Source organism: Cricetulus griseus, chromosome 5 (assembly GCF_003668045.3).
Source record: "Cricetulus griseus strain 17A/GY chromosome 5, alternate assembly CriGri-PICRH-1.0, whole genome shotgun sequence".
NCBI classification, from domain to species: Eukaryota; Metazoa; Chordata; class Mammalia; order Rodentia; family Cricetidae; genus Cricetulus; species Cricetulus griseus.
Window position 1 is genome coordinate 26,156,362 of NC_048598.1, and position 144,179 is coordinate 26,300,540.

At 42.5% G+C, this 144,179-nt stretch overlaps 2 protein-coding genes across 6 annotated transcripts; one reads left to right on the plus strand and one right to left on the minus strand.

Moving 5' to 3' along the window:
• Positions 1-19,728: 19,728 nt before the first annotated feature.
• On the minus strand, positions 19,729-85,181 carry Ildr2 (immunoglobulin like domain containing receptor 2). Of its 4 annotated transcripts, XM_027417113.2 has the most exons (11): positions 85,048-85,181; positions 82,184-82,400; positions 64,821-65,153; positions 63,840-63,959; positions 45,993-46,049; positions 43,032-43,178; positions 41,846-42,025; positions 33,340-33,453; positions 28,926-29,139; positions 27,173-27,854; positions 19,729-25,874 (listed from the first exon to the last, which is right to left on the minus strand). In XM_027417113.2, exons 2-11 carry the CDS (start codon positions 82,278-82,280, stop codon positions 25,839-25,841), a joined length of 1,980 nt encoding a protein of 659 aa, XP_027272914.1. In that variant the 5' UTR covers positions 82,281-82,400; positions 85,048-85,181; the 3' UTR covers positions 19,729-25,838. The 4 variants fall into 4 exon arrangements, with proteins under 4 accessions (XP_027272914.1, XP_027272915.1, XP_035301858.1 ...); XM_027417114.2 differs by lacking the exon at positions 45,993-46,049; XM_035445967.1 differs by lacking the exon at positions 41,846-42,025.
• Positions 85,182-102,782: 17,601 nt separating this feature from the next.
• Positions 102,783-126,229, plus strand: Mael (maelstrom spermatogenic transposon silencer). 2 transcript variants are annotated; one of them, XM_027418095.2, is made up of 12 exons: positions 102,783-102,914; positions 103,091-103,183; positions 103,949-104,048; positions 105,468-105,623; positions 106,847-106,888; positions 112,588-112,712; positions 113,331-113,385; positions 113,493-113,634; positions 122,787-122,849; positions 123,924-124,056; positions 125,380-125,455; positions 125,971-126,229. In XM_027418095.2, exons 1-12 carry the CDS (start codon positions 102,783-102,785, stop codon positions 126,156-126,158), a joined length of 1,305 nt encoding a protein of 434 aa, XP_027273896.1. In that variant the 3' UTR covers positions 126,159-126,229. The 2 variants fall into 2 exon arrangements, with proteins under 2 accessions (XP_027273896.1, XP_035301520.1); XM_035445629.1 differs by lacking the exon at positions 103,091-103,183.
• Positions 126,230-144,179: the final 17,950 nt, after the last annotated feature.

Genomic DNA, 144,179 nt, shown 5'->3' on the forward strand with positions numbered 1-144,179 from the left:
TTCTGGCACTAGAAAGCTAAACACCAGGGAAGATTCCAGTCGGTTCCAGACTGATCTCTCTACATCCTGAAGCTATAGGGTTCACCATCCAGTTATGGTGGGCAACTAAGAACAATGGCAAGAGCCTGTATCATTTGGGCACTTCTGTGGTCTTCCTAACCAATAATTCATAGAGAGATATCCCATGTCTGGCCCTAAGATTTTCATTTAATATCCCGAGTTGTCTGGGAGTAGCATTTTCTACCCATGCTCATCTACTGACAATGCCATGAGACCAGCTGCCTCAAACACCTGCCACTTTGATTTCCCTAGAATGATGGACTACGACCTTGAACTGTATGCTAAAATAAACCATTTTCCCCTAAGTTACTTTTGTCTGAGTATTTTATCACAGCAACTGAAAAAGTCTCTAACTTACCTAAATTCACTGAGTTGTTTGGTGGGATAATCTGGATGGATGGTTTTAGGCTACAATTCCTCACCTTAAAATTCCTAAATTATTTCTTAAAAAATTATTTTAACTGAATGGGCCACAAACCTTTAATCCCATCACTTGGGAGGCAGAAGCAGATGGATATCTGTGAGTTCGAGGCCAGCCTGGTCTATGAGAGCTATTTCCAGGACAGTTGGGCTACACAGAGAAACCGTGTCTCAAAAAAAAAAAAATTAGCTAGGTGGTGGTGCATGCCTTTAATCCCAGCACTTGGGAGACAGAGGCAGGCAGATCTCTATGAGTTTGAGACCAGCCTGGTCTACAGAGTGCATTCCAGAACAGCCAGGACTGTTACACAAAGAAATTCTTTCTAAAACAGTATTTTAATTAAATGTATGTGTGTGGATATAAGCTGGGAGGCCCTGCTGGTCAGAGGTTGCAGTCTACCATGGCCTGGCATCTCTCTCCAAGACTGACAACATGGAATACTCCCTGCCCCCAGGAGAAGGTGCCCTGTTCACTACCTGACCTTATTTGGAGACTTTTCTCTAGGTCTGGATGACTGAGTTATCTTTATTGTTCCCTTGATGCAGTTCCCTGCAGAAACTTTCCCCCTGCTACCTATATGGTAATTAGGCATTGTGCCAGGAGCTTTATGATAGGACCATGCTTCCATATATAATAACTAAGACTTGTACTAGGACCCTTATGATAGGAGTTTGCCGTTTAATGCAAATTAGTGATACCCCAGCCACTGCCCCCATCCTTTACATCTCCCCTCACTCTGGAATAAAGTTGAGCTGGCTCACTGAAGCTGTCCCCCAGAGAGCTATCTCTGTCCTGTCCACAGACTATGTACAAAGCTCTCTAAAACTGTCCTCATGGACTGGTGGCCAACAGACTACAAGGAAAAGAGGTCCCCACAATTGTGGCATAGTTGCCCACAAAAGCCAGAAGACACTGGATCACCTGGAGCTAGATGTACAGATGGTTGTGAGCCACCCAGCTTGAGTGTAGGGAACTGAACTGGGGACCTGTAGGAGAGCATTACCTGGTCTTATCCACACAGCCATCTCTCCAATCCCATAATTCCCTAGTTATTTTTAAAGTTTTTTTTAATTGCCAACTTTCCGTTTTCTACTTTCATTGTTCTATCTTCATAACAATTAAGCCTGATATTTATTTTAACTTTATTTTGTAATGGGATGGTGTCTTTTATAATGCAGGCATAGGACTACTGCAATGTCCTTCAGTGAGAAAGGCCACTCTTTCTCTGCACACTCTTGCTTCTGACTTTTTAACTTCAATACTCTTTCTGAGGGAAGACAAAACAGTTGAGGGAGCACAGAAAAAGCACCCTGGCAGCAAAGGAAGCACAGATCCCTTTTTCTGAGCATTTGGCTACTGCCCATCTTGGAACTAAAGGCACTTCAGATTCTGCATATCTGATAGAAGCTAATTGGATCATACCCAAATTTCTGTGCCTGAATTTTCCTGTCAGAAACATCCACAGTGCAATAAACTGTTCCCGTCCTCTTAAGCTAAAACCATAGCCATGACCCAAATTAACCTGAAGTCATTTGATGCTCTGAGACCATCATGAAGGATGACTGAGCCCTTCATCTCTGTGACTCCAACTGTAAACAATTTTTAATAGCTTTCTTATTCACACAATGACAAGCAAGAGAGATGCCCAACCAGGGGACCAACACCCCCTCCCCCTAGCAGAACAGTGAGCTTCTGATGGCATGTCACCATTGCTGGCTATTTCTTCTCATTTCCCTCATCCTGCCTGGACCAATGTTTCCTTTGCCCTCTATGGCACTGTCCCAATTTGGTTTTCATATCCAAGGTCTGATTTCTCAAAGTGTCACAGAGCTAACTTACAAAAGGGAAACAGTTTTAGAAACCTTTGTGATCAGTCTTCGGCACACCAGAGGCCTGTATTTCTATAGCACAAAGACCAAGACCAGCAAGAGTTTTTATTTTTGCTATCTTCTGCCCTGGTTTCCTGCAGAGCCACCCAGACTCATCAGTAACAGACAACACACCTGTGTCACCAAACATAGTCACCTGCTCACATTGGCTCACTAATATTGCACTCTTGCAATTTGGGTCACTGTAGTGTATAGAGTCTCTTTATTGTTACCAGAGAAATTGGCGAGGGGTTAGTTTTTCTTCTGACAAACACAAAACCTCTCTGTGTTGCTTCACTTCTACTATGTTTATCCATATATCCTTTTCTCAGGCTGAGTCAAGCATGTATTATAACTCCAGCGCTGGGAAGATGAAACAGGACAGGAAAACGGGGAATTGCAGACCAGCCTAGGCTATGTAGTGAGAAGCTCCCTCAAAAAACATTGTCTTCCCTTGGAGTCATTCCCAGCACTCTACAAATCAAAAGGAAAATCAGCAACACGAACAGAAACTTATGGCTGAATGTATGAGTAAAAGTGTTTATGTGTACCTGTGAGCATGAAAGCATGAGGGTGCAAGGATGTGAGTGTGAGGGTGTAAGATGTATGCGTGAGTGTGTGAGCATGAGATTGTATGTGTCTGGGGTGAACTGTCAGAGTGTGTAAGGATGTGAGTGTGAGGGTGTAAAAATGTTTTATATGTGAGTGTGTGAGCATGAGATTGTATGTGTCTGGGTGCATGTATTGTCAGAGAGTTCGTGAGTGTGTGTGGGCATGTGTACAAGTGAGTAACTATGGATATGTGTTCATGAACGTGTCCAAGTGTGTGTGTGTGTGAGTGTGTGTGTGTGTGTGTGAGAGAGAGAGAGAGAGAGAGAGAGAGAGAGAGAGAGAAAGAGAGAGAGAGAGAGAGAGAATGTGTGTCTGAGGATGAGTCTATGTGAGTGTATAAATGTGAGTGAGTGTGTGATGTTGTGTACATGAGTATTTGAGTGTACTTGAGTGTATGTCTGCAACGGTATGTGAATGAGTGTGTATGAGTGTGTGAGGGTGAGTGTCCGAATGTGTGTGTGTGAATGTGAGAGTGTTGTGGTATTTGTGAAACTGTGGGTGTGAGTGAGATAATGTGTATGTGTGAGTGTAAATGTGTACGTGGTTGAGTCTGAGTGTGAGACTTTGTATGGGAGTGTGTGAGCCTGTGAGTGTAAAAGCATGTGCAAGTATGATTATAGATGTCATCATAAGTTTGAGCATGTGTAAGGGTATCCATGGGAGTGCCTGAGAGTTTGTGAGTACGCATGGAACTGTGCTTGAGTGTGAGAGTGTGTGAGTCAGAGTTGGTGACTGTATGAGTGTGAGTGTGTATATTTGTGTGTTTGAATTTGTGACTGTGTATATGTGACAATGTGAATGTGTGAGCTTATATGTGTTTTGGTGTGTATGTGAGTGAGTGTGAGTGATTTGGGGTGTAGGAATGTATCTGAGTGTGTGGATGTGTATAATTGTTGGAGATTGTGACTGCAAGTTCAGTGGATGTGAGGCTGTGAGTCTGTGGGTTTGTGGAAGTGAGTGTGTTGTGATGTGAGTTTGTGATGCTGTAAGTGTGCTGTTTTATATGTGGCTGTGTGAATTGTGGAAGCGTCGGTGTGTGACTGAATATGAATGTTATCAGTGTTGAGCAAATGTGAATGTGTTACAGTGTCAGTGTGTGACCAAATGTGAATGTCTGAGAGACTTACTTTAAGAGTGTGAGAGTAGTTTGTGTCTGTGAGTATTTTTTAACTGTGGATGTGTTTGAATGAGAAAGTATGAGTGCATTTATGTGTGTGAGTCAGAGCTGAGTGAAAGTGTGTCTGGACACACATAAGTGTGCAAGTATATGAATCTCCAAGTGTGTGAATGTAGGCAAGTGTTTGTGAGAGTGTGAGCATTTGAAGGCTTGAACATGGTTATGTGAGTGTGTATTTGTGTGAGTGTTGGTTTTGTGTGTGTGTGTGTGTGTGTGTGTGTGTGTGTGTGTGTTGTGAATGTGTGTGTGTTTAACAGTGTGATGTGAGCACATAGGTGTTTTCTGTGAGCCTGTGAGCATGAGTGTGAGTGTGTATGTGTATAAGTGTGTGAGAAATTGAAAGCATGGGAGTTTAACGTGTGAGTGTGTGAAACAGTGAGACTTTATGCAAATGTGTTAGCAAGTAAATGGTTGCATGTGACTGTGAATCTGATAGTGTCTGACTAGGTGTGTGCCTATGTGTGTTCAAGTGTCTGGTGAGTTTTAGTGTGAATGTGGGTGAGTGTGAATGGCATGTGTCAGGGTGCGGGGTGTGTCTGAGTGTGTGTGAAGTGTGTATTTGTATTAGGGTTTACTGTATGTGGTGAAATGTGTCTGTGTCAATGTGCTTTTGAGTGTTTGTGAATGTGTGTGTTAGACTGAATGCATGAGAGTGAGTGTGCTGTGTGTCTGTGATAGTGTGACTGTGTGAGCATGTGTCTACATGTCTGCATGTGTGTGCTAGTGCCTGCACATGAGTGTGAAGACCCAAGGCTGACACCAAGACTCTATTGTTCTCCACTTTATTTAGGTGAGAGGCAAGGTCTCAACTGACCCTGGAGCACAGGGGACTGATCCAGCTACCCAGATTCCTCTCCTTACTGCTTGGGCCAGCTTGTGCCCAGTTGTAGGAGATTTTTGCAACATGGCATTCCCTCTTCTCCTGCGCTTAGTTGTCTACACTTCAGAAAATTCCACCACAGTCTCAGCAGTCATAGTTTTTTTTTTTTTCCCTTTCCTTTCCCCTCCAAAAATTAACAAATCAGCAAGCCTACTTGTTCGACTGCCAAAAACACTCATGCTCTAGCTGGCATCTCCTCTTCTACCTCTACCACCTCATCCCATGCTCTCACACAGCAGATCTGCCCTCCTTCCACTGCTGGCTTCCTGCAATCTGCTCTCCACACAGGAGTCAGAGAATCTTTTTAAAGCACAGGACCCAGCAGTCTTCTGCTTGAACGTTTCTAGCAGCTTCCAGCTTCAAAAAGGACAAATGTCTCATCAATTTAATTATAGTAAGAGCTACATTGTTGTAATAAAGGCCTCAAAATACTGGAGTTTAAATAAGATAATTTATTTCTCTCTCACCTAACAGTCCCGCCTGGTGTTCTATTTTCATTTCTGTTGCTATGATGAAATACCCTGACAACAAGCAGCTGAGGGGAAGAAAGGGTTTATTTGGCTTATGATTCCAAGTTTTGGAGTCCATCATTTTGGAGAAGCCAAGGCAGGAATTCAAGCAGCTAGTCCCATCACACCCATCACACAAGAGCAGAGGTGCACAGGCATCCTTGCTCGCTTGCTCACTTGCTGCTAGCGTTTTATTTTATTTTTATGTGTATGGCTGTTTCTCTGCATGTATGTCTGTGCAACGTATGCATGCAGTGCCCACAGATGCCAGAAGAAGATATCATATCCTCTGGAACTGGCATTATAGACAGCTGTGAGCCGCTATGTGAATGCTAGAAATCAAAGCCAAGACCTCTGCCAGAGCAGCGCATGCTTGCAATCACTGAGCCATCTCTCCAGCCCAGTTTTCTTTACTCTTAGGCTGTTCAGGGCCCAGCCCATGAAGTAGTGCTGCTCTCAACAGGTTGGGTTTGCCATCTAATCCTCAATTGAGGCTCTCCTCTCAGATGACTCTAAGTTGTGACATGTTGACATTTAAAATTAACCATCACACCTGGTGGGATAGTTCTGTGTAGTCGTTTGGGCCTGAAGCCCCTCCCATCTTGTCCTCCATCCCTTCAGCTAGGGCATCGTCTTATTTGAATGCTTGTCACTCAAGGCAGGAAGAAGGAAGGAAGTTAAACATAAACAATTGCCCTTCAATCAAATGTGAGGGCTATTCCACACATCTTTCCTGCTCACATTCTACTGGTAATAACTTTTGTCCTGTCCTTTCACCCACCGCAAGGTACACTGGGAAATTCAGTATCTAAATGCCGCTGCTTTTACCAAGGAAGGAAAGAAGAACTGATTTGGGGTGAGTGGCCCGTAGTCTGTCATCCTCATTGTGCTATCACAGCCCAATTACCCAGACCCTGAAACCCTGACACCTCCTATGTCTTTCTTCTTTCACTAATTCTGAGGCATGGTGGCTTCCTTTCTGCTCCATGCATACTCTGAAGCAAAGCCTATTGCAAGCATCTTGCTCTCACCATGGAATGCTGCCCAGTAGTCCTTAATTATCTTCATTTTTGTTTCCTTCCGGTAACAGCTTGAAAATGCCTTCTCTTCAAAGAGGTCTTCTCTGACGTCCCTCCTAATGTCGTCCTATTCCTTGTGAGCCAATGTCTTCATTGTAACCTCACTTGACTTTTTATTGGCACTGGGTTTTATTATGGAAGTATTCATTTATTAGCTAACTCCTCACTGTGGGCTGAGGTCTTATTTGTGCAGGGAAGCCTTATTTGTCTAGTTCTTATTCACTGCTGTAACTTGAGTGCCAAGAACATTGCACATAGTGACTGTCCAACAAATACTTGTTAAAACAAGTTAAACAAAAGAATTCTAACCAATATATTCCTATCTTGTCCTTGTACAATTTTCTTGTAGATCAAAATATCAGACTTTACCTTGACATCCCCCCAATTTCACTTGGCTCATTGTCCCAGTCTCTAGATCTCTCTTGGATTTGATTCTGGCTTGGTCCACTACCTGTGGACTAGCAGGTCCTTCCCATGTCTCTCACTAGTTGGCAGTTTGTGCTGAGTCAAAAATTGTGCAAGTGTGCTATGTGTCTTTAATTGATGCTTCTTGTTTACAGCAACAGCCTCTCAAATGAACTTCTACAACTCCTGTATCTCTGTACACAGCACGAATTAGTGCAAGGCAGTTAAGGAACAAAGAGTCAGAAGATGTAGATGATAGCTCCAGGTGTACTCAGCACTGAAAATAGAATAAACTAAGCTTAAAAACAACATCACAGCCGGGCGTTGGTGGTGCATGCCTTTAATCCCAGCACTCGGGAGGCAGAGGCAGGCGGATCTCTGTGAGTTCGAGGCCAGCCTGATCTCCAGAGTGAGTGTCAGGATAGGCTCCAAAGCTACACAGAGAGACCCTGTCTCGAAAAACCAAAAAAACAAACAAACAAACAAACAAAAAACACACATCACTTGGAGTCTGGAAATGGCTCAGTGATTAAGAGCACTGGCTGCTCTTCCAAAGGACCCAGGTTCAATCCCCAGCACCTACATGGCATTTCACAACTATTTAACTGCCAGATCTGACACCCTCCTACAGACATATATGCAGACACAATACCAATACACATAGAATAAAAAAAAAGACCAATGTCACTCCCCTGTTTATGGCTTTAATGCTCTCATCTGCAAAACAGAGATGGCCCCTCAGAATGAATGTGAGTATTCTATGGAACAGTGTTAAAATCTTATTGAAATAGAAGGGAGAATTCCAGACAGAGCCAGGGGGAGCTGGAGGGATATGGAGAGCATCCACTGAGCCTGTTTCCAAAACTAGCAATGCCCGTTGCTGTACACAATAGAGCATACTGGCTCCCTCCCTTAGTTTTGATGCTGAGCATAGACACCTCTTCAAAGAAGCTGTGAAAGGAAAAAAATCCTTTTGAGCTAAATGGGAGGATAGAGGCCTTCCTGAGAAGGGTGTTTTTACAATCAGTTTAACACAAGTGTGTCATCCTGACACAGTCTCAAAAAAATGCCCGAGAGTGTGGCATTCACAACAAACAAACCCTTAACAGTCCTCCTCTGTATTTCTCAAGATCCATATACATAAATGATGTTTACCCCTCAAAGATCCCTGGTTTTTTCATCTCCCAAATCTCCCGATCCAGGCCTTACTCTCTTCTCTCCCACACTCTCCTGTTCCTGAGTCAGTCAAGTCAGAACAGACACATCTGCGTTCTCCTCTCCTCTTCATTTGCACCACGGGTAGGAGGCGCTGGGCTGGCTCATCTTATCTACTGACCACCTAGAGCTGTTGCCTTTTATATGGAAAGAAATTGAGTCTCAGCGATGATGGAGGAGACAAGCACAGACTCTATGTCTGCCTGAGGCTGAGTATCATTCATTCATTCATTCATTCATTCATTCATTCAGTTATTTTCTGCAGTGTCTCAGTGCCTCCCCTCTGTCATGGTATTTCCCAGACTCTCCTGTGTTGTCTAACACTGATGTCTTGAGTGAATAGCTTCTACTCTTTTGCAGTTCTCTGGAGATTGGAGATTTAGGTATAGCAGTTACTAGTCTAGGTGCTGATTAAAATACACACACACACACACACACACACACACACACACACACAGAGAGAGAGAGAGAGAGAGAGAGAGAGAGAGAGAGAGAGAGAGCATAAGGAAGCTGGCTATTGGTTTTGAATAGGTTGTGTGTTCCGTACCATCATGGTATGAGATGATTAGTTTTAATTGTCAGCTTGCCACATTCTAGAGCCATCTGGGAAGGGGGTCTCAATGAGGGATTGTCTAGATCACGTAGGCCTGTGGGCATGTTTCAAGGAGTCTTCTTAATTGGGTAAATTGATGTGAAGATGTGCCATAAACACGGGCAGTGCCATTTCATGGCCTAGGCCATAAACTATGTAAGAGTGAAACGTGGCATGTGACTAGCTGTTTCAAGTTCTCACTGCCTTGACTTCCCTGCTGTGAGTTGTGAACTAAAACAACCCTTGTCTATCCCTTCCCCCACCCCAAAAAAATGCTTGTTCTTGAAGTAAATTTATCTTCATCACAGCGACAGAAATGAAGCTAAAACAAAAAATAGGGCTGTTTTTAGAACAGTGAGTACATAAACAGAAAAGAGTTTCGAATTCGTGTGTTGAACTTGGTGCTAGAACACACACTAATGTGCAAAAATGGCTCTGGGACTTTTAGCCGAGTCTCAGTTAGACTTTCATTGCTATGAAGAGACCCCATGACTACGGCAACTCTTATAAATGAAAACATTTCATTGAGTTTCAGAGGTTCAGTCCATTATCATTATGACAGGGAGCATGGCGGATGTGGTCCTGGAGCTGAGAGTGCTGTATCTTAACTCAGAGGCAACAAAAAGTCAACAGGCTGTCACACTGAGGAAGCTTGAGCAAAAGAGACTTCAAAGCCACCCCCACAGTAACACCCTTCCTCCAGTAAGGTCACACCCCCTAATAGGGCCATTCCCTTTGGGGACCATTTTCTTTCAAACCACCACAGCATTCAAACTGAACAGTTCAAGAACATGCCAAAGATGGCACAGAAGACATTCTGGAGTAAAGGGGCACAAAAAACTATGCAATGCATTCAAGTGCTGTAAGTGGCCCTCATGGTGCAGCATAGCCAGGAACTGGAAAAGAAAGATGGATGTAGAAATTGGCACTAAGCCGTGAACGCAGCAAGCTCAGATCACAGAGAGCCTTGTGTGTGTGCCCTAAGTCACTGGAGTGTTTCAGACAGGCTGAAGAGGTCCAGAAGGCTTGCAGACAGACAATGACAAATCAGGCTTCAGTCTTGACCAGAAAATTTACTGTAAATCGAAGAACTGGTTATTTTAGTTTTTGGTTTTGTGTAATAGGAAATATTTTCACATCTCTCTCTCTCTCTCTCTCTCTCTCTCTCTCTCTCTCTCTCTCTCTCTCTCTCTGTGTGTGTGTGTGTGTGTGTGTGTGTGTGTGTGTGTGTGTGTGTGTGTGTAACTGTGGCTGTCCTGGAAATCATTTTGTAGACCAGGATTGTCTCAAACTCACAGAGATCCACCTGCCTCTGCCTCCCAAGAGCTGGGATTAAAGGTGCTGCCGCCACCACCACCCAGCACCTTTTCACATCTTGAATGTCATCACTGAGGGAAATTAAGGTATGACATGGTTGTAGGTGAAGTTAGGGCATGCCCTCCTGGATGATGTGTGTGGTACACTAGTTCCTCACCAGCATCCAGTGGGCCCAGTTACCCCATCAAGTTAGGGCCATCATCTCCTAAGTGTCCAGGACTTGAGTCTACTGTGTAAGTGCTGTCTACTGCTGGCCTCCTTCTGCTGTCTATAATCTATTTATAAGGAACTGCCATCCTTGAGCTGCTTACAGTTTTTAAAACATGAGGTGCACTTGGCAACTTTATCAGAATGCTATTCTCCTTAAATAAAACATTTAAAGCATTCAATTTCATTTTGAACTTCCTCAAGAAGCTGGGGAAAGGTATTGATTAAGTGCCCTGGTGTGAGAAATGCATTTACCATGAGAAAGAGCTGTTTGTCAGTTCTCGAAGCTATTTCCCTCTGAAGCAGTGAAGGTGTACACAGAGCCCTCAATGTCTGGAGAAGCGGTATCAGCTGAAGACTCCCCAGGCCTGCTCTGAGGGCCTTGAGTTTGTCTCATTTTGAAAACCCACTTCATTTCTTAGTCATTTGAATCTGAAGAGTCACCATGGGAAAGCATAGGCTCTCCAGGCTCTCGTGTGGAGATTGCCTTGAGCACAGAATTCACTTCTCTTAATAAGTGGCCTTTTCCCACAAGAATTTATTGCTATAGATTTGTTAAAAATGGCCAAAAGTGTTGTTTGAATTTCTATGTCAAATGCTAGAATGGAAAGAAAATGTAGTTATGGAAAGTGCTGGTTAGATTAGTTTGAGGTTTTGTTTACATGGAGAAAATTAGTCTTTTTTTTATTTAAAAGTCACAAAAAGATATATACATGTATAATTCACAAACTAAGTCATATGTGAGTTCCATTTTAATTTATAAGTCAAGTCACCTATAATTTACAAGTCACAGGTGTGAGTTCAGTTGTAATTTAGCAGTTCAATGGGAGGGAACTCATGGATGGACAAATCCTCTCCCAACATAAGGTTTCTCATAACCATGTCAGAGAAAGAAGCTTTGGTCTAAAGCTGAGACACATATGGAGAATTCTGCCCAAGCGTGTTCTCCACATGAGAAAAGGAAACAAGAAGGTGTCATTGATCTCTGAGAATTAAAAATAAAAGGATATGGAGTCAGAGAGGGGAAGACGGGGTGCAGGATCACTCGCTTTGATGCTGGAGTGTAGCACATCTCACACTCTCATGAGCTCATGATGTCTTTCCTACATGTGCTGAAAAGACTACACGGATGGATAACTTTATTTGTCATTCAAGGTTGCTGTATCAAAAATGTCACAGATTCTACGTCCTAAACTTTGCACATTTATTTCCCACAGTTTTATAACCTAGAAAATCCAGGGCAAAAATATCAGTACATCTATTTCTGGTGAAGGATCTTTTTCCTGAATTTTAGTGTATTTCTGTTGCTGTGTTCTCCCGTGACAAAGAGACAATAAGCTTTCCTGGATGTCATGTCGCCACCACCACAACTTAGTTACCTCCTGTCCTGGATAGCTTTAATGGTCAACTTGACAGGTCCTAGAGTCCTCAGACAAGGGGTCAGAGTGGTTTGTGAGCATGTCTGTGGGAAACTGTCTTGATGGTTAGTTGATGTGGGAGGAACCATCCACTGTGGGCATCACTATGACTTGGCTGGGTGGTCCTGGGCATTCTAAGAAAGATAGCATGATTCTGGAAGTGAGTCAAAAAGGCAGTGTTACTTTATAGTTTCTGTCTCCAAGTTCTTCTTTTGAGTTCCTGTCTTGACTTCCCTCAGAGATGGACTGTGATCTGGAAGTATAAGCAAAATTCCTTACCTAAGTTGCTTTTGGTCAGAGAGCTTTATCACAGCAACAGAAGGGACCTAGAACACCTCTCGAAGGTCTATATATTCAAAGACTATAACCATGACATCCAGGATTAGTGTTTCAACATATGAACAGAGGACTAGGGTTGGGCCCACAAATAGTTCAAAGAAACAAAGATTACCCTGTTCTGGGGACTTAGGAAGGCAGAAGACACCTTGCCCAACACCCAGTATTTGTCCAAAACTATCTAGAGCCTCTGGAAACAAAGTAGAAAATAATTATGTAGGAAATGGAGCCTAGGGTAGGAAAGGAGAAATGTGGACATCAGAACAATGAAGCAAAGAGATTAAAGGTCTCTTTAACTAAGGTGGTGACACAGACAGGTTTCTAAGTTCAGAGTAGGCTGAGTGGAACCCAGAAGGTGTGTGGATGTGTGGAAGGCTTTGGTGGGATTTGTCACTGCCCTGCATGCAGTGAAAACAGTCTCCCTGAAGCCCTGGTGTGGATGTTCTGCCTGAGAAGTCTGGCAGCAGAAAGGAGCAGGAGGGCTGCTTTTTTTCATGCTTTATGACCACAGGAGAATGTGAATGCAGAGTGGACGACTGTTATTGTATATGTGCTGTGTATTTCCCTTTTCTAGTAATATCCTTTACCTCCTTTGGACAAGTGTTTATAACCCACTATGCTAGTTAGATTACATCACTATAATGAAAATTACTAGTATTATGAACTTATAAAGAGTAAAGGTTTATTAGGCTCATACTTTTGGAAGTTTCAGCCCATAGTCAATCGGTCCCTTTGCTTTGATGACCAGCACATCATGACAGGAACACATGGCTGTGCAAAAACTGCCTACATCATGAGCTAGGAAGCAAAGAAATGCTAAGCACCCACAATACCCTTAAAGGAAAGATGCGGCTAATGATCAAAAGACCTTTCCCAGAAGATACTGTTTCCCAGAGTTCCAGTGCCTCACAGTAGTTCCAAAAGCATTTGATACTGGGGGCTTTGAGTGACATTCCTGATCATAAGTGGTTCTGCCTCTTTCTGATCACCATGATCAGAGCATGAACATGTGACTCAATACTGGTAGCTCACTGTCTAGGATTGCTCTCTTAAGTAAAGTTCTTCTTCTGTCTGGTTAAATACATTGGTAAAATGTTCCTCTTGGACTGCTAGTGACCATATTCCTGCCTTGTACAGAAAGACTGTCTCCCTGGAGGAAAGCATGGATGCAGGGACAAGCAGATACAAACGATCATGATGCCCTCTGGGAGATTCACACCCAGCTCCTAGAGACCTTCCATTCCTCAAGTCAGCCCAGGATCTTATAATGAGCCACTTCCAACCCTTCTGTCAAAAAAAAAGTTAATCTGAATTGGCTTTCTATCATGTGTAACCAAATGCTTTTTATATATTATTCTCTTTTAATTGAAATTTTTCATACAGTGTATTCTGGCTATAATTTCCTTTGCCCCAACTCTTCCCAGATCCTCTCTACTACGCCACCTACCAAATTCAAAATCCCCCTTCTTCCTCTCTGATTAGAAAACAAATAGGCATCTAGGGAAATAATAAAATAAAAACAAACCAGAAGCGGACACTACAAACAAACAGAAAAAAAGGAGCAGAGAAAAAGCACAAGAAATACATACAGATGCAGAGCCACACACATTCATACACAGAGAAATTTCATAAAAACACAGAACCAACCTTTAATCCCAGCACCGGGGAGGCAGAGGAAGGCAGATCTCTGTGAGATCAAGATCAGCCTGGTCTACAAAGTCAGTTCCAGGACAGCCAGAGTTGCTACATGGAGAAACCCTGTCTTGAAAGACCAAACAAACAAAAAAAACCCACAGAACCAGAAACTCTCTCTCTCTCTCTGTGTGTGTGTGTGTGTGTGTGTGTGTGTGTGTGTGTGTGTGTGTGTGAAGACCTGTAAAGCTTAAAGATAAATACTCAGACAAAGCATTATGAGACAAAACAACCAAAAAAAAAAAAACTCACAAAATTCCACTGGCTTTGTTTTGCATTGGCCATCTTCTGCCGGGTGTGGGGTCTGCCCTTCAGTGTGGGCATACCCAGTGAGATGCCAGATTCCACTGAGACTATTAATTTTTCCCTTGAAGGCGGTTACCAGTTGGTGATGGCTTCTGGGTTAGAGATAGGAGCTTGTGTCCACTTCCCCTCTCAGCACTGGGACCCCATCTGGCTTAGACCGGTTTGGGTCCTGTGCATCATCAGCTTGTTGTGTCTCAAAGGCCTTGTTTCTTTCGGTTTCTTCCATCACCACTGGCTCTTACAATATTTAGTTGCCTGAGCCTGGAGGGGAGGGATTTGAAGGAAACATCCCACTTAAGACTCCAAGGTCTCTCATTTTCTGCATATTGTCCGGTCGTGGGTCTCTGCATCTGTTCCCATCTGATTTAGAAGGGAGCAAGGCACTGATCTGTGAGCATACCAGAATGCCTTTAGTTGTTGTTGTTTTTTTTTTTTCTGTGTTTCTTTAGCAGAAAAGTAGTATTTGATTTTCCTCTAGGTCCCTGGCCTTTCTAGTCTCGGGTTCTTGGTCACCAGAGCAGTGTCAGAGTTGGTAAAGACTTTCTAAAGAGAACACCAACAGCACAGCCACTAAGATCAACAACTGATAAATGGGACCTCATGAAACCGTGAAGCTTCTGCATGGTAAAGGACACCACCATTTGGATGAAACGGCAGCCTACAGAATGGAAAAGATTTCTATCAACTACACTTAGGATAGAGGGCTATCCTATATGTAAGGATCTAAACATATATAAAGATCTAAAAATGGGCATCAAGAAAACAAATAACCCAATTAAAAATGGGGTACAGACCTAAACCGAGAGTTCTAAAAAGGTGAAATGTAAATAGCTGAGAAACACTTAATGGTCAACATCCTTAATACAAATCAAAACTACTTTGAGATTTTTACCTTACACCAGTCAGAATGGCCATGGTCAATATGGCTTCTCATGCTGGTGAGGGTGCAGAGTAAGGGGTACAGTCATCTACTACTGGTGGGAGTGAAAACTTATACAGCCACTATAGGAATCAGTGTGGCAGTTCCTCAGAAAGCTGCAAATAGATCTACTTCAAGATTCAGCATATATATATATATATATATATATATATATGCATTTACCCTGAAGATTCTACATCCTACCACAGAGACACTTGCTTGCCCATGTTCATTGCGACTCTATTCATAATAGCCAGAAATTGGAAACAGCCTAGACTCCTGTCAATGGATGACTGTATTTTTTTTTAATGTGGTACATTTATACAGAATATCTACACAGAAGAGAATATTACTTGGCCACTGACAGGAAAGAAGGAAGAAAGGAAAGAAGGAAGAAAAGAAGGAAGGAAAGAGGGAAGGATGAATGAATGAATGAATGAATGAATGAAATTCTCAGGCAAATAGAGCTAGAAAAATTCCTTAGTGAGGCAACCAGACCCAAAAAAGGCAAATATAGTATTGCCTTAGTCAGTGTTCTATTGTTGTGAAGAGACACCATGACCACAATAACACTTATGAAGGAAAACATTGAATTGGGAATTGCTTACAGTTTCAGAGGCTTAGTTTATTATCAAATAGTGGAAGCATGGCAGCGTGCAGGCAGACATGATGCAGGAGAAGGAGCTGAGACTTCTACATCTGAATCCACAAGCAGAAGAAAGAAAGAGACACTGGCCTGGCTTGGGTCATTGAAACCTCAAAGCCCGTCCCCAGTGACACACTTCCCCCAATAAGACTACCCCAGCCCAATAAGGCCACACCGCCTAATCCCTCCCAAGTAGTGTCACTCCCTAATGACTGAGCATTCAAACATATGAACCTGTTGGGGCCATTCCTATTCACATCAACACACACACACACACACACACACACACACACACACACACACACACACACTCACACACAGGAGACTGGAATGGGAGAAGCAAACTGGAAGGGGAGGAAAGACGAGAGTAGGGAGGGAATACAAAGTGAGACAATGAAAACTAAGGGCTATCCAAAGAGCCAACTGGAAACCTATATATATATATACATATATGAAATAAATCTAAATAGAAACACCAAATAGGGGAAATGGAGCCCCAACTGGACATCTCTCACCACCAGATGAAGCTTCTAGTACTGGGAATGTGCTACATCTAATCAAGTTGTTGGTCAAAGAGGGCCCATGGAAACCCCAAACAACCCAGGCTATTGCCAAGGCTCTTGGTTGCTCTTCACAAACTGAGGGTAAGGCTCTGTTGCTGAAGACAACACCTATTGAACGTGGAGAAGTCAAGCTGCTGACTACCTACAGCCTTGACCCCTACAGACTAGCATTCATGGTACTGGAAGATGCTCTTCATACTGCGAGAGGAGAAAGGTAAAAACCAAACAACCAAACCAGAAACCCTGCAATCTATAAATGATGCTCTGTCTGCAAGATGTGCTATTGCAATAGCCGTACCCGGACACATGTGCATATGAGCAGTGCTAAATGCACTCAGTAGGTGTACATACATGTGTGTATGTGTGTGTATGACGACAGTAATTAGAGATCATGGATTCAGGAGAGGGGAACGTGGGGGCAGGAAGGAGTAGGCATGATATGTATGGTGCTCATGTATGAAGTTCTTAAATTTTTTAAATAAAATTTAAAGAACATATATGAATCAACTTTTGGCAAATCATTTTATGTGTACCAGGAGCCATTCATGTGGAAGTGGTAAGCTTTGCTGTGTGGTTTCTGAATTCAGAATTTTCCATATTATGTTTTTAAGGTAGACTCTTCAGGGGGTGAGGGAAAACTAAGCTCTTGTGATTAGACATCCTATGTGAAAGCCTGTCCCTGGGGAAAACCAATTCTCCCTCTCCCGGTAGGCACTAGGGACTTGTGGCTCTTCATCTACGGGTGGTCCTTGTTTCACTTTTTAAGAACATACCTCTTAAGTAGCATCACGCACTACTGCCTCTGTCCAGCACAGTTGACTCCTGGAAAGTTAAGAGATTCAGGCATTTTGGTGAATGCATGCCACTAGATGGCGAGTCAAGCTAACTCAGCATCCCTTGGCTGGACTTGCCAGCTCCTCTACTCCTGCCATGTTGGGTGAGTCATCTAAGGCCACCTAAAAGGCATTCAGGAAATCCTCAAAACCAAATCAGCAAAGAATGGAACTTTCACCTACATGGTATGATAAGAACTAGAGTGTCTCTGCCAGGAGAAATGCTTCTGCCAAGAGAATCTGAAATCAGCCTATTTCTTATTTCTTTGAATTAAAAGTATATAAAAAGTGAAGGACGATCAGTATATGATAGGTCAAACCTTTCCTTGCTTTGTTGTTGTTTCTGAGATAAGGTTTCTCTGTGTAACAGTTCTGGCTGTCCTGGAACTCAATTTGTAGATCAGGCTGGCTTAGAACTCACAGAGATCCACCTGCTTCTGCCACCCAAGTGCTGGGATTAAAGGCATGTGCCTATTTAAGAAGCCATTCTCTTACAAAGATCCAATTCTGAACTACGTATAAAGTCAAGTTCCCTTATTAGCTTAGCAGGAATATGTATATTTTATTTTTCAGTCTAGCATGTCTTTACTCAGTTGCCCCCTAGTCTTAGGCTTTCTGGTTGCTGTGTATATATAGATTTGAGGCAGCAGGGTACATGAAAAAGTAGGAAAAGTCTTTCTTGACTGATACTGACATATCATGATATTCCACCACACAAGTTCACAAATAAAAAGAAAAAAACACAGGAAATCATGAGCAACAGTCAAAATCAAAACTACAAACATTGTAGGTATTGAAACATGGGCTGTAAAATTTAGATGGATAGTTGCAGAGAAATAAAAGGGAACTGTACATAAGAATAAGAGGTGACACTATCAAAATGACCACATAGATTTGTAAAAAGAGCTAGGTTGAATACCCAGAACTGATAAACCTAATAAATTTGGACTGGAAGCAGCTGATGAGAAAATGAATGAGTTGTAATATAAACATGAAGTAAATTACCCAGAATAGAGAGCAGAAGACAAAGAAAGAGAAAACGCAAGAACTATATTAAGAAATACAGAGAGTAGAACAAAAAGATGTTAACATTTAATTGGGTTTGTCAAAAGAAGAGTTTGAAGATGAAATATTTGAAGTGCTAATAGCTTAAAGTTTTCTATACCTGACGAAAAGCCAACCCACAGACTTGAGAATCTCAAGTCCCAGTCTGAATAAACGAGAAGAAACCCACAGTGATGCATTCATTAAAACCCAAGAACGCTATAGACAAAGGGAAAGTTTAAAAGTGGCCAGAAGCAGGATGTCCAGGAAGAGTCCCAGTGAGGGCCCAGAGTTGATGATGTAACAGAGACTAGGGACCTCAAACCAGACCAGTGACTCACTGTGATGAGCACCCGCATGTAAGGATGTATGGACTAAGGGGTTTACTGCGGGACTCACTATGTCACACTGCAGCTTCATGATGAGATTTTCCCTTTCTTCCACTTACCTGCCTTTTATCTCTTAAATTTTACTTTGCTTTATTTGGGGGGGGGAGGGAGATGGGTGGGATTGGGAGACATGATGCGGAAGACACAAAGAATAAATAAAAAGGAAGTTTAAAAAAAATAGCCGGAAGATCAAGGTAGGTTGCTGACAAAGAACAACTGAGCTGGTGACTGATCTCTCAGAAGCCACCATGGGAGTCAGGAGGAAAAGAAATAATGGCTTCAGTTTAGTGATGGGAAGTAACTTAGGAGTGAGATTCTCTTTCAGGGACAATAACAAAACACTTAGAGATCAACAAAGACTAACAGCATATCCTATCAGGGGACCAGCACCAAAGAAAACTTCCTTCAAAAAGAACACCAGTTCACAAGTAAATCTGCAATGCAGCCAGAGAAGATGTATAGGGGGAAGGGGGAGGGGTGGTTCTAAACATACTTGAGAAATTAAAATATATATATATGGGCTGGAAATATATATATGGGCTGGAAAAATCAAGATGGAGTTAAAACATTAACCAAAGAGCAAGGAAGTCCGGAAGAGGTGTAAGAGCTTAACTGCTTTAGAATCTAATTTTAAATTAAATCTACGTGGAAATATTTTAACAGAATTACTAAAAGAGAGTTTAGCCCAAATGTTTTAAGCAAGGATGGGTTTTCTGGAATCCCTTGACAGAGCTTGGCCATCAAAGGGATTAATAGCTCCCTAAGGTACTTACCCCTGTTTATGCTCACAAAAGGTTTTAATTGCCTTCCCTTAATTATGGTGCTGTGGAATTTCTCAAATCTCATTAGAAACGAAAAATGTCCTCCCACGAACGGCTTCCCTCCCCCCTTCCCCAAATATAAGTTCTACCAGGCAAATGCTCTCTTGAAAATGAGTTAGATATCATCATTGTCCAACCACCAAGCCTACCTTGTGCCCTGAATACTACAGCTGTGAGTGCCAACAGAATTTACCTGGCCCGTAGCTCACTGAAATCTATTAGGACCCACAGTGGCTGGCTGTGTCTGCCTCTACAGCATAGTACTTAGCCCATTCTCTGGAGAGTGTGTACTGTGTTATTATTAGGTTACCAGCACTAAGCACTTGACTTCAAAATTCCATTTCCACACATTGTGCCTTGTACGCTTCTTTATCCTGGAGAGAACATTTACTGTGAGATCACAACAAACCATAATTATGTTAAGTATAACAAAAGTTGATGAAAATGCTTTATTTACTTTAAAACATTACAACTGAATACACTTCGTATGTCTGACACAGGAAAAAATCATGGGCAACAGTGACACAAACACTTCACTTTTCATGTCACAGACGAGGCACAGAAACAACTGGGGAGGTGACTCTCATGAAGTAGGCGTCTTCTCTTCATCTCACTGTCTTAATGTCACATTCTTCATTTCCACAAGGAAATGTCTCACGGAGTAGTGCCTAACACCTTTGTTAATATATGTGGCAGGAGAGAAGCTATGGGCATCTTTCTTAGCCTTCTAGATAAAAGGGATAGGACCACATTTCCCCCTGTCCAGTCAGCCCCATCAAAAATTCTAACAAGACTTTCTAGCTCAACTGCTACAACTTTCTCCTTACCTTCCTTGTCTCCCTCTAGATCTGGATCCTCAATTCCACCTTTTAAAAAAATCTAAAAATATAGTGAAGATGATGGCTCCTGCCCACAATCCTGGAATTCTGAGCCTGGATGAACTTGTAGCTTGGCTTAGGAATTCATCTTTGAGAAGAATCCAGAAAGTTTCGACACATTCTTCAAACCTTCCCCCATCACAGCATGGTGCTCAGCATCAAACTCTCCCAGCAAAGACACCCCCCTCTCAGGGCAGACTTCTAGGAACAGCATGCCGACAGATGAAGCGGCAAATTCCTGTCTTCGTGGCTTCTCCTCACCACTGAGTCCAGGACTCTCCTCACTACATATCTGGTTGTGACGGGAATAAGCCGGAGTCTTGGCCTGTGAGTGCTGCACGGGTTGGAAAGAACCCTAGACAGTCAGAAGGCCATCTAAAGACTCTAAAAGCCTTCAGGCAATAGGCGAGTCACTTGGCATATCCAGCCTGAGCTCCGCATTCTGAACGATGGGAGAACACCTGCCCTGCCTCTATCACAGGGCTTGCTGGGAAGCACAGCTGAATGCTTGTGGAAGTGGCGTGTAAACAGCCGTGTATCACAGAAGTAATGCACATGGCATTAAAAACTGACCGTATCACCCCGAAATGCTAACCGAAGCTGCTTGAAGCAACTCAACTTCTCCCTACTCAGCTTTGATGCCACTGGGGCCTTTGCTTCCATCATCATCCTACGTGACCAGAAGGTAGGGTCCTGGCAGGGAAAATCAGGCACTATTTTGCTTCTAGGACCTTAGAGCTTCCACCTTCTTCGCATCACTTCCAAACTCTCATAAGATTCTGGCAGCAATTAAACCTGATTTTGGAAGGGGTAATGTTGTGTGTTTTATTATTTTTCTCCACCCCACCTTTGATCGTAACATGAAAATTACATTATTAGAGAGGCTGTTAGTTTATATCCTTTAAAAATGATTTACATTTGCCATTTTCCCTGATGGTTCCTTTCTTTCTATTCATGATCTAAGTTTTATTCAGGATGGCACCAAGGGAATAAGAAAATTGCCTGTAATTCCTGTTGTCTGATCTGAGCCTGTCACAACAGATCACTATTCTGGGAGTTGGAACATATCAAGCAGACTCCTGGGGAGGACTTCCAACTCTCTCCCTTAGAATGTTTCCTTTCAGCTGGACTGTGAGTCTCCAGTGTTATGGCCAGGCTGCTGGGTGCCTCATCAGTGTCAGTCCCAAGGGAGTCAGAGAGACTTCACCTTGATATTTGAATAAAATAATCCACAGCCCAAACAATACTTGCAGCCATCAGTTAGAGGTGCACCAGAGGTACAATTCAGGGTAACACTACCCAAAGTTATCTATGAAGTGTACATATTCAGAGTATAAATCTTTACTCCAAATCCACCCCTCCATTCTCCAAGGCACAGCTCAACATTTTTTGACAGTGGCAGTCAAGTCATCCTTGTGTTTTTCACTTATTATTGTTTGGTTCTTTAAGACAGAGTATCATGTAGCCCAGGCTAGCCTTGAACTCACTACATAACCAAGGATGACCTTGAACTTCTAACCTTCTGCCTCTACTTCCCAAATTTTGGGATTACAGGCATGTGTAGGGTGTTGGTATTGAATCAGGGCTTTGTGCATACTAAGCAAGTACTACCAACCAAGTCACATTCCCAACTCTCCAGGCAAATAATTATTTTAGCAAGGATTTTCAAATGCTTTACTTCTTTTCCAAGTGTGTGTTTTGACTGCATGTGTCTGTGCACCACATGTGTGCAGTACCTTCAGAGACCAGAAGAGGGTATCAGAACCCCTAGAACTGGAGCTGGGAGGCACCAGGTGCTGGGAAATGAAACGTGGGTCCTCTGGAAGAATAGCCAGTACTCTTAACCACAGAGCCATCTCCTCAGCCCCCTCTCTTAATTTTTAAGAATGTATTTATTTTTATGTTGTAAGTATTTTGCCTACATGTAAGTGCACCATGTGATTAAAGTGCTCCCAGATGCTCCAAGAGATCATTGGGTCCCCTGGAATTGATTTGGGGTTACAGACAGTTGTGAGCCATCATGAAGGTGCTGGGAACCAAACTCAAGTTGTCTGCTAACTCAAGTAATTCTTATGGCCAGACAATTTTGAGAAACACAGATCCAACAGGAAAAGCCTAAAGACTGGGACTCTAAAAGGTCGGACAGGTTTGTGACTTCATTTACCGGAGTGATGGTTTATCCGTCTATTTAAAAAGGGGTGGGAAGGTGGATGAACTAAAGCAGCATTGGTTACTGCATTCCTCCTGAAAGCTGCTTAAGATCTAACCAGATTTCTATATTTAGTGCCAGCCCCTGCTCACCCTGGTATGCCCAGCCCCACACCAAGTGCAAAGTGGGGGTTCCTAAGAAGTGAGATGAGAAACTGGACCCCAAGCTGTGGATAGATAGGAGGGCCCAGAGGACCGGATGCTGAGCTTCCCCTGGGCTTGCTTGCATCAGTCTCCTAATGAGTCTATACACAGCCTAGGGAAGAACTCTGAGCACAGCAGGATACCTCCCACCACCTGCTTCCACACTCCCTCCTCTGGCCTGTCCCTGACTCAGCTGTGACTCACAGGCAAAGACAGGAGCCCCAGCACCAGCCCTCCAGGCCCCTTGTCACTCATCCCTCTCCATTCTTTTCCACCTCTTCTCAGCTCAGATTTTTTCCAGCCTGACTTTGCAGATCACTGAGCGTGTCCTTAAAAAAACGGGATGGATAGACAAACACAACACTTAAATATCAAAATATTCCCATTTAAGTGTTAAAAAAATTTAAATCTCTGGGTTTATTATAATTTTTCCATAGCACTATTTCCTATCATATGCATAAAATATCCTTATCCTTTCTTGGGCATGTCTTAGCTTCCTTATTAAATTGGGACTTGAGTGGATGGAGATCACATCTTATACCAGACTTGTTTGATGCCCTAGAAAGACAGAAAAGGAACTAGTATGTATAGGCACTTCCTATGCAGGACACACTATTTGGAGAAAAAAACAAAGGGATGTATAAAGAAAAGTCAAGGGCACAGAGGACAGCCAGCTTCGCTTCTCCATTCAGCATTATCTCCTATCCACATACCCAGAAACAACTGCTTTCTCTCTCTACAGAAGGCCTGGAAGCCCAAATGATTCATGCAGACCCACGAAGAGCAATCTGTGCCCCCTCCCCATTCATTTCAAAAGCCTGCTATCATCTTTACATTGATTTTTTTAAAATTGTCGGCCTATAGTCTTGTTGCCTTTGGAACTTTATGTTTCCAATTTTAACAGTATTTTCCTATTGCTCCCCTCAGTCTTCACCAAGCTCATACATGCCCCTGGCTTTACAAAGCAATATATTTGGTCTCTGTAGCCTGTGCTATGGGGCTCTTTGGTGGTAAGAAGCCTGACACAGTGCTCAGTATAACAATAGCTACCACAGCTATCCAATATTCTTCAAGAGTGCCTGAGCAAGTTGAAATCAAAAGCTGGTGATTAAGAAATGATGTTTTGTTGTCATATTGATTTAGAGCCCAAACAGACAGACCAGACCTAAGCTTTCTGAGGCCAGGGACACTAGCAATTCTAAAACTCAGCACCAGAGTTATGGCTTTGTCTTCCAGTCCTTGGAAGTGCCAGCACTGGGCTAAAGTATCTTCCTGTTCCATCTAAGGGCAGGCCAAAGCAACTGTGACATCCTTTAGCAGGACAGTTCTTCTCCAGGCAATGATATTAGCTTATCCCTCCAACCTTTGCCCGGCAGCTTCTTACATCACACACATGGGACATTTTTTGGAAATGTCATGAAGAACAATGAATGCTAGCAGAACAGACTCTGGAATTCCCATCAGGTGGAAATTCTGACCAACCTTCTTCAGAGGCTATACATAGATCAGTAAGTAGAGAATAGATTACCGCTGGATTATAGAATGACAAGCATCATCTTCGTTCAGTCATTTCACCCAATTGTGTCTTGCTACAATAATACAGACTGCAAAGTCTGTCAAAGAAAGTGAAGGCTGCTTGACACCTAAGGTTGGGTGAGTAACTGATTCAGGGTCAAACATTCTGATGAGGTGGGGAGAGGGAGAGAGAGGGAGAGGTTTATCCTTGGTGATAAATAGACACACAGGAGTACCAAACTTCTCTCAAGTGGGAACCCCCAGTTTGGGCTCGGCTCAGCTAGGCAGTTCTTTTGTTGGTTGTGGCTAGATGCTCTTCTGTGTCTGCTGAGTTGGTAAAACCATCACATACAGTGACAGTAGTGACCAGGCTCTTCTCTTGCCATGTAGGATAGATACGGGTACATTTGATAGAGTCTGTGAGCAGCAAGAAAGGACAAAGTCCATGCACAGGAACTTGAAAAGGGAAGAACTTTCGGCCACTTTGGCAGTATACACACATGGCAAAGTCCAGAACCTTCTCAATTTGGGATTTAGGCAAAACCAATTATTTTTGCAAGGGTAGGAAGAGAAAGTGCTTCTTGCCAAAAAAATCAGTGTCTTTCTTGTCTCCAAAGCCTCCACGGTGTCAGACCAGTGAGGCCAAGAGAAGGGGACACCACATCCCTGGTGCCCTGCAGTGGCGTAACCAGGATGGCAGAAATAATCCTTAAATGAGGTACAAATCCAATAAAAAAAAAAAAACCTGAGTGTTTGTGGGGAAAACAACCCACACTCAAGATATAATGGGACTATATATTATTTTCTTCTCAAATTCTTTCCCATTTTTCATCTTGCAACACTGTTGTCTCCTCTTCTCCTTTTTCATGTGTGTGTTTTAAACAACTGTCAAAGGCACCTGATGACAAGCTACTCACACTGCACAGTGGAGTGGAACACCCCAGATGCACCTGCCCCCAAAAAGTTCAGAAGAAGAGAGGAAAAGGGGAGAGAGAGAGAGAGAGAGAGAGAGAGAGAGAGAGAGAGAGAGAGAGACCTTAGGAGTTCAAGGCTTGGATGTTACTGTGTACAACAGAAAGATGAAAAGCAGCCTATGTCTTCCGAATGGAAAAAGAGAGACCACTTAGCGTTTCAAAATGCTAGTCTCTGTTTGTCCCAGCCACTTAAGAATTTTGAGTCAGAGCAGCAAATTGAAGTCATTTCAGTGATTGCCCAGGAGGTCACTACCACTAAGCTCACCAAAGGCCTTCTGATTTTAACATAACAAGACTCATTGACCAATGGCTGGAAGTGATGGGGATAAAAGGTGCATTTTACCTTGAAGTTATCTCTTTTGTGAGCAGAAGGTCTTCTAATGGTGGTAATAAATTCTTCTGCCTCTAAGCACAGAACAGCACTTGTAGAAAAACAGACTGCAAGCTTAGGTAATTTCTAGAGGTCAGGGGTCCAAAGCTACCTGTTTCAAAATTGGACAGAGTCTTGATTCTGCTAAGGAAATGGCGGGGGGGGGGGGGAGGATAAACCCTGTGAGTTATTATGTGGTATGTTCTCAAACATCATTGTTTACTTGGTGAGTTTCTCGTTTCTCGAGCTAGATGGGCACTAGGATTTGGAATCAGCCTCCTTAAAGGGTGCCTCCTATCCCTTGCCAAAGCAGAAATCAGCAAATCTTCCAAGTTGGTTGCTGGCCAGAGAAGGTCCTAGGCTTGCTGGCTCTCAGATCTGTGTCTCGTCCCAAAGTCTGCATCTGATTTCTAGTGATCCAGAGATGTGTCTTGAAACAATCAGACCACAAGGGACATCCTGGTGGGAAAGTCATTCTAGGAAAAGCAGAAAGAGCCCCACATTAAAACACCCATAGAGCAACAGACACAATGGATCGCTAACTGGGAGAGTTGGGAACCTGCTCAAATCCAGGCGCACCTTGACTCAGGATTTTGTTAGATGTGTGAGATTGATTATTCCAAAGCCCAGAAAAAGCTAAAGCCAATAACCTCAGATGGAACTTGGTCTCATGACCAATAAATAACTTTCCATTGTCTGAAGAATAATGACAGTTAGAACTCTGCAATACTAAGTGTGGGTGGTGTACCATTAACCTGAAGTCACCTAGGAAGTTTCTTCCTTGCTCATGGTTCCTTGGTTATGGCATCTCTCTAGATCAAGAACAACAAAAGACACTTAGTTGCTTGGCGGTTAATAATAATGCCAAACACCTTTTACTTGTGCATTTTCCTTCTCTCCATATTGCATACTCAAAAAAGACCCCGAGCTGAAGATGCAGCTCAGTGGTAGAGTGCTTGTTTAGAGCGGGCAAGGCCCTGGGTTTGAGCTCCACTGAAAAGGAAGGACGGAAGGTAGGTGGGCAGGCAAGGCAGCCCAGCAGGCAGGTTACCGGATGAACAGAAATTCTTGGACATGGAGAGTGATATCCAAAGCACTGTGTGTGTGTGTGTGTGTGTGTGTGTGTGTGTATGGATTTGTGTGTCTGTGTGTCTATGTGTGTCGGGGGTGGGAGGTAGGGGAGGTGGGGAGATGGGAGGTAGGGGGTGGGACTGGGTGGGGATCAGAAGTACTTTGGTGCCCCGCTGTGGACACGTGACTGTTCCCCAATGTTTCTGAACTCCACAGCTCACTTTCAGGGGCTGAAGGAAGTGCAGGCTACTCTTGCGTTCACAGAAGATGCTGTAAGGTCTATCTATGTAAGTCCATTTACAGAGAACCGAGTGGAGGAAAGGGCTTCCTTCTGACATGCGAGGCACTTAGGGTACCCAAATACTCAATCAAAAGTCAGGAGGAAGCTGCTAAGGTGTGCGCTTTGCGAGAGAAGAATGCCCGCATAAGCATTCATAGAATATTTTGCATGAGACCACAAAAACCCAGGTAAAAGCCAGCGGGGATGATTTTGAAGGTCTTTCCTACAATAACCTACTCATTATCTACTTTAAAAAACAATAAGTTTTGTTGCTGCTGTTGTCTCTTGAGGGTCCCACCCTTACTTCCTCCACCTGACCCTGGATAGAGTGAAGTTGATGACTTGCTGCCTCTTCTGGGTATCTCCCTCCCTGTACCCCCACAACCCCCACCCAGCTCCGAAGGATTCGGGGTGCATCCTCACGGTTTTCTTGGCGGGCTCCTTTTTCCTTCTCTTTTCCGAGTTGCTGTGGAAGGGCAGGTCGCGGCCGCGGTAGGACGGCCCCCGGCTCAGCTCCAGCTCGCTGTAGGGTGGCAGCGCATCATCGTCTGCCGCGTCGTCCTCGTCGTCTTCGCCCTCGCTGGCCCCGGGCTTGTAAGTGGCCGGCGGCGACCAGGCGTAGTAGGAGGCGCTGCGCGGGCCAAGCTGAGGCCCCAGCTTGGACGGTGTCTCCAGGCTGCCACCGCGGCTGGTGCTCTCGGCTCGCCCCTGGCGCTCCAGCACGCTGCTCAGGTACGAGTGGTCGTACTTGGGCGCGGTGCCCGGGGTCCGGCTCACCAGGCGCGGTAGCGGAGCATCCTCGGGTGGCCGGCGACGCGCGGGACTGTAAGCCCAGCCGCGTTCCCCGTCTCCCGGCGGCGGCTCGCGACTGCGCCCGCGCCCGTAGTACTCGTCCAGCGAGCCGTCCTGGTAGAAAGTGCCTTGGGCCCGCGACTCCGAGCGCTCGAAGCGACTCCCCGACCGAGCCTCGTGGCTGTTGGCATTGGCGCGTCGGGATCGCTGGCCGTAGGAGTCTGCGAAGGCCGCCAGCTCGTCCATCGACACCGCAGGCACGCCGGTAGCAAAGTTCTTCCGTGACAGCATCTCGGATTTGGAGCGCGGCTGGCTGCAGGCAGATGGTCACTGGTTACTGCGTCTGCAGGGAAACCTTGCAGGACACCCCAAGAGTTCCAGAGGCCCAGCCTCTGCCCTCCACCCAGAAGGATGAGTGACTTGGGCACCTTTCACACCACAGGTCCAGCAAGTGCAACCCTAGCTCTTTCAGGAGTTTGCGTGAAAGATCAGAATGGGGTTTTGTATCAGAAAATAGCTTGTGATCTATGTACTGCTAAAACAGATCACGATGAGACCCTTGGTTGACAGTCACACACTTCACCCACCCACAGCAAATAGCAACACACAGCTCTGGATCCAGGAGACTGGAATATCTGATGACATGGAGAGGACTGTTCCTCCCTCAAAGCCAAAGACCAAGTTACCTATTAAGTCAGGAGATCAGAGACCTCTGCAGTGGATAAAAGAAAGGTGGGGGGTGGGGTGGGAGCCTGCTATCCTTCAAGGGCAAATGATGGGTGCAGGTGTCAGTCGGGGAGGGAGGCATCACACAAATTGTTAAACGTTGATTGGGCTTATCACCCTGGGTAAATTCCTTAGTGCCTGGAACTTTCTGTTGCCTTGCCTTAAAATAGGGACATTAACAGAAGCTGCCTTTTAGAAGTATACAGACTAGCCGGGCGTTGGTGGCGCACGCCTTTAATCCCAGCACTCGGGAGGCAGAGGCAGGCAGATCTCTGTGAGTTCGAGGCCAGCCTGGTCTCCAGCGCGAGTGCCAGGACAGGCTCCAAAGCTACACAGAGAAACCCTGTCTTGAAAAACAAAACAAAACAAATCTTTAAGTATACAGATTAATTACAAGGATGTTAATACATGCATGACCATGGAAACAATGAGTGGGAATCTTTCAAGGTTATAGGATAAGACATATGAAGAAAGCAATATCTGAATTTATAAAGGGGGCTAAGACACACAGTTTAAAGAGTGTTAAATGATTACTTCTCACACACATCACAAGAGTGTAATATATGTAAAAAAGAGATATTCCGTATCCCATAGAAAGAGATGTGAAGAATAACCTAGAATAGACACTTGGTGGCCCCTGCCCACAGCCGGCCATCACCTGTGCCTGAAGCTCTCTCGGTCCTCTTTGTTATACTCCAGGGCTGGCCCCCGGTTGGTCCCACTGTTGCCTCCCATGACACCTGACCAATAGTCAGGATTGCTCTCCAAGTCCCCAGACATTGGGAACTGCTTGTTCCTCATCTGGTGGTAAGACTGACGGAAATTGTTGTCATCGTCATGCAGGGAGCTGAGTTCTGAGATGGTGTTGTTATCTGCAGGGACAGAAGCAGGCATCACAGAGTTTTCTACATGTTAGGAAGGGGATGCTGTTAAGGGCTGAGATTGCATACTCCAGTAACTCCTGCCTGGGGGCTTGGTCCTGACCAGTGTGTGCTGCAGATCTGCGGGGGTGGTATTTGTGTTCCTAGCTCAGCAGGAATTGGCCCCAGCTCAACCCCAACTTGCTTACAGAGAGGGAGGCTTCCTACATGCTGCTCTTGGAACAGGAGGACAATTGTCTTTGTTCCACCTAAGGCAGGCTTCCCAGAACTCAGGCTGTCTGCAGCTGGACTCCTACTACATCATCCTTGTTCAAATGTTTTTCTCTGCCCCGTATAATTTCTGTGATGAACTTTAACTATCCCAGCCATGTTGGGCCAAAAGAGACAAAGAGGGAGAAAAAGCCATCTATCATAGCATCTTCCCTACAGCTGACCCAGTCCCAAGAAAGGGGCTTTAGTATCACCGCCATACTTTAGAAGAAGCCCCTTCTCTCCTTCTGCCATTCCATTTCCCAAAGAGTACAAAGTCAAGGTCAGGAGTACGTATGGTTTCAGTATGCTTACCTTTTAGACCATGATCATGTAGGAACCTATAGTATCCTGCCCAAGTAGTACCAGATCTACTTCTAAGGTCTGTTCCCCTCCCTTCCAGGCTAGAAGTTTGGAGATAAGGAGGATGGACTTCCCCATTAAGACCACTGGGCTGTAGCTTGAACTCTTGCCCCAGCCTAAAAATGTAAGAAAGGTACCTAGTCACTCACAGCTTTCTTGTTTCCTAAGCAGCTTGGTGCAGAAGCATTTATGGACTAGGACCAGAATTTTTTGACCTAGGCTGGAAAAAAAACCCAGTAAATTTGATTATTTATAAAACTTAGAAATATATTGAATTTCACTTTATCTAAAAAACAAATCTAGTGAACCTATTTGCAAAGTAACTGGATCCAATTGTTCTCTAAATCTTTTCACTTAGACTTCAAAAATATTATTAAAAACAACATTTACTAGTTTAAAGTTCTTGCTGCCGAGTGAAAGGTAAGCCAAGATTAGATCTGGGAATGCAGCAATGTGTATCTCAGGTTCCCTCTGCTTTCCCTGCATCCCCAGAGGTACTGGGAGGAGCAGAGGAATCTTGTACAATAGCAGGACCTCCTGGTCTTGTTTTACCAAGAACACACAGGAATAGCAATTTACTCATGGGATCATTTGGTTTTGAATTATGATAAAATTTAAACTTGTCTACCTCTCAAAGAAACAGACTATGTCTGTGTGTGTGTGTGTGTGTGTGTGTGTGTGTGTGTGTGTGTGTGTGTGGTGCTTGCCTATGTGTGTGCATATGGAAGCCAGAGGACCTTTTATTTTCACCTTATTCTCACACCAAATCTGGAGCTAGGCTGGTGTCCACCAAGCCCCAATGATCCCCTTGCCTCTGCCCCCTTAAAGAGCTGGAATTCCTGGAAACTGCAACCATGTCCAGCTTTTGACATAGATATCTGGATCCAAACTGAGGTCCTCATGCCTGCACAGCAAGCAGTCTAACCCTCTTGAGCATCTCTCCAGCCATTATACCTATTTTAAAAGTAAACAGCTCATAGACTGCTGATGAAAATCTAGAACATTCCCAAACAATTCCATGAACTCCAATTCCCTCATGAGCATACAAAAAAAAAAAAAAAAAAAAAAAAAAAAAAAAAAGCTTTAAAACACACTTGATCAAACCACTGCAAAACAGTGTTGTTGGCTCAGAACTTTCTGTAAATTTCAGGTAATACTTGACACTTTCATTTCCCCAGATTGTAAGTGCTGTCACAACCCACCCCTAGTAACAAGCTGCCCAGGTTATATGCTACACTAAAATTTCTGCCAAGGTGAGCACAAACATCAGTGTGCCCTTTGATAGGCATCTAATAATGCCAGTTTAGGACAGGGGCACACATTTTCTGTAAAGGACCAAGCAGGGAATTTTAGGCTTTGTGAGCCATACTGGTTATAACCATTCAGTTCCACTATTCAACAAGAAGTTATAGAAGATGCATAAGTGAATTAGCCTGGCTGCATTCCAATAAAACTTTTAAAAAAGAGAAATTGAAATGACTGTGCCCAGGACATACTGTTTGCAGACTCCTGCTCTAGACATTCCAAGAATGTAAACATCCAGGAGTAACTACCACTTACAAGGGTAACACAAAGGAGAATCACAGTGGCTAAAAGATTTATGAACCTGGACCTCAAACCCCCAATTTTTACGGAATCTGTGAAACCAAGATACCTACTTTATAATAAGATTTTCTAGACTGACCATTCCATGACCTGCTCTGGGGCTTTCTCTGCTCTTCAGAACAGAACCAACCTCTAAAATGAACTATATTCCCTAGTCATTCGGCACATAGTTGTATTGCCAATCTGGCACTAGGTAATCTGCATTCTAGTCTTGGCACTGGTTACTTTCTCTCCCTGGATCATTTCCTCCTCCGTGAAGGGGGCAGAGTCAACAATTACCTCAAGGTCTCAGCATTCAACCACCATAGTCTCAACATGTCACAGCTAGGAGGCCAATCTTGGCTTAGCTCAAGAGTTTTTTTTTTTTTTTTTTATGTGTAAGTCACAAGATTGGGAACCATCTAAGTTCTTCTAAATCCATTACTACCAAGCCCTCTGCTGCTTCATCTGAGCACTGCACAGGTTGACATGGACCATCTCTAAGATCCCTTTCAACTCTGAGATTCCACTATGTTGAGACCAGTCAGTTTTTGAACACCACTTGGATTCAGGTAGCCAAGCCCAGAGACATCACATACACTGAAGTCCATCTTTTACTTTTGGTCCTAGTTATTAACTTTTCCTCTAAGCCATGATACTGGAAGATTTCTTGCCCCAGCTTCTCCTTGATCTCTGTCATTGTCCCCTTACAGGGATCCATGACAACACTGTTACAATGCGCTCGTCAAGTGCAGTGACATCTGCATTCCTGACATTCCAATCTGGAGATGGTCTTTTTATAGTCAGTTTGGTGGGAGGAGGCAGCAATGGCTGCAACACAGACAGGATGAATTTAGAATTGTAAACTGGGTGGAATATGTTGTCCTTAATCTGAATCAAGTTCCTCTAGTCTGGGACTGTTTTCCCAACAGCTCCATCAAGTCTGTTGTTGGTTCCAAGAAGAAGAGAGTTCAAAGAAAGTGCCTAGTGACCTCACTGCCAGGGTTGCCAGCATCCTCTTGATAATTAGCCCATCCAAGTCAAACCTGCACTGTTCTGCCTCCCCTGATAGACAGTAATTTGGAACCCACTCTAAAGAATCAGCACTGTCAGCTGCAGTCTCCAGGGCTGTGGATAAGTTAAGGGTTGGGGCCCTGCCACCAACAGACTTCATAATTACAACGTTCTTTGACAAGAGGCACAGGCTCTGCTCACCCCACAATCTTTGTGGTTGGGCATCTCAGAGGACTGCCAGCCTCTTTCTCCTAGATTCATTTACCAGAGTTCTTTCACTTTCATTGCACCCTGCACATGGCAAGTTGGCATGCGGGTTGTTCCATACTAGGGTCCTTCAGGCTGGAGATAGCTGGTACTGAATATGCCGTGTGCATGTGTGTCTGTGCAGATGTGCGTGGGAGGAAGCTCATCTATGTAAGTGAAAGCGGTTGACACAGTAGCTTCCTTCATACTCTCCACCATATTTTTTGGAAAGGGTCTTTTACTGAACCTGGAGTTCACTGACTCACTAGAATGCGTGCCCACTGAGCTCCAGGGATTGGCTTGTCTCTGCCAGCTCAGGGTTAGGGTTATAGATGTGACCTGTTAGCTCAGCTTTTACACAGGTGCTGGGAATCTGAGCGTGGGGCCTCACACTTGCTCAAGCAATGACTTTCCTGACTGAGCCATCCCATATCTTAAGCGGCTATTTTCAGTATTACTTCAATGGGGTTGTAAGGGGACTATTCTAATGAAGCACTTTAAACCCAGGATCACAAAACCACAGCAGTCAACACAGAACATGAACCACATGTGACTGTGCCATCCTTCCCACCAGAAGCCCTTCTATTCCCTTCCATATACTCAGAGGTACTTTTTGTGGTGGTGTCACAAAAAGTGCTGGCTCAGAACTTCAAATCTGATGGCCCTCGCTCGTGTCCTCTTTAGCTACCAAATCCTGAATGAAGCACAGGTCACATGAAGCTAACAGATGCTCACATCTGCCTCTCATCCTTCTGGCTGGATCAAACTGAGCCAGCTCCTTCTCGACATAGTACAGGACCTTCATGGAGTCTCTCTCTTTGTCAGCTTGGATCCGGTAACCTTTGCGAACTGTTGAGGGAAGCACAAGAGAGTGAGCTAAAAACAGAACAGCAGGAAAAGGGTCTCCATTCACTTTACCAAGCAGAAAACATAGTTCACAGTTAGAACAACTCTTTTGGATTTACCCAGAAATAATAAACTACAGTTTATACACAGAAGGCACACTTGAGATCCTCTACCAGAGGGTGCCACTGGAACAAAGGACCTGGAGCTCAACAACTAAAATCCACTGTAGTGTCCTTGCAGTCAGTCGTTATACTTTCCTTCCTGTTGTATGACTGTCTATAGCTATACCGAGGGCTCACCTCTGCATGGCTTCTGAGTTCCACTGGAGGGGTAAGCTCACACTAAAAAGAGAGAAAAATACCCCTTTCCAGGTTTAAGGCACATGTTACTCTCCAGCATGAGGTTCTCACTGCCACTTGGTAGAAGTGCACATAACTTTAAGGCAGATCCCCAAGCATCACAGACCTACACAAAGGCAGACTGAAAGCCTCTAGTTGCCTGGGAGATGGGGAAAAAATCCTTTAAGCTGGGTGGTGCATGCCTGAGAGCTAATATTAGATTCTAGACTACATACACACTAGCACAAAACAAGCGGCACAACACATGGATTTCTAATCACACTTCCATTTTATTTCCTTAGCGTTTTCCTTTTAGGAAAAGAAATGCCATATTTTAGATGTGACTAATTTAATTCGACCTGCTGCTTTGTGGTTAGAGACAGGTGTTATTTTCAGGGCTTAATAAAAAATAAAAAAAAAAACTAAAGCAAGGGAAATAATACCATCTCCTCCACCTCCATCACTCACATTGTCAGAGACAAAGGTTGTTCACTCCCCATATCACTTAGTCTAGGCCAACATCAGCCCAAAGGGTGATAAGACAACAGCCACCATGGACAGATGGGGGTGGGGGAAATGAAGATGAGAAAGGGACACTGGGGACAACTAGACAATGCTTACTTACTGGACACTGACAATCTGCCAGGCACTATGCTGAATGTTTACAAGGATGTTTGTTCCTCACAACCATGCGTGAAAGGACTGCTGTCAGTCACATTTTGTGGCTGAAAAACTTTGCCTAAGGAGGACTTTGGAACATGACCAGAAATATTTGGCTTGCCAGCACCAAGCATGGAATCATGTGGTCTCACTGAATGAAGCTTGACTGGATTAGGGCATCAAGCCTCTCTAAAGTTTAGAAGGAGATATAGGGTTTGTTTTGTTTTGTTTGTTTGTTTTTAAAGAGACAGATGAAGAAGACATAGTAAAGCCCAGAGTGGGCAGCAGTCTTGGGTATTCCAGAGAGTGTGTGGTCTGAAGTATGGCCCTATCTTCTAGCCAGCAGGAATGTAAAATGGTAGCCAATAACCCCGCTCCAACATTCCCTGTTCCCAAAGTGGTGCACATAAGAAAAATAAGGAAACCACAGAAATGTGTATACATCCAGTAAACGTTTGATATTTTATGTCTCTGGATGCATTACTCTGTGGGTAAAGCCCCTCCCCCAGCTATTTACATGGGAGATTAAAATATAAAATTCTGCAGGACTCCAAACACAACCCAGGCACTGAAGAAGAAAGTCACCCACCCACATACCCATTTGCAGGTGCACAGATTTTCTGTGTGAGAAAACACTGGGCAGGCCATGTCCATCTCAAATTGTGAAATGACTTAGAAAACAATTAATAAGTCTTCGGCACACATTTTGCAGTGGGACCTTCTCCCAGAGGTTAGGTCCATCCATAAGCCCTATGCAGAAGGAATTTCTAGCAGAAATGATTTTATTTATCAAGCCAAACACTCTTCCATTTCTGCAGAGGCGTTTACAGAGAAGTACAGACTGTTCAATTAAAATGCAATTATCCCACAGAACTGCTATGTCTGTACCAAGGCAGTTATGTCTGATGGATGAGGTGCAGGGCTGAAAAACAGGGGTCTAGACATCTTACAGGCACGCTGATGCTGGCTTACTGGAGGACCTCCACAGAATGAAGACCCATCAGGACTCAGTTTCCATGTAATTACTTCAAGAGAAGACAACTAAAAGTTAATTAGTGGAGCACTTCAGTGCTCTGTAATGAATTGGGGTATCTTAAATGCCACCTCAGCTGAAGATCTTCCTTTGGTTCTTATAATTCTGCCTCTTTATGCTCCAACCTTTTTCCTAACTTAAAAATCATTTGATTTGAATTTGTGTTATAGGCCTTAACATATTCTAGTTTGTTCCAAGTTCTTTATATAGATGAGTATAATCTTCTTAAAAATTTCTGAAGATATGATGATTTAAGATTTCCATGTGCCTAAGACTGTGTTTTACATATAATGATTACTAAATATTGGTTGAATTACTCCCAACCTAGGAATAGAAAGGGTTTGTGGCTTCTTTGGAAAGTGTATTCTTTGTAAGCATTAATCCAGAGGCCATAACCTCCCAGAAGGCAATTACTAGATTTTTCTGTTCACCTTGTGTATCTCCAGCATCTAGCACAGAGCCCGGCACATTTTAGACACTCAAAGCATGCACATTCAAACCAACGAATGAAGGATGAATGAACTGGGACCTGCAAGCAGATTTTGTGGATTACAAAGTATGGCATAGGAAGCTATGTAGGTGATTTACTGAAGAATTTTAACCAGGAAGGGAAGGGCTTGAATGGCAGCCTAGGGCAGCAAGAAGGTTTCGTGGCTCTCATTACTGATGCTCATTTTCTAAGGAAAGAACACCAGCATGGCTATAGGCACTAGGAAGGGGTTTGCTCTACCTGCGGCCCTGGCTCTGCCCAGGCCTTCTTCATATGGGAAGCACTTTTACAGCAAATCTTCAGTGTCACTAAAATAAAGGTCACTGATGGGGGGGGGGCTGTTGCTATTTGTAATTAGGTACCAGCTGTCTCCCAACAGAGAGAGGGAGAGAGAGAGAGAGAGAGAGAGAGAGAGAGAGAGAGAGAGAGAGAGAGTATCAGCTATGCTGAGCAACAGCTGGAGGAACTTGGACTAGAGCTTAGATTGTCTTTGGTGTCATTAGGAAAAGTTACACTCCTCATTATGATACAGATTAGATTGTGCACATGAGTTATCAATCTCTGAGAAGTTACAGTAACTACAGCCTGGGGGAAGATGATAGTTTGAGCTTTCAATATTGCATCATGAAGAGGCTCTACTGTGGCAGAATACTTCTGCTTTGACTTCTTCATCATAGCAGCCTGGAACCTTCAGAGATTTCAGTCCATCTAATTTGTCAAAAGACAGAGGCAAACGATTGCTCATCAGACTTTAGGAGCACCATCCATTCGGTTTTAGTTGCCAAAAATCAAGACAATTCTCCCCTTTAAGGGTGTGTCTATTTTATATAAAATTATAAGCTGCAAGTTTGATTGTACAGCACTAAATTTTTCTCTCATTTCCATAGAGTCTGGCTCTGTGTCATATATGTGCTCAAGAGCATATGAATCACCAGAAAACATTTTCTGATCCTCTCCAACAGCATGATTTGCTTTCTGACTGCATTATAGTCTCTCTGTATATTGTTGTGTATTTCTTACCCATTTTATTTCCAACAACAAGCCTCAGCAACAATGCTGTTAGACTATAATTTTTTAATTTCTTTGAGGGCAGGGGAAATTTGTAAAATTTTTTGAGATGGTAGGCTTTGAACTTGCTATATAGTCCAGGTTGATCTCAAACTTGTGGCTCTGTCTCCTGAGTGTGTGCTACCAGCCCCAGTTACAGACTATCCCCTGATTTGAAAAGATGTAGAGGCACATGTTGGGGCACATGCCTATGATCCCAGCATATGTGAAACTGAGGCCAGAGGATTGCCCTGAGCTGGAGCTAGCCTGAACTAAATAACACATTTGAAGCCATCCAAGGGTCTTAATATGTATATATATATATATATATATATATATATATATATATCATGTCCCAAACCAACCAACCTAAAACCCACATGGAATGGTGTCAGGTTGGTTTTTATCTATAATTTAAAGGCAAGAGAACTGTTTGAAGTGTAATGGTATTTTAGCAAGAAATGTCCTAGACTGTTGGCCAAAGTCCAGCATATTTAGAAAATGGCTTTTCCCTGGAGGTGTTTCAGCTCAGGGTCACTGAAGATTTATTCTGTTTTCCAGTTCAGCCTGGTCCAAGTCCTTTGGTTAGCATGCCCACTTCAGCCCCTCTTATTAGTCTTCTAACTTTAACTTTACTAAAGACAGAACATAGAAAACTCCCGGTGATGACAAACTATAATCTAAAAAACTTGCTATTATTAAAGAATTTAAGCTGCTACCTTGACCTAATTAAGGTTGGATTATTTTTCAATCAATTTCTCCATTTATAGCCCAAATCCAACTTAGGAAACCTGCACAGGACATCTCCATGGTGTACTTCCATGGATATAGGCTTCTTCCTGCCCTATCTTAATGAACTCAGTAAGGCTGTTTATGGATGATGGAGCAGCTGCCAGATTCCACCCCCAGGGTGACAGCAGCTCAACTGTGGGAGAAGTGACTCTTAAAATTTGCATATTCTGTGTACATACATATATATATATATATATATATATATATATATATATATATATGCACACATCTCTATTAATTTTAAAATGGCATTTCAAAAGCCTACTTTTTTACTCACTTCTTAAGCCAGAAGGATGAATGGAGTCTAGATATATCAAGATAAAACAGACTAGAGCAAGGGAACAGTAGGGTTAGGAGCCAGTTTCACTAAGCAAGGTCATGCAGTAAGGACCAAGATAGTTACAGGAGAGATTGAGGGAAATAAAACAATTCAAGGTTAAAGTATAATCTAAAGGCCTTTGTGGTGCATGCCTTTAATCCCAGCACTCGGGAGGCAGAGGCAGGTGGATCTCTGTGAGTTCGAGACCAGCCAAAAAAACAAAAACAAAAAATTAAAAATCTAGCCAGGTGGTGGTGGCACACGCCTTTAATCCCAGCACTCGGGAGGCAGAGGCAGGTGGATCTCTGTGAGTTCGAGACCAGCCTGGTCTACAAGAGCTAGTTCCAGGACAGCCTCCAAAGCCACACAGAAACCCTGTCTTGAAAAACAAACAAACAAAACAAAACAAAACAAAAGGCCTTGGTGACCAACTAACGAGAGAAGTGAAGAATACGGACTAAGAGTGGAATTCCTGCTTCTGATTTGAGCTGCTAGGCAGGCAATGATGCTACCCACTAAAATAAGTTATATAGACTCTGGTTTGAAGCAGAAAAGCAAAAAATATTTTTGGAAACAGTAGATTGGATTCCTAGAGGCTAGGGTTTAAGTGCCTGTTAAGATATCCAGCTGGAGATACTCAGAAATGTTTGGATATATGGAACTTAGCAGCTGAAGAGAAGTCAGAACAAATCATGACTGGGAAGCATCAGCATATAGGTGATGGCTGAAGCCATGAGAGTAGATAGAATTTGTCAGAGAGTGGAAAGCGGACCACAGACAAAGCAGGGACACCAATGCCAGGAAGATGCACATAGGGAGAAAGCAGCAAAGGGCAGAACAGGTAGGGAAACAAGAGTGGAAGGGTGATTGGGTCAGGGGTGGCCAGCATTTTAGAGAGGTCAAGGGAGCCTTAGGATTGTGACAACGTAGCATCAGGCAGCTTGGCAGAAGAAGCAAGATAGAAGTTAATTGAGTTGGTGAGAGGGAAGGAAGCAGAGGCACTGAGTATTGAAAACACTTCCAAGTGAAGTTTGGCTTCAAAGAGCAGAGTTGAAGCACCAGGGTCTCCTACAAATGGCTGCATTTCCGTGGGAGAGATCTGACCACGTTCTGAATGCTAAAAGGAAAGAGTCACTAAGAGAGAAGTGAGGTGGAAAATGGATGAAGTGTGGGTATTCAGCAGAGAACCTGAAGGAGATGGATCCAGAGCCCAGGAGAAGCCTATCTTCTGTCATGGTAACAGAGAAGGGCTTGAGTAGCAGCTGTAAATGATGGAAAAAGGAATCGGGGTACCCCTTATCTTCTGTCATTTGGCAACTAACAGACTCTTTTCTACATATCTTATCACAGATGCCTTTCCTAACTGATGTTCAGAAAAGTGTTTTATACAAATACAACCTGAAAATTACTAATATATATGAAGCAGCATACAGATATAAAAAGGTAGAATTCATATCTTTATAAATCAGCATTTATTAACATTTTTAGTGATCCTTAAAGAATAATCTACATTGGCCCAATCTATCTTCATTAAATGAAAACTGCCCAAACATCATCACTAATGCTGCCCATGACTTTAGGAATGTGCTCCTGGGAACTCTGTCCTGACGCTACAAGACACACATGCCATGATAACACGCCTTCTGACTAGCTCTGGCTAGCACTGGTTGCCATCTTTCCTCTATTTCCTGGCTAACAGAATGGAGTCTAAATTTGTTCACTTCTAAGGCAAATAGTTGTTTAGGCCTGAGAGGTGGGTATTTGTGAGCTCAAGCCCATCGGGTTTGGGAATGGGTACGTGGCGCAATTTGTTTTCATATGAAACTGCTGGAAACAGGCTTTCTAGAGGAGGGAAGAGCCCCTGGGAAACATTTTCTTTGTTTGGGGAAAGTGGCACAAAGAAGAAACACACCTCTTTATCTCTCCAAAGGTATCTAATGCCCAGAACTACTGCTGTCATCAAGGGAGCCACCCAGTGGAGACAAAGCATGTGCTAAAGAGGACAGCACAAAAGACAGAAGAACTCTAGCCTGCACAGATGCCACTGGACTGTGAGCAGCCAAATCAGCAACTACCGTGCCTTGGGATTCTTGTCAAATCATTTTTCTGCTTCTAATTTCAGCTGGTTAATATGATGGGGACAAATAATTGAAACTACAACAAGCAGTAACGGAGAACAGATAAAGGCCAGCCTAATCTACATATTTTATTGTGCTAATCCATTAAATAAAGAGTAAGGTGAAGGGGTTCTGGTCAGACAGGAAAAAGAAACGGGGGCCTTAGAGAGAAATTAGCAACTGAAAGCATGTGTTAAATTCCTCTCGGCTTCTTTTCCCCATTCCTTCCTTCAGGGAAATGGACTATGTTTTCCTTATCACTTGCTTTCCCTGCACATCCTTGATCATTAGCTTTTCCTTCTCAGTTTGTGACTCATTTTCAGTCTCAGACGTCAGAATTCTACTAATGGAAGAGACAAACACAAATACCAATTACTCAGTGAGGATATCTACTCCTGCCACAGTCAGGTATTGGTGGTTCATTACGTGGGCCGGGTACCCCGTCTCACCTCCCACGTATACAGACTGAAGTCACTTAAATCAAGGATGCTTACAGTCTTAACCTTCTCAGCTTGCAATCCTGTTCAAAGGCCTCCAGGAAAGCTGTGTTTTAACATCTCTCTACCCCTCCCCCCTCCTTTGCCCCTTGGCCTCTACTTGCACAGATTCATCTTACCCTGAATAAAGCTGATTGTCCCTCTAATCAGCCCTCTTTGTCAATCATCTAATGTCTGGCTATGATCTGTAGTACTGGACGACTTGGGCTCCTCCTGAATTCTTTCTTTGCTTCATTTCTTGACATCTCATTTCTTTCAAAGCATTTCTCAGATTTAACTTGGCATTTGGACTCCCACTGTCTCCAGCATATACCAGATGCTCATAGAACATACCTGCACATCGTAGTTAGAGCTTTGTTCTCTGCCTCTGAGCTCCTCTCCCACCTTACCACAAGCCATCTCTCGGTGGCTCTCACTTGTTTGCTTCACTAAGCCCCTGATCTTTTAGAGCGGTATCAAGGCCCTCTCTAATGGCCATCAAACTCTTCTGTCTTCTTCCAGGGAGCCCTACAAGCAGGATACTGACATGTTCGCATCTGTGCTCTGGGATTTGACTGTACTACCAAACAACCTTCCTGCTCAGAAGCCCCACAGGGTTCCTAAATCTTCCTCATCCTTCCTGGCCCAGTTCAGACCTCATCTACTTCATGAAGACTATGGTAACTCCAGCTCCTTCATCTGTTGGACTCAAAGTACCATATTCTTTAGCATCCAATTGCCTTAATAAAGGTCCATTCCCTCCTTTGGGAAGCCATATGCTACAGTCTGCTGTCCCTCACAGTGCCTAGTATACTTCTGACCTAGGGGGATGAGATCACTATTTAACCACACAGTCATAGTGTAAGTAGCAAACTCCTTCCCTTTGTAGTTTTAGTTACAAACAACATTAAAAAAGAAAGCAGGGGTCAGAGTGTCTGTACTGTAGCCCTTGGGAACCCTGTAGTGCACTCCAGAAGATACCTGCCTCAGCTGGAAGGGTCCTATATTTGGAATGGAGATCACTGTTTCCCACATCACTGAAGAACTGACTGTGCCTATCAGCAAGGAATGAGGGAGGGGCCCAAGCCAAGCATGGGGTGGGACAGTCTGGGACTACATTTACCACTGTGGCTTCCTCCAGTGGAGTCACTTGGTGCCAAGGGAGGTGGATGCGGCTTGTCCATCAGCATGCCAGAAGAGGGGGCTCCTCCTCCCAAAGGGACAGAGGGGATGGAGTAGGGGCCTGGGACACCGGAGACAGAGGGAGGGTACCCGGACTTGGCAGCTTTCCCTGCTTCATACACTGCGGAGGGAGATGAAGAGCAAGAGAGATTATGTAGTCCCACCCTCCACAACCCTCATACCCCAAATCTCTGAGGTTCCATTCTTTGAAGGGAGTACCTAGACAGCATAAATTCATTCTTCCAAGACTGAACTAGTTCGCTAGACTCACCAAAACCACTTTTCCTTGGATTCCTCCAGCTCCATGAAAAGGGAAGCAATATGAGGAACTACACTGTTTAGAATATGGCAACTGAGCAACCCTGAAGTGGATCTAGGGGCTGTCACAGCAGTATCCCCACTTGGAACCACCCTGTGTATCAGTCACCATGGTCCCTCCAGAGGGAGCTAGCAAAGGGTCATTTAGGGATGCTTCTGGGGGGAGCAAAGCAAACACTGTGTATGTACATCGCTCCTGTCTCTGTTTGCAAAAGCAAAGCCAGTAACTCAATTCCTTCCAACACTGTTTAATTCCTAAAGATTTTAAAGATGGAGTATACTTCTCTCTCTTTCAAGATGCATTTAGTTTATGGTTGGGATGTCAAATTCAATGCCTTCATGGGCTAGGCTAGTAGACTAAAACTGTGAATCCCCAAATGAAAACTAGTCCCTGTTGTGACCACTTTCATCATATGAGTAAAGGAAACATGGGTCTTGCTGGGTGGTACCCAAAAGTCAGTTTTTACACTCTACTTATTCAAGAAGGGTGTTCTCTGCATCAAAGGAGAAGGACCAGTGCAGGTCTTCTCTGTTTGAGTGCTCCGAGGGTCGGGTGCAGCTTAACCCCACACCTTCACCATTCTGATCCTGCCCTTCCTTTAATCTACAGCGTCCATGAGCATCAGGGATGCATGACGGGTATGGATAAACGCATGCAGATGTGCATGGTGGCGAGGAGGGAAACGAGAATGGTATTCCCTGAACCCAGGGGTAAAGGGTAAAGGAGGGACTCAGGGCACATGGCTGTCAGATGGAGAGGTGACATTTCTTCTGATCACTCCACATCTCCCCGCAGACCCCCTACTCACAGGCCTGAGGGCAGCAGCAGGAATCCGGGCAGCACGGGCATCGGACGTAGCAGCAGCAGCTGTGCGGGCAGCACTGGCACCAGCAGATCCCCACGAGCACGAAGAAGAGGAAGATCCCCAGGATCACCAGGCCAACAAACACCCACTCTGGAAGGATGCACAAAGAAATCTACTAGAGGTAGCCCCCCTTCCGGGCACAGCACACACCGATGGGTGTCTCCCTGCAAAAGAGGTCAGTGGGAAGGACCTGGGGAAGAAAGGACATCTAACCAGTACGGAGGGGCCCCAGACTCATGAAGAACGCCGCGTGAGAAATGCTAGGGTACAGAGGAAAGAGAGTCAGGTGGCATGTATCTCTTGAGGTACACCTTGTAGCCAGCCCTGTGATGGGAGTCCTTAGGGTTCCTGACTGGAGAAAAGGGTCAGCTACTGACTGTATCAGAATAAAGCTGGGACAAAAGCTGGGGGTCTTGTGTGCTGGGCTCCTAACTGGTGGAGTCTGTAAATGCTTATAGTTTATAAGTTTTGTTTACAAGCTAAACGTTCTTGCCTTATGTGGTGGTCTATGCTTATAGAAGGCTAAGACAGAAAGGTCAAAGCAACCTGCACTACAATGTGAGACCTCAAACAAACAAAATCTGTAAATCTAAGTCTTGAAGGGCAGGGAGGTTATGGGCCTCTGTGGCCTAGGTAGATTATCTTTATGTGGTCCAGGCTCAGTGTGTATTCATTTACTTTCCTGGGACACCTTTCCTGTGATTAGCACCTCAATATCCATCCATAGTTAGTGAGAAAAATAAGAGAGAGGCATAGTTTTAAGTAGAGAAGACACAGCCCCCCATCCCCAATGTATGAATTTGGTTTGATCACACTCAGGTTGACTATGCCAGCCAGCCAGCATAGCCAAGAATTAAGTGGCTCAGGGTGCTGACGAACGGCAAGGCTGAAATACACACAGCTAATGTGTTTGTCAACTTCTATAATTTTTATAGCTCTGTCTGAGGCTGAACATGAATTTTCTTTAATTTGCTCATCCAAAAGATTTAAAAGGAAGCAAATTCTATCTGGCTTACATAAAAGTGACTGTTACTCTCAGGTGACTTGCCTCAATGTTATGCTATTCAGCTTAGGAAGAGTCCACCTTGTCCCTGGAAATCCAGACAGACTGGTATGACCCATGCTTTTCTTTAGAAGCTAAAAGACCAAAATGATCGAAAGTCATCCATCCAAAATCCCTTTACAATGAGCTTCAGTACACAATGTTTTTATTTAAGTTGGGTTATTAACTATCCGTTCCATTAACTAAATTGTTCATTTGGGAACTTGAGAATGTGATTTTTACATGTAAATAGTTTTATGACAGTGGTTGAATCATTTGACCTTTGGTTGGGACATCATCTGTTCAGAAAGAAAACCAACAGTTTGTGTTTTCTGAATGTCCCCACTTATCCATCTGCAACACATTCAAGTCCATGCTAACCTCACTTCAGCTAGGGACTGAGAAGGCTTTGTGTCTGACTTGAACTATGTGGAGAACATTCATGCTGAGGATAACAGGTAACAAGAGGCTTTAGACAGGGCCTTATAAGCAACATAACTTAAGAAGGTGGGGGTTTATCTCTCAGGTGATTTAGGTCAACTATAGGGATTAGCAGTTAAGGATAAAAGACCAGAAACACAAGAATGCTATCTGAGCCTGGTTTAGTAGAGCATTCCTGTAATCCCAGCACTTGGAAGACTGAAGAAAGAGGATTACTATGAATTAAATGCAAGCCTGAGACACACAGTAGGTACCAAATAAGCCAAGTCTCTAGTACCAAGAACCATCTCAATAATAGATAGATAAATAAATAAATCTGTGAGAGTTTTCTTGGAGTCAAAGAGAAGGAAACTGAGGTGAACAGGACTGGATATAAAATACAGAAACTCTTTTACTTTGAAACATCATATGTGACATTTTTATCTGTGTAAATAAATGCTTACAAATTGAAGGAACTTTTGATAAGGGTGATTACAAAGGGAATGTCTTTCTGTGTCCTTGAGGACAGCATCAACAAGGGAAAAGTCTGAGTTTGCTTGGCCAGTTAAAGGTAAAGGGCTGGATGAATTCATAGAAAACAATTAATGAGGCTGAGCTTTGAAAACTCTAGAGATTTCTTAAAATTTCAATCAAGCCAAAACCAATGGCCAGGGATATTTTATATCTCTCTGTTGCTATTAGGAAGACCTTAAAGATCTGGCAGAAATCAAGGATAATTATACACTTTGATGTTCCTTCTGTGGGTACAAACCTTTCTATAGTTCATTTTTAGCTCTCCCTGAACCTCCTTCAATTACAAGCTACAGTGCAGCATCAGATTGGTTTGTATGGCTGGTGCCTTCACCGGGAAGCTATATGAAAAGATGTATATATGTATTTGGGGGAAGTGATCTTGACATACGGTCCATGGATGCCTAGGGATTTCCATTGTTCAAATATATAAGTAATACAGGTCTGTGAATGCATGCTTTGGCAGGAAGAAGGAGCACATGTCTTTCCTAAGTTTAAAAAAGATTTTTGGTAATGTTACAAAAGGCACTTCCGTGTAACATGAGTGCGCAATAGTGAGTGGGTAAGCATATAATTTAGGAAATAGGGAATACAAATAAGTAATACTTAAGGACACACAACTGTCTGGGTCTGGGTGAAATACTGAGATGGGCCTCAAGATAAGCAATGATGCTGCATGCCTAACACAGAGGGTCTGGGTCTCCGTCTCCATTTATTCTTAATTCCCATTGTTCTTTTAGGGCCTAGGAATAGAAGGCATACAAGAAGCTTATCCAAGGGGCTTAGTTCATCCTGGAAAAAGACAACAAACATTATACAGATAAATGTACCCCCATCAAACAATAATTAGTGACTAATGCAGAAGCAGGCAGATGGAGTGATAGCAAACAAAGAGTCAAATGATTGAATACCTGGCATAATCTCCACAGCAAAACTGGGCAAGAGATCAGCAAGCAGCCCTGTCCTGCCTAGAAGAAGCAGAAGGAAAAGAAGAAGGAAAGAGGTTACTCCAAAGAAAATGCAGCCCAATTCCTGGCACCACCAGTGCCAGGACCTCAGAGGGCCATTGCTCTGTATGCTCTGTGGTAGGAGAGGTGCATCAAGGCCAGGCTCAGTCAAAAGGGATGACTATAATAAGCATTTCTGGAACCCATCCAAAGGAAGGGTGCACCCAGCCTAGGTGGAAGCTTATCTCTGACGGTTTATAGGAAGGGGACATGTTGGCCTCCGTATGAGAAACCCTGCTTGAGCAGACGGACACACACCATCTCCATCTCCCTGCACTCACACAGCCTTCTCCCCACACTTCGGTGGCAAGTCAAGCCCATCTGTATCTAAACATTCCATCTACATTTTCATACAATCCACACACAGCCCCGTGTCCACATAAAAACAAAAGTACATATTTGGTTTTAACTTAGAATTAACTAGCCGCATGATTCTATTTATGGCTTAAAGATATTTCGATGATTAAAATGTTCAAAGGCAACGAAGAGATAATGCTAGACTGGTTCCACACTCCTCTACCCTCCTTCTGGCTTCAGAAACACTCTGTGCATATGTATATGGTATGGTTTTTCCATATGGCGCCCACAGCTGGCATTGGATGTACCAAGTGCCTTCTGTGGGATATTGCAAAGACACTTCAAAGCTGGTGTCAGAGCAGGTGCTTCTCGGGGGCTCTGGGAAGCAAAGAGCTGTACAGGAAATAAGATGCAGCAAGATGTGAGGGAGGAGGCTAGCCTGCCTTAGAGAAGCCACTCTCCATGTTTCCCCAAACTTCCCTTGCCTCTGACTTGTGATGGCAAAAGGCCACTGTGATCGATTTAAGGCATACAACCAAATCCTTCTCCATCTCCAGAACGGCACTGTTCAATGACAGTATGATGCCAACAACATGGGTGAGTTTAGCTTTTCTAGCGACCACATTAAGAATGTACTAACAGAAACAATTACCTTAATATCTTTTTCCCCCCACTTACACCAGTACCCACAACACGTTGTCATTTCAAGGACTCAGCAACCACATGTAGCTGTTCCATGGGCCTGCAGGGTTGTAGCTTATACCAATGATGACTTTCCATTATGAATGTAATTAATGTCTTGCACCACGACATATCTAGAGATGTTTAAAACATTGGCAGCCTTGAATTCTAAATGGTAAACACAAATGAATCTCCTCACTTAACTAGATGCAACAAGAAGTGTAGTTAGAAGTATCACTAGTCCAGATTGAACACACACCCCCACATACACAATGCACACTATACCTTTCCATCCATCCATCCATCCACAGTCCTATTTCCATATAAAAACAAAACTTGTGCACATATATTTGCTCACTGAGAAACAACTGTATTTTTTCCCAGTCTTTTGGATAAGATCAAGTGTAGAAAACCAAATATGTGGTTCAAAATTTGAGTCTAGGAGTCATCGTTTCTTTCTTCTATAAGGAGATCCACCAAAAAGCAGCTCTGACAAAGGTCAAAGGGAGGAAGTCACCCCTGAGACACTAGAGGAGGATCCAGCAGCTAGTGAGTAAGGAGAAAGCAGTCTTTGGTTGCTCTGTTCCCTAGACTCTGCACAGTAGCAGGAGGGTACCATGGTAACATGCATCCTGGTCAAGCCGCCTGCAAGGGAGACACGTCCACATTTGGAAAGCTGCATGCATATTCCAATGCAATATTCTCATTGGCTGATGCTTTAGGCCAGCTCAGCTACAGCAAGCTTCGACAAGAAGGACTCTCTTCCTAAACCTCCTCCATCTTTGTACAGCTGGCAAGGGAAGATGGCTCTGAGGCTTGCAAGGTCTCTCTCAGAAGGAGAGCCAAATGGGCATGAATAAAGGTGTCCTGATAGGGACTTCTCATGCTAGACTTTGGCCCATGCCTTCACAAAATGCTAAGAAGTGCCCCTAAGGATTACACAACTCCCTAGGTAAGAGATGAGATGGAGCTGGGACCAAAATCTGAGCACGTGATTAAAAGCACACACTGGTCTCATCCGGAATGTTCTCTAAAAATATGCCTTGGAAGCTCAATAAGGGAAATAAACAGATGGTCAAGGATTTAAGAAATTCGGATCTTAGACATCTCTTTCACACATACTTAGTATTCATTACCATATAATAGGCAATGATCAAGAGAGAAATATACAAGATTTGTTAACAAAACAGTTATCAGATGCTTAATGGTAGTTTTAATTGTGTTTTCCTCCCCCAAACAATTGTGTGTGTGTGTGTGTGTGTGTGTGTGTGTGTGTGTGTGTGTGTGTGTGTGTGTGTGTCTGGGTGTAGACAGTTAAATGACAAACTGTGCTGTGTTTATCTGGCAGAACTCAAGACTACCAGTGTTTAAAGCATCTCCAGGTGTTCTGTGGGCCACATTTACTCTTTCCATAAGCTACCAATTTGTAGCTGTCTCATGATACAAGTTGTATAATTTATAGATAATAGATAGGTGCATAAATACATATATATATATATATATGTATAATTTTAATTATTTATTTATTCATTCATTCATTTTGGGTTTCCTGAGACAGAGTCTTGCTTTGTAGCCCAGCCTAGCTTACAATTCACCAGCCTCCTGCCTCTGCCTCCTAAGTGATTAGATTACAAATGTGTGTCACCACATCTGGCTATGATAGCTATTAACTATAAAACATCCATATGGCCAAAGAGGATTTGGCTTTCATACTTATCCCACTTGTGACATCAGAAAACACTGGACTAGGAGTCAAAGTGGTCGGAGATGCGTTGCCATTGATTTACTTGGTAACTGCTTCAGGCAAATCCCTCTCTTTCCTTACCTGACTTTTCTCATAGCAGATGGGAGGACTGGGATGTAGTGGTGTACATATATCTTGATTTTTTCTGAGAGAGTCCTGATTTATGCCCATGCCCTTGATGTAAATATTATTAGGCATTGATTTTTGCTTGCAAAATATCCTCACTTGGACAATTAATAATATGGTCACCATCTCAAATCTGATTCTCAGTGAATGGGATTCCAACCCAAATGTCCATAGGAACAAAATGGTGACACAAGTGAGCACAGCAGGCTATGTGTGAGACAACTGAGAAAAGTGTGTGTGTGTGTGTGTGTGTGTGAGAGAGAGAGAGAGAGAGAGAGAGAGAGAGAGAGAGAGAGAGAGATGGCAGTATCATTAGGGGGCCTCTACTCAAGTTCACCAGACATCAGATTTGATGATGAAATATTCTAATTTTAAAACATTAATCCAGTTAGTTCATATATTTTTAAGTAATGAATAAGCCAAAAAATATATCTGTGGGCCATACAGAACCCTGGAATCATGAGTTTGCAACCTCCAAAGGATATACACACAGAGAAAAGGCTGAACTTCCCGTAGGCTGTTTGGGTTACTTTACAGTGTTCTAACATGGCTTTGCCATACAGAGTGACAGTTCTGGTTCCCAGTGTTCAAATTAAGATTTCAAAACAACAGTAGTAACACACTGCTTCCTTAGCCTTTCTTACTTCTGGACATCATAAGAGAGCATCAAAGAGACCTTTATTCTGCACTGTTGACTTTTTCAGTTTTGTAATTGAAAATTATAAACTAAAGAGGGAATTATCAGAAATATGCATAGGAAACTCACAAACTTTGACACTCCAACAGGGAGACCTACATCAAGTTTCTCATTTTCCCTGAAGCAACAGTCAGTAGCTGATGTTTCCAGAGGTAAAGGCTTCCCATAATGCACTTGAGTAGAGTTAGCCCCAGGGAGGCGTGGGTGAGAGAGTCTTGCAGAAAAGTGGGTGAAATTAAATGTCTTTAGAATTCAAGACATACTCAGAGTTTGGGGATAACAGACAACACCACTATATCAACAACATGGGCGTACAGAGCTCTCTGGCTTTTGCACCGTGACACTGATTTTATTGGAGTGAAAATCATTTTAAAAATTGAATTTATACTGGAACCTTTATATTTCTGAAAAACATTTTGCTTCCAGCTCCTTCCCTAACAATTCCGAAGAAATGCTACTGTCAGTTAGAAGTGCGCTATCGTTTCTTCTATTCTATCGCATCCAGTTAGAGTCTGATCTTAAGAGTATGGAAACAATAGCCGTAAAATACACCCTGGGTTTCAGCAGCGCTTTACCATGCTTGCGAATCACTGTTATTCTTCCAGGATTCAGCTTAAGAGAGGTAATTACAAGTCGCTTTAATGTCTGAGGGAAAGATGGGAAGCAGACCCTGTGAGTAGAAGGCCATATTTACTTTTTCAAATCAAAGCACAAGCTATCTGTAGAAAATACGGTTTTCATGTAAGCACTCAGCTTTCTGCAAAGCTTGCAAAACCCATTTCTTTAAGGAAATTTCCACATGAATAAGCCAAATGCATCGAGCACCCTAAGAGCTTCTGCATGCACACATACAAGCACCAGTTTGATAGCATGCTGGTCTACACTCCACAGCCACACGTGCTCCTTGAGTTGAATGCTTGGAGTGGAAGCATGCACTGGGAATGCACGATTTGCATATCTTACCTCCTAATTGTCATATCCAGCTGTTCCCTCACAGTGCCACTTTCAAGCTATCCCCAGTTGAGCTGTTGGTACATATTCCTGGAAAACCAGATCACTTCCAAATGTCTCCAGCTCATTCATTCATTCACTCACTCAACAAAGATGTGTACATTTTGTCAGATGGAGACAGAAGCGGCAACAGAACACAGTCACTTGAGAGGCTCGTTTTAGCCACACCTGCGCAGCTCGAACACCAACATAAGTCCAATTTAGTTATAATCTCAAAGGACCTTCTTCCTGCTACGGCAGTTTATGTCAACCTCCTTTGACTGTGTGTATGTGTGGTATGCATGCGTCTACACAGGCTCAGATATGCTCGGGCACAGACACATGGAGGCCAGAAGTTAATATCAAGAGTCATATCCAGTTACTCTCTACCTTAGATTCTGAGCCGGGGTTTCTCACTTGAGCCTCCAGCTCACCTAGCTAGCCAGGTTCCTCTAGTGTCCTCTATCTCTGCCATCTGTGTGCTGGAATTTTAGGCAGTCTGTTCAGCTGGCGCTAATAGAGATTCTAGGTCCTCATGCTTGCTCAGCAAGTGTTTTCACCCAGTAGCCATCTTCCTTTGCCTTTTGGACATCCAAATCCATCTGGTCTTGGGATTTTAGCCAGAGACACAGTCTTTGCCACACTTCCTACTTCTCTGTTTCACAGCTTGTCTTTGTGCATTTCATAATCCACTTCCTACTGACATTTCTCCCAGGGTACCAATTTCTTTTCTTGGGAGCCAGGGCCCTCAGGGTAAAAGTTCATTGCTTTCTTTAACAAAGTGTTTGAAGTGCTTTGGTCAAGTACTTATTGCTCAGTCTACAGGACTCCAAAATATGTTCTGACAGAGCCCTGTATGACTGCTACGAGAGGCTTCCTCGTCCAAACTCCGCAGGAACACTGTATACACCTTCAGCAGAACACTTAATCTCTCAGCAGTGATTCCTTTACATGCACCTCCATTAGCTGGCTGGAAGACCCTTTAGAACAGGGACTATGCTCTAAGCTTAGCATCTCAGTGGCCAGGTACCAGCAGGCCCTCCATCAACCCATGGGATTCTTCGAGGATTTTCAATAGCAAATCCCACAGTTTACTAGACCGGGCTTCTAGCTAGGCTTCTGATGTGTTGCTCAATATAGTACCTTCTACCCAATCCAGTAGGCTCTTAATAGGAAGGATGGTGGAACTGTTCAGTTGCCAATTCATCCACGCAGCACTTTTCAATGTACAGCAAAACATTTAACATCCTGGAGTCAGTGTTCGATGCCAAGAATGTACTCTGGGCAATAGAACATCTTGCCGTATAAGAGACTGGAAGCACCATCCCACTCCACACCAGTGAAAATAAACCAAGCTAGTGTATTTTCAAAGAATTTGCTATAGAGATGTAATCTGAACATAAATTTTACCCCCAAGAGATTGCATTTGTCTATGCCCTTCATACTCCCGTTCAAGTTCTGATAGTTCAAGCCTTCAAGGTGTAGAAGAAAGTGAAGTTCTAGATTTCATACAAACTTGTTTTCAGAAACTAAATCTGGCTCCTTGGCACATAATAGTGCAAAGGCAGGGTGTTGAGAAACTCATGTAAGGGTGGGATAACAGCACTTCTTCCATCCTTGCAATGCCCAGAACACAGTCATCTCTTTCTTTGAGTAAAATAACTAGAGACGTTCTCAGGTGTGAGTGAACTTTCTCTTTGGGGTGGCAGCAAATGCCTTTGCAGTTCCTTGCAGCTCCCTGCCCCCCACCCCCCGTTTATGCACATCTTGGCTTCATCAGCTTCTGAGCTTCCTTAGATGCTCTGGATCCATCTTCAGGGATGTACTGTAGCCACTCTCTGTGCTCTCTGCTCCAAATCCTCCAAAATGTTGCTTTCCTACATCTCTGAGGACATCTTTCTCAGGCCCTTGTATGTACGTGTAAAGATGTTTCAATGGCTATTCTTTAAGGGTTGTTTCTATGGCTATTTAAAACAGCAAATATATTGGAAATTTCCCAGGGCACACACATGCCTGATTTTATTCTATATTCCCATGGCAACCATGCTTCCAATAAATATAGTTTATGACTATCTGTCACAAGTGTGGATAGAGTTTCCCTTTACATATATTTATAAACTACGTATTTAAGCATTTCATGTGTTTATTTTTTCTTTGTGTCTTTTATATTTTAGTTCACTTTAAACTACAGATTTAGAGAATAATTCTGATGATGAATTCTCTCTATAAAATGAATACTATTGGATCATTTGCCATTAACTGGTAATAAATACTTCCAGATTATTGGCAGTAGGCTGCAAGCTTGGTCAAAGGCATTGACTTCTTCTATTTATACATTTAAAGTCCTATTTTATGGGTAAAAAAAGGACCACAGATGTTAGTGCATATCACAGCCTCCAATGATGTTTTCAAAAAAAAAAAAAAAAAAGAGAGACAGAGAGGTTAGGAATCTGAAAGTGTAGAGACCTACAAGGATGACACGAACTGCCAATCTAGGCAATGGTGGAGAGGATAACCGAAATGCCCTTCCCCTATAATGAGACTGATGACTACTTTTTATGCCATCCTAGAGCCCTCTTCCAGTGGCTGATGGAAGCAGAGGCAGACACCCACAGATATACACTGAACTGAACTCTGGAACCTAGTTGAAGAGAGGGAGGAATGAAGATCAAAGGGGTCGGTACCAGGCTGGTGAAACCCACAGAAACAGCTGGCCTGAACAAGGGGGCACACATGGCCCCCAGACTGCTGTCTGGGAGGCCAGCACTGGACTGAATCAGATTCGTGAACATGAATGTCAACGAGGAGGCCTCTGCACTCTAGGCCTCTGCACTGGTAGTGGATTAGTATTTTTTCCCTGGTATAAGAAGGGACTTTGAGAGCCCATCCCATGTGAAGGGATGCACTCTTAGCCTGGACACAGGGGCGAGGGCCCCGGCCCAGGATGATGTGGTGGACTTTGGGGAGCCCCGTCGAGGGCCCTACCCTGCCTGGGGAGTAGAGGGTAGATGGGGTGGGAGACAGGTGGGGGTTGGGGAAAGGGTTGGGGGAGGGGAAGGAGAAGGTATTGACATGTGAAGCAAGCTTGTTCCTAATTTGAACTAAAAAATTAATTACAAAAAAATAAAAAATAAAATTAAAAATATTTTTTAAAAAAGAATCTGAAAGTGGTATAACTGCCTAAAAATCAAGCTAGAACTAGAACTACTTAACTGCACCCGTGCCCTCACCCCCATCACGCCACTGAGCGTCAGCCGTGGCTTATCCTTATTGTAGAACTAGATAGTAAGCTCCTGTTAGTCTCCTCGCATTTGAACCTAATGGCTGCAATCTGCTTTGTGCTTCTGGAATTCTTCTACTTATGAAATGAAAGTATAATGTTTACATGTAGAAAATATTGGAGATTGTTGAAAACTCCCAACACCTCTTACAGTGGCAGCTAGAAAATGATTACTGGATACATCGTAACACAGTGTGATCTAATTAAAAGGCATTCACCGCTGCTGCAAACTAATAAACAATAATAGAAATGATTGCAAAGGTACTTAGCCTGTGCAAAGTGCTGTAGTGATCCAACCTCCCATCCTGTGAGAGTGAATGGATGGAAAATACCATTAGTAATATAACATGCTTGATTTGGTCTGAGGCGAAATGCAAAAGAGAACTAGACTGACTTAAAATTGATGGCACTGGAGAAGGAAATTGAGTTTTGGGGGCTCAGTATGATTTCTTGCATTTAATTGTGCTGGAAACAGACTAGCACAAAGACATCCCCCAGACTAGATCCAATATTCAGGGGCCACTACTTTCCTTGGGGACGGGGAGGGGGACGGAGGGGAGGACAGGCCCGGAGGACACAGGCAGGCCCAGAGGGTACACAGTTTGAGAGGTCATGGAAGGCCAGAGTTCCTGCCCTTTCCTTGGTGGACAACCCTCTCTTAGTATAGGGGCTTCCATCATGGACCCTTTCCCAGAGCCCTCTCTGGGAAGCCAGTTCAACAATATCCGAGGCGCAGTCCTCATGCTTGAATAGCGGCAGCTGGCTTTAAAGAAAATGGAACTGTCTCCTGACCGGCTTTGAGGGGCTGCCATTCTTTCCTCCCCGGGCTGAGCCGATTTCCCAGTACCGCCGACTCCAGCGCGGGCTCCGCATCTCCGCCCCCGCGCAGACCACAAAGAGAGCGCGCAGGTTGACCCAGCTGCTCCAGCGCCACCCGGGGTAACCACGGCAACCATGGTGGTCAGGAATGCACGTTAATTGAAGGGCCGGTTCCTCCCACAGGGATGAGTGAGGCAAAAATAGTGAGCTGGGCTGCCTGTGAGGAGGGAAGGGAGGCGGGGCTCAGCTCCAGCCTTGGCCCTGGTGGCTGAGGGACTGGAGGAGACCCATAAAGAGCGCCTGCCAGGCCTCATTTGTTTTCTTAAACGATGCAGAGCCGTGAAAAGCTGCGAAAAGCTGTGACAGGTCAGGAATCGTAAGATATACTTTCTAATCAACTACCATTCCGTGGAGGCACCATGCTTACGCTGGGCCGCATTGCCTGATTCATGTAAATGAAGGGCGACATATATCCCTAAGTTCTCATAAGTGAAATGCCAGTGAGCAGGAAGGGCTGTGCTGGCCAAACGGGGGAACAGGATTCTGTTTTGTTCAAACCACAGGAGACTCTTGGGATGGGTGACCACCATTACCAGTTCGCCTGGAAAACACTGGTGTTTTCGCCTGGACTTGGCATAAATTACTTTTGACACCCTCATCCTTCACTCTTAAGAGTATCCTAGTTTAGATTATAAATTTTGTCACTGTCTTCCCAGGCCCACTCAGACAGATCTTAATCCAAGTCATTGGTCTGCTCGAAATGCCACTAGATGTCACTGAATAAACTCAACAATTGAATCCTTGTAGTTACCTAAGGGCCATCCTCTCCAAAAATGGTGGCTTCCAAATAGCAACCAAAATGAGGCAACCCAAAATCAAGAAGGGTGCTGGATCAAACTGCCCCAAGTCTACCATCATGAAAATTTCAACAGGGCTCGGATGTTACTGAGAAAAAATGAGTGTGTTCTTAATGGATCGGTTCACATTAAATCTCTAAGTGTCCATGGACTATGCTTAAGGAAAACCAACAGTTTAGCAGTAGTCCTCAATATAGATTTCCCTAAAGAGGGTTCCCTCGGATTGGGATGACACACTGGTGGGGCATGAGGAGAATGGCAAGGGTAGGAGAAGAAACTAACATCTGCTGGGTTTTTAATCTTAACAATAGGTCTTGAGGGTAACTTTTATGACCTCTATCCAACTTCTTCAGATTGAAAAAACTGAGTTCATTTTAGTGCACCAAGGGCTGTCTGGCCCCAAAGCCTCTGCTGTTCATAACGGACCATGTCCCGTATCCAAAGGGACATTTACCCAGCACCACTGGCACTAGAGTCCAGATAAAAGGGTGAGTGTCGGTGACTTGGTCTGTATTGTAGGAGGTTCCAAAGCTTCCATGGCCTCTACTCACTGGGTTCATAACTCCCTGTGAGTGTGGCAAGCAGAACCAGGCATTACCAAATGTCTCCTGGGGGGCGAAGCATCCTCCACTGAGAACCAGTGGCCTAGACATTTACTATCCAAGCACTGTTCTTTCATCACTGCCAAACTGTAACTTTTATCTTCACAAAAGACACAAAATTTTAATAGGGACAAGATGGCTATTTATGCATTTTGTATCTTTCTTGTGTGGGATCCCAGTACAGCTAAAAATACTCATTAATTTTTTATCATAATTTTAAACAGAAATCATAACTGAAGCAATACTTATCCACTCTGTGTTGCCTATCAATGAGCATTGTGCAGTGAATTCTTGAAGCTAAGAGAAACTCCTGCAGAGTGTAAAAGGCCTGGCCCATCTCTTGGAAGGAATCATACCTCTTCTCCTAGCTACAGTCACTCAGGGAGTTAGACTCCTCTTGATGCCTGGATAACTCCTCTGGCTCTTCTTTCTCCTCTATCCTTTCAACACATTTTTTCATTCTTCATAAAAACAAGGGCAACAGAGACATCCAAGTAAGTTTAGGGCAGAGCCAGCCAGAGCTAGGACAAAGAGGCTGGAGGAGAGACATCAGGTCATGGTCTAGAAAAACCCATTCCTAATTTTCTGTCCCTCTATTCATGGGAGTCTGTGGGATTTTCTCAGCCCCTCTAGAATCCCTAGATGTTCCCACCTTGTTAGGGGTGAGTCCAAAACACTGAAACATGGTCAAGTCTGCAAATGAAATGTGGGCTCAGCCCAGACCCTAAGATGCTCCAAAGGTTCCCTCCAGACTATGGCCAGAGTGTGGCTCTGTAATTCATTTTATTTCTCTCCCTTCTGCCAGGAGTAAACTTTTTCTTCCCCAATTCTTTTTGCCCTTCTTCCTCTGTTTGTAAATCTTCCAGAGAGAAATAGCAGCAGCCACTCTCTGAGATCAAAGTTTTAGCAGGCAACAAAGACCTCCAAGGAGGCTGTTGCCATGGGAACTCTGGGAGCTGAGGCCCTTCTAATAGGCAAATCTCCCTGGTTAGCTGCACCAGGCTGTGGCTGGCAAAGAGGGAGAGAAGGGGGAGGGGAGTCTTGGCAACAAGTAGCCTTTCTGAACAGCCTGAACTAAAATCACCGGGATTTGGGACAGGATTCAAACTGGAGCTGTAGGAATGCAGGGGTGAGTGTTAGCAGGGATGAGAGCCAGGAAAACCCTGCACAGTCTTAGGAAATCTTCCATTAAATATCCCTAGAGTAACCTCGTGGGAGATGTCCCCTCCCAAAATTTCATTGACTACTTATTCAGTTTGTAACGGCTTTTTAAAATAACAGTGAACAGAGACACTTATTTATACCAGATATAGGACTGTGAATAGGTTGAATAAAAAAAAAAAAATGCCCGCCCATTCCTTCAATTGTCTAGGTAATATATGCTGTACTCTTGGGTAAGTCACAGGAGGCGGTAGAAGGAAAAAAATAGGACCATGACAGGAAAACAAAGGTAATTCTGCAGCATTGTATTTACAGGAAAGAATCAATCCCAAATTAGTGCCTGCTCACAAGGACCTGCTGGGAGCACACCTATTTCTGGTCTCCTCAGTTAGCACTACATTTGGCCCATGAAGAAGCAGAAACTGATGATGAATTCCACAAAATGTTAACAGTGTGTGTTTTTGCCTGCCTGGCATTCCTTTCGTCTTCATTTGGAAACAACTGCCTAGTTTCCTTTAGGAAACCGCTTCTCTTTCCCTCTGCAGCCCCAAATGGGGGCTGACTGCATCCCTTCAAACACAGGGCTTTTGCAGGAACGCTGCAGAGAGGAGAGCTCTATCCTCCTGAGGCAGATGGAAGCAGGGACCTGTCCATGCCTAAAAATGAAGCCCAGGAGCAGATCCGGAGGTGGAGGCAAGGAAAGATCAGCTCTCGGACACATTGATCGGCCGCCAGAACTCAACGACTGAAGCTGGGAGTACCCCTGGGGTTTACTTGTTACTTAAGCCCAAAAGGTAGACCTAAGCTAGTTACAGCCTCCATCCCTTGCAATCAAAATAATTGTGGAAAACATGACAGATCAAAAGAGTTGGTTTTTCAGGGATAATATCTTCCTCTGTATTTTACTGTTTGGTTTGAAGTATGATCAATAAGCAAAATCATCTTTTTTCAGAGACAGAAACAATATTAAAACAAAACAAAGCAGTGAATGGTATTTGAGGAGTTGTCTTCTGTGGAAAATTAATTTTGAAAGCTGGGGTCCTTGAAATGGAGTAATAATAATGATGATGATGATGATGATGATGATGATGATGATGATGATGGTCACTGAAAGGCCTCTGGGATGCCACCTTGTTTATGCTTGGATCCAGGCTACCTGGACTGAACTTGTTCTATGTGTTGAAGCTCATCAGAGGAGGAGTTTCTGTGATTTCTCCAAACCACCCACAATTTCAATATAATCATCTGAAAACCTTGTTATTTACAATCAGGAATGCCCCCTTCATTTGACCCTAAGCACCCTTTGGCTCATGTCCCCTTATTCTAATGCTAGTCTAGAGGCTGGGGTGTTCACTCAGCCTCATTTCCACGGAGGCTCTGTCCCCCTTTTTAAAATTAAAGGCCTTTAAACACCAAACTACCACAAGGGACATCAGAAAGAAAAGGTCAGGCCCTTATACTGTACATAGAAAGAAGTAAGAACAAGGCGAGCTGCTTTTAGATTTTAAAATAATAACTTCCCTGCATGAGCCTTCCTGAAATGGTGAAGTCCTTTTCCTGCCAGCTGGAGCTGCCCCAGGGAACTTGATTCCTAACCAAACAGTGGCATGGTTCCAGGTTATAAACAGCCAGTCCTTACAGCCAACCCCAGACCAATGTCTAATCTCAGGTGGCTTATTTCTGGACACCCCCACCTTCGGTGACTGTCTGCTGGTACAGCCCCACCATCATCCGCTCTGTCTAAATATTTCTAAGGTATCTGTCACCATCATCTCAAAGCACCAAAACACTGTGTGCTTTTCCAACTTGAGAATGACTTTACCTTCTGAATCATCAAAAAGACAGCAAAGGGTGTTTGGGATAGTTTTCCTGTTTAATGTCGAAGCAGCGGTTGTCCCCCTGTTTCCATGAATCACCCGTCTTTGGATACTTCTGAAGCCTCTGAAGGAAGCATCCATAGCCACTGGATATATGTGGTGGGTAGAGAGGGGTGAGTCATGCTCAGAGGGGTGGTGTGCAATCTAGACCACAGCAACTGTGCCTTTGAAGTGAAGGCCAGGTAAACAGTTACAGAGCATTTAAGGAAGAAATGGAGAGAATCAAGGAACTAAGCCCGGGGCAGGTAGAAATCATGACCTAAGCCCCTAGCAGCAACCACATTTTCTAGGACATGGCTTAATCTATGGTGTCTCAGTACACACAGGACTTGTGGCATTGAGAAAGCAGATAAAGCTAGGGACCAAAACAATGGAGTTTAATCACTGACACGTTCTAAAAACTAGGGTGCAGTCATAAAAGCATGGCGATGATTTTCTTTAACTCCAATAAGGGGAATAATTGCTACTTTCCTATCCCTTAGAAGCATTACAGAGAAGCACTGTGAGTTCGTTTCAGTGTACAGAAACATTAGTGGTGGACACCGTGGTGCCATCACTTCAGCTGGTATTTACTTGGCCAGGGGGAGGTGAGGTGACAGGAAGTACTCATGTATTCCTTCTCTTTATATTGGGGGACGATCCCCAAGAAGCTCTGATCTCCCAGTGCTAAGCAGAGGACAACGGACCTAATTGGACCAATTGTACTTTCTCTCTTAAGGCTACTTTTTTTGTTGGGAAAATACAAGAATGGAAAATAACATTTATGTTTGTTTGCTTGGGTTTTTTGTTTTGTTTTGTTTTGTTTTTTTGTCTCTCTCAAGGGAGCCCTAAAGATATTTTTCAACAATTTCTGCAACATAAACCCAAGAGCCCTGGAGATTCCTGACAATACTGAGGATAGCTACTATGTTAACCACTGTTATTTCCTTCTAGGGCATTTACACAACGGCCAAAGAAGTGCTCCATGTCACTACCAGACATATAGATCCTAAAAAGCTTCAGGTGAGCATTTATATATTTATACATTCTCATCAGCTATCCCCACTCTCCCTTTACCTGGGAGCAAGAGTCTTCAACATAGCAGAGTCAAACAAAAGAGAAGCCTAGAACCACATGCCACCACTTGGGATGGGGCACTGTTCATCTGACTACAACAAATGTAGAAATAAACTTTGGGGCAGAAAAGTTGTTGCATTTTGGGGGATGTTTGTGTAAAAGTTAAAGCTAATAAATTCTTTTCTAAGAAGGTATATTCTTTAGCTCTCCTTTCAATTTTGGTATCTTCCAATGCATTCTTCTCTCTCTCTCTCTCTCTCTCTCTCTCTCTCTCTCTCTCTCTGTCTGCCTGTCTCTCTTTTTCTCTCTCTCTCTTGCTTATGTTCACTAGAACCAGTGTTTTCAACCATAATCTGACAGATCTATCACTAATAATTGCTTAAATACCTAGATGAAGATTGTGACCGATGAAATCAAACCATATTATCTCACTCGAGACTGTAGATGTCTATTTGCTAAATCAGCAAAGACCTATGCAGTATTCAGTAACATGTAAGAGGCACAAAGTAAGAACTAGCTGTAGATTCTGCCCTTTGCCATTTTAAAGCATCTTTATGGTAGAACCCTCCTGGACAGGGCAGATGCAAACATTACAAACACGGAGAGGTATTAATGGTCCTTGGCTCTGCAGAGCCCATCATTCAATGCTACTAAGGAACTCTCAGTTTTGTGAGGAATCTAAGAAAAGTACACATATAGTATCAATGTTACCACTCTCATGAGGTAAGACCAGAACACACCGCCAAAGGGTTCTATTCTTGGCCTCGTTCATTTTATAGCAGTATCTGGGGTGATTCATCTATTCTCACATGGCTCTGCCTGTCTGTTGGTCATGATTCTTAAACCCACTGTCTCCTGTCTTCACTTTCCTCTGATTTCCAGACTTACATTTGCAGTTGTCAGCAAGAAATTTGCCATGGCAATTTTAGGTAACACTACTTACATTACTTGCTTAAAGGAATTGGATTCAATCTATGAAAAATGTCCTAATGAAACACAGACCCTAGAACTCTGTTGGTGTTCCACAGGCATCTTAAATCTTGCATGTCCATAACTAAACTCACCCTCTGCTTCTGAACCTGCATTTCCATCCCGTATCCTCTTCCCTAGCTAATGGGATGGCTGCTTGCCCACCTAGTTAGAAATCCTTGTACCCTGTTTGACTCATCTCTCTCACTGCCCTCTCTACACATCCCCAAGACTGATTGCCTTGCTCTCAGAACAGTTGTTAGGGTGTCTCCATTTTCTATTCTGGTTCAGAATCTCACACTTTTCATCTGTGCTTCAGCGGTGGCAATCTCCATATCAAACCCTACCCGGCTCTGCTACCTCTCATGAACCACCTGCCAGGCATACAGAGTATGTTTTCAATTCCTCCTGCACAAAACTTCATTCCAAATATTTGAAAACACGTCCCTTGGTCTTTAAGTTCTTTATTTGTTTGTTTGTTACTAGAATGAACCCTCTAGCCATTCCTGACAGGAAATTCAATAACCATTAGTTCGTGGTGTTGTAATTATCAAACTGTGAACCCCAGAAATCTTTGCAGGCAACTCTGTTCTTTGACAGAGAACCCAGAAATAAGGTTGCTTTCCTGGTCCCACAGAAGAAAAGACTATCAAACAAAAGAGCCTGCAGAATATACCAAACAACTCTAATTTTTTTTAATGTCACAGTATTTTGAAAATTTTTATAGAGGGGTGTCAATGATCAAGACTCAGAATTTTGCATTTAGTACTTTAGTGCAGTCAAAAATGTTGATAGACTGAAACCAAGTCCTTTAAATAATTGACACAAGTTGTATTGCCCAAAATTGTCCATGGCAAAACTATCATGTTTTGGATATTTCTAATCAGTGTAGAGCAGAACAGGGCTGTACGTGTCCCTCGGGTGCGTCGATGTAGAAGCCTTGATTTTATGCAGAGCTCTGATGGCAGTGGCCCTCATTTTTGTTCACAGTTCTTCTCAGAGCAATGCTAATTCCTGCTCCTCAGTCTCTCCTCCCATCACTGGTGATCATTGTCATCTGAGTCTTCCTTTCACTCACAATCTGCTGACCCCTTTTGGCCCCAAGAAAGGCATCCTCAACCCATAGTTAGCTTGGATTTGATCTGAAGGGATGCCCATGTCCTCAGATGGCAAAACTTTCCCTCCATTCATTTCCCCCACATCTGCTCAAGTGGGACCAAATTATCTAGAGTAGATTTTTACCTGGCCTCCCTTTTCTGCACACACACAATTACTTCTCTGCAGATGGCTGCCTCAGTCAAATCGCTGTGCCCACTATTATCTAACTGCAGGCTCTAACAAACTTCTTGTTCCTGCAAACTTCAAAAATTTATCTCTTAGATTCTGTCTGATTTTAAAAGCCGCAGCAGATCTCGAGTCTTACATTGTCAATAATTCTTTCACTCACTCCTTTAATTTCCATTTTCCTGCAAGTCACAGCATTTATAGTTTATGTGTTGACCCTAAGGATCATGTTTAAGTCAACCTTCTAACAAGGAAGGCCAATATCACCTCAATTCTGTTTGTAAATTGTAAGGCTAAGATATGAGAGTGATTGCTTTGCCAAAGTCATGACAAAAAACCTAAAAATTTTAAATCAAAAATGCTACTTTATCCTCGGGTATTGAGTTTCTCACAGTGGGTAAAAATCAGTCTTAAACTTCATTTTCTTTTCAAATATGGAACTCTTGCACGTTCCACAAATTAGTGTCAGCTAACTTTTAGAGGCTACAAGAAAACCCAATGTCTTCTCATGGTTTAAAGGGTACATCATCAATGATTGTCCCCCCTACAAATGATATAGAGTTTTCTTGTTTTCTGTGTTGGTTTAGTCTAAGTTTTTGTTTGTTTGTTTGTTTTATCTAATCAACATTTACAAAACACAAAAATATGCACTCAGTTTTCAAGGAGATCATTTCCCACTAACATTCCTCCAATCCACAAGAGGAAAAGTAGCCAAAGTAAGGAGTGTCCAGTTATGAAGCAGTTATATTGATAAGGATTAGAGCTTGAGAATAACTCAGATGCTTCCCCTTCCAGTTAAACCAGCACAGGTCTAAATGGCTTTTCTCATGGGGTGCATTTTATTTCTAGACTCTCCAGTTCACAGCCATCTTGCCTCTGATTATCTTAAGTAGAGACAATGGAGTGTGAAAAGATTCCTGGGGTCTTTAGAAGTACTTGCACACCAATGGGTTCTTATCTCTCTTTAGACTCTACTATACTTCAAAGGCCTCTGGCATTTTCTTCAACAATTAATTACCACGTAAAAAGACCAGAAAAGGATATGGGAAATCAGGGTTAAAAGTGACAGTAGAAAAGTAAGGGGCACTGAAGAAACGAGAAATGTTTCTGACAATGCTCCAAAAAGAGTCATAGCCTTCCAGAAGCAAACACGATAAATACAGCTACTGCCCAGAAAGAGAATATCCTACAACAGGCCTGTTTGTGCACAAAAGCTAAGACCATATATGCAGCCTGCTAATACATGCAGGGAGAAAAGGAACGCCATGCAAGCAGCCTAAGAGGAAAATGTCGCCCCTGGTTTTCACTTACCCAACACCAGCAGTTCCACCGAGTCCTCGTTTTTGCCTTCCAGGTCATCCGGAGTGGTGATGATGCAGTAATACAGGCCACTGTCTCCCCACAGGAGCTTTCCGATCTGAAGATCAGCATCTGTTATCACAAAGAGGAGGACCCACTCCGGAAGTAAGACACTGAACAAGGAGGCCTGGGGCAGGAGCACTCTTCTGGACATCTACACAGTTCTGTATCTCTGCCTGCATAGTGGTTGGGAAAATGCTGGCCTTATTTCAAACAAAATAATACAAAGTAGCATCCTTAAGGCAAGAGAATTAGAGTACAGCCAGAGACAGATCTAGTTCTAGTCCTCTTTCAAGAATAGTTGAGAGCTTTGAACTACGACTGTGCCTAAGAATCGGGTAATTTCCCAAATAATTTTGGGTTCCTAGAAATAAATTGATTTCTTCAAGTAATTTAATGATCGAATAGGTCATGAGACGTGACTTTTTCTTATGTAAAACTTAAGGGAACTAGAGAGAGGGTGGAATTGATTCATCTACTGGCTCTCTAGCTTGTATTCACATACCCCTTTTCCAGAAAAAGGAATTTTTAGGGGAGCCATTTTTTCAGGTTCAGTAAAGAGCTAAAAGAACAATGTCCAGGAACAGAATGTCTCCACTAAATAGTTCTGGAAAAAAAACTATTTCAAATAGTATTTTGAAACTATTTCAAATAAAAATTAGCTCAAATTGTTCTGAAAAAAAAAAAATCTCTGAGATTGGAGGTCAGGCTCTGAAAGGCTACTGAAGAGCTTATTTCTGTGTTCCCTACATATGACATTGTCTACACTCCCTCCCCAGCCATTCAAACTATATGTCTGGGCTCATGATGCTCTCACCTCCCACAAAATTAGATCTTGGAGGAACTGAAATGAGACTTCCCCTTCTGTCTGAGGGGAAAAAAAACCCAAACCTCCCTCCCCCCTCCCTAGATTCAGAATAAGGGCTTCAGTACCATGAACTATTGTGATTTCTCTGCCCCTGTAGAAGTCTCCCAGGGTAACAGTCGAGCCCTGTTTGGAAGCTACCACTCGAACGGTCCTTCTGCTGTCTAAACAATCCAAGTAGGGGTCCCAATCCAGGTTCCTCTTGCTGAGAGCCTGGGCCCTGGGAGAGGACATGCCCAAGGATTCTCCCATGCGATCCTGGCAGTAGGATTTGAATTTCCACTGCACCACTGCAGGCTGATGGGAGGATGTGGAGAAGTGACAGCGAAGCACGGTGGGCTGGAAGAGCATGGCCACCTTCTTCTTGTCAGGAACTGAGACCTGAAGGCCTTCGACCAGGGCTGCAAAACAGAATAGACATGTTCAAGCCGGATCCATATCACGGCTCTCATATCATCCCTCCTCACACTTTAATTCTGCATATTTTGGGCTCACAGTTCCGGGTCACCGTCTACTGTGGTAAGGAAGGTAGAACAGCAGGAGCTTGAGGCAGCCAGTCACTGTATCCACAGTCGGGAAACAGAGTCATGAATGTGTGTGCTTGTCTCGAGTTCTTTCTTCTACAGTCTAGATTCCTAGCCCAGGGAATGATGCACCCACAATGAGTAGTTCTTCCCACCACAACCTAACCCAGAGGATCCCCACAGGCATGCCCAGAGGCTGTATCCCAGGTCATTCTAGATCTCATCATGTTCGTAATTTGAAACTAACCATCACATTCGGCAAGACACTTGTTGGGGCCCATAAAGATGGCTCTTCCATTCTAGGTCCGAGGAGAGATTGTAAGACCACCGGAAAGCTCAGGCTTCCAGGATCATAGCCCAGGACGGCGGCCACCCCAATCACTAGGCAGAAGCGAAAGCTTGATGCAAACTTCATGAGGCTTTATTATTGTTTAACGAGCTAACCCCATGTTAGCTCGGGTCTTCCATCCACCCACCATGGCGGATGGCTAGAAAGACAGTTCCAAGCAGCTGCATAGAGACTTATAGGGCAGCATAAGGGGAGTGTCTAGGGGTAAGCACAGGCTCAGGATTGGTGTGCCTCCAGGCTTGGAGGGCTTGCCCTGTGTTAATTGGTCAACTGGTTGTTAAGGCCCATAGGCCCTCCCAGGGAGGTTGCTATGCTCTGTGCGTCATTGCTGTGCACTTGTCCGTAGAGCACACCCAGAGCTGTAAAGCATACCACCACCAGCTAACTTCTGATTGGTTCCTTGCCATGAGGCAGGGATTTGACCTCTAAGTGACCAAGGCAAGATCAGAAAAGTACATGTCCGGCTGTTATGGCTGCCGAAATGGGGAGCTGGTCCCTTCAAGATCAGGCACTAGGGAGATTTCCAGAGATCTACAAGCATGACACGAACTGCCAATCTAGGCAATGGTGGAGAGGATAACCTAAATGCCCTTCCCCTATAATGAGACTGATGACTACTTTTTATGCCATCCTAGAGCCCTCATCCAGTGGCTGATGGAAGCAGAGGCAGACACCCACAGATATACACTGAACTGAACTCTGGAACCTAGTTGAAGAGAGGGAGGAATGAAGATCAAAGGGGTCGGTACCAGGCTGGTGAAAACCACAGAAACAGCTGTCTGGGAGGCCAGCACTGGACTGAATCAGATTCGTGAACATGGATGTCAACGAGGAGGCCTCTGCACTCTAGGGGTCCCTGGTAGTGGATTAGTATTTTTTCCCTGGTGTAAGAAGGGACTTTGAGAGCCCATCCCATGTGAAGGGATGCACTCTTAGCCTGGACACAGGGGGGAGGGCCTAGGCCCGGCCCAGGATGATGTGGTGGACTTTGGGGAGCCCCGTCGAGGGCCCTACCCTGCCTGGGGAGTGGAGGGTGGATGAGGTGGGGGGCAAATGGGGAGTTGGGGGTAGGGTTGGGAGGGAGGGGAGGGAGAAGGGATTGACATGTGAAGCAAGCTTGTTCTGAATTTGAACTAATAAAAAAAATGTAAAAAAAAAAAGATGGCTCCACTTCATCTTGGCTCAAGGTCAGAGAGTTCAAAACTATCCCTAGTAAGTCATAAGACCTAAAGGTCTAAGGCGTGGCTACAGTAGGATGTTTGATCTTGGCCTTGGGTGTCTTATCTAAATAACAACAGATTTGGTATGAGGTGTGGTTACTCTTGACCTTCAAGACCAGATAACGAGAAATTGAAATCTAAGATGTGGTTATTGAATCCTTGGAGAATTGAAGAAAAAAGTCTGTTTGTTCTGTATACATGATTCCATGTTCCCTTTTTGGGGGTAAGGTATTTAAGAATGAAGTCGGGGTGTTCTGCATTCACTGGACTGCCCTCCTGACTCTATCCTGTGTCTCTGTCTTTCTCTTAACATCTTTCTTTACCTAGCCTTTCTCAACCCACACTCCCCCTCTCAGATATGAACCAGGGGCAAGTTGGATGGTTCCGACTGTAGCCCCACAAAGCCGGGTTCCCACAGACATTCTAATATCCACCAGCTAGCTTCTTGCCTTCAGCTTCACCCTTCTGACATAACTCTATTTGCACACCAAGCCTCACAAATACCAAATACCTGAATGTGAGCCATGCTATCCCATGTCTCTCAGTCTTCGCACACAATGACCCTTGTTTCTGGAATGCTTTGCCTCACTTCCCTTGGAAATTTGTTTTCCATCATTCAAAACTCAATTCAAAGTCCTCTTCGGATGCATTCTTCAACCAGTTTGTCGCTTCCTCCTTCTTTGTGTCAGCAACATATATATTTCTTGTATACACAGTTATTGTAACAATGCTCTGAGTTTTTCTTTTCATGCCCTTTCAGGAAAGGGTATTATATTGTCTTGACAACCTTGATTATGAAGCCCAGAAGTGCTGAACAAATACTTGATAAATAACAATGATATCGGGAAGTATGATTTCAAGAGAAGTTGACATGCCTTCCAGATGGTGACCCAAGCAAAGGGAAGAAATAAAGAAGTCTTTTCACAATGGGGAGAGCTCAGATCCAAAGCAGTAGATTAGGTGGAACAGCTTTGAAGAGTAATCAGAAGTAGAAAAGACACAAAAATCAGATGAGAAGAGATGCCAAAGGAAAAGAACAGGGTAATTACAGTGAATGAGAGACCAAGGGGTTTGAGAGACAAAGAGCCTGTGTGAATTCATTAGTAAAATCTAGAAAAATCTAAGCAATGAGAACACAACTTTCTAAGTGAGTGGGAGAGTCTAACAGAGTTTCAAGCCTAGAAACTTCTGTTAGAAGAGGAAAAGAGAGAGAGAGAGAGAGAGAGAGAGAGAGAGAAAGGTGATGAGAAACAGAAAAGAAATACAAAGATAAGTGGAAGAGGTTCTGAGCTGAATACAAGAATTGCCAAGTTAACTTCTGGTACCTTCGAGCAGAACCCCCGACCCCCACCCCCCACCCCCGTTTTGGTTTGGGTTTTGGTTTTTTGAGACAGGATCTCTCTGCATAGCCCTGGCTACCCTGCACTCTCTGTAGACCAGGCTGGCCTCATACTCAAAGATCCACCTGCCTCTGCCTCCCAAGTGTTGTGATTAAAAGCTTGCACTACCACATGGGCCCAACATGTGGCAGAAGGTTTTGCCTTAGAACTGCAGCATAGGCTTGAGACAGGTGAGGAAGGGTACCTTCCCTTTGAGAGCCTTCTCCTCTGTGTCTATGGTACAGCTCAAACACACTTCTTAGGAACTTGCCTCCTTAGCGAAGCAGCCTTGACAAGGATAAGATGTACTCGTGTCTCCTGCTTTCTAGACCCGTATCCCTCCCCCATGAAAGGCACAGTGGGAAACATGAACTTTAATTCTCATTATGAGAAACTGATTTCTCCTTTCCATGGAATTTGGTAATGAACACAAGAGAGTGTTTTGGACCAGCCATGTGCTTACAGGCTACCCATAAATAAATGAAAGAATGGAGCATATGACTATTAGTATGAGGATCTCGAGGGCTTTGCAGAGGAAAGTAGTGAGTCATACATAGATCGTATAATACATTAAAATAGTGTTGGCACCAAACAGGAAGGGCTTGGAATATAATCTGCCAACATACTAGTGGCAAGGCCTTAAAATCTGTGTAGCAATCTGAGATTCATTTTCCTCACCTACCCAGGAAGTATGCTTCCTCCTAGGGACAGCACAAACATGAAATCTCACTGGGCACCTTCAAGGAGCAGACTTAATGGAGGTTCACTGACAGGTCCACCTCACATGACAGTGTCCCCTCACCATTTTCTCCTTTGTCTTCACTTCCTGTTCTGATGCTACTGCGACTCAAGGACCATCTCCTACCACCAGGTTTGATCATACCCATATTGTGTGGATCAGCCCCATCGAAGGGTAAGGAGCAATTCCATCTGGAAGCTCAGTTGATGTCGCTAACTCCACTCTCCCTGATTCATAGGGCTGCAGTAGCAACATACATTACTTTACAGTCACTCCTTAAATTATACAGCGCCAATTTTGGGCCCTGTAATACTTCCAATCTTTATTCATATCCCAGTTTTCCAGGAGACATAAATGGAACAGAGAGGTGACACGGATTCCATTAATAACAGCTGTGTTGGGATGAGACACAGGCACTGTTGCCAGGACACACCATGCTCTTGACCACACCAGTTCTCTGCTCTGCACCCTGCTGAGGCTCTACTTGGGAAAATCACAGTTCCTGGCCTCTCTAGGGTAAATAAAACCAGCAAGGGGGAAGAGTGCAACATAAAAGCATTGTTTGTTGAGGTTTTAAATGTTACTCTTTTTTGTTTTTTTAAGGAGAGTCAAGTTTGGGGTTTTGTTCATTAGATGATTGCTGAGAATAACCTCCTCAGCAGCTCTGTTCTCTGTTAATGAGATTAGTCACTTGAGCAAGCCAAGCCATTGAGCTCTCTTAATCAATTATTAATAGAGGTTAGTCAGCTCTCAGCTTCTTCTGTGATAGACACACAAACTCATGCTCTGAAGAATCAGAAACACATTCTCAGAAACATCTGCCTTTTTGCAGCATGGTGGTGAAAGGCCTGGATTTGGGAGTCAGTCCTAAATTAGAATCCAGCGATGTAGCCTTGGGCAAGGTACTCAACTCAAGCGCTTCAGAGTTCTTATGAGTAAAACCGTAACAATAGTAACAGCCTTACAGGATTGTTTAAAGGTTAAATGACATTTTATCCTAAATACTGGTGGTAACAGATGATATCTATTAAGCACTGAAGATAAGCAACTGCTGCTGTCCTTGCTGTGACTATCAAGAAGTATCTGTTGGCTTCTGTGGAGCTGTGGTCCCCAAGCTAGGCACACTTGTGTGTGAGGTGCTGGGTGTGAAAGGGGCAGAATGAGCAGAAAATACATACGCATGCTGGAATATACCATTAGGAGGTCCGTGGTGATAGTGTCTGGCTATGTTCATCACTTCACCAGTGCATGTCCTTGGAGTCAGAATGGAGAGCATTGTGTGAGTGTGTGCACTAACACAGGCGTGCACTGTATGGGCATAGATGCACGTGCGGGTGCAATGGGACCCTGAACTGGGCTGTGTGAGAGAACAGGATCAGGAGTTCTGACTGTCAGGTTTTGAGGACCATAAGTGTTAAGATTGAACACTAAAAATGAAAATCCCTGTCTCCACTTGGTAGGTTTCCAATGGTAAGATGAGCACCATTCAACTCCCAAGACTGTTCTGACCCCATTCATCAGGAACCCACCCTCTCAAGAAGATGAAGGTCTAGAACTGCTCTTCTGGCCCCAACCCTAATGTCTAGAGAGAGAGATAGGATCCTTTGTGCCCACGGGACAGCATCTCTTGTTCTCATCCTATGTTTGCCTCATACAGAAATTGTTCCCACTCCAGTGTGCTAATTTGCACCCCAGTTGCCCTGCCCTAAACTTCAACTTGCTTTTCCCAGACCCCGATAGCAGCACCTTCTCCAAAGAATTGGGCATTTTTCCTATATCCAGTCATGCATAGTTGAGTTACATCTGAAACCATGATGGTATTATCTGCCTTGCCTTTCCTTCCACAATGGGCTGAAACCCTACAAAACTGTGAGTTGTTGGGAACAGTGAGGCAAAGGTAACTAATACACCCCAGGTAAAAAACTTCAGCTTTGATGGTTTGCTCTCTGCCTTTGACCCCATTAAGTTAGTCACTAAGTCTAAATACCTCTCAAACTTGAATTTTCTCTATTCCCACCATAACCAGGCTTCTAGTTCCTCCTACCAGGTAATAGTTGTATGGCACTATGTGCCAAACCCCCTTCCTATAGCATGTTAGTGAATTCTTTCAAAAGCCTATAAAATAGAGGTTATTTTCACACTCATTTTACTCGTGAAAAACCGATATCCAAAGACTATGCATACCCTGTCTAATACATCAGGGTAGCAGTTGACAGGCAGGCTGAGGCCTAGGCTGACTGGCTCCAAAGTTCTTAACCATCATTTTATATAAGTAGCATTACCACCTGTGTATGAGAACAGTGTCCTGAGTAGACTGCCCACTTCTAGCTCAATCTATACTCCACATTTTTTCTAGAGCATTCTTTTTAAAACATATTATCATCCATATCAGTTTTATTACCAAACATTTCGGTTTCTTGCTTTACAGACTCCTCATTCCTCATTCTCTCCAGGGTAAAATCCCCAAATCCCAATGCCTTGGTATGATATAAGCTCTTATTCACGGGGCTCAAGAGATGGCACAACAGTTAAGAGCACTTGCTGCTCTCGAAAAGGACCTGAGTTCAGTTCCCAGCACCTACACTGGGCGGCTCACAGCCACCTATAACCCAGCTCCAGAGGATCCAATGCCCTTTTCTGGCCCCTAGGGGCACTCACATACACATCACACACACACACACACACACACACACACACACACACACAAATCAAGATAAATCTTATCCATGATTGCCCCCATGTACACTCCAGCTATACACTCTTCATCTTTTGTCTGTAACATACGGACACATAGCTGAAAGGTGTTTCTGGAGCCAGAGAGAAGCACTGAGGGGAGGTGCGGCAAACAGAGGAACAAGCACTGGCACACTGTGGGAAGGCTGGTGTTCAGTGCTCAGTCATTGAAACATAGTGGGACGACAGGCATTCTGAGCTCAGGCACTGGCACACAGTGGGAAGGCTGTGTTCTCAACATGGGGCTCTTGGATCAACTTAGGAAACTTGAGTTTTGAAGTTTTCTTAATCATTTTAGAGATACAAAAAGAATCTGTTCCACCCTCCAAACTAAGGTAGGTACTGGGGAGAACTGAAGAGAGGCAGAGGAATGTGAGGAAAAGGCAAAGAAACAAATGAAGGGGTACAGAGGACTGTGTGGGGTACAAAGCATACCTGTAAAACTCAGAAATCCTTCAAAACATTAAACACTGACTGAAGGGGGCAATACACGGCTATCAAAGATCACAGATAGTACATTTGCAGAGAGAGGAAAGAGCCGCCACTCTTAGACTATGTATACTTGCATGTACTTTGTCTCCTGGTCTCCAAAAAAAAAAAAAAAATTACATGAGTATTTTAATTCTCTCAAATGCATTTAAAATACTTCATTAAGCTCAAGCAACACCAAAAATGACAAATTCCAGATCTTAGTACGTTTAATCCAACGTTGTTTATTTTATTACTCTAAGGTCCCCAAGGTTAGTTGCCCCCATTTAGTAGAGTCTGTATCCCCAACACTTAGCAAAGCCATAGACTATAGCTGAGGTCTAAAAGCATGCGGAGTGAGTGAACAAATGCACGCACACATGAACCTGAATAGCTTTCTCAGCAGGTGGGCCTCTCTGAAGAGCATGGATTCTGGCCAACACCTAGGAAGCTGCCTGGAAGTAGATGTGAATAGTGACAGCTCAGAACAGCAGCTACCCTCTCGGCTTATTTTCAGACTCTGGAAAGTCAGCTCCAAGTACAGACAGTGCCAGCAAAATAGGGTCCTACCCCAATTCTTGTGTGAAGAAAAGCATTCTACAACTCCAGCCCCCACTCAGGGGAGAGTCTGCTGATATCCCTGGGCTGCTTCCGCCCCCACTCAGGGGAGAGGAGAGCTTGGGCGCCTCTCTCAGACCCGACTTCTGCTTGCCCACTCTGGGATCTCCCAGCTTGGGGACTGCAGGCAGGTCGACTCGTCCCCAGTGGACCAAGCAACCTCCAGTCTACTGGCATCAATCTTGGAGTCCTGCTCCCACCCACTGGGAGAGGGAGTGCCTCAGACCCCCCTGCACCCACCTTGAGACCCATCAGAGTACTGGACCTGCTTACACCCACTGAAAGAGAACCTTGGACCATACACACCAGGAGAGGAAGATACCCCACCTGCACCCACTGGAAGAAAGGATGGGAAGATGACAATAGAAGAATGCATTCAACAATAGAAAAACCAATATGATGCTACCAGAGTCTAGGGACTCTACACAGGCAAGACCTGAACATCCCAACACAGATGAAGCAGAAGAGAATGACCTTAAAAACAACGTATGAGGATGATAGAGACCCTAAAAGAGGAAATGGAAATGAGAGAATTCTTTAAAGAAATGGAAGAAAAGACAAACCAAAAATTGCAAGAAACAATTCAAACAGTGCAAGGTTTGAAAGCTAAAGTAGAGACAATAAAAAAAAAACAATTTTAAGGAATGCTGCAATTAGAAAAGATGGGTAAATGATCAGGAACTACAGATGCAAGCAAATACTCAATAAAATACTGGCAAATGGAATCCAAGAACACATCAGAAAAATCATCCACCATGATCAAGTAGACTTCATTTCAGGGATGCAGGGATGGTTCAACATACAAAAATCTATCAATGTAATCCACCATATAAACAAACTAAAAAAAAAAAAAAACACCACATGATCATCTCACTAGATGCTGAAAAAGCCTTTGACAAAATCCAACACCCCTTCATGATAAAGTTCCTGGAGAGATCACAGATAACAAGAACATACCTAAACATAATAAAAGCAATATACAGTAAACCAACAGCCAACATCAAACTCTATTCCTCTAAAATCAGGGACAAGCCTGTCCACTCTCTCCATACCTCTTCAATACTGTACTTGAAGCTCTAGTTAGAGCAGTAAGACAAGAAAAGAGATCAAGGGGATACAAATTGGAAAGGAAGTAGTCAAACTTTCACTGTTTACATAAGTGACCCGAAAAACTCTACCAGGGAACTCCTACAGCTGATAAACACCTTCAGCAAAGTGGCAGGATACAAGATTAATTCAAAAAAATCAGTAGCCAACTATATACAGAGGATAAATGGGCTGAGAAAGAAATCAGAGAAACATCACCCTTTTCAATAGCCATAAACAACATAAAATATCTTGGGGTAACGCTAACCAAACAAGTGAAAGACTTGTATAGCAAGAACTTTGAGTCTTTAAAGAAAGAAATTGAAGAAGATACCAGAAAATGTACATATCTCCCATGCTCTTGGATAGATAGAAGCAACATAGTAAAAATGGCAATCTTACCAAAAGCAATCTACAGATTCAATGCAATCCCCATCAAAATCCCAACACAATTCTTCACAGACCTTGAAAGAACAATAATCAACTTTATATGGAAAAACAAACGACCCAGGATACCCAAAACAACCCTGTACAATAGAGGAACTTCTGGAGGCATCACCATCCCTGACTTCAAGCTCTATTATAGAGCCATAGTCCTGAAAACAGCTTGGTATTAGCACAAAAATAGACAGGTAGACCAATGGAATCGAGTTGAAAACCCTGATATTAACCCACACACCTATGCACACCTGATTCTTGACAAAGAAGCTAAAATTATACAGTGGGAAAAAGAAAGCATCTTCAACAAATGGTGCTGACTGGATGCTGGCATGTAGAAGACTGCAGATAGATCCATGTCTATCGCCATGCACAAAACTTAAGTCCAAATGGATCAAAGACCTTAACATAAATCCAACCACACTGAACCTCTTAGAAGAGAAAGTGGGAAGTACCCTCGAACAAATTGGTACAGGAGACCGCTTCCTGAACATAACACCAATAGCACAGACACTGAGATCGACAATTAATAAATGGGACCTCCTGAAACTGAGAAGCTTCTGTAAGTCAAAGGACACAGTCAGCAAGACAAAATGGCAGCCCACAGAATGGGAAAAGATATTTACCAAACCCATATCTGACAGAGGGCTGATCTCCAAAATTTACAAAGAACTCAAGAAGCTAGTCTCCAAAACACCAAATAATCCAATTAAAAAGTGGAGTACAGGACTAAATAGACAATTCTCAATAGAGGAGTCTAAAATGGCTGAAAGACACTTAAGAAAGTGTTCAACATCCTTAGCCATCAGGGAAATACAAATCAAAATAACTCTGATATACCATCTTACTCCTGTCAGAATACCTAAAATCAAAAACACCAATGACAGTTTATGCTGGAGAGAGTGTGGAGGAAGGAGAACACTTCTCTAATGCACAGCCACTTTGGAAATCAGTATGGAGATTCCTCAGAAAAAGAGGATCAGTCTACCACAAGATCCAGCAATTCCACTCATAGGCATATACCCAAAAGATGCACATTCATACAACAAATACATCTGTTGAACTTTGTTCTTAGCAGCATTACTTGTAATAGCCAGAACCTGGAAGCAATCTAGATGCCCCTCAACTGAAGAATGGATAGAGTAAATGTGGTACATTTACACAATGGAGTACTACTCAGTGGGAAAAAAACAATGGAATCTTGAAATTCACAGGCAAATGGATGGAACTAGAAGAAACAATCCTGAGCGAGGTAACCCAGTCACAAAAAGACAAACATGGTATGTACTTACTCATATGGATTTTAGATGTAGAGCAAAGGATTACCAGCCTACAATCCATACCACCAGAGAAGCTAGGAAACAAGGAGGACCCTAAGAGAGACATACATGGTCCCCCAGAGAAGGGGAAAGAGACAAGATCTCCTGAGCAAATTGGGAGCATAGGGGGAGGGGAGAGGGAACTAGGAGAATGAGAAGGGGAGAAGAGGGGGGGTGAGGAGGACATGAGGGAGCAGGAATGTTGAGTTGCGGGAAGAATAGAGAAAGAGAGCAAGATAAGAGATACCATAATAGAGGGAGCCATTATATGTTTAAAGAGAAATCTGGCACTAGGGTAATGTCCAGAGATCCACAAGGATGACTCCAACTAACAATCTAAGCAATAATGGAGAGGCTACCTTAAATGCCCTTTTCCAATAATGAGATTGATGACTACCTTATATGCCGTCCTAGAGCCAGTAGCTAATGGAAGCAGAAGCCGACACCCACAGCTAAACACTGAACTGAATTCCTGGAATCCAGTTACAGAGAGAGAAGAGTGATGAGCAAAGGGGTCAAGACCAGGCTGGAGAAACCCACAGAAACAGCTGACCTGAAAAACAGGGAGCTCATGGACCCCAGACTGATAGCTGGGAAACCAGCATAGGACTGATACAGACCCCCTGCACGAGGGTGTCAGTGAGGAGGCCTGGGCAATCTATGGGGCCTCTGGTAGTAGATCAGTATTTATCCCTAGCATACGAATGGACTTTGGGAGCCCATTCCACACAGAGGGATACTCCCTCATCATAGACACATGGGGGAGGGCCTAGGCCCTGCTCCAAATGATGACAGACTTTTAAGATTCCCCATGGAAAGCCTCACCCTCCTTGGAGCAAAAAGGGGTTGGGATGGGAAGGAGAGGAGGGGGAGGGAACTGGGATTGACATGTAAAACAAGCTTGTTTCTAATTTAAATAAAAAATAGAAAAAAGAAAAGCATTCTATATATGACAAACTGTGTTCTTATGGAAATAACAAAAGCAAATTCTAAAGCAAAGCTGTTCCTATTTTAGCACCCTCATTTTTTTAAAGTCCCTTTCCCCACTTGTTGTTAGCTATCCCTCCAGCTTCCTTGAGAGGCAGTTCTACAAGCACACCCCCATTTCAGAGAAGCAAAATTGTTGCTAAAGGTCACAGAGAAGTATCCTTGGAGACAGGCATCTTCAGAAGTTTTGTATAAAGCTTACCCATCACTTAACTTCAAGTCTCCAAAGCAGATTTGATAAATTTCTCATTCCCCAGAGTATCCCACAGATGACTAAGGTGTGTCTCTATTCAGTATGACATTTCAAATCTTCCCTCTCCTGCTCTCAAGTTGTCCTAAGAAGTGTATCATTTGTTTTCACATTTTAAATGGGTTATCTCAATCTCCTAAAGACATTTTAAAGAAACAATTAATGGGCAGGCTTTCTAAATGTAGGCAATGAATAGAAAGCATACACATATCTCCAGTGGGGTTACCCATGTACAGTAAAGAAAAGCTGTACATCCCTGAGCATTTAGGCTGGGAGCATTTGCCCAGGGTTTACCTGCAAGCAAAGAAAATGCAGCTTAATAGTTTTCTTCTAGAAGTAGAAACCATCTTCTTGATCAACTAAGGTTAAAAAATAAAGTCTTTACTAGGAGTAGTTGACATGACCTCAGTACCTGCCTGTTTTCTGAGATTTCCTAATTGACTTCCCAAGTTAATCAGATTCTTTCCAAAAGAAAAAATTTCTTCCTGATTAAACTGGCTAGAACCAGTATCTCTGCTTTGTTACCTCTGTACCTGAATACTGCATCTACATTAGTTGTGGGGTAAACAGATCATTTGAAGATTTTTTTTTTTAATTCTAGCATTCTAGTATGTTTTCCTTCTAAGAATCTCAAAAGTCAACAGCATGTCCCCATTTCAGATAATACTGTCATCATTGCCACCCAGGTGGGCTTTGCTCATGGCCTAATTATAATTTGCTACCCATAGCTCTGATGCCTATGCACACAGAGCTTGCCACTCATTAAGCATACTTCCTATGTCTCCAGCTGAGCTATGCTTTCCCATTCTGCCACCACCATGTAGATAAAAGTCAGACACATATCTACTTTCTATCTGATTTGTTTCATCATCCACAGATCTGAAATGAACTATGGGTGATGTCGTCTAGCTGGCTTGTGTGCTGTTCCAATGGGACCAAAGCAGTGCTGAAAGGGGTCAGTCTTTATTCTGCAGTGCAGAGGGACTGTAGAAACCATCCTGATTCTTTCAGATGGGTCAGACTTCAGCCATTTAGAGAGGGCAGAGAACATATAAGGAAGTTCCTATCAACCTTTGTCAACTTGTTGTATTTCTTGTCTAGGTCTCCCCTGAGCACCAGACCCAAATACACAGCTTTGGTCTCTTATTTTAGTGTTACATAAGCACATTCACACCCATTTTGCAACCATTTCCTCCTTTTTGGTAACAGAACACCCAGGGTTTTCATTTGGCCAGACAAACCACCAAGGACTACACATTTCCTGGACTCTCTTGCAGCTAGCTGTGACCACGTGACTAGGTTTAAGAAGTGAGAAGTGAGGTGTACAGCTTCTAGGTCATCTCTCTGACAGCAACTCTACTTTCCTTGTTGTTCCTGCTGAGAAAAGCCTATAGCTAGGAGCCACAAGTCAGCAATGATAGTCCTAGCTCCACAGATTCAAATTGTAATTAGAGAAATGAAGTATTTTATATTAGTCATTATGTGTGAATGTTAAGATCATCAACTTTATAGGTCCTAAAATAACTGAGGCAAGACTCTGGACATGCCTGGAAGGAATTATAGAGATGAGGTTAAGTGAGGTGGGAAGACCTAACCTAAATTAGACCATACCATGCCACCGGCTGGGTACCCAGACTACATAAAAAGGAGAAAGGGTTGAGCCCAAGCATTTCTTTCCCTCTGCTTCACACTGAAGATACAATGCAGTCAGTATCTGCAGCTCCTGCCACCATGACTCCCCTACGATAACTATAGCCTTGAACCATGAGCCAAACAAACTCTCCCTTATATTGCTTTTAACATGTGTTTTGTCCCAGCGTTGCACAAAGTAGCTAATGTACTATCTTTTAGGGTAGCTTAATTATAGACGCCTAGGCTATAATATAATCATGAGAAAGAGATGGAGAGATTTCCATGCCCCTCCTTCATGTGTTTCCCCTTTCATATTAATTCATGTCCATGGACGTTATCCCTAGAAATTCCAAGATTCGAATCTGGAGGCATCTTTAACATTCCTCCCTCTTCAACCTCTGCATCCAGTCAGGCCTACTCCCACCATCCTGTTGGTCTGTGCACGTATGTCTCTCATCTCACTATACCACGTAGGTTCAGGTCACACCACACCTTCTCCTACGGAGTTTCTTACCTATATCTAGTCTATCCCCCGCCTTGAGCACAAATATTCTTTCTAAAATACACATTTGATGGTGGCACTCCCCTGCCTCGAACTCTTTGTTTCAAGATTCTTTCTAGCCCTCTAGAGGACAAAGGGGCTTCTCTCTTTTTTTCTCCTACAGCACTAAATGCTTTGACCATAGATAAATATTTGTAGTTTTCAGAAAATATCATGTCCTCCCTTGATTCCCAGACTGTATAAAGCCTGTTCCCTTTGCACATTTTGCTCCCCATAGCACCCCTTCCCTTCCAACTCCTCCTTATTCTCCAGGACTTCCTCACATATCACTGTCTCTAAAAGCTGCTTCCTTCTCTTAGTGCAATCACTGTACCACGCAGAATCACAGCTCATTGCCTGAGAATTTCCTATTCAGTCATCTGAGGCTTTTGTTAACAACAGTTCCATTCTGCAGGTTTCTAAAGAGTCTGCTACACAGTAATGACAAGATTACTTAGATGACTTAGTCCAGCTGATAGACTGAACTGTTTGTTCCTTCTCCAATCTTGCATTTGGGCTCTACAGGCAAGGGTACAGTTCAAACTCCACAGACTATACACTATGTCACAGGATTTCCTTTGACCAGTGTAATGTGAGCAGATAAATCATAAGACACATCTAAGTACAAGTTTTGAAGGCACTTGTGTGGTTTGGTTCTACACACTGCCTCTATATTCCCACCCAATGTCCCAAGCATTTGCCCTCCACTGTGAGAAGAAAAGAACCAGTTACTATCTGTTCTTTTATATTGGGTATTGGAATTAAAAGGCAACTGGTACTGAGTCAAGTCCACCAAGCCTAGCCAACAGCCAGCTACCCACAGTGGACTGCAGCTAACCCTACCCCTAAACACACACACACACACACACACACACACACACACACACAAACAGAGCTGCCTCTGGCCTGCTTCTTCCTCTGTATCAGCACCTTGGCAAGCCCCAGTACAGAAGGAGTAAGAATGTGAGGGCCCTGCTCCTAAGCCAGAGCACAGCATCCTGGAAGCTCCAGACACGAAAGGAGAACAGAGGAAGTAGCGTGTTCTTCTGAGCTCTTTCTTGTTTCTTGGACCATAAAGAACTCCAGTCATCCAAAACACTTTCTTTCATTTTCAGAGAGCCAAAAACCTATCTCAACCACCACGGTTTGAAGCCTGCATATAGCAGTCACATCTTGCATGCCTCCTGGGTGCATACCACCAACGCCTAGTCCCAAACGCTCAGCAGTGTCTGCTGTCCCTTGGACACAGCCTCTGCCTTTCCAGAGTATTCCCCACCCCACCCCACACCCCAGGACTTGATTTATGGAAAACCACCAACCAATCTTTCCCACTTTCCCCTCCACCATTTTCCTGGATTCCATAACTCCAACTTTGCAACACCCAAGATGCCACAGTAGTCATCATGTATATTCAGGCTAGAGTTATAGTTTGATCCACCTTAACCAAAATAGAATGATTTCCTTGGATTATGGCACTTGAAACAGCCAATTTACCCTAAAGAGGTGACACACTGTATCTCACGCATTTTTCAGTAAATAAAACTTGATGGGCAGATAAGTCCTTTACTTCCTCTGGGCCTTGGTATTCTTGAGCATAAGGACCACTGAGATAATGCATATGAAAGCCACCCAACACAGAGAAAAACATCATAGCACAAAATAAGAACAACCGCCACAAGCCACTACTTTTCTGTTTATTTCTGACTAAAGAAAAAAAAAAAGGATAAATGCCAAAAGGAGTGAAAAAAATAATAAATGGGTTCTGGAAATAAAGGGATATTCCAAGGTCATGCTGACTGTAGGAAGAAGCAGCCCACCTAGTCCAATGTATTTGCCTTGCTCTACCAGTCCCCACAGTGACCATCCAACCCTGTCTTCCAGAAACTTAATGCTAATCCGCTTGTTCTTCTGAAAATCTCAGCAACAGATCTCCCTTCCTAGTTGGTGTTTTTCATTCTAATCATTAGTTAGAATGAAAACACTGAAGACAACTGAGATCGCCTGTGTTTCCTTCACTGGGTGACTTTATAAAAGGATGAGTGAACCAGTCACTCTTGAGCTTTGATATCCAGGTCATCAAAATTAAATGGAGAAAAAGTTCAGACTCAGAATCACATGGCCAAAAGTAACCCTAGAAACCACCTCACCTAAGAGACGATAAGCTCAAGATAGAAACCTGCCCAGTACTAAACAGTTATTTGTGGAAGAGCTAGTTCTTGAACTCAACCTTCAACTCTCAGGATCTTTCCAACCACCAAGATTAGTACTAAGACTGCTTGTCATTAGACCAAGCATTAAGTACTTGGAGCTCCTAGTACATAGTAGCACAGTAGTACCAATACGCAAATCTCTGCAAATCAGTCACTCAGCAAGTGTATGTGTCTGATAAAGGTTCTAAAACAGCCACCTTCTTCTGATCCATCAAGAAGCATCTAGGCTGGGGATGGTGAACATGGGGACCACTATGATAAAGTAGTGGGGGAAAGTTTGATATAAACAATGTCGCTTCTGTGGAAGAAGGCAGAACACAAAAGGGAAAGCATGTAGGAGCTACACAGGATGAGGAAGAGGATGATGGAAGTTGAGGTACCAGCAATCTCTAAAAGAGAGTCTTCCTTTCCTAGGGTTAATAATAACACTCTAAGTCGCTATGCCTACCGTCCTTCCATGGTCATCAGGTAGCAAAGTGTCCCGGGGAACAGCCGCCTCAATACCTCCCTATCTCCTCGAGGTAGGTTAGGAGGTTTTCTGAGGCACCTCACAATACTTAGGGAAGACTTCTCTTACTGCTCTTACACAGTGCTAGCAGCATTGTCCACAGTCACACAGCCAGTGTCTCTGCCTCCAGGCTGGGCTCCTTGAAGGCAAAGGCTCATTTTATTAATCCCAGAGCAATGCCCAGGACATGGCAGTAACTCACTGACTGCATGACAAAAAGTCTTAATTCAGTCATCACCAATTCAGGAACTTCAGTTCAGAGTCAGTTTGGGTTGGAATCCCCTGACTTAGATTGACTACGCCTATTCCACATGCCACAGCACCAAGGTAGCTCTTACAGAACCATCAGCCAACCTAACAAATTACCTGAGTGCTTGTCTGAATCACCGACTAGACTGACCCTTCTCTGAGGGTAAGAATTGTCTCTTACCATCCCACTTAGACACCACAGGAATTGAGCTCGTGCCTTCAGAATGAGTTAGGTGAATGAAAGAGCGCCAAAGGAAATGCTGATGGAGTGTCTCCATCACAGAGACACTCAAGAGTCTCCAGGAAAACGTATAGCCAGCTTATGGAGGGAAATCTCTGAGTAGAATCGCAGGCATTTCTCACAGCCTCTGCTGCCAGGGAAGACAAACAAACGTCACCTGTATTGGGGAACAAAGACTGGAATGAGCCCTCCTTCAAGTCTCTTGCTAGATGGCACCTGTTGCTAAAATAGCAGCTGGTAAGCATTTTGTTTTGTTCAAAACAACAACAAAAACAAAACCAATCTATTGCAGGAAGCAGTACCGCAATGACAATGAGAAATCATGGGGCTAAATATATAGCAGGAGGAAGTACAGAATTTTAGCAATGAAAGACAAGGAAGGAGCTGTTGCAGCCTGAGGAAAAGAACTGAAGTGTTGATTAGAAATTGCTCCGCCTGCCTTAAAGCGAAGCAGGGGAGTAGAGTGTTGGTGAGAGAAAGCATGGGGGGAGGGGAGGGCAGGAGAGGACGAATGTGGTTTGTTCCTGGCTCTCTGTGTCATTTTTAATCTGCTTCCCCCCCCCTCTCTCTCTCCCTTTTTACCATATCTCTAGAGAGAATCCATTGATTGGGCTGGACCGGAATTTCTTACCTTACCTTGTATGGTTCCTGTGTGAGGAATGAGTCTAAATCCCTCTCAGCCTTGACTGCTCTCTCTCTCTCTCTTTCCTCGGGCCCCCTCTCTGGCAGCCATTGTTAGCTTCTCATACTTTGCAGGGGCTGAGAGGCGCCTTGTCCATCAGCACCTCTGACAACAGGGAATGGGAGGGGGCTCGTGGGATGTCAGGGGGTACTCAATGGCATCACAGGAACCAGCCACATACAGAGATCACCCCTACCATCTGACAGCTGAGATACCCTGCTAAGTAAGTAACCTGTTGCCTGTTTCCAGGCAGAAACAGCTCTGCAGGTGCAGATGGCAGAAGGTACAGACAATGCAGCACCTCCCTCCAAACAAAAATAAAGCACCAGAGCCTCCCACAAGAAACCCAGTGAAGCAGGTGGAGCTGGTGCAAATCAGACTGGCTAGGGTCGGGGCAGGGCTGACATCTAGCCCCGGGGCCACAAATATGCATATTGTTTCTCTGTACCTCTATTTCTATAAGCCAGGGGGGCTGAGTTCCTGTGGTCCCTCCGCTAATAGGATTCCATTTCATAAGAAACTGTTAGCCATCTAGAGAGACCATATGTTCTTCTCCCACTCTCTGTGAGTCCCCAGAGCACTTCTTCTCTTGGGCAGACCCAGTAGGGGGCAGGGTCCAGAAAAGCACCTCTGACTCATGGAGCGCTCCTCAGACGCCTGGCTGACTTCAGAAAAGCCTGATGACAGAGGCTGCAGGCCTAAGTTCCCCCTTGAAGATGGCACTGAGCAATAGAGACAACTCTGAGAGTTAGAATCTGTGAGGGTGGCGGTGGAAAGCACTGGGAGGCCAGAGGAGGGGGAAGCACGGATCAGCCAAACCCTAGAATTAGATGATTCATATCTGAATAATGTGGGAGGGATGAACTCCAAGCAGCCAAGATAAGAGGCTAACTCTGCGGAGGGCGCCCCCCCACCTCATCCCGGGGGGGGGGGCAGGAACGGTGTTAGGGCCTATCATTTGCAATAGGAAAAGAACTCAGGCAATTGATAATCTCATTCTGAAGCTAAAGAAGATAGAAGTGTTGGCCTTTCTTCCTCCATAATGTATTTTTTTCCTGCGTCTGTGATTTGCTTTGGTTGTTTTAAGCTGATTCGAATTCCTGTGCCACCCCCTCATCCCCCTCCCACAACCTAGTGGATGCCCTAGAGGATACAAACTTTCTTCTTGTTCCTGCTATTTGCTCTTTTCTCTTCTGCCGCCCCCATCCTGTCCCGATGACCTTTTGACACCTTGTTCTGTTTCCTTGACTCTGAAACTGGTTGCCTCTGACCCACCCCAAGCCATTCAAACCCTCCTTGCTCTGCTCCATCTAACCTCCAGCAGGGCTACTCTGTGCATCTCTCTGAGGTGGCCACCCCAGGGCCACCTTGTTCTTTATCCCAGAGTTGCCACACTGGACAAAGTGTTACAAACAAGGGCCTCTCCCAGGACCAGAAGATGGGAAGAAAGTTCACCAAGGGGGGGAAGGGCAGCACCAGAGGCTCCAGCAAAGTTCAGTGCCTCTGAACCTCCATGCAAATTAACCTCATTGGGGGGAGGGGAGTTATCTATTCTCTTCTCCACAATGGTTCCAGTGAGACTGATCAGGCCTTAAATTCCAGGACCAATCAAGCCTGTTTTCATCTTCCCAAACTCCTTCCCCTGTAGCCAGAGAGCCACAGAGAATGCCCCTGAGTCTCTCCCTCCTTCTCTAGGGAAGTAGCTGCCCGCGCCTCCAGAAAACGAGTCCTCTTCATGAATCAACCCCTTCAGAGCTTTCCCCAGGCATTACCCAGGACTCATAGCCCTAAAAAACTCAGGGAAAAAGAGAGGAAGCACCATTGTCTGGAGGGGAAATGTACATCCTAAGAACAACCTCACAGCGCTAGTGAGTCTAACACCTGCATCTTCATCCAGTTCCTTTGCAATCGGGCTTCTCCCCTGCCCCCCTCACCACCAATCAACCACACACACACACACACACACACACACACACACACACACACACACACACATCCAATCCCCCCCACACACACACACACACACCAGCAGCAAAGGAGGAAAATAAGGGTGGAGTGGACCACCACCACTGTGGGAAGAAGACATGTAAAGTTATCCGTCGCCGTGGCAAACGACTCTTACCTGTTAACCAGAACACAGCGGTCCACCCGAACACGACCCTGTCCATCTTGTCCATCTTCCCCAACTTCCCATCCAGATGGGGAGTGGGGAAAGTCGGCAGTGGCTGGCACGCGAGGATCCGGATGACCTCGCGGCAGCAGGCGGCGGCGGAGCGCGGGCCCCGCGCGTCCCTGGCGCCGCAGCCCTCTGGGCTGGCCGCGCAGCCCGGGGCCGGGCGCTGGACGCCGCCGCCTGCGAGACGCGCGCTGCCGCCCGCTCCAGAGTCCGCTTGGGCTGCGGGGCCGTTCCCGCACGCACAGGCAGCGCGGCGAGCGCCTCCCCGCAGCAGAGCTCGCCGCGCGGGGGAGCTCGGCCGCCGTGCCGCCGCCGCCAAAGTTTCTCGGTCACGTGCTGCCTCTCGGGAGCCGGGAGGTCAGAGCTCAGCAGCCAAGTCCACCCCGGAGCTGCCGGCCATGTGGAAGGAGCTGCCTTCGTGCTCTACCCAGGCCACTACGCAGGCTAGGACTCTTGTCTCGGAATGCCAGTGGCGGTTTGAACCTGAACTGGGTGACAGGGACAGAGAAGACTGCAAGGGCCTGGCATAACTTCTCATAGGGCTTAGACTACTAGCAACTCCTGAAGGCAGAAAAATGTGGGGTTTTGTTTGTTTGTTTGGTTTGGTTTTGGGGTTTTTGTTTTGTTTTTGCTGTGCCCTGGCAGGTGGGTCTGGTTCAAAGAACCAAGAGGCAAGGCCCCAGTCAAATTGGAATCCATAGGGGACAAACCCACTATGCAACCTTTTTTCTGAAGTGTGGTGTGGTTTAAGGCCTTTTTAAATAGAAAAATAAGAAAAAACAAAGAGAGAGAGAGACTGAAATGACCTACACCTACATATATGGGTTATGCCTACTTTTTAAATTGAGTTTTTTCCTGTCTATTGGAAAGGCGTCGCAATAAGTTGAGAATGGTGTGCTTGGATTAACAACTACATACTAAGGCTCTACGAGGTGCTAAGGCCACAGAATATGAGTAATAGTATAGCCTTCCTGTCCTTGAGGAGCTGCATCTTGGGCCTAGGAGAGGAAGAAGGCCAGACTATTAGAGACATAATGCATATTCATTGTAAAAATTGAACCAATGTCATCTTAGAAGATATAGGGAAAGGACCTGGTGGTCAGAGAAAAGAGCAAGTTAGTCATAGGGTGGGGCTGAGGACCACGATAAAAGATGTCTGTGTTAGCACTTGAAAGATGGAGCAAGATGTGGGCTGTTCAGGATTAATAGTGGTAAAGAACCAGGCAACCATATCCTGGCTAGAGGAAGAGAGAAAGGCGCTGAAGGACCTAAAATAGCCCTGAATTCCTGGAGCAGAGAAACTTTCACCCTAAGAATGAATGTATTTGAAAGCAGGGGTGCTGTACACCAGGACGGATGTGGAATAAGGAGGAGGAGAGCATCTTTCACCACAACTTGCCCTCTGAGTTCTTCGAATATCTGAACAGTTTCAAATACAGAAGCCAGAAAGTCTAGTCCCCTCCTGACCACCAAAGCTGGAGTGTAGTAGAAGTGACCTCTCCCTCAGTTTCCTGAATGTAGATCAAGTAGTGTAAGAAGCAGAGACACTGGAGAATCGGTTTTGCCACAAGGGAGCAGCAGCAGCTGGCCAGAGACTGTGGGGGTCAGAGGGCCACACTGTTCAGGGGCGAGGTCTGGGCTGTAGCCCTGGGATGACCTGCTGGGTTCCAACTTGTCTCCTGCATCTGGCTCTTCAGCATTCTTAGTCAGTGTTAGAGCCACTCACTACATTCTCATAAATGGTCTTTTTGTTTAATTTGGCTTGGATTATTTCTAATGTATGCCACAAAGGACCCTGAATAAGCAGTTCTATGAGAGAAATTCAAGGACTATTCCCTTTAGCACCCAGAAAATTAGCAATAAAGGTGGTACATAACATCTGTAGGCTTCTTATTAGAGTTTAAGCATGTTTATGGATCTTTCACAAGACTCCTCATTTAATCCTAATGAGGAAACGTGGACATAAAGATCATAACTAATGCCTTATGATAAGTAACCAGTAAATAAATAGTAGAGCTAGAATTTGACCTCGTCTTCTGACTCCAAAATGTAGGCTTTCCACTACAAAAAAAAAGTATGTCTACATAAAAGGGTTGAAATAGCAATGTATTTGTATTATGCTCTGCTATTTACTGCACTTTATGTGTGTACATACAATGTCTGGCTAAGCATTTCATGCAAAACTTAGACATCTGAACAAGTTTATACAGAGGGGAGATGGAGAGATGGGCCGAATTGAAAAGTGAATGCTCACGGATGCGAACTTCAAATATGTGCTTGGACTATGCCCCTATGTGAACGTCAACAGGAATCAGGAGTCTTGCAGAAGAGCTATATCAGAGCAAATCATAGAATGCAGGCGCTCTCGTCTACGGCCATACCACCCTGAACGTGCCCGATCTCGTCTGATCTCGGAAGCTAAGCAGGGTCAGGCCTGGTTAGTACTTGGATGGGAGAATGCAGGTACTCTGTCTATCGTCCTAGGGACTATTTTTGGTGTATGGCACTGTATATTGACTTTATAACTAGAGAGATACAGTAGCCTGTCCCAAATGTTTCTGAGTGGGTGGGACCCCAAACTACAGTCTAAACTGAGCTTTGTGCCCCTCCCAAATGCACATCATTATCAAGGTGATAAATGGTCAATATGAGAACACTAACACTACCCCTAATGATACAAAACATGCAACCTAAAGGATAGAGCCGGAAGGATGCTTCAACAATGGCATTATTTTTGTCATATTGGCGGTGGATAGTAAAATACAGGACACCCAGATCTCAATTAAAAATAATGAAATCAAGCCGGGCATTGGTGGCGCACGCCTTTAATCCCAGCACTCGGGAGGCAGAGGCAGGTGGATCTCTGTGAGTTCGAGACCAGCCTGGTCTACAAGAGCTAGTTCCAGGACAACCTCCAAAGCCACAGAGAAACCCTATCTCGAAAAACCTAAATAAATAAATAAATAAATAAATAAATAAGAAACCAAAATGAATGTACAGCCTGGAAATCTGCATTTTAACTCCCTTCCTCGAGGACTTTCAATAAACTTTAGTTTGTAAGAAGTAACACTTGTTCTTTTCCTAGGGAGCTGTTCAGTTAGTATTTGCAAATGACCCCATGATATGACTAAATTTTCATTGTCCATTTATACTAGCCAAGCAGCGCAACAAAGGGAGGGGCTTGATCCCCAACATGTTACACTTTCTCCTGCAATGAGCCCAACATGTCAGAACAAGATCCTTCATTGGACCAGGGTCTCACAAAATCACGACTAGGGTTGGGTTTGGTGAGGAGAGAGAATGGACAGTCTACTTTCTTCAAAGCTGCATACTTTAGAACAGAAATCAGGACACAGAGAATAGAGACGTGAGCTACCACAAGGAGACATGCTGGGAGCTGGGAGCTGGGAGCAACACATAGTTATAAATATAATGCAGCTGAATCCTCTTTAAAACATGATTTCATTGCAGACACACTGGCATGCATGCACATGAATCCAGCTTAACATGGGTCTTTTTAAAGCACACGGATAAAAACCGTATTTCTGCCTGTTTCTGCTCTTTGTTCCAGTAGGAACAGATAAGGTGGGGCTTTAAAGCAAGTGTCACATATTTTTTAAAACCTGAGTTTGGTTCGTCCTTCTTTTCTTTGTCCTACCTACTGGGTTTGTTATTCTCTCCAAACTCAGACAGTAAAAGTCACCCTCCGTGATTCTGAGTCTAAAAACAAAAACAAAAAACACCTACTGGAAATGGAAGCATTTTCATGCTGGAAGCTCTCTTATAAATGGGGGATACATTGTTTCATTTTTTTAAGCTTTAAAGACTAGCAATGCGAATATAAAGTTCATGATGCCCTCCATGTCAACTGCCAAGAACAGTGGTAATTATATCATAAGCAAAAGACTGGGCGAGAATGCTATAGTTCAAGTATTTGCGTGGTGTTTCATCTTAGAGCCTGCTATCTCAGACTCCCAATTTGGGCAGTGCAGGATGCTGAATTAAGTGGTACTTTTGTGCTCCACCTGGGATCAGAGCCTCCTTGGCCTGAGTTAGCTTTCTGAATATCTTTCTCAAAGGGGTCTGTCCAACAATAATGTGCAGAACAAAAGAACAGAGCAGCATGACCTCAAATATGGAAAAAGTACCCTTTAAAAAGACAGAGGAAACAACAAAAAGATAATCTCTAGGCAAGATTCTCATTCATTTATACTTTCTTCATAATTTTCTATACACTGTTATTTCTACAGTATAGAAAAGTTCCTGACTAAAGATATGCTCCTCTCAAAATTTATTCAGTGTCTAGGACTTCCCTGGAGAAAGGAGAAAGGCAGAGAGGAGTGGCAGGTGTTTTGTCAGGCCTATATTTTTAGCCAGATACAAAGCTCCCAAATGTACACCTGCTCTCATTATGTCTCAATTGTGATCCACTAATCAAGTTAATTATGAAGATTTGAAGCCCTGGGAACCCTTAGCGACTGATACTTCAGCCCGTAAATTGTTTGTAAATTACAGGGATAGAGATGAAGTAAGGCTATTTCTCTGTTATGAGCCCTGATTCTGATTTTGGCTTATGCTTCTGCTTGTGTTCCAATATTAGCATCTTTTGGAAACCTGACGACTCCCAATGTGGGGAACAGAGCAATTCTGATCCCAATGATCAAGCAGTGCCTGATGGACAGCCCAAGAGAGAAAAAAGGGGGGCCTGGCCAGATGGATTTCACAAGCCCAAAAAGCCTTGAGCACTAGATCTTGACAATTAGACCTAAAGGTTCTTGCTCAGAGGCCTAAGCATGTTTTCCAGAGTCTTTCCTTGACTCCGGTCACAGACAGAAATAGCCCAAGGGATAGAAGTGAGCTACAAAAACATATGTCATCTGATGACCTCACTCCCAGAATATGGGTAGTAGGTGCTTCATCCAGCACAGCTCCAAAGTCTAACTGACTGGGTGTGAGGGCATGGAAAAAAAAATAGACACACAGAGACACATGGACAGATATGTTGGATGGGCTGGATTGGGCTCTCTGATGGAGAAACCTCAGCACACTGGAAGCTCAGCGTGTTTATTATATATGGTTGAATGTGGAGAGCAGGTTCTTAAATATAGATAACACAAGACAGGGTTTATGGCTTACTACTAGATCAAGAAGACTGGTTTAGCTCAAACAAGTGAGAGCAGGGCTTGGCGTCCAGCGCATGTGCTCATTCGGGCAGAGGAGCGAATAGTGGTGGGGTAAGCTGAAATCAGACTAGGGAAACTGAACTACAAGGTCTGGACCTGGTAGGAGTACTGTCTGTAGGGGAGCAGACTTTAGGCCATAAATGTCCAATATCCCTCCAAGCCTCAACTTAGGGTGTTCGGGGAGGCTCTGCCACTTTCCCACGGGTGTCAGGCTATGGTACTTGATGTGGCCATGCCAATGTCAACAACACACATTCTCTCAGGGCTTCATTCACTAAGGCTTCTTCTGTTCCCCACACATGGATGGTGAGATGGAACACTAAGGCAGAACACTGAACACCCTGGAAGGAAGCAGCCCAAATGAGCAAAGGGCAGGTGAACTGTTGATGGCAGGGTTAGAGAGCGTCCACCTTGACCTTCATGTCAGAATTGTGGGGAGAGGGAGTCTCATACAAGTGTTAAAGTACTGTACCTCTCTTCCCCAACTATAGATGCCTTACACACAGAGAAGCAATATGTATTACCACCCAGTCTGGGATATTCGCCTTCCCTTTACCTTCTTCTCTCTTCTGTGAAGTCATTCACTTATTGAGTGCCTGCAATAGCTAGAAATTCAAAATGAATAGGCACTCAAAGATGAATGAGTCATAGCCCACCAAAGAGCATACAGTAGCATGGCAGCCATGTGTGTGGGAAGGGGGCAAATATAAAGGTGTGACAGGGACTATGTTGGGGGAAGGTATCAGGTATGATGTGGGAATGAAAACAGAGGGAAGGGGTCATTTGCACTGCTCAGAAATGTCCTGAACCAAATCTTCAGCATCAATGGGACAGAATCTCTGAGGGCAGAAAAGGAGCTAGAGATAGAGACGTAAGCAGCAAGAAGGAGCAGGAGCGGTGCTTGCTTCCCAGAGCGCGTGCTCACACGGCCAGAGGAGCAGTAATGCTGAGATCACACAGGGGAAATTGGGTTGCCAGGTCTGGACTTCAAGGCAAAGGAACTAACTGGTGAGAACTTCTAAGCAGAAGAGCATCAGGCCTGTGTTTCAGCAAATCATGTTTCTGGCCACAGAACATAGGATGAGTTGAGGAGAGAGAGAACAGATAGAGGCCTTTTCCATGAGGGGAGTTTATTTCAAGAGTCCAGGAAGGGACAAATTACCCAAAGCAGGCCATGGTACACCATGAGCAGGAGTTGAGAGAAATATTACAGGACAATGCAAGAAGCAAAATCCATGTGACCCAACAAAAGATTGTAGGGATACAGACTCAGCAGGCAGGGGGAATAAATAGTTGGGGTTGATTTACTCAAAATGTGGGAACACATTCAGGCAGTGTGAAGAGGAACTCAGAAATTCCTGCTTTGCCTTTGGTAAATTTTCAGATCCTAAAACTTTTAGCGCATCTATGATAAACATGTTGCTTTGAGAGTGTTAAGGTGTCATGGATCTTAGAGTTATGGGCAGTGTCCGTTGGGAAGAGGCCAATAAAGTACCGTTAGAAGAATATTAACCACCATTAATTTATCAGAACAGGGTGGGAGTGATACACAAACAACAACAGGCGTTTAACACAAACCAGCACTGGGAAAAACTCAGCTACATTTTCAAGAACCCACTATGGTGTTCTTGAGTGCTGTTCAGCACACTTAGGGGAAGATTACACCTTCTATGTTCATGAGAGGAGAGGAGAGAGAGAGAGAGAGAGAGAGAGTCACCTAAATCTCCAGTGGCTTTCCCTCATTTACTCTAAAATCTAAGTCTTTGTGGTGGCCTTGTAAGTCCTGTGTGGCTTGGCCCTCATTCACCGTCTAATATCCTATTTCCATACCTTCCACCTTATTCTAGTTATAGGAGTGGCTTTGCTGTTGTTCAGACACACCTATCACACCCCATGCCACCTGTGTGCTTGCTGTTCTTCCTGCCTGGAATGATATCTAGGCCTTTCATGGTTTGGCTTTCTTTTTGACTATTTAACCTATTCCTTTGACTATGACAGAACAGGAACTCAGGAGGCTCTTATTAAACCTGTATTGAGTAAGTGCGCTGCTGCCTGGTGGGGATCTCTCATCCCTTGGTTCTCCTCTATTCTTTCTAATTCTCCCTATATTCCTTCTTAGCCACCTTTACTTGGTCTTCTTTCTGTGACTTCTAAATGCTTGTGTCCCCCAGCACTCCATCTTAGGTCTCTCTCTTTGCCTCTCCACTCTCTCCTTAGGTTATCCCATCCATTTCCACAAATTTAAATACCATCTTTATGTGGCTTACTTCCAAATTCTGTCTCAAGGCCAGAACTCCAAACTTATATGGCCTCTTGCCCACTTTATATCCTCACTTGAATATATAATAGGTATCTAGAAATTAACATGTCCATAATGGATCCATTAATCACCAGACTACCAATGTCTGTCATTCTCTAAAATTTCTGAATGGCATAACTGATCTGGTTAAAAAATAGATAAAGTTGTGTGTTTATTTAGGACTTAAGAATGAAAAAATGTATCAAAGAATGAGATAAACAGATACTAGAAGTTCTGCAGTGTTTTGAACACTCCTTGGCATTAACACCATCTCCCTCTAGATCCCTAGATTCACCCCAACACAGTAAAAGCACCACTTGCCACTTGGTTACTCTAACTTACCTTTAGGTTATTCCATTTCTCTTGTTTTTACGTGCAATCTGTAAGTCCTATTCCCCCCCCCCCAAATACAATTCTAGCCCTTCCTTGCTCTCCACGTCTGCCAGTGCATTTCTGTTCCAGGCTGCCTTCTGGGTTCACTTGCACCTCGACTTTCTTTAGTCCCCCAGGTCATGGGGATTGAATCCTAAGGATGCCAAGGCCTTGTCCATGCTAGACAAGAGCTTTGTCATTAAGCTACACCCCCAGGCATTTTCAATTTTTATATTTTGAGTCCAGGTCTCAATAAGTTATTTGGGTTGACCTTGGGCTTGTGATGCTCCTGTCTTGTGCAGTATTCACCTAGACTCTCTCTTTCCTCACCTTGTGATATGAGGGACCCTAGGAATCCTGGAAAGCACTCTACTACTCAGACACACACCTGTAGCTTTTATCACCTTGACTCTTGAAGGAGCCTCTTAACAGATCTTACCCTGCCAATTATTACTGCTTTTTAAAAGCATTTATTTTGGGAGTGGGGGTATGGTGCCCATGTGGAGGTGAGAGAATAGCTTGTAAGAGTCGATTCTTTTCCACCACAATGTGGGTTCTGAGAACTCCAGTTGTCTGACTTCTCAGCATCTTTGACCAAGGAGCCATGTCACCAGCCCCTACTCTTAATGCCTTGAGTCATTCTCCAGACAGCAGTAACACTGACCTTAAACTATAAATCATATCGTGGCATGTTTTTAAAAGCATTTAAATAACATTAGATTTCTGGCCCAGAGAGATGGCTCAGCAGGTAAAGGTGTTGACCACCAAGCCTGAAGACCTGCATTTGGCCCTCGGAACCCACATGGTAAAAGGTGAGAATGAATTTCCACAAATTGTCCTCTGATTTCCCCTACATACAATGACAGGTGAACATCTTCCCAAACAAATAAATGCAATTTTAAAGAGAGATTTACGGTGTTCTCACCACAAAAGTAAGTACAAAAGGTAATACCTATATTAATTAGCTCAATTTAGCCACTTCATGATGTGTACATACATAAACATATCATGTGTATACAATAAATGTATGCATTCTGTCAATTAAAATAATATAAAACCCTTAACCATTTTTGTGATAACAATTTGAATTCTTCATAATGGCCACACCCAAGACCCTGTTTGCCTGTTCGTTATTCCAACCTCAACATACCCCATTCTCTGTCTGAACAGAATTGTGACAGCACTACCAAGCAGGCTTTCCTCTGTACCAAGGACATGCCTAGATCTTTACCATTCCCGTGCCTGGAATTCTTTTCTCTCTGTTCCTTTCTATTGTTTTTCCCCAACATTTTAAAAGTCACCTACTCTTCAGGGTGATCTGTCCTGACCACCTATCTATCTAAAAAGTTAGTAGTTGAATATAATGTTGGGTTTTTTTAAGTGTGAAAATAAGAGAAAGTCATCTGGATCAAGGTGGAGTAACAGGTAACATAGATTCATCCAACAGCCTGAAGCATCCTAAAAACCTGGCCAAATATACAGAATAATGAATTAGACACTGGACATCAGGGAGCCAAGGTAACTAATTATTCCTGAAAGAACAGAAACAAGGCAAGCTCTGTGACTACACCAATTGCTGCAAGTCAGGGGACCCAGAATGCAGCATCAAGAAAAACAAGCACTCAGAGCCCTAGAGTCTTCTTGGGTTGAGCAAATGGAGCCAAGTGTCCAAGTTGGCCACAGTGAGAAGAGCTTGCAGGCAGAGTACCAGGGAGGAGGAAGCAGCATGAAGAACAGAAAGCCAAAAGCACCCTGGAGCTCTGGTGAGGATCTCCCTTGAAGCTTTAGCTGAATACTAATGAGTGTGTGTGTGGGAGGAAACTACACAGTGCCAGGGAAAGAACAACTTGAAAGGATTGAAAGAAGGAACAATCCTTGGAATTCACACAAGGCTAGAAATAGTTTGTGTTCTTGTCAGCCAAAATGGAAAAGCCTCCAAATTCATGGGCTATCGGGTGGAGTGCTCAGAAGGGTGCCACATCAGTAGTGGAGAAAATTAGTCCGAGTGGTTGCTCCACTCTGCTCTGAAATGACAAAGCATAAGAGAAAGGAGCAAAAGGAGCAGAGGCAAGCATTTAACTGTTCCCAAGTAATAGACCACATTCTAAAGCAAAGCACAAGAAAATAGAAACAGAGCACATTTAGCAAAGTAAAATGATCAATCAAATATTATCAAGCAAAGACATAGGATATTAATTCATAATAAAAAAGAAAAAATCAACCTGTTGAGACACAGCCAGAAGTGACTTAGATGACAAAATGAGTAGACAAGGACAATTAGTTGTTACTATGACTTTTATATATCATCACTCAATTCTGGGTGGAGGGGAGAAAAGAAAGGCTATGTTGGGTAGAGAAATAGAAGATATTTTTAAGAGATTCAATTAACTCCTTCTGATAGAAATGGAATAATCTGGTATGAAAATATACTGGTAGGATTAACATCGGATATAGAAGAAAATATGAGTGAACATGAGGACACAGCGATGGAAGGAAAGGATACACGATGAGACACAAAAAGACTGAAGGAAAATGAGTGGAGAACCGTGGGAGCGTCACACAGTGCAACCGGGTGATGAGGAAACGGGGATGGATGTATCTTTTATCTTGTTTGCAGGCCCAGTTTTCAGGTATACAAATGTCAAAACTCATCAAATGTTATATTTCAGACATGTTCAGTTTGTTGTATGCTGATTATTTATCAACATTTGTTTAGAAACACACGTCGGGCGGTGGTGGCACACACCTTTAATCCCAGCACTGGGGAGGCAGAGGCAAGCGGATCTCTATGAGACCAGCCTGGTCTACAAGAGCTAGTTCCAGGACAGCCTCCAAAACCACAGAGGAACCCTGTCTTGAAAAACCAATAAATAAATAAATAAATAAACAAACACACACACACAAAATCCTGAAACTGTCACCAGTGGTTAGCTAAGAGCTCTTTCGCTTTATCCAAACACAACTGCGGGTAGCAGGGAGCCTCTCTTAATGTTGCTGGCCCTGAGTTCTGGAAGCTTGCAGATCAGGCTTCTAATGCAGAGACAGAGAGCTCTATGCCCTGAGTCAGAGGGTTGTGGCTCCAAGCTTTTAAAGACAAAGGCTTATTGCTGAATGTGCTCAAAATGAGCAATTTTCTGGACCACTATTCAAAGACTGGAGTTTCATTTTGACTCTTTAACCTTTAGTGGGTTTTTAGACTCTACTAGTGACCAAGCCTTGCTGTCCTAATAGCCTTGGCTTACAGCTGTCGGGGTGTACCTTGTATCAAAGGTGGTTGAAGAAAGACGTCACTCCAAGATGAAATTTTAAGGCCCATGTGGCAGGAGGAAGGTCCAGCCTCTTCTGATGGACTGAACCCCCAACAGCCATACAAAGGTGTATTTATTGAAAGTTATACAAAGTCTTTTTCTCATACCAAGGTCCCTAATCTAATTTATATGTCTTATTGAAGGACATCACATGCCCTGATGCCCATAATCCTTTATCATGTATTGTTTGCAATACACAATAATACAAGAGCCTCAGGTGTGCCTGAAGTGTCTTGTGACCAAAATCATGGGATGGCTACAATGCCCCTTCAGCAAAACAATCACTGCTTTCCACAAGGATTCTTCAAAGTCAAAGTACTTCTAAAAAACAGCTGTTGGTTCTAATATCTGCCCCCATACAATGATTCTGCTAAATGCTTACATTTTCCCCTTAGAGGACCAAGATTCAGAGGCTGGAGTTTGACTCTTTAGCCTTTAGTGGGTTTTCAGACTCTAGTGACCAAGCCTTGCTGTCCCAATAGCCTTGGTTTACAGCAATCTCACCATCCAGAGATTTTACCACAATAACATTCTTCTTAGTGTTAGTTTATTGTAGCTTCAGCCCTTGGTGATTGTCTGGAACCCTCAGCTGCCTCTTGATAACCTATCTCAGAGCTTGGATGCCCGAGCTCTCAGTTCACAGTGGCTAGTCTGTTCCTCTTAACAGCCTCTTTCTGCTGTTTTATTGTTGAGGCTGCTCCTCGTGAAACCTGTTCAGCACATTATACCAATGATCAAAATGACATTTCAGCCAAAGGCCATGCAGAAAAGTCCTTATCGGGCTCAATGTTGCAGCCCTGGGGACGCACACAGAGGAAATCCTCCTAGATGAACTTCAAAGGCATGGAAATCATCCTGCTTGTATCACTAATGATAGGTGTAACATGCCTATACACAGATTCCACCAATCATGGCCTTACACATGCACAGCTTCTAGTCCCACCTAGGCTTTACCTAAGTACCAATCCCAAGCCTTTTTTTTTTTTTTTCTGAGTCACTGATAACCCTCCCAACCCTGAGTGAAACAGCTGCAGGAAGAAAAGCCATGTTGTGGCTGATTGATGTTCCTGTTGCTGATGTAAACTGGGGCAGCTGCAGTGAAGCAAGACCTCCTGAAGGAGAAACTGTGGCTTCCACAGCACCATGGTGGCAGCTGGAAGGCAGTCTCCTCAAGACATCTGTGTAGTGTTCTGCAATGGGAGTACCATGATGGCAGGCTGTCGGGTCACCAAATGTGAGGCTGCTTCCTTAACGGTTCCCTCCAACAACTGGGCAAAGGAAAAGGGTCTCTGAGCTGTCTTGAAAGAATGGAGGCTGGAGAGATGGCTCAGCAGGTAGAGATGTTTGTACAGGCCTGATGACCTGGTGATGGTCAAGCTCCAGATCCCACATGGTGAACCAACTCCTGAAAGTTGTCCTCCAGCCCCCACACCTATCTATGGAATGAAGAAAAACAAAATGGGTAACTTTGAAGTCAGCAGAAAAGTAAGTAGAGCAGAAATACTGATCAATCCAACTAAAGCAGAGACATAAACCTATAAAAATAGACATTGAAAAGAATAAAGTGTTTTATTCCAGAAACTAGAAAAAGAAATGCAAAACAGGCTCAAGTAGAAAAGATAAATATATTTAAAGCAGAAAGGGGTGAAGAGAAAAACATTAAAGTTTCTCAATAGAACAAAAATTCAGGTTATTTAAATGATCAATAAAATAAAAATATTAAGAACAGGCTTGGAAGGCTTAAATAATATTAGAAAGAAAAGGAAGGAGATGGTATGTACCTTTAAAAGCTATAAACAATGTTACACTCATTTTTATGCCAATCTTGTCTTTAAAGTCAATTTTATTAAACTGCAGTTTACAAAGAATAAAATGCACACAATTTGGGGCCTAAGAGATGACTCAGGGGTTAGGAGTTGTTACTGCTCTTCCAGAGGAGGTTAAGTTCAGTTCCCAGCACCCACATGGCACTTCACATACCACTCGTAACTCCAGTTCCAGGGGATCCATTGCCCTCCAAGGGTACCAGGCATGCATATGGTACATAGACATACAGGCAGGAAATACATGCATACACACAAAATAATAACTTTTGAAAATGCATGTGTCTCAAAACATAATTTGATGAATTTTGACATGCCCTGCTTGTCACCAGTAACACTACAAAGCACAAAACAGTTTGCCACTTCCAAGGTTCTATGTCCTATTCTTTCCCCTACCTCCAGGTCTCAGGCGACTACTGATCTGATTTCTCTAACTATGTATGGTCTTATTTTTCTCAAAGGTTGTATCCTTTGTGTCACAGAAAATGCTGAGTCACCCAGCTAAGTATGAGTAGATTCTGTCAAGCTGTTGTCTCATCAATACTTACAATAGTTTCAGTACCCTCATTTCCTCACCCAATTTTATACTAATATACTTACAATCCCAAATATAACATGGGTTTCTAAGAGAAATGAATGAAGACAACCCATGCCAGATGCCTGCAAGGTTCAGCCCCCTGCTGCCCTCCAAGGATTGTCAGTATCAGAGCTTAAACAAGAAAACCTACCAAATTTCCAAAGAATCAGAAATTCTCATCTCTTATTTAATTCTAAAAAGAGAAAAGGGGCATTCATTTTATGAAGTGATAATAACCCTGATACCAATATTTAGTAAGGAAACTTGCCCAGTCATGCATGGCTTGGGTTGTAAAATCCTACCTAACTAGGGGCAAGAGGGAATAAAGGAAGGGCAGACACACAGACACCCTTGCAGTGAAGCTGAGATCAGGTGAGAGCTTTCATATCTGCTGAAACCTGGAACCTCAGTGTGTCTATTAGATACAGAAGAGGGGGAGGAGTTATCGAGGCTCCATGACCTCCCTTGACCTCTACAGAGACCTCTCTCTGTAGGTGAGCCTACTATAAACATCCTGCAAGAGGGAGCTACAATAGCTGCTCATCTTTGCACACACTGATCAGCCATTCACAAACACTCATTCCCAAGCTCTACAGGAAACCTGTGTCATTTCACTTGAGCCTGCATAACAGCTTTGCTGGTTTCTCACCAGATGGAGATCTTGGGACACGACCCTCCATGTCAACATGTCAACAAAGAACATTCGTTCAGGACACCACTCACTCAGATTTTCCTCAGATCCCTACAGAAAGCACCACAAAAGTAATCCCATATCTACTAAGAAAACACACTTTTTTTTTTTAAGTATCAGCAATGCCTCATTATCAAGAAGAGTGTGTACTTACAAATGTTAGGCTGGTTCAATACCAGAGATATCTAGCAACATTATTAGCACACAAGAAAGAATGCGGTTATCTGCATTAACACAGGAAACAACTTCCCAAACAGAAAGAACACTGATAGTACAAACACTAAAATTGGCAGTTAATAAATGGAACCTCATGAAACTGTAAAGCTTCTGTATGGCTAAGGACACAGTCAAGAGGACAAAATGGCAACCTACAGAATGGGAAAAGATCTTCACCAACTCCATATCTGACAGAGGGCTGATTTCCAAAAATATACAAAGAAACTAGACATCAAAAACCAAATGATCCAATTAAAAAATGGGGTGCAGATCTAAACAAAGAATTCTCAACAGAAGAATCTTAAATGTTGAGAAATACTTAAAGAATTTTTCAACACCGATCCTTTGCCATCAGGGAAATGCAAATCAAAACGACTCTGAGATTCCATCTTACACCTGTCAGAATGGCTAAAATCAATAACACCACTGACAATTCATATTGGAGAGGATGTGAAGCAAAGGGAACACTCCCCCAATGCTGTTGGAAGTGCAAACTTGTACAGCCACTTTGGAAATCAATATGCAATTTCTCAGAAAATTGGGAATCAATCTACCTCAAGACAAAGCTACACCACTCTTGGGCTTATACCCAAGATGCTCAATCATATCACAAGGACACTTGCTCAACTATGTTCATAGCAGCTTTATTCATAATAGCCACAACCTGGGAACCACCTAGATGTCCCTCACCTGACTAATGGATAAAGAAAATATGGCACATTTACACAACGGAATATTAATCAGCTCTTAAGAAACACTGACATCATGAAATTCACAGGCAAATGGATGGAACTAGGAAAAAAAATCATCATGAGTGAGGTCATCCAGACCCAGAAAGACAAACATAGAATGTATTCACTCATAAGTGGATATAAGTCATAAAGTAAAGGATAACCATAATATAATCCACATATCCAGAGAAGCTAAGTAACCAGGAGTGCTCAAGAGCAGACATATGATCTACCTGGGAAGGGGAAATAGACGGACTGGGGGCAGGGGGGAATGGGAACATGAGGCATCAGGTGGGGAGGACGGGTGGGAGGGGTGTTGAAAGAGACAACTGGGCCATTTTGAGGTCAGGCAGAAACCTAAGCACCACTAAGACTCATAGCAATAGGAGTTATATGACCTGAACTGGTCATCTCTGTAACCCGCAAGACTTCCAGTAGAGGGTCTGGAACACCGAGCCAGCCATATAACCTTCAGCCTACAATCTGCTCTACCTACAAGATGTGCTGGGGTAAAGGTGGCACAGGAACTGTGGGAATGGCCAACCAATGACTGGTCGGTTCAGCCTGAGACCCATGCTACAAGAATGAGCCCACCCCTGTCCCTGTCTGGGAGAGCCAGGACCCAAAGACTAGACAGGCCAGAGACCTAGGATAGAACCAAACACAACTGGAGGGGGAAAAAGTCATGCAATGATGCTTAACGATATTTTGCTATACTCATAGATTGGTGTCTAGCCAGTTGTCATCAGAGAGGCTTCATCCAGCTACTAACTGATGGAAACAGATGCAGACTCACAGCCAAACATTAGGAGGAATCATGCTGAAGAGAGGGAGGAAGAACTGTAGGAGCCAGAGGGATCAAGGACACCACAAGAAAACCCACAGAATCCACTAACCTCAGCTCATAGGGGCTCACGGAGCTTGAACTGACAACCATGGAGCCTGCATGGGACTGACCTTGGCCCTCTGCATATGTAAGAGTTGTGTAGTTTGGTCTTCTTGTGGGACTCCCAGACAGTGGGAGCAGGGGCTGTCTCTGACTCTTTTGCCTGCTCTGGGGACCCTACTCCTCACACTGGGTTGCCTTAATACAAGGAGAGGTACTTAGTCTCCTTACAACTTGATATGCCATGTTTTGTTGATAGCCATGGGCCTGTCCTCTGAATAGAAACAGAAAAGGAGTGGATGAGTGGATGGGGGAGGAAACAAGTCAGAGAGAGGGGAGAGAGAGAGAGAGAGAGAGAGAGAGAGAGAGAGAGAGAGAGAGAGAGAGAGAGAGATTATCTGAAAATTTTTTAAATGAATTTTCAACTGCCTTTTTAAAAAACATACTCTACTTAGACAAAGGAGTCTCATTGGGAAATATGAGAAAACCCAAATGAATCAACAAGCACTAATTTGAACTCAGTAAACACACAGGCTCAACCTTGAGTCAGAAGTAAACTAGGTAGACAAGATGAGAAAAACATTTCTTAGCTCCCAAAATGCAACCTCTTAATAAAAAAGAACCAAAACAAAATGAAACAAAAAAATTACCCAGACCTTATGAGAAAGCCCATAAAACTTTATTCAGGGACATTATTTGAAATCTCAGCCTCTTGTGTTTCTTTTCCTTCTAAAGATTACTTATATATTGCACTTTAAAAATTGGGGGGCCTAGCCAGGCGGTGGTGGCTCACGCCTTTAATCCCAGCACTCAGGAGGCAGAGGCAGAAGTATCTCTGTGAGTTAGAGGACATGCTGGTCTACTGACCAAGTTCCAGGAGAGGCTCCAAAACACAGAAAAACCCTGCTTCGGAAGGCCAAAAATAAATAAATAAATAAATAAATAAATAAATAAATAAACAACAAACAAACAAATAAATAAATCATTTTTTAAAAAAACAAGTGGAAAAGGACTGAGAACATAGCTCCGTGGTAGAGGACTCGCCTAGCATGTTAGAGGCTCTGTCAATCCTCACCTCCCCAAATGCTAACAAATGACAGAAGTTTTCAACTATGTTGGGTTTCTTGTGGTTTGTCTTGAAAACATCCTAGTGTCCCCAGCTTTCCCCACGGTGCTTTGCACACACTCGCCGTCTCCAGCTGGAAAACACCTGGGAACGGAAAGCACCTGTGCGTCCTCGGCCTACTAACTGGACACATTACGCAACAATATACAGAAAAGGCACCGGGCCTTCCACGTGACAATCCCCGCCCACCAGGCATGCCAGCCAGCCAATCACAACGCTCCCCACCTGCGCCTCCCTCCTCCTTCCTCCCCGCCCCCTCGGCCTCCGCACGAGGTGGAATCTTCCAGTTTCAGGCTGTTTTTTTGCTCCCCCCCCCAACGGGGGCCAATGCGGCTGCGCGCTGCGCCCTGATTGGTCAAGCGCAGAGCAGGAGCGCGCGCAGGCGTCGAGCTCGGTTACTAAGGGCGGGAGCCCGCCGAGGGCGCCGGCTGCTTGCTGTGCCTCAGGGGCGTCGAGGCCCGACGACGCCATGCCCAACCGCAGGGCCAGCCGCAATGCCTACTATTTCTTCGTGCAGGAGAAGATTCCCGAACTGCGCCGGCGAGGCCTGCCTGTGGCCCGCGTGGCTGACGCCATCCCCTACTGCTCGGCCGACTGGGCGGTGAGGCCTCGGGCAGTTGGGCTGCGGGGAGGGTGCGGTGGGGACCCAGCCTGAGGGCATCTGTGGAGGGGACGGGCCCTCCCCCGGGGCCGGACCAACCGACAGAACCTTCCAGAACCGGGGCGTGGAACGGACGCCTCACCGCCTCCCTCCCTTGTCTCCCTCTTCTCCCAAAGCTCCTGAGGGAGGATGAGAAGGAGAAATACTCAGAAATGGCTCGGGAATGGAGAGCAGCCCAGGGAAAGGATTCTGGGCCTTCAGAGAAGCAGGTAAGGCTGAGCCCCCCTCCTGCTCGCCCAGCCCCGCCCGGAGGAGCTTCCAGGCGGTACAGAAACCCCAGGTGCTACGAGGGGACAGGGGACGGTGTCCAGGGCTTACAGTAAGTGGCCTCCCAGAGTCTCGGTTCTTAACGGTCAGACCGCCTTTCAAACGCTTCTCGTACTTAGAAGTAGTTGAGCTTCATTTTTTTTAAATGTTTCCTAGAAGCAAGCCTGTTAATGTGCTTTAAATAATTGGACTAACAAGACTTGAAGACCTGGGTTAATGTTTGTAGACACTATGGACAAAAAAAAAAAAAGTTAAATTCCCATGTGGTGGGGCAGGAAATTATTTTTCTGTTCAGAAATTAAACAAGGTAATGGAGGTTTTTTTTTTTTTTTTTTTTTTCCTTACCATGTTGCTTCCTGTTTGTACGTACTGAAATTTCGTTCTTGAACTGCTGGCATTGGATTGAAACTCAAAAGTTTGGCAAATTATTCATAAGACAGTAGATTTCTGTTTTAACTCAGGTGGATTTGTGATGTTCTGTGCTTTCGAGCTTAGATTTTTCTTGTTACAATTTCTTGCCAAACATTTGTAGGTTTGTCATTGTCGGCCATTGGCTGCTGCTGTTACTGATAAATATGTTTTCCTTGACCATGAGAGAATGCTGAAGTAGTTCACAGGCAATTTTGAAGTGATTTTGTTAGGTTTAAGTATGTGAAGTATTCAGCAGTAGCTGTATTTAAAGTATTTGACAGGTAATTCTCTTTCAGAAATTCATATCTACACCACTGAGGAGGCCAGGCATGCTTGTACCAAGACCAAGTGTTTCTCCCCCTGATATGTCAAATTTATCTATAAAAAGTGATCAAGGTAGAGTATTCCTAAAATATTATGCTTGAATTTGGATGGCATATTGGGCAATAAAAAATGTCTTCTGTATGGTGGGGAAGGTGGCTCACGTGTGAGGAACAGAACTCATATACAAAGTGAGGCGAGTTGGTTCGAGGGAGGTGGGGATGGTAGGCTGCCTAGGCAGCCTAGCCTCAAGTCCCATCTCAAACAATCATGGACATCTCCTTAACAATGACACTAGAGGTTGACTTTTGACTGCCTCACTCTAGGACATACCTGTGCATGTGCATCGCCCCCCCCCCCAGTGTGTTTTAATTGATCTTACATTTCAAAATAATTGACTACAAGGGTTTAAATATTATAGCACAAATATTAGGCAGGATGAACTAATTTGCTGTTGTGTAAATAAAATAGGAAAGTTTTTTGTGACAAAAGTCTCTCTTGGTTTCTACCACTTCATACATTACTAAACATAATTCTTGGGCATCTTTGTAGCTCCCATACTTAGGGTACAGGTAGACAGGAACAGTAAGCCTTTTGACTTGTTACGCAGCCTGGTAAGAGAGGAAACTTTAAATTTTGAACTACAAAAATAAGGTGTTATGGATTGATGGATATGCTAACCAGCTTGATTTAATCCTCCCACAATTTTTAAATCTGTTGAAGCCCCATGGTAACCCATAAAGGTGTGCTGATATTATTTGCCAATTGAGAATAAAGAACTTTGGCTGGGCATGGTGGCACGCAACTTTAATCCCAACACTGGGGAAACAGGGGGAGGAGGATCTATGTGAGTTGCAGGGCAGTCTGATCTATAGAGCGAGTTCCAGAACAGCCAGGGCTACACAGAGAAACCCTGTGTGGGGGGGGAGGTAAAGAATTTAATAATATCCTGGGGTGGGCAGACATGAAGCAAAGATGAATTATTTCACTACCCTGGAAGGGACCATAACTAATAAAGGGCCTCTATGTTGCTTCTGGCTGTTTTTATTGTGTTCTGCCTTTGTTTAATACAAACTTCTAACAATGGTCTTAGTGGATAGTACCAGTCCTCATAGTTCTCTTGTATTATAGGTGGTCTTCTGTATTTTGGCAGAAAGTACAAAGGCAGAGAAATGAATTTTCCACAGCTAGTTTTACTTCACTTGTTCTGTTGGACATTATTTCCCAAACCATCTGTGTTGCATAGATGTCACACCTTTTATTATGTCATTGCTGAAATTCAGTGTTACTCTAGCTGAATTATGTAGAGGCAAGACTGAATTCTTTTGTTGCTTTATAAAAAATGGTTACTATGTAAATTCTTGGTAAAGGTGATTGTAAAGTTTTTACTTAGTATAATTGAGTTTTCTCTTTTATGATGCACTAAGAAATAACAGTAACACATATTTGTACAAAAGTGGTTCTAACAGTCTTGGATTTTTGTTTTGTTTTCAGCTCTTCTTGGAGGCATTTTTTATTTTCTGAACATTTTTAGCCATGGTGAGCTACCTCCTCATTGTGAGCAACGCTTCCTCCCTTGTGAAATTGGCTGTGTTAAATATTCCCTCCAGGAAGGTATTATGGCAGACTTCCACAGCTTTATCCATCCAGGTAAGTAGCCACTATTTAATAGATTCTAAAAGTACATGATATTTTAAACTGGCTTCATTTGTTAGTAGTAGTTTTCTTAAAAGCTGAGTTTTTAAGATGTACATAGATATAATACCTAAGTGTCAAACTATTAGGAATTAGGTGTTGATATGACTGGTTGATTGAATCTTTTCTGGTTGATTGAATTTTTTCCTCTTGAGTGAACTTTAGAATTCAGAAGTTAGAGTACCTCAGGATTGCACAGCCTGGGTAAATAAGTTTACCCAGGGCCTTACATCTTTGGATATTTCTGTTTTATGCCTTGTCCTTTTCTTTCATTATCCCATCCTTCACCTTAGTAGTCTGATAGTGCTTTATAACCTTGAGAAAACCTTTTTTCTGAACAAATTAGATCATTTGTAAAGTGTCTGTAGAAACTATTTGGAACAGTATGGAGGTAGCACAGCTCTCTAAACATCCTTTAGCCATCACCTTTTCCACCATTATACCTCCACTAAAAGCAAAACAGTAGCCCAGGGGAGACTCAAGCCTGTGATCCCAGCACTCACTCAGGAAGAAGGATGAGGAAAGAAGATTAGACTACATTGATACCCTGTTTCAAAAAAAAAAATAAATGCAAAGTAGACATTACAAAGATGTCAGATCTATTCAGTTCCCAGGAGGACAGAGAGCAGTTAAAGGAACCACCATATCCTTGAAGTCAAAAGGGGAAAGATAGGAAAGAGCTTTAAAATTAATTTGGACATCTTTATTCTCAGAGGACAGCAAAGTTAATTATCTTATGCTTGTGGACATTTTCATATAGTTTTTATGTTTTGTGGGTGAAACATTGAAAAGATAAAATTTGGATATTTTTCTTCATTCTGAAAATTTTGTGTATGCTTGCAGTATAACAGGCTTTACCACCCTCAAAGCCCTTCATGGATCCCTAACTAGAAGTCCTTTTGCATGAATTTTCTTTCCCTAGTATAATTTCCCTGGTAGGAACTACTTGCTATAAAGGTAGTTTGGAAAATACATAAAAATTATTTTAGTCATCCTACCTTTGATTTAAGCAACAACAACCAAGACAAAAGAAAGGACACATATGAAGTTTTAATCTTGTATTTTAAGATAATGAAGATTACCCGCATTGAAACTTGGTTATCATATGAAGTATTACCTTAGAACAAGTAAGAGAACTTGTAAATTTTTGGTTCTCAACAAAACACTTTGTATTGTAGGTGAAATTCCACGAGGATTTCGATTCCATTGCCAGGCTGCAAGTAAGTATAAAGGAATTGGGGTAAGAGGGACTGAGTGTGTGCAGCCCTGTTAAGACTCACTCTTTTAACTTAGAACTTGTAAGCTTCAGGGAATGATAGGGGGATGATCTTTAAAACCTTAAACCTACTCATGCACACTGCTACAGCTGGGGGCTGAACTAGGGCCTCACACATGCTAGGCAACTACTCTGCCAGAACTGGACCTCCAGCCCGAAATTTTTAAACTACTGAATGTATATATGAACTCTTTTTGTTCTAAGAAGTAATATTTTATGTTCGTATTGCTACATATCCATGGAGTTCCAAGGTCAGCTGTTGGTATAGTGGCCAGGCTCTTAGGAAAATCATGGGAAGTTTCAGATTCTCTGAACGATAGACCCATTTATTGGCAATGTTTGTTTTAAAACTTGCTTTTAGAATTTATGCTTGTAGTTCGGAGTGGAGCAATTATGAGTTTGGGGTGAGGAAATCAGGCTTCTAAGTATTTTGTAACCAAAAAGCTTGACTGTGACTAAATTTATCTAAGATTGGAGCTAAACTCTTACTAGAAAGTTTTCAGCAGTTTCCTATTTGATTAAAATGAAAATCATGATAGTTTTATATTAAATTGTTTAAGGAACCATTTAATTCCTGCATGTATAAGTTTACCTTAAAAATGTGGTTAACTAATCTGTTAGAAGTATTAGCAACAGAAATGTGTGTCAGGTGTACTGTAGCAGGCATATGGTAACTTTGACGATGCTAGGTGTGTGTGTGTGTGTGTGTGTGTGTGTGTGTGTGTGTGTGTGTGTGTATGCACCACGCTCGTGCAGATCAGAGGACAAGTGTGGAGAGTCAGGTCTTGCCTTCCACCTTGTTGAGACACAATCCCTCTTGTTTCTGCCACTATTAAGCCAGCTAGCTGGATTATAAGCTTCTGGCAGATTCTGTTGCCTCTGTCCCCCATCTCAAGGTAGGTATGCTAAGATTACAGATGCCCACCACATCCAGCTTTTTTTTTTTTTTTTAACGTGGGTTTTAAGGATTGAATGAACTCCGGTTGTCAGGATTACAAGACAAATACTTTACCTGTTGAGCTGTCTTTGGCCCTAGCATGCTGTTTTTACTGCATATATTTTATATTTTCCCTTTATATTATTGAATTTGTGTGGCTTAGTTTAAAAAAGAAAGAAGAAAAGTATTGATCTATTGCGCTGGAACCAGAGTTGTAGACTGTGAACTAAAGAACTTAAAGAGATTTTTTTTCCTTTTTTAGTTATGCTTCTTATGTGTTTTAAAATAGGAAACGAAGCTTATACAGAAAAACACTTCTGTATAACTCCCTCATAAGTTACATTAAGAGCATTGTGCTACTAAATAGACGGTAGTTAAAACGAATGGAGGAGCTGGAGAGGTGGCTCAGCAGTTAGGAGGATGCTGTACCTCTCCTAGAGGATGGGAGTTCAGTTTCGAGCACCACATCAGGCAGCTCACAGCTGGGGGATCCCTTGCCTCTTCTGGCCTCTACAGGCACCTACACTCAACGTTCACAGGCATATACAAATAGACATGAATAAAAATAAGAGAAATCTTCTTTGTAATTACAGAGCTTGGAATACTTAAGGCAGAAGTGGATCACCCACTGTTTGAGGCTGGCATGGGCTACAGAGTTCATTGCCAGCGTGTGCTGCAGAGCAAGACTGTCTCAAAACAAAACAAAACAAAAAATCCCAAACACAAACTTTATGAAACCTAGTTTCTGACTTAAATTTCATGTTTGTACTTGAAAACATGATTTTGGGTCATTCATCATTTGAATACATTGCCTTCCTACTGTGTGTCACTCACTTGTTGAGAGTATCACTGACTTAAACCATTTCTTTGCTATCTTGATGCTGATAAAACCTTTTAAGTATTTTATTGCACTTTTGTAGTATTTTCACATTAAACAAATGAACACAAAGTATCCTTTCTTTAAAAGCTGTTTCTATCTTATCTATAGTTTATTAAAGGCCAGAAACATTCTTTTTTTTCTCATGCAGAGGGTCAAACCTAGGCAGTCCTTGTGCAGCCAGGCAAAGGTCCTCCTGGTGAGCTGCATCCACAGCTGGGAATGACTTCTTAATTTATTATTCCAGCTAATTGAAACAGGATAGTGTTTCTCATTCTGACAAACTTAAAATGTTTGGAGCTTGCCAATTTAAGCATGCCTTAAGTTGCCAATTAAATAACCCTGGGAAATCTGCCAATTAAATAAGATAAATGATGGCTAAAGTGACAGCTGTGTTGACATAGTACCTAGAAATGCCCGTGCTAATGGAATGCACTGAATTGGAGAAGACCCTGCAGGGTACATAGAATAATACACCAAGCCAAGCCAAATTTACATGTTGATGTGCTCTGTTTAAGCAGTAGCCAGCGGACATGCACATAGATTTCTCAGGGCTAGTGAGATGGCTCAGTGGGTAAAAGTGCTTGCCACCAAACCTGATGACCTGAGTTCGATCCTGAGGATCCACTTGTACTGCTTCCCTAAATAAATAAATACCTCCCAAAGACATTGTGCTGCCTGGTGTTTCAGGTACTATGAAATCAAGCGACTGCTTCATGGGTGAGTGTTATTATAGTTTAACACATTAGAGTAGTGAAGAATTTCAGGATCAAAAGACATTTTACTATGGAGTCTAGTGACATCTCCCTCCCCACTTAGGTTCTTCACAAAGGTGCTTCAGCTGCTGTATGAGCTTTGGGACCAAGAGGTCTTGACTGTCCTTCCTCACTTGAGCCAGAAGAGCTCAACCCCTTTTCATTTCAATGTTTAATGGGTTTTCTTTAGAGAGTACTGCTTTAAAAGAAGCAGAGCTTTGAATCATAATTGCAGTTTTCTATATGAAAGATCCATTGGCTTTTCAAATGCATTAAATACAAAGAATGTAACAGTGACTTACAGTGTAGAATATTAATGAGCAGCCATGTATCCACCAGTCAACTAAAAACAGCACATCGCCAGCACCACTGGCACCCTCTCTGCTCTCTCCCTGCCTGGTTCTTTACAAAAGAAGTGTTCTGAATTTGTGTTAGTCATTATCTTTTCTGAATAATTTTACTATTATATGTATATATTTAAGTGTTTTTGTTTTTATAGACATGTACCTATATTTTAAGTACATTATCTTTTACTCATTTTATATTTTCTTACAATGTGTGTGTTTATTATAGAATTTAACCTGTTTATTGTTACATTGTGTGAAAATGGCTTTTCTCAGCCTGAGCCTTGGATTGTTCACTCTATATGAGCTCTCTTAAGTTTCAGTACTGGGTACTGAACCCTAGGTCTTGTGCATACTAAGCAAGTACTCTACCACTGAGCTACATCTTTTAAATTTGTCTTCTGGGTGTTTGGAAACTAAAAATAAGTTTATTTCTTTGAACAGAAGAGGCCTGGTTATTTTTGCAACCTTGTGTCAGTAATCCTGTTACAATTACCTTTGTTGATCTGTTTTCATAGTCTCTTGGCTATCATGTTTATCAGATGGTACTCCTCCTGTGCACTGTGTGTGAGTGAGTGGTCATATTATTCTTATCCAAAGAATGTTTATGTTGTGTCTGCCAGAAAACTGGAATCAGGAGGCATCTTAAGATTATCTTGATGCATGGTCGGGGATTGAGGTAATTTAAATTATACTTTGAACTAATCTATCTCTCTTTAATGAAGAGAGAGAGGGTAGATAGATTACCACCAAATGATTATACATAGAATTTGTAGCATAAGCAGTAGAAATCAGAAAAAACAATAGATTTTATTACTATTTTTTTATATAAGGTCTCTTGTAACCCAGTCTGGCTTCAGACTCTGTGTAGCGATGACCTTTAGTTGTAGAGAAGACCTTTGGTCTTCCTGCCTCAGCCTCCCAAGTGCTGAGACTACAAATATGTACCACTATGTTTAACATTTTATTTATACAATAGTAGTGGAAACTTTTTACTTAGTCTGCTAAAAATTCTGTCTTGGTGTCTGAGCCTTTAAATCTTTCCTTCCTCAGCTCTCCAATATTTATTCCTTTTCAAGATTCTAGGCTCCTAATTCTTCATTGCATTGTTCTCTGTAGTGCTTTGACACAGGCATTCCACTTGTTGAACTTTTCCTCTGTCATTATGCAAAGCTTAACTTAATCTTTCAATAGTCTTCAATTTTATATTTATATATTAAATGTGCCTAATATAGGAATTTTGTTCAAACATTTTTTTTCTTTTTAAATCTGTGCCTATTAACTTCTACACCAAAGAAACTTTTGGGTACCTTTCTATGAATTTCATTTTGGTTCTCCTTCCTGTCTCTGTGTACCTGCTTTTACAGAGTGTTTGAAAAGGAGGAATTTCAGAGTAACTTCACCAGAGAGGTATATTTGCTCTTTTGAGACACTTGGTGAACTTAGGAATTGTAATCATAGGTTCTAAAAGCACTTTGCTCAACCATTAATTGTTTCTAGAATTGACAAGTAATTTAAAACTAGCCTTTAGAGTTTCCTAACTTCTTACTCGTTTATCAGTAAGTAACATGCTTTCATGTTTGTGCTGCTAATATCTTCAGCATCACTTATAATTTTTTTGTGGTAGGGTTCATCTGAATTTACTTGGTCCTTTTTTTCCTGGAGGTATGGAGTTCTTCATCATATTGTTTTTTAAAAAAGGATTTTTTTTTTTAATGTGTGTGGGTATCCACTGAGGCCAGAAGTGTAGGGGACTGGATCCCCTGGAACTGGAGTTACAAAAGGTTAGCCCTGTATAGATCCTGAGATTAGAGCCTGGGTTCTCTGGAAAAGTAGCCAGAATACTTGAGTTTAACCCTGGAACTCACAAAAGAATCAACTCCTGCAGGTTGCCCTCTGAACTCCACATGCTTGCGAGTGCATGTGTGCGTGCGCATACACACACACACACACACACACACACACACACACACGAACAAATATTTTAATGAAAACAGAGGCTAGAATGTTTTGCTCACTGGTTAAAAAATACTTGCTGCACAAGTGTGGGACCAAGCGTTTAGATACCCAGAACCTACCTAAATGCCCAGTGCCTGTAATTCAGGAAGAAACAGCAGATCCCCAGAGACTAGTCATATCAGCAAGCTCTGAGTTTGAAAGACCCTGCCACATTGAATAAGGTGGAAGAGATCAAGGATGATTCCTGATAGCACTCTTAGGCCTCCATGTGCATATATGCATGCTTTTGCACCCCCATTCAGGCCAGTGAGTGTGCGCTCTCTCTCTCTCTCTCTCTCTCTGTCTCTCTCTCTCTGTCTCTCTTTCTCTCTCTCTCTCTCTCTCTCTCTCTCTCTCTCTCTCTCTCTCTCTCTCACACACACACACACACACACACACACACACACACACACACACACACACACACGAACAAGAAAGGGGGGAAGCCCTCCAGCCTTACTTAACAAAACATTTTTGAAAGGCATGGATGCAAACACTGTAGACTTGGTCATTAAGAAACATGGGTTCAATAATGACTTCATTGTTTATTGACGATATTTCCCACCTCCATAAGATTCTGGGTTAAAATATTTAAAGTACCTAACGAGAACCAGGGTTGGTAGAAGCATGAATGAGTAAATTACCCACTGCTCTCCTCCTGTATTCCTGTTCCCAACCTGATAATACTTGTCTTTCTCAGTGGCTGAACTTCTACCTTTTTATTTCCCTCAGGTGATTCTAGTCACAAGATTCCTATTTCAAACTTTGAATTCGGGCATGACCAAGCAACTGTGTTAAAAAACCTTTATAAATTTATTCATCCAAACCCAGGGAATTGGCCACCTATTTACTGCAAGGTAATATCTAGTAGGAAGTTTTTTAAGGTGCCCATTTAAACACCAGAAGAATTGAAAAGATAAAAGAATTTCAGTTTTGTGTTATGTTTTAAAACATGCTCATTCTGAATTCATTTGTATGCAATTAGTATGGCCTTTAAAGTCCTAACTTTGGAGGCAACAAAAGCTGAGTATAGTCTTTTCTTCAAATTCCTCCTAAAATACCTGCAATAAATATCTTTTTAGCCCAACAAATGGATACTCATTCTCTTAACCATTGTTTGTGATGTTCAGAAAAGACTTTTTGCTTTATCCAAAGTCTCCAGGATAGTAGTGAAGAATTGGGTCCTAAACTTGCTTTGCATATTATATATAGTACCATGACCAGATCACATGATCTGAACATTGATTTCATCATTGGTCTACCCTATGTCAATTGCGTTTCATAAACTGTATTAAAATTTATATGTATGTGTGAATAACCAGTTAATTATAACAGTAATGTTTTCGAATGTATGCACTTTTATATACTTTTCAGTTAGTGTCTGTCTTTTTTACACACACTCAAATTTGAAAGGACAGTGTTAATTAAAATAATTCAAAAAGGAGAAAATACAAGTAATGATTTTCCCTCTGCAGTCTGATGATAGAGCCAGAGTCAACTGGTGTTTGAAGCGTATGGAGCGGGCATCAGGTGAGTAGAGTCTGAGTCATGCAGGAAGTGCAGTCTATACTTTGTTTTGACGGATGTGTTCTGGTGCCCAAATTCACTAATTGTATTTTTCTATTTACAAATGGAAGAAATCAGGCAAGATCTAGAACTTCTCACTGTAGAGGATCTTGTAGTGGGAATCTACCAGCAAAAATTCCTCAAGGAGCCCTCTAAGACCTGGGTTAGAAGCCTCCTAGATGTGGCCATGTGGGACTATTCTAGCAACACAAGGTATTTGATTTTGCAATTCACTGATTCTTTTCTGAACTACATTCTGAGAAAATAAGCTTGGACTAGGTTTTGGGTTTGCAGGTTTTGGGTTGTTTTTCCTTTTGTGAATCACTTTTCAGTTAAGCCTCAAACTTGTAAAAAATAGTTTTTTCATGTATAGTTTTTTACATGTATGAGTCTTTGCCTGTGTGAATATCACATAAGTTCCTGGTGACCCTGGAGAGCAGACAAGAGTGTTAGATCCTCTGTTGCTGGGAACCAAACCCAGGGCCTCTGCAGGTGCTCTCTGGCCTGGGGAAATTTTTAGCTTATGATAATTGATGGAAAAGATACATTGCTGCTTTATTTTAAAAGCAAGAACAAAAACCCCTGCTGAATAAACTATTCTTTACCAGTTAGAATTTCTCTACTGCTGAAAGAATGCTTTTTGATTTATTTAGACTTTATTTTTAATTTTTATTAAATTGTTTTCATCATGTATATAATTTATAGAAAGTGATACATAAGTGAATTAAATTGGCAAAAATGTTTATTTTTAAATAATCTATATTTACTGAAAATTAAAAGATTAATAAAAACAAGTATAATACTCTCTTGCCTTCCTTAGTTGTTAATATATTAATGCATTTTCATTATAATTTATCTCTAAATACATACACACTTTTTCTAAGCTACCTGAGTAAATTGAAGTCACCCTGCTTCTTTGTGTCTAGGTAAACCAATATTTTCTTGGAATAAAATTTCTCTTACAGTAGTATGATTACCAAAATCAGAATATTGCCATTTGACATACAGTACTATTATCTAAACTGAAGTTCATAGACTGCCAATTCTTTTGTGGTATCCTTTATAGGTAAGACAGTATCAAGAGTCCAGTCCTGGATCATATTTTATTGGTCATGTGTGTGCCTGTGTTTTGCTTGTGCTTACCTTTTGCTTCAGATTCTGCTACAGGGATGCACTCCTAGGGTTCTTAGTCTCTTATAGTCTTTAATTCTCTGAAGAGTGAAGTCCAATTAGTTTATAAGTATTCCTCAGTTTGAGTTGGTTTATATTTCTTGATGACTAGGTTAAGATTACACATTTTAGAAGGAATACCAGAAGTAAAAAAGTGCTATGACTTCTCAACATGTCACACTTGGAAGCATATTATGTCGTGTGCCCTATTCCTGATATTGAGATCTGTTAGAGTCACCTTTGAACAGTTACTATAGTGTACCCACCTCATAATGGGTTGGCATGTGCTCAGCAGTAGTGTTACCTAGATAACATAAGGCCCTGGCTTCAATCTCCCAAAAAGTAAAGTATTTTTGCAGAGAAATACAATTCCTTAAATGGTCAAGTCCTAGTTCTGGCATTCAGTGATGATTTAGTTGGAATGGCTCCTTCTAAGCTTGTGAAGATAGTGATTTTTTTAATTACTCCTTCAGTATTTATTAGTTATAATAATTCCATAATAAAAGGCTTTTTCCTTCATTTTTCCATGTATAGACTTATGAGTTCTTATTTTATTCAGTGAATTAAGTGCTTTTGCTTTCTGGTACATTCTAACTTCATCTATTGTTCAACTCCATCCTTGGATTAGCAGTTTCTCAACAGGCCCTTGTTCTTTCAGAGGTGGATGGTGCTGAGTGAGAACCTGTTTAGTATGTGTTTGAGTTTTGGCATGCACTGAAGTTTCAGTGTTGATGGAACCATGATAGTTCAGGACTCACTTCTAGTGACTTTATCTGAGGATAGGTCACAGTAATTTTCTCAAAAGTTACTTTGGTTTATTTCTTTTTCACTTGTACACAATAGCTAAATTGCTGTTTGCTTGTTTATGTTCTGTGTTGTCTTAATTAGTCTTTGGTTGTATAAAACATAGCATTGTTCAGCAGTGTATATTCAAAAGTGTCACTCACTTGATTGAAACCATATAAAAGCTTGAAAATTAACTTGGGGAGAGCTGAATCTTTGTGTTGAGTTGTGTCCAAGGACAAAGGTGGTTTTTTTGTTAAGATGAATACTGTCTTTGTAATATCTTTGTTTTTCATACATGTTTGTAGGCCTGTTGTTGAGGGGCAGTTCCTTAAGAAATTTTGTTCTTATATGAAAACTGGTTCAATTAAACTTCATTAATTCTAATGGAGTAAATTTGGTGATTGGTATTTTGGGGGGAAACTACACATGGCAAAAATATATTTTTAGATGTCTGTAAGGAAGGTCGCCTCAAAAAATTTTGTTTATAAAGTTTCACTGTTTTGTTATATCCTATAGATTCTGAAATGTCATTTTGAATAAGTACTGTTTAATTCCTTCTCTAACAAATTAAAATGATCTTAAATGAGTAGATGGAAAGGACTTGGATTTTGTTTCTTTTAGTAAATTATGGGTATTATGTTGATTGCATACCAAAAACTCTGTGAAAGATATTTAATGTTTAGGGTATTTTTTGATAACTTAGTAATAATCAGTTTTATGAATGGTTCTGTGAGCACATGAGAATATTCTGTACCCTTTGTTTTGGGTTGTAGGATTTGACTCTGTCCACAAGGTCTACACTGACTGTTGGGTAGTCAGTTTTCTGTTACTATAGTCAACACCCAAGATAATCATCAGCCTATAAAAAGAAAGGGATGCTTTTGATTTTGGAGGCTCAAGTTAATAATCAGTTGGCATCTTTGCTTTTGTGGCTATGTTCAGACAGTACCCTGCAGTGGGGAGTATATGTGGTAAAGCAAACTCATTTCTGGAAAGGTAATAAAGAGAAGGGGAGGGGACTGGTATTCTACAGTTGTTTTCATGAACACATACTAGCCTCAACTACCTGAGGGTCTCCCACTCACACCCCACTCCTTTTTAAGATAAGGTCTCACTGTGTAAACCAGACTATTGTGGAAATTTAAGAGATCTGCCTGCCTCTGCCTCGTGAGTGCTAGAATCAAAGGTGTGTACCACCACACCCTACACTATACCCAGTTTCTTACATTAATTTCTGTCATCTTCCAATAGCGCTAAGCATGGGCCTTGGCAGGATCAGTCTGCACCTTGAGCTCGTGATCATTTCTGTCTCACACTTCTGAGTGTTGAGAGTAGAAAGGTTCCCATGTCTGCAGATTTTCTTATTCTTCAGCTAACTTGATATATCATCTATTGATAGTAAAGATTAACTGTTTCCACAACTCCTTATACATTCTGTAATTTTAAGCTGGTTGCTCTATTTCATGTCTGTACATTAAAAAATTTGGTGAATCTTGTATAATAGGTTGAAGCTTCATTTACATGTCAATACTGTATATTTAATTGTATGTGGAATGTTACATTAGAATTCCCCATGATATTTTTTGACGTTCCAGGTGCTTTTTTAGTTTTACGTTCTAATAGCTTTCTGTGGATGAGGCCTTCTGTTTCCTTTGTCTCTTGGGCAGCAGTTTTTGACAGATTTGCGAGTTTAGTTCAAGAGCTCCCTCTTCTGTCGGTGTAGCAGCCAACATACAGGTTCACACTAACATTTGTTAGTAATTGTGTAGAAGTGGCTGATTTTCCTTTTTTTGGAGGGGGTGGTAGGGGTGTTCTACATGATTCTAAATTTATTCTTTGGCTCCTCCTCACCGTCAACCAGTGCAACAGTTCTCCCTTGTGGGTTGCAGCTCCTTTGGGGGTTGAATAATCCTTTCACAGGGATTGCTTACATAGTAGATATTTACACTATAATTCATAAAAGTAGCAGAATTACAGTTATGAAGTAATGTAGTGGGTGGTTTTGTGTGTCAGCTTGACACAAGATAGAGTCATCAGAGAAAGCCTCAGATGAGGAAGTGCCTCCATGAGATCCAGCTGTAAGGCATTTCTCAGAGTGATCAATGGGGAAGGGCCCAGCCTATGGTGGGTGGTACCACTTTACGGCTGGTGGTCCTGGTTCTATAAGAAAGCAGATTGAGCAAACCATAGGAAGCAAGCCAGTAAGCAACTCCCCTCTATGGCCTCTGAATCAGTTCCTGCCTCTGGGTTCTGCCGATTGAGTTCCTGTCCTGGCTTCCTTCAGTGAGGAACAGCAATGTGGAAATATAAGCCAAATAAACTTTCCTCCCCAACCTGCCTTTTGGTCTGGTGTTTCATTGCTACAATAGAAACTCTAAGACAAATAGTAATGAAAATAATTTTATGGTTGGAGTCACCACAACATGAGGAACAGTACTAAAGGGTTGCAGCATTAGAACGTTGAGAACCACTGATCCAGTATCTAAAGAGCTCTTCTCCCTCCAATATCCCCCAACATAGGTGCTTTCTTGCTCTTCCAGGTCTCTACTTCAGTTTATATGTGGAGTGGGGGATGATTTACATTTAGTCTTAGGCACTCCTGTTTCCTTTTTCTTTCATCCCTACAGTTTTGTGAATGCCATAGTTGACATATAAAGACTTAGGATGGGTGAAAATTTTCTCCATTGCAATATAAAATTTTCTCTTTATACTTGAGGTTTTAGTGTTCTGTCCTCTGTAGAATCTTGTGTACTTTGTTGTTAACATTGTTGTTGATCTGTAAGTATGTAAGTGATGTTAGGATATTTAGATTCACTATTCATTTATTTCTACAATTTTATTGAATTGTCTTTTATAAAGAAGGCTGCTTGTATTTTCTCCTTTATTGTGTGCATCTAGTTATTCAATACAGATACTTAAGTTACTAACCAAAGAATTTCTTAAAGTTTACATTCAGTATTTGGTGTCTGTGTTTATATTCCATGTTATCCCGTGCTATTGGTAGGTTGGGGAGGAAAGTTTATTTGGCTTACACTTCCACATTGCTGTTCCTCACTGAAGGAAGCCAGGACAGGAACTCAATCAGGGCAGGAGCCCAGAGGCATGTGCACGCACACACACAGTAACCACACAGTTGCAGCTTTTCAACACTTTGGGCAATATTTAGGAATTTTAGGAAAATGGCACTTTGTTTTAAAAGGATCCCCAATGTTGTCTGAAATTTTCTTCTGAACAACTGACCTTTGGTGCACATTTCTGTTTCGGCCTTTTCTTTACCTTACCAGCATAGATCAATGAAGTGTTTTCAGAGACAAATATTTCCTAAAATTCTTAAATGTTGCCAAAGAGTTGAAAGGCTGCAACTGTATGGTTACTATATCCATGTGTACACACACACACACACACACACACACACACACACACACACACACACACACACACACAGGAAGCTTAGGCCATGGTAATTATTTCCATACACTTTAGTGGCAACTGTAGAATATCTTCATATAATATGGATTCTTAACAGAAAAAATACAATGTTAAGTTCAGTAAATACAGACATAAGACTAGGATATCTTTACTGTTGTAATTTTAAAAAGCAGCTCTAGAAAAAGACTGCGACAGAGCTTGGGTAGAGTGGTTTTTATGGGGGGTGTGAAGGGGAAAAGAGGGTAGGAGACAGGGGAGACTGGTCTCTGGGGACTGGAGCAACAGAAGAGGGGAGGCAAAGAGAGAGAGATGGAGACACAGGCAGAGAAGCACAGAGAGAAAGATGGGAGGTGGACAGGGCCCTATTAAAAGGGAATGTAGTGAATTTGCACAGGTGGTGCTCTTAATGGCTGCAGTTGAGGTAGGGCATATCGTGTCAGAACCTCAAGGACAGGACAGTGCACATGCCTGAATACTAACATTTACTGCAAGGCATTTTTTGAGGCCTGTGCCACAGAATTGGTTCAGAGAGAGACTGATGACATAGTGCTGCAGCCAGCATATGAAGCATTTGGGCCAAATACCTCCGCCTTTCACTGAGCACTTAGAATGTCATAAGATTTTGAGAGAATCTTCATTTAATAAACTATAGAAACTAATTATAAATTGTTAGTATAGGTCAATAGGACTCATTTTAAACAGAGCTCTAAAGTACCTAGCAAAAGACTTAGTAGTAAGTGGCTGATAGCACATTATCTTAAGGTCTAGGAGAAATAGCTAAGTTTTATGTTGATGCAGTTTAGTACTTAAGTAATAAAATAGTAGCTATCATACTGTTGTGGAGGCTCAAATATTTGAAGTGTAATAACTGTCCTGTTCTATTTCTTAACAAGTTGTTTTTGAGTTCACTTATAGTCTGTCACCTGCTGACTAAAGTAGTACAGCCTTTAATCAACAAATAGTAACCCAAGCATAGCCTATGGCACACACCTCTAACCCCGGCACTCAGAGTCAGAGGCAAGAGGATTATTACAAGTGCAAGGCTATCCTGATCTACATAGGGAGTTCCAGGCCAGCCAGGACCCTGTCAAAACACCTGCCTTCATGAAGCAAACATAGAAAAGATACTGCAATAACTAAGAAAATGGACATTTTAACTTGCAATAGTGCTTTAAAAGTCAACCAAGAAGTGCTTGGAAGGGAGACTACAAAATGAATGGTCCAGGATACCATTTAAATTGTAATATGAAAGCTAAGAAATGAAGCAGAAGAAAGATAAAAAATGAAGAGCCTTGTTAGAAATAGCATTATACCAAGCAGGAAAGAAAATAGATTGGGTTTCTTAAAGGTCTCTGAGGTTCTTCTTACAGATGTATTGAAAGAAGATAAGAAAGGAGGTATGGAGCCTATGGTTATTAAATGAGCTAGCAATAAATGATTTGTAACTAGGGTAGTGACAGAGACAGAGAGGAATAGGTTTTAGATTGGCAAAAGGCAGTAGACTTGCCTAAGGACTGGAGCTAGGGGAAGAGAATGGAAACAGAATAACAACACATGATCAGCTAGATGGGGTGAAAGAATCAAGTTTAGAATATTCAGAGCACTGGTGAAGTGTCTGATGAACCCACTGTATGTAAATGAGATCATTACAGAATCTGAGCAAGAAGAGGACTCATGCACAACCTTAGTAATAGGCTTTGCCATTATCATAAAGCTTGGGCAGAGGCTGTGGCTGTGGAGCTTTCAGCACTCCCAGCCTACAGGTGCTATGTGACACAAATTATAGTCATTGTCAGTGTTCATGATGAAGACTGGAATGTGAGAAACGAAGCCATGCTGGGTGCAGTAACCTCACAGACTGCCATGAGCTACTTACTTCCTGGGTTAGGTCTGTTTCTTCTTCACTTTGTTCCTTGGTTTATCTCATTCTTTGGGAATGTAAACTGTCTGTGGCCTTTTTCACATTCATGTTTTCTTTGAATATTTGAGTCTCCTTGGTTGTGTTTATATTTAGAAATGAGGCTTCAAAACCAAATAACTGGTCCATCTTGTGTAGTGGGAACTAACAGCTTTGCTGGAGGAGAAACCAACAAAAGCTTAACAAGAGCAGTCAGCTTATTTCCTTATGTGGTGTAGAGAATTGACAGCTCTTTGAACAGAAATTCAGCCTCATAACCTGCATTGGCCCTTATTTACTATTTATGTGTGTGCATATATGGTATGGATATGCCTGTGTGTGGAGATGAGAGGACAGTGGGACTGACTTCTTTTCTTCCACCATGGGCTCCAGGGATTGAATTCAGGTCATCAAGTGTACATGGTAAATGCTTCGTCTCTTGTCTGCTTTTGGTATGGACATGTCCCTGATCCAAGCACCTTGCTAAAGTTCTAATAGGCAGATCTTCTGGTAGGTCTTGTCTTTAATGCCTATTCTGTGAGCCACAAAGGAAGTGACTTCCTAAGTCACTATTCTTCATTTATTTCTACAATTTTATTGAATTGTCTTTTATAAAGGAGCCTGCTTGTATTTTCTCCTTTATTGTGTGCATCTAGTTATTTGACTGTGATTTTTCAAAAGACTTTGGGGACAAGAAATAAATATATGGATGTATTTAATTCACCATCTGAACTAATTATAACCTTCCAATAGTAGTATTAAGACGTGAGGTTTTATATTGTGATATCACTTTAGAATTCTTTCCTTTGTTCAATTAAATGAGCTTTTTATATTTAACAAAAAATTGAACAAATCTTGTATAATAATACATGAGGCTAGAGTAGGTTCTATAAGAAATGTGGAAAGACTGACAATGGTGGGCCTTACCTTAGTCTCCTGTCTGATAACAGCAAGACATGTGAAGACGATAGACTGCTTATCCAAGAAGCCACTGATCCAGACCCCAAGAACATGGGTTTCAGTGAGGAAACCTCGGAAATCTATGAGATCTCCTGTAGTAGTTCAGTACTTATCCCTAGCATAGGTGTGGACTCTGGGAGTCCATTCCACATAGAGGAATACTCCCTGAGCCAAGAAACACTGGGGTGGGCCTAGGCCCTATCCCAAAGGATATGATAGACTCTGACACCCTATGGAAGGCCTCACTATCCAGGGAGAGCAGAAAGGATATGTGATAGATAGGGTTTTAATTGGGGAGGGGGGGATGGTAGGGGAGGATGGAAGGAGAAGGAACTGGGATTGTCATGTAAAACAATCTTGTTTCTAATTCAAATTTAAAAATCTGCAAAAAAATAAATTACACTCCCAAACAGATACAGACAAAAAAAGTTTCAGAGAGTAATGTCTAATCAGATTAGAGATGGATCACTTCAGATTACTTCAGTGTGAGGGTTTTCAAACTATAAAATTTATGGAGTGAATATTTTGTCTGTTCCTTTGGAAAGATGAAATTTCTATAGGCAGAGAAGTGTACAGTAGAGAGGACATTTACCAATAGATGGCAGTCTCAGTGACTCAGGAATAGAGGAGGGGAATACATGGACGGTAACTAAAGCCTCTAGAACCCTCATTTTAAGGTAGAATGTATGTGTAGTTTGCAAATTAAGAATTTTCACTGGAGGAGTTGACAAACTATTTTAAAGTCTGTATTAAATCAATCTTTGAGGGCCAGCGAGATAGCTGAGTGAGTAAAGGGGCTCACCCATCAGGGTTTGACCCTGGAAACCCAAGTGACAGAGAAAGAACCAACTCTGCAAGTTTCTCTGGCTGCCACATAAGCACATGCGCAAACAATAAATGGGTCTTAAAAAGTAAGAAATTTTGAATAGTGGCATCAGTTTTAAGTAAATGATCTCAGCTAGGTGAATTGGAAATTTGGCATATAAAACCCTAAACAGTTAATTTAGTTCAGCTACTTCAGTTAGTGCTGTGTTTCTCTTGGTACTGGGGGTGCACCAGGGACTTACCACAAGCTCTGTCCTCAACCACTTGGTAGTACATTAAACTCCTTTTTCTTGTTCAGGTGCAAGTGGCATGAAGAAAATGATATTCTCTTCTGTGCTTTAGCTGTTTGCAAGAAAATCGCGTAAGTATAGGGAGGAGTTCCCCCTCAGTGCTATTCTGTGCTCTGCGGGGAGTCTTTTGTGCCATTGTGCTTGCTCTTGTCAGCTGAGGTGAATGTCTGTACATTCACCTTTCTTACTGAAGCCCAATGAAAACAAAGGTAGTTTTTGTTACTTTTACTGTTGTCCACATCACTACTACTGAACAATTTGTGTGAATCTTCAGAAGCATTTGTTGAGGTTTTTCCTTCTTGGACCCCTTAAGGAGAGACAATTTCCTGCTACTAATAAGGACATCACTTTCTTGGAATAAGGCCCTAAAATTGTAAACCAATTTTGTAGTGAAAGTACCTACAGCCTTGTTCTAGTATGCTTTCTGGTGGTGTGACCAGCACCATGACCAAAAGAGAGGAAAGGATTTATTTGGCTTACACTTCTAGGTCACAGCCCATCGAGAGATGTCAGGGCAGGAACTCAAGCAGGAAACAGGAACCATGGAGGAATGCCACTTGCTAGATCACCCTAGGCTCATGTTTAACTAGGTTTCTTATGCAGCCTAGGATTGGTGCTGCCAGTGTAACCTGGCCTACTAAGTTCATTATCAACAAAAGACAATGCCCACAGACCTCTCTGAACTCTAGGCAGTTCCTCACTTAGGCTTTCTTCTCAGGTGACTCCAGGCTATGTCAAGTTGACAGTTGAAGCCAACTGAAACAAGCCCCAAGTCTCTGGGTACTCTGCTAGTACCTCTGCATGCAAATGCTTCTTAGCTCTGAGGATTAACTGTTTGTGGTTGTGTTTTATTTCTACTTCTGCCTTTCCTTAAACATTGGAGAATCCTACTTACCCTTACCCTCATTCCCATCCCCTGTAGCAAACCTGAAATTTTATCTGCTGATCAGAAGACTGCTTACCAGTAATAATGTTCATGGTTTGAATGCTGCCTGTTCCCATCTCTTCTCTCTAAATCTTTAGATTTTTCTCAAAATTAGAATAGTATCTCTGAGATGCTTTTTTTTGTTGTTGTTGAAAACTTAACCTGAATACTTGAGTGAACTGGATAAAGTTGCTCTAGTGAGATGTCTTCTTTTTTAAAGGTACTGCATCAGTAATTCTCTAGCCACTCTGTTTGGAATCCAGCTCACTGGAGCTCATGTACCCCTACAAGACTATGAGGCCAGCAATAGTGTGACCCCCAAAATGGTTGTATTGGATGCGGGGCGTTACCAGGTAAGGGAACCTCTATTGTCAGTAGAAACTTGGATGTAAGTAACCTTTTTGAGAGAAATCGGTTTTCTTGTTTCTATTTTGATTCTAAGTACAGTTTCTCTCTTGGCATTTTCAAATGAAGAAATATTTTCCTCTCTCATTTGAAGGTAGTGTCTTTGTTTTGGGGGTTATTTGTTTGTTTTATTTTTGGTTTTTTTTTTTTTTTTTTTTTTTTTGCTTCTAGACTTCTTCAGACCTTCTTCCTAAAATTCCTAAGTTTTGACACATGCTGTCTATGCTACAGTACTGGTAACCTGACTGGGGAATCAGTAGGCACTCATTTGGGACTCCTCATTAGACTGACACTGAACCATGGGAGCAAACAGTTTTCCAATGTTTTTATTTTCATTTTCCCACAAAATAATCCTTCCAGCTCCCAGTTCTCTGTTTCCTTACTTACTCTCCTCCCTTCTCCCACACCACGTAAGTCCCCATTCCTATGATCATATCCTGAACCCAGTGCTATTGCTTCCAATCTCAGCTTCAAATGGCCTCTTCTGATTCCCACAGCTTCCTCTAGCAACCCAGTACCAGCAATTTATTGACCTCTGCTGTGACCCGTAGTTTACTCACAGCTCTGCTATCTTAGGCTTCTTTATAGAGCTACTGCATAGAACAACCACAGGACACTGTTTGTATAAAATTGTGGCCTCTTGTTCATACTTTCTTTTTACCACCTCCATCCCCACCTTTACTGCCTTCCATCCCAACTTAGAAGTTTTAGTCTTTCTTTTCTACTGCATTACCTAGACTCCATTGGTCCTCTTCATCATGCTTGGTTGATTTTACTTTTTGGGTTGTGAGCCTAGCCTTTAATGACTGAGCCATCTCTCCAACCCATACTTTTTTGAATCTTTAGGACTCCATCTATTCTGAGTCATTCTGTTTTGCATCCCCCTCCCCTGTGTGTATGTCTGTCTGTAGGCATGCCTGCCCATGTGTTCCTAGTGCACATATGGGACTTGGTTCTCTCCTACCATGTGGGTTCCAGGAATCAAACTCAAGCCATCAAGCTTGACATAAGCACCTTTGCCCATTGTGCCAGCCCTGTTCTATAATCACTCTTACCAAAATAAGCATGTCATAATCTAATCTTTTTTAAAAACAACAAATAAGCAAACTCTTAAACCTGTGACCCTAAAGTCTCTGCGGAGTCACCATTCTCCTCCTTTATAGAAACATGACTAAACACTGGGAAAATGGTAGTTTACATTTTTTAATTTGGAATTAAAATAGGCCATTTAATAATTGATAAGGAGTAAACATTTTTCCTGTTCTTTACAGAAGCTAAGAGTTGAGAGTCCAGGATTCTGTCATTTCAACTCTTATAATCAGGAACAAAGGTCAAACACATCCACTGGTGAGCACCGTCAGTTTCAAAAGATTGGGATTATACCTTAAACCTTAAAAAGATCCTGGGGTGTTTCTGGGTGGCCATAGAGTTTGGAATTAGTTAAAACAATTTGAATTTATGTATTTTTGTCACTGGGGAATGTAACATTCCTCAGACTTTTGTACAGGAAGACTTTTGTTTTCTTACAAAAACAAAACAACAACAACAACAAAACCTGTTTTTCTTCTAACAATTACAGTTTCATGGTTTTGATGTGATAGATACATGATGTATTTTGGCAGATGAGACATTTCTAAAGCTAATTAATATGGAATTTCAAATGGTACCTAAAGAAATTCAGCTGGGGTTTCTTGCCCTAAAAACAAAAGGAAACATTTTTCGTTACCCTCTTGCCTTATGCTTATGGTTTTTAGTTATGATTTAGTGAGAGTCCTACAGTGGAATGAAGTTAACTGAAATGCCTCTTTATAAATCAAATGTAAAGTTGCTGTGCCTGTTTAATTATGTTTTCAACACCCTAGGTTATTACCCATCTGGGGTGAAAATTTCTGGCCCCAACAGCAGTGTTCGAGGAAGAGGGATTACCCGCTTACTAGAGAGCATCTCCAGCTCCTCCAACAACATCCACAGATTCTCCAACTGTGAGACTTCACTCTCACCTTACATGTCCCAAAAAGATGGGTACAAATCTTTCTCTTCCTTTTCTTAATGATGGTACTTTTTATTGGAAAAATAACAAGCCCAACTTCCTTTCTGACTACAGTCATATTAAACAAGCAGATCACATCAATAGTAAATGTCACGCCTCTAAAAACTACTTAATTTGTAAGGAAACTATTTCGTAGATTAAACATAATTGTGGTTGGAGAAGATTTTGGCATTCTTGCTTGTGTGTGTTTCCTTTATTTTCTTCTAAGACTTATACTACCTGGTGGTATGATGGGTATGTTTTGAATTCTAGAACAAAACTGGCAATTTCAGAGCATTTGAAAATGTTATACAGTTCTTTCCCCTGAAGTAAAGGTATTAAGTATCTGTTGCAAAAGACTCTAAAATAATATTAACTTAATTCTTTCCATTATGAAATGTAAGCCTTAGAGACCAAAAGCTATTTGCATTGCAGATAACTACGAAAAAATGATTTGTTATTTTAAATAGTCTTTGAAGTAATTTATCTTTCACAGAAGAAACCAGTTAACAGGATGAAAATATAAAATAAAAGGTGAAAGAGCTATTGTTTACTCCCAGTCATGTGTATACATACAAATAATTGTAGGTCCTGTAGATTTATTTTCATAGAATAGTTTTATCTTTCAGAGCAAATTTAAAAACCCAAACAATATTATTAATATTCAAGTCCTTTTTCCCTTTCAGAAAGAATCTTTGGGCACTGAACTAAAAAATACTAATATCCTTTTAGAAAACTGTCAGCTAATACTTTCATTGGGCATCTGGTTGACAGGGATCACCTCTGACTCCTGCAGTGGCCATAACCAAGGATAGTGACTGCTGTAAGGACACACAACAGTTAACTGTTCTAAGACAGGTGTTCTGCAACTTTCATGGACCATGCCAGTTTCAAACTCACATCCCTGCTTTGCCTCCTGAGCACTGGAATTTGAAACATGTAGCCAAAAAGGTACACGTGCCCATGTATGCTGTCCGTTGTAACTGTTTAGGCTCATGACTTACCCACTCTACTTTAAGGTTCCACTTCTTATGCTTAGTAGATAGCAGAATCAATAGTTACTGTTGCCAAGAGAGAGGACAACACAGAATTTCAGAGCCACCTTAGAAAGTAAAGTACTTTGCAAATAAAAGAACCAATCACGACTCTTGTGGATTCTGTTCTTATCCTGGATAATTTCATTTGTGCGGTGGACATGCTGTTAGGAGTCTGCCTAATGTTGGGTTTAGAATACTAAAATGAAGACAGCTCCTTATGTTCAGGAGCGCACTGTGGAGGTAATAAACAATTATGTGAATTAGTTAAAATGCTTTTCAGCATGAGAGGAGATGGACACACACCAGGGGGAATCCAGAAATGCATCCTTAGAGTGGCTTTTCAAAAGAACATCCAAGTCACTGAAGAGGCAAAAGAACTGTCCCTTCCACAAACAGCCGGATATTGACATAAAAAAAAAAAAAAACCAAAAACTGTTCTGTTGTGGAAGCATCTGGCAGTGACACAAGGACCTATTATACTGGGTATATAAGCTGACATTTAGAGCCCATTCCCTTTGGTAGGGTACCTTGCTCGACCATGATACAGGGAAGAGGGGCTTGGTCCTGCCTAAATTTGGTATGCCAGACTTCATTGACTCTCCAAAGAAAGCCTTACCCCCTCTAAGGAGTGGAGGAGGGAAGAGGGGAGGGTGGGAGAAGGAAACGGGGTGGGGTGGTGGAGAGAACAGGGGTTAGTATGTAAAATGAAAAAAAAAATCTTCCCAAAAAAACTCTTGGTGTCTCAAGTTAGTGCTGAAATTTAATCCTAGTAATTATACTGAGTTATGGGTAAGGGAAGGCAATGCAGTCAAAAGGGCTCTGCCTTCCTTAATAGGGAACTGACCGGGAGTTCTCTGTACCCTTCTGTCCCTTTTCATCATTTGAAGTCCCAGCAGCCATTCCAGAAGACAGCATCCCTTAACAAAGAATTATCAGTCCTTCTGGCATCCTAAATTTGTGCTTCACAGCCTCCAGAGCCATGAGAAATTTCTATTTTTAAACCACTGGGTCCTGAGTATTGTGTTACAACATCATAAAAGCACTAAGAGGGAAGACCCCTCTTCAGATCTTATACAAAAAATTGGCTCAAAATGGATCAAAGACCTAAATGTAAATATCAAAGCTATACCAAAAACACAACAAAGGAAAAACTTGGTAAATTGTAATTCATCTCAGTTAAATCCAAAGAAAATCATCCTTTTGTATGAGAAGACTGAAATCCCATAGAATGTGAGAAAATACTCACAAATCATTCAGAACATGTGCAGAACTCCCAAAACTCAGCAATAAAATTTAAAGGAATCCAAGGATCGATATTTCTTCAGAAAATAATTAAAAATGGCCAAAGCATGTGAAAAGATGCTCAACACGATTAGCCATTCAGAAATGCAAGTATACAACAAAGTATACAAAGTATACAGAACACTTAGAAGATGCTTGTTAACCCAGAAAAGGGGGGAAAAATCAGGACTCACATTGTTGGTAGAATATAAAGTGGTGCAGTTGCCATGGAAACCTATTTGACTACCATATAATTCAACAAGTCCATTCTTGTGGTTAATTAAGAGGAGCAACCATAATTTCTTATAGACACTTGAATATCTGCTTGTAGCACCCACCAAAATAGAAAGTAGATGTCCATCAACTCAGATAAAATGCTTATTCACACAATGAAATGTTTGTCTTATATAATGTTGGTGCACACATACAACCATATGTTGTATGATTCAACTTGCACAGAGAATTTCCAGAAAAGACATTCATAAAGTGTGTATTAATTGTAACCTGGGGCTCTAGGTGTCACTATATACAAGGTTTATTTTGATTAAGATAGAAACATTCAATTAATAGTGGTGGTTTTTAAGGTCTTGTATTAAAAAAACTAAATTGCACACTTAATGGTACATACTACTAAAAAGCACATTTTATTAATGTGTGAACTGCCCCCCAAAAAAAGATGCTGTAGACAAAAGGATGGTTTCATCTTTTGTGGAAAAAACAATACAAAGGGAAGTCTGAAATTACTTTAGAAAGAGATCACAGCCATAAAGAATATAAAAAATTAAAGCAGACTAAGTGGGGAAAGAAATATTTGTTAAAGCATAGGTGTTTGAAATGGTGCGTTTAAAGCAGTTTTTATGTGCGTGTTTGAGATTGATACCAGGATTACTTTGTCTTTTTTATTTAATCAAAATATGGCACTCCTTCTCCCTCTTACTCTTCTCATGTCCATACCCCCTAAATTCAAGGCCTTCTCTTTACCATTGTTGTCACTTACACATATAAATGAATAAACATACAGCCTGCTGGGTGCTTCCAGTAATGCCCACATGTGTATGTTTCTAGGACTAACCCACTCAGTATTGAATAACCAACTGGGACTCATCACCAAGATTAATTCTTCTGTCAGCAGCTGCTAGTTGCTTGTAGCTCCCATGTAGGGATGGAACCGTGTGAAATTTACCCCATCTATGTTAGACTGTCAACTGGTGTTGGAATTATTCAGGCCTTGTTTAGCTAGACATGTTGGTGAGATTTCATGGGTGTAGTTTCCCTGTCATAGAAGGAATAATCTCAGCAGACTTCCTACTCCTCTGGCTCTTCAAATCTTTCTGAACCCTCTTCCATGATGTTCCCAAGCCTTGGGCACAGGGATTGTATTGTAGATGTATTCATTGGGGTGGGCACCCATTGGTCAGTTGTCCTCTGCATTTTGAGTGGCTGTGACTTTCATAATGATCTCCTGCTTCAAAAAAAGCCTCTTTGATGAGGAATGATATCTACATTTCTCTGAGAGTATAAGTATTTAGAATGTACTTAGAAATTATACTAGTCTAGTAAAGTGGCAGCAATAGATTCTCTAAGATCCATGATCCCACTAGCCACAGGTAGTTTAGACAAGTACAAACATGATTTTTTTTTACAGTACAGATATGATTTATCTCCTGCTAAGGGGGTCTACTGCAAGGATGTGTGTGCTGGGATAACTCGCCATGCTGACCATGAACATGGCTGAGCAAGTATTTGTGGGAGTCGGCCACTGAGTCCTTTGGGCATATGCTAAGGAGTGGTATAACTGTATCGTGTGATAGTTTAGTTTTAGCTTGAGAAGTCTCCATAGTGATTTCCAGAGTGGCTGCAGCAGTTGGCAATGCCATCAACCGTGAATGAAGGCTCTTTTCCCTCATCTCCATCAGCATTTGTTGTTGGTTTTCTTGATCTAAGTCATTCTGACTGGGGTGAGATGAGGTTTCAAAGTTGTTTTAATTTGTATTTCTCTAATGCTAAGGATGATGAACATTTTTAAAGATATTTCTTAGCCATATGTATTTCCTTTGAAAACGCTCTGTTCAAATCCATGGCCAATTTTTAAATTACTGGTTTTGATTCCTGAGCAAATGGAGTCCTATTCAGAAAAATCTCTTCTTACACCTATATATCCTATATTTTACTGCCTATGTTTTCTTCCAGCAGTTTCAGGTTTCATATTTAGGTCTTTGATACACTTGAAATTAGTTTTTGTGCAGGGTTATAGACACTGATGTAAGTTCATTCTTTTGTGTGTGAGCATCCAGTTTCCCCAGAACCATGTGTTGAAGATGCTGTCATTACTCTGTATGTTTTTGGCATCTTTTCCAATATTAAATGGCTGTGGTCACTCATACTCATGTTTGGGTCTTTTATTTTGTTCCATTGATCTACATGTAATTTTGTATGGATACAACACTGTATATACTCTGGCACTGTACTGCATCTTGAGATCTAGAATGATAATCCCTCTAGTGTTGTTTTTGCTCAGGATTGCTTTGGCTATCAGGTCTTTTGTGGTTTCATATGAGTTTTCAGCTTGCTTTTGTTGTGGGGATTTTGATTTGTATTGCAGTGAATCTGTAATTGCCTTTGGTAGAATGATCATTTTCATTTTAATTCTACCAATCCAGGTCTTTGGATTTTCTAGTGTTTCTCTTTCTTCAGAGATTATAGGGGGTTTTCACCTCCTGAGTTAGGTTTATTTCTAGATTTTTTTTTGAAGCTGTTGCAAATGAGAGTGTGTCCATGGTCTCTTTCTTGGGGTGTTGGTTGCTAGTATACAGCTAGCTTTTGTAAGTTGATTTTGTGTCCTGCCACTTGGCTGAAATTGTTGTTTTCAGAAGTCTGGTGGAATTTTTAAAATCTCTTACGTATAATACCATACACCTAAAAAGAGGGTTTATTTGACTTCTCCTTGTCTTATTTGTGCCCCTCTAATTTTCTTTCCTTGCCTTTATTGCTCTAGCTAGATAGTGTTTTGAGCTCTATATTAAAAGTGGAGCCAGTGGACACCCCTGTCTTATTTCTGATTTTAATGGGATTGTTTTGAGTTTTCCTCCAAGTAGGAAAATGTTAGCTGTGGGTTTGTCATATCTGGCCTTTATTATGCTGAGGTGTGTTTTCTCTAGTCCTCGACTCTCTAGGACTTTTTATTAAGAAGTCATGTTAGAATTTTGTCAAAGGCTTTCCCTGCGTCTATTGGTAATCATGTGATTTTTTTTCTTAATGCCCATTTATATAGACTTACTACATTTATGACTTATATTGAACCATCCCACATCTCTTGAGAAAAAGCCAACTTGATCATGGCAGATCTTTTTTCATACATGCCCCTATTTGGGTTCTTGCATCTATGTTTAGCAGGCCAGTTGGCCTGTAGTTTTGGGGTTTTGTTGTTGTTTTTACTGTGTTTTGGTATTAGAGTGATACTGGCTTCATAGAAGAGTTCCTTCTGTTCTTTTCTTTTGAGGGGGTAATTTAAGTATCAATTGGAGATCATCTTTGAAAGTCTGGTAGAATTCTGCTGTGACTCCATTTGGGCCTGGACCTTTCTTTGCCTGAAAGGTTTTGTATTACTGTTTTAATATCCTTACTTGTTATGAATCTAAGTTGTTGATCTTGGTTTAACTTCAGTGGTTTGAATGAATTTAGAAAATTATCCATTTCCTTTAGAATTTTTAGAATATTTTAATATTTTTGCTGTGCAGTCTAACTCCTCTACTCTATCTTTGAGACCTGATGCTCTATTTTTATTTTATTTGATCCATTCTACTTATAAAGCTTCCCCTGAACTTTCTAATTGACTCATAGAGTTCTTAATTCCAACTTCATTTCAGCTTGAGTTCTTGTCAGTTTTTCCATCCCTCTATTGAATTTTATTTTCAAATTCTGGATTGCCTTAGTCATTTCAGTCAACCTCATGATTGTGTTCCATCACCCATATGTTTGTTCTCATTGCACTGTTTCTTTGTGCTTTTTTTTTAATTCCTTGAATTCTTTGATGAAGTTTATGACTGTTCTTTTAAGATTTGTGTCCTGGGGTTCAATGAGGTAATTCTCACTAGAAAATATTTCCATAGGACTGGCAGATTTGGGGTGGGGAGAGATATACTTTCTGACCTTTCTTGTTGTGTATTTTTGCTATGAGACCTGGGCATGTGAATTTATTGGCTTGTTATGTGGCTGATAAGGGCACAGAAGGCTGGGCTGTATGTTCTGGCCTAAGTTTGAAGGTTGAAGATGCTGTGAGTGGGCCTTCTCAAACCTAGGTCACTAGATACGGTATCCAATCTCGACCTGTGTATTGGGAGAATACAGGTGGGTTGGGGTTAAGAGTGAGGACTCATCAAGTTGGTCCAGAGCACAGTGTGGGCCATATCTAGGGGAATAGATATGACATGGATTGCCACTGGATAAAGTCTGCTGGACAGAGGTCTGAGCAGGCCCAAGATGCAGGAATCATTTTGAAGAAAAGTAAAAAAAAAAAAAAAATGTGGTATGCCATTCTAATTTGCTTTTGTCATAAAAAAGTAACTATGATTCACATTAGAGCACTAAGCAACTATCTACCTCCCCTCCCCTAAAGTAATAGAGAATAAAAATGATATGGTCCACCCTATAAGGATGAATTACCAATGGCCATGGCCAGGTAAAGATTAGGGTATATTTGTTAGGGATATGCCTTACTTACAGAGCAACCTAGCCAGCCAGAAGGAAACTTAGTAAGCAGAGCAAGCCAATGAAGCAGGGAAAAGATGGGGGTACCATGTGCATCCCCTCACTCTTAAACCTCCCTCCCATCACCCTCACGGTGTTCCTTACAACACCCTATTTTAAGAACTGGAAATTAAGGAAAAGCTAATAGAAAAAACCTTAAGGACAAATGTCATAAAGAAGGTCATAAAGAAGGTCATAAAGAAGATCCTAGAAAATAGTATAATTTAAAAAAAATACTGAGCAGGATAGAGAGACATAACTAGATGCTAGACACTCCATGAGCAGAGATACAGCTATAGAGACTATCATGGAAGTATGGCACAGGAGCCTAAAGATTATATGGGAGGCACCACCCTGCCACTGCTTAGGTGAGCAGCAGCACAGGAGTGTGAAAAATATGCTGAACTTGGCACAATCTCACCTACAGACACAAACATTCTCAAATAAGAATTTGGTGTTGTTAAATGCCCTCCCCGATAATGAGATTAAGGACTAACTTATATGCCATCCTAGAGCCTTAATCCAGCAGCTGATGGAAGTAAAGCAGACAGCCACAGCTAAACACTGAACTGAACTGGAATCCAGTTGCAGAGGAGGAGGAGTGATGAGCAAAGGGGTCAAGATCAGGCTGGAGAAACCCGTAGAAACAGCTGACCTGAACAAGGGGGAGCTCTTGGCCTCCAGACTGATAGCTGGGAAATCAACATGGAACTGACCCAGACCCCATAAATATGGGCAGTGAGGAGACCTCGGAATATACGGGGCCTCTTATCCCTAGCATAGGAACGTACTTTTAGGAGCCCATTTCACATAGAGGGATACTCCCTCAGCCTAGTCCCTAGTCCCTATCCTAAAGGATATGACAGACTCTGAAGACCCCCCCCCCACCATGGAAGACCTCACTCTCCCTGGGGAGCAGAATTGGTATGGGATAAGGAGGGTGTTAGTGGGAGGGCAAGGGAAGAGGGGAGGGAAAGGGAACTGGGATTGACATGTAAAACAATCTTGTTTCTAATTTAAATTAAATTAAAAATTAAAAATGGAGAAAAAAATTGGCATTGATGAGAAGCAGTTGGGATCTGGGTAGGAAGAAAAAAAAAAAAACAGCTACAAGTCAGTGTCCGGTGGTGCACACAACCTCAAGAAAAGACAACTAACTCACCAGGAAGACTCACAAAAAAAGAAAAGTTTTGAGATAGGAAGAACTACACATTTGTGGTGCATCAATTTGAGTTAAGAAAGCAAATTAATTTGGCACCTAGATAAAAAGTTAAGCTGGGAGCAAAGGTCAGGAATATGGAAAACAAACTCAGTAAAGAAACTGAAGTTCTGGGAGAGAACAAATAGAAATAGTAGAAATTAATCATTCAACTATAAAACACAGTAGAAATCATCACCAAGAAGACAAGAACAAGCAGAAGAAAGTATATTAGGGATACAGGACAAAGTCAAGGGAATAAGCAAAACCCAAACTTCAAACACACCAAAGATTAAGTGAAAGGACCAAATATAAGAATCCATGAGATAGAAGAAGATAAAATCCAAGCATTTGGAGAGTCTGTTTACTGAAAGTATAGCAGGAAATTCCCAAATCTAGAAAACAACATGAACAAAACAAAAGCAGCATTTAAAATCCTAAATAGATCAGAAAAGAACATTTCCATGCCATATAAACAATGTGAAAAACACAAAGGGAAGCAGTATATAAAACCTTAAGAGGAAGATGCCAACTCAAAGACAAAGACTTCAGAACATTGGGTCTCTCATCTGCAGCCACAAAATTATGTCGTGTCAGTAAACTGCCTAATCAAAAAATGTTTTTCCATAAAAACTCTTAAAATTGCCAGGTATTGGTGGCACACACCTTTAATCCCAGCACCCGGGAGGCTGAGGCAGGCAGATCTCTGAGTTCGAGGCCAGCCTGGTCCCCAGAGCGAGTGCCAGGATAGGCTCCAAAGCTACACAGAAAAACCCTGTCTCGAAAAACCAAAAAAAATAAAGAAAAGAAAAAGAAAAAAGAAAAAGATTGAGCAATTGTAAACGTATATGCACTGAACATTAGGTATCCTCATTTCATAAAACACCAAATGACATGGCCAGGCAGATAGTGACCAGTATATCTCATCTTGACATATAGGTCATCCAAACTAAGTCAGCAAAGAAAACACCGTAGATCAGTGGGCTTCATAGACACCTGTGGAATATTCTATTCACTGGACACAGAATATACATTCTTCTCAGCAGCCCATGAACTTCCTGTAATGAATCACATTGACCATCAACAAAGCCACAATAATCACAAAAGAAACAAAAGAATTCTTTGTATCTTACCATACCTTGATGGAATAAACTAAAATTAGAAATTGGCAATACAGACCACAGAATCTACAAAAATTTGGAGACTGGACAGTACAGCAGTCATTGGCAGTCATTGGTGACACCAGAGGAAATTTAAAGGGACATATAATGAAATGAAAATGATGGTACAATTTATCAGAACCTTTGGGATGTAGCTAAGCAGTTCTAAATGGAGATTTTATTGCTATAAGTGCTGACTTCAAGAAAAAACTCAGGTCACCAATAACCTAATGATGTGCCTGAAGGTCTTAGAAAAATAAGGACAATCCTAAACCAAAAGCAGAAAGAGGCTGGTGAGAAAGATCAGAGCAGAAATTTAAGAAATAGACAATAAGTCATAAATGGAATCAAAGTGTTATTTTAAAAAGAGACTAATAAACTCCTATCCAAACTAACGAAAAGAAAAAAAGAGAAAGCACAGATTAGTAAAATGAGAGGTGTAAAGGATGTTACAACAGATACCAGTGGAATTTCACTCACCTTTTCAGCTAGACTGTCTGGTCCCCTGGCCAGCAAGAACCTGCAATCCTCTAGCCTCCATTCTATTGTGGAATATTATTTTAACTGTGTAAAGATGTGTTACATTTGCTTATGCTGCAGAATATTACTTTAACTGTGTAAAGGTGTGCTACTTTTGTTTATTCTGCATTTGTTTAATTATATAAAGATGAGTTGCATTTATTTCACCTTGCCTGCATAAGGCACCTGATTCATCTAATAAGGAGGTGAATAGCCAATAGCTAAGCAGAGAAAGGATGGGCGGGGCTTGCAGGCAGAGAAAATAAATAGGAGGAGAAATGTAGGCTGAAAAGAGAATGAGAGAAGAAGAGGGTAGAGAACAAAGGAGACACCCAGGGCCAGAAGCCAGGCAGTCACCAGACAGACATGGAGAAGCAGTGAAAGTAAGACATAGAGAGGTAAGAAGGATAATAAGCCTGGTACACCATCCCCAACTCCCAAGGGTAGGGTCACAGGTGAGCCACCACACCCAACTTCTATGTAGGGGCTAGTGTTCCAGACGTGAGTCTTCATGCTTACATATGCGTGATCCACTGAGCCCTGGCCAGTATTATTTTTAATGGGAAAACATTAAAAGTATTCCCCTTAGCTGATTAATTTAGTGTAATTCCAATCAAAATACATTTTATGTAACGTTTTCATGAGACCTATGTCAACGCCATGAAGAATAAAGGTGAAGAAAAGCTACAAGAGCCCCCATGGAGAAGTAATGCAGTGAAGGGAGGGGCTTGGCTCACCAGATCTTCATTAATGTGTTATGACATTTATGATGATATTAAGATTCGGAATTACTGAAGTAGAGAGAGAAACAGTAACCACAGGAACAGAATCAAAAGTCCCACCCACTTGTGGAACAGGGGTGTATGACAGAGTGGCATCTCAGAACAATGGCTGTTTAGTTGATTGTCTAGGAGCTATTAGTGAGTGCATAAAGGGAAAGCCTGAATTTAACTTCTCTTCACCCTTTAGGAACAGTCCCATTTTGTTTAAGGACTTTGTATGTGAAAATGAAACATTTACAGCCTTCAAGAGAAAATGACACCTTCATTCAGGCATTGGTGGTACACGCCTTTAATCCCAGCACTAGGGAGGCAGAGGCAGGTGGAGCTCTGTGAGTTCGAGGCCAGCCTGGTCTACAAGAGCTAGTTCCAGGACAACCTCCAAAGCAATACAGAAAAACCCTGTCTCAAAAAACAAAAAGAGAAAGAGAAAGAGAGAAAGAGAGAAGGAAAGAAAGAGAGAAGGAAAGAGAGAAAGGAAGAGAGAAAGAAAGAAAGAAAGAAGGAAGGAAGGAAGGAAGGAAGGAAGGAAGGAAGGAAGGAAAGAAAGAAAGAAAGAAAGAAAGAAAGAAAGAAAGAAAGAGAAAGAAAGAAAGAAAGAAAGAAAGAAAGAAAGAAAAAGAAAGACGAATATCATCTAATCCTTAGACCATAAGGATTTTTTTTTAATTTAAATTAGAAACAAGCTTGTTTTACATGTCAATCCCAGTTCCCTCTCGTGGGAGGGCCATAAGGATTTTTAAAATACGTAATACCGAAAGAATTTGCTACCAAAGAAACTACTGCTATCTACAGCTACATTTGATTTAAGAAATTGAAGACAGTTAAAGTTTTCTAACTGGAGAGAATATGAAAATTACAATTATAGGCATGTTCACTGCAACCACTGGAATTTATGCTATTCTAAATAGTTTCTCCCTCTTGTCATGCTAAGGGCTACAGTTAATGAGTTCCTGGTGACTTCAAATTAGGATAGAGCTGTGTGTGCTTTCTCGGGAAGCAAGGTGTCCTCAGTTGCTGAGCTGGAACTTTATCCTTACTTCATAATTTTGAAAGAAAAGAAAAACCCTGAAACTTTGAGTTTGGCACAAATTATATGCCACCTTGGATTTTTATTCACCCACCACAACATTGTTAGAGGATGCTAAAATGTTCATTTCACCATTTAAATTGACAGGGATGACAATTTAAATAAATTGGACTTCCTAGGAGCTAGAAGGCAAATCTGCCAGCAGAGTCCAAGGGGCATCTACCATTTACACTAGAACTTGCTAAAAATAATACACATTTTATGTGTCCTGCCAGCTCACCATGTTGTTAGCCCCAACTGCTTTAATGATGGAGCCGGTCATAAAGGAGAGCGGTGAGCACTTTAAAAGCCTTTAACTAGTAACAGTAGACCCTTGACTTTTACCAGGTGCAATCAATGCCCTTTTTGAATTTTTCAAATTTCTGAGTACTGCTTTTAACCAAAAACCTTGTCAGAAACCAAAGCACTGCTGTGTATGCCTAGTAGAGATGAGAGGGCTTGCTCTAGTTCCACTGAAATGGTATCTACACATCCACCCTCCAGCCTAGCTTCCCAGCAACCCTGTCTTGTCACATCCAGAGCACAGTTTGTCTCTGCCTTGCCAGTGTCATGGATCACTTCTCTCCCTGTTGTAAACTAGTTTATTTTGTCTCCCAATATGATCTATAGTAAGAGTCTAGGTCACACAGGCTTGGTTGACCTATGGAGGGGTCATGCCTGTGTGACCAATAAACAAAACTGACAGCAAACCTTCTGTGGTTAACCATTCTCATGCATGTTGCCACCCATCGCTGTCTAGAAAATTCAGTGATCACCCTGGGAAAGGATGCCTAGAAACGTGCATGTGGCTCTTGGGCTCTGTCCTGTTTGTCATTTTCCACTGCTGACTTGATGTTCATTGTGTAAAGTGTGACCAGGAGAGCACCAGTTTTCTGAGTTTTGTCAATGTACCCCAGAGATCATTTCATTATTAAAATAACTTGTCATTTGGGTAGTGGGCTCACTCTTTGGGCTACTACTTTTGGAAGTGGGATCCTGTTGACGCAGGCTTTGTTAGTCCTTTGCTGTTACACATGATGTCACAATGGTATTTTGTGCATTGTCTTGTCTGTATTTTTGCAGATATGTCTTTAAATCTGGTGTGATTTCTGGAACAGGTGGTAAAAGCTTATAAAATTTCTCTAAATTTTGCAAAAACTTCTCTAAATTATGTGTTTTTCATTTCTGCCAATAATCTGAGACAAAGTTCTTGTTTTATCATAGCAACACCAAGTCAGATTTTAGAGTTTTTGCAGCCTCATTGGTGAGAAATGATTTCATTTAAATTCATCTTGCAGTAAGATAAATGAATATTAGTAAGTGTTATTTCACAGAATTGGGGCTAATTTTCACATTTTCCTTGTGAATTGTTAGTTCATATCTCATATGAGGTCTTTTCTTATGCTTTAAATTATTTTTGTATATATTAAGACAGTCTCAAATTATAGCAAGTATAGGATATGTCAAAACGACCTTAGGACCTACCTAAATTGAGTTAAGAGAGTGGTAGGGGACCATGGAGTATCATAGGACTCTAAAAAATGTGCAAGAGCAAAAGTAGTTTTCATTGATTATACAATAAATGAAACTACAAGACAATAAATGCTGGAAGCCTTGCATGATGGTACATGCATGTAATCTCAACACTGGTAGACACAGACAAGAGAATCAGAAGTTAAGGCCAGCCTGAGCTATATAATGAGACCCTATCTCAAGACAGGAACAACGGAGCTTAGATATCTTGGGTATTCAGGTCCATTTCATTCACTAATTCATTCATGTAATAATTGTTGTGTACATATTGTGTCCAAACACTGTTGAAGGCACTAGAAATACAATAAATTTGCTCAACTTTCTCAAGGTACAATAGAATAGACAATGGCATTCTTCTGATGTGAGCTAAAACATAAAGCCTAAAGGATATACTCAGATTTCATCCCCTCTGTTTCTATTTTCTTTAGTAAGGTTAGTTATCTGTTCTTGGAACAATGGGCACTAGAGTCCAAAGATGCAGTAATAGTTCTGGTTCCAGCCATAAAAGACGGATTGCCCTAGAAAAGGATCTTTAGCCTCATTTTTTTTCTCATTTTTAATAAAGGGGGCGGGGAATTCCTGAGCTATTTCTGCAGGATCAGCCATTGAGTTGCTGACAGAGGAGCTGTGCAGCTGCGACCCTAGCCCTCAGCCTGGACCACCAGCCCAGACTGACGAATGCTGCATACGTGGTGTTTGGTGGCATTGTTTCTGTTTGACTGTTTCTGGGCCAAGCAACAGAACTCTACAGGGTCATGAAACAGGTTCAAAGAGACTACAGGATGTTTTCAATGTGACAATGAAAGCCACTCAAAGAAAAGTGGGAGAATCGAGATAAAAGTAGCGTGCCGGGGCGGGGATGGGGGGGTGGGGGGTGGGCAGGAAGGCTCTGGGGGGGTGGGGGGGCAGGAAGGCTGCTCTGAGCTGATAAATAATATAAATTGTTCCTTACTAAGGGGAAGGCTAAGGCTTGTGATATGAAAAGTATATGTAAGCAACTAATGTTTAAGGCTTCTGTTCCCCCACCACCAGCCCCTGGAAGAAGGGTTCAGTAGCAAACCCAGAACTTAGTTAGACCTGTCACTAACCCTTTCATGGCTCCTGAGAAGTCACTTCAATATTCTGAGCCTCCATTTATCTAGAATCTGAAAAGAAAATGGCATTATTAGAAGGTTGGAGTGGGTCAGGTTTTTTCACTGTGCTTTATAAAGTTCTGTATTCCTTCTGTCTCCTGGCAGCCATTTCCTTGCACATTTGACAGGGTGAAGCACAGGGCTAGAAGCAAGAGATTAGGGGTGGGGAACCAACAAGCTGGGATGTGCTGAGTCTGGCTTCTCCAGAAAATGCCTTGTTAGTGTTTCAGGAGGGGGTTTGAAGCCTCTCCCTAGATGCCGGTGACATGAGACGCTCAGAGTCCACCCCATGAAGTCCCTGCTCCAAGACATCTAGAGCAGTATGAAGTGACTGCCCATCAGCCAGAGAGCCTGCCTGCTCTCTGACAGCTAACAGGAACCAAAGGCTTCTTGCTGCTTCAGTTTTGATTGCTAAGTGAAGCAGGGAGAGTAAGCAGCCTAAATTAAGAGTCCAGGTGTCTCCCTGCAGAAACTCTCTCTGCCTCCCTGCTGTTCCAGAGATGCTAAGTGGACAATGGCATCCCTTTGGGCCTCCGATGCTTTGAGAGCACTGGGACCTATCTCATTGGAAGGTCATCCACCTCTGGTCCTGGGCACACTCTCAGCCTGAAGATGCTGGAAGGTTTATCTCACCAGGTCTGGACACAATACTGACAGGTGTGCCAAGGCTGATGGGAACATGGGGGAAGAGAAAAGCCTATTGTTGTGAATAGCCTAACGTTAACTTATGAGTGGGGGAGTGGGGGATCAGAAGAGTGTCACACCTGTGCTTGGTTGAGTCTTTTAAATGTGAAATCCCTCTAGTTGGTTTTATGAGGAATAGAACAGAAACATGAGGGCTTTTTAAAAACTGATTTAAAGGGAGAGAATACTATGTTCTATTGCTTTGTGGACCACCTTGCCTTGGGCTTTCCTCAAGCTGTCTGCAGGCCTCTCCCATCTCCTCAGCTAAGTTCTGCTCCTCCACCTCCTGTTCAGCATGTCCTAAGGATGGGGCCTCATCACTTTCCTCACCACACACCCTACCAAGATATTTCTTCCGCACCCAGAACCACTTCACCCTTCTTTTGTTTTGTTTTTATTCCATCTTGGACAGCGGGAGACTGGTTTCTTTTTCAGAAAAAAGGTCTTACCCTGTAGTCTAGGCTGCTCTGTGCTGACCAGGAAAGTAGTGATGGCTATTCTTGCTTGTCAACTTGACTATCTGAAATGAGCTACAATCCAGAAATGGGGGGCATACTTGTGATCCCAATGTTGAGGCTGGAAGACGCAGGCTTTTGATTCAGATCTAGAGGTGAGATGACACACCTTTAATCTGCACCACACCTTCTACTAGAAGCCTGTATAAGAATGTGGAAGAAGGAAATTTTGCTTTTTGCCTGCCTGGCCTCGCCTTGTCAGCACTGGCATTGGAACATGCTTCTTTGAATCCCAGCATATCCAGAAAACCCATACATACAGCCGAGACACCCATTCTTGGACTTCCCATTCACATTGGATTAGTTGGACAGCAGCTTGTTAGTCATTCTATAATATATATATTATATTATATATATATACACACATATATATACATGCATATGTATATATGAAATATATATTCATTCTGTAAGTCCTGTGACTCTGGAGAGCCCTGATTAAGACAGTAGACTAGAACTTTTGACCATTTTTCCAGATTCTGCCTCTAGAGTCCTAGGCTCCCAGGATGCCACCATGCCTGGCTCCCCAACTCTTTGATGCCTATGACCATAACCCTCCAGAGCTCCACACATTCAACCTCATTCCTCAAAACTGTTGCTACTGTTCGTCTTCATTGCTAATTCAACCCTGCCCTGTGTTTCAAAGATTGTAAGGTGAATTCAATAAAGACACAAAAGGTAAAAACTAAGGAATGGTAACTTCAAAGGGAAAATAAAGGAAAAGGGAGATGAAACTATGGACAAAACTTGTTCAACAACTCCATTTTGAAAAATTCTATATAGTTCAACTGAGTTTCCTAGCAACTGTTGCAAAGAAAAAAATTGTGGTGTAAGGCATCTTTAAATTAAAATGATGCATAGCAAATCCATTGTTTATGAGTAGCAATGACCTTCCTAGCAAGCAGATTTGAGAGAAAATTCCCAGGTGGATTCTTTTCAACAAATCACTTGCAAAGTACAAAGCTATCTTCAGCAACATCCTAACTATAAATGCAAAGGTGGAGGCTTCATGCTATTTCTGACAGCTTCCTACAACATCCAGGAGAATTATGCCAAGTATTTATGTAAAATTAATTCCCACGTCAAAATGGTACAACCAAGTATATAGATTCGAGAGCTTGCCTTGAGAACAGGGTAACTATTGCCTGCTGCATACAGTTCGCTCTAAGTAGAATTTCTTCAACTGGATTTTGGAGTTATTGTTTGGCACTAAGCCTAAAGTTAGTCTCTTGAAGTTTAGGGACCACAAATGCTCTTTGCCTCGTTTAGATACTGATGTTCTTTCTGGAAAATTCAGCCAAGGAAGGAAGAGGGTATCCTTTTATGGAAGCTAAACTGCCCAAGTAGAGACCACTCTGCATGTTGCAATGTGGAGTTGTGAGGGACCACTGATACACAGAACACATTCCAGGGTTTTCTGCAAGCCAAGTACGTCAGCAGGTGCAGTCCCAGGTCACTGTGCAAAGGTAGAATAGTAAATACTGCTACAGCCAGGAGAATGGAGAGAGCTCACTGGAGAAAAGCAAACCAGCTGGAGGCTTCAGAACTGGCTGCTGACTGACCTGAAGAGATGGCAATCTAGGCCTCTCAGACTGGAAAATCATTCATTTTGTACCCTTTATCCTCAGTGTGTTACCTTGGGCAAATCATTCCCTATTCAGTCACACCTGAGAAAGTAGGCTGCTAGAGTCCAATACTGCAGGCCTGTGAGGCCAAGCTGGGCCTGCTATGGGTTATTCTGTGTTGTACTGAATGATTGTCCCATTTTGTAAAGCAAGGGCTTTGGGCTAACTCCATTTCAAGCCTAAGTACCACAAAAGAAAGACTGCACCTTATTTACATAAATGGCTGCCACCTGCCAGAACACTGGGAGACACAAACTGATAATTATCTGTACCAACAAAAGATGGAACCTGTAAACATGCTATGTCAGAAACACCAGACACATGAGTTTCAGTGACACAGATGTAACCCCTAACCGAGGAGCACCCCAAGGCTGAAATTTGGCAAGTAGACTGACTAGTCAGCCAGTCATTTGCCATGAGCCTCTTCCAGGAAAATTTTTCCGTGAAAGGATGCCTGTCTTTGTCCCCAAGTTCAGTTCCAGAGTAGTTTCTCCTGCATGTTGACAGTCAGTGAATATCAAGCTGACCATCAAAATAGCCATACTCCTGCCCCACATCTGACATCTACCCGTGAATCTAAGACTTCCTCCCTTGTCCCCTTAAAGACTCTTCCTCATGCCTGTGTCAGCCCTTTGCCTCCCAGTTCAGGACAGCCTCTGAACACTGCAGCCACTTTAACCTTTTCTTAGCCAACCTGTAATCTGTGAGTGTGTATTAAAATTCTGTTAAGTACAGTATGTGATCTGAGAGTTAATATTAGTAC

Bases quoted from the DNA above. Each gene is read 5' to 3' on its own strand.
- Mael (XM_027418095.2), top strand. From the start codon at position 102,783: ATGCCCAACCGCAGGGCCAGCCGCAATGCCTACTATTTCTTCGTGCAG. The intron at 106,889-112,587 runs GTAAGTATAAAG...TATTTCCCTCAG, and splicing joins ATTCCATTGCCAGGCTGCAA to GTGATTCTAGTCACAAGATT. The intron at 113,386-113,492 runs GTGAGTAGAGTC...TACAAATGGAAG, and splicing joins GCGTATGGAGCGGGCATCAG to AAATCAGGCAAGATCTAGAA.
- Ildr2 (XM_027417113.2), bottom strand. From the start codon at position 82,280: ATGGAGACACTCCATCAGCATTTCCTTTGGCGCTCTTTCATTCACCTA. The intron at 29,140-33,339 runs GTGAGCATCTGT...CTGTCCCTGCAG, and splicing joins CAGAAGGATGAGAGGCAGAT to ATAACAACACCATCTCAGAA. The intron at 27,855-28,925 runs GTGATGGCCGGC...ATCTGCCTGCAG, and splicing joins CGAGAGAGCTTCAGGCACAG to CCAGCCGCGCTCCAAATCCG.